At 59.7% G+C, this 135498-nt stretch overlaps 6 protein-coding genes and 2 long non-coding RNA genes across 15 annotated transcripts in view; 4 read left to right on the top strand and 4 right to left on the bottom strand.

Moving 5' to 3' along the window:
• Positions 1-6426, bottom strand: part of Thop1 (thimet oligopeptidase 1) — a 10964-nt gene extending 4538 nt beyond the window's left edge. The window contains exons 1-4 of the mRNA XM_003461044.5: positions 6250-6426; positions 3500-3718; positions 1307-1455; positions 26-133 (exon numbers count right to left, since the gene is read on the bottom strand). Coding sequence (XP_003461092.1) covers positions 26-133; positions 1307-1455; positions 3500-3718; positions 6250-6265 — 492 coding nt within the window. The 5' untranslated portion in view covers positions 6266-6426. The remainder of the gene's footprint in view (positions 1-25; positions 134-1306; positions 1456-3499; positions 3719-6249) is intronic.
• Positions 6427-9065: 2639 nt separating this feature from the next.
• Positions 9066-28542, top strand: Sgta (small glutamine rich tetratricopeptide repeat co-chaperone alpha). 5 transcript variants are annotated; one of them, XM_013147561.3, is made up of 12 exons: positions 9066-9205; positions 20505-20619; positions 20777-20883; positions 21018-21105; positions 21560-21659; positions 22958-23062; positions 23482-23620; positions 24227-24289; positions 25060-25097; positions 25978-26067; positions 26201-26346; positions 27819-28542. In XM_013147561.3, the coding sequence occupies exons 2-11, from the start codon at positions 20520-20522 to the stop codon at positions 26313-26315; spliced, it is 945 nt and encodes a 314-aa protein (XP_013003015.1). In that variant the 5' UTR covers positions 9066-9205; positions 20505-20519; the 3' UTR covers positions 26316-26346; positions 27819-28542. The 5 variants fall into 5 exon arrangements, with proteins under 5 accessions (XP_013003015.1, XP_013003022.1, XP_023418786.1 ...); XM_013147568.3 differs by lacking the exon at positions 27819-28542 and adding an exon at positions 27680-27812; XM_023563018.2 differs by lacking the exon at positions 27819-28542 and adding an exon at positions 27430-27673.
• A 4320-nt stretch (positions 28543-32862) lies between these two features.
• On the bottom strand, positions 32863-38011 carry LOC134471068 (uncharacterized). Its single transcript, XR_010040418.1, has 4 exons — positions 37876-38011; positions 37639-37781; positions 37386-37512; positions 32863-35788 (listed from the first exon to the last, which is right to left on the bottom strand). It is a non-coding gene; the product is annotated as an uncharacterized LOC134471068 (long non-coding RNA).
• On the top strand, positions 35313-41399 carry Slc39a3 (solute carrier family 39 member 3). Its single transcript, XM_003461042.5, has 2 exons — positions 35313-35522; positions 37849-41399. The coding sequence occupies exons 1-2, from the start codon at positions 35313-35315 to the stop codon at positions 38587-38589; spliced, it is 951 nt and encodes a 316-aa protein (XP_003461090.1). The 3' UTR covers positions 38590-41399.
• Positions 41400-43096: 1697 nt separating this feature from the next.
• On the top strand, positions 43097-47195 carry Diras1 (DIRAS family GTPase 1). Its single transcript, XM_063228837.1, has 2 exons — positions 43097-43170; positions 46446-47195. Exon 2 carries the CDS (start codon positions 46479-46481, stop codon positions 47073-47075), a length of 597 nt encoding a protein of 198 aa, XP_063084907.1. The 5' UTR covers positions 43097-43170; positions 46446-46478; the 3' UTR covers positions 47076-47195.
• Positions 47196-54735: 7540 nt separating this feature from the next.
• Positions 54736-123865, top strand: Gng7 (G protein subunit gamma 7). Of its 4 annotated transcripts, XM_003461041.5 has the most exons (5): positions 54752-54847; positions 76285-76336; positions 101935-101969; positions 118436-118550; positions 121027-123865. In XM_003461041.5, the coding sequence occupies exons 4-5, from the start codon at positions 118470-118472 to the stop codon at positions 121150-121152; spliced, it is 207 nt and encodes a 68-aa protein (XP_003461089.1). In that variant the 5' UTR covers positions 54752-54847; positions 76285-76336; positions 101935-101969; positions 118436-118469; the 3' UTR covers positions 121153-123865. The 4 variants fall into 4 exon arrangements, with proteins under 4 accessions (XP_063084903.1, XP_003461089.1, XP_023418773.1 ...); XM_063228833.1 differs by lacking the exon at positions 76285-76336 and having other exon boundaries at positions 54736-54847; XM_023563005.2 differs by lacking the exon at positions 101935-101969 and having other exon boundaries at positions 54783-54847.
• LOC134471064 (uncharacterized) lies at positions 91520-92585 on the bottom strand. The gene is made up of 2 exons (XR_010040417.1): positions 91928-92585; positions 91520-91792 (listed from the first exon to the last, which is right to left on the bottom strand). It is a non-coding gene; the product is annotated as an uncharacterized LOC134471064 (long non-coding RNA).
• A 2017-nt stretch (positions 123866-125882) lies between the features above and the next one.
• On the bottom strand, positions 125883-134885 carry LOC134471156 (proline-rich protein 36-like). Its single transcript, XM_063229139.1, has 5 exons — positions 134753-134885; positions 133542-134163; positions 132547-132662; positions 128661-130830; positions 125883-128286 (listed from the first exon to the last, which is right to left on the bottom strand). The coding sequence occupies exons 1-4, from the start codon at positions 134883-134885 to the stop codon at positions 129905-129907; spliced, it is 1797 nt and encodes a 598-aa protein (XP_063085209.1). The 3' UTR covers positions 125883-128286; positions 128661-129904.
• Between the last annotated feature and the right edge of the window lie 613 nt (positions 134886-135498).

Below are 135498 nucleotides of genomic sequence, written 5' to 3'. Positions count from 1 at the left end.
GCACCCTCTGGGACCCTGCACTCACGTCCTGGGTCTCCTTGGGCAGGTGAAGCCCGTTCCTGCGGCCCAGCTTGAGGAGCCGCTCCAGGTACCGCGCGGCCTCGGGCCTCAGGGAGTCCTTCTGCAGCTTCTCCTGCGGTGGTAAATCGGATGTCACGGGGCAGCCAGGCGGCTTCCCGAGAGCCTGGTCACCTGGCACCCATGTGCCCGACACCCTGGGTCAGCCTGAACAGCCCAGCAGGCACACAGCACCCTGTGGGATGGAGGCAGACAGCCCAGCCAGGGGACCCTGTGACAGCCACGTGCAGTGCCACTGGCGGGGGGCCCAGCAAAGCGTGCGGGGCGCCCTGTGTCCTGCTCCTCATCTCTTTTCTTTCTTTTGATGATGGTACTGGGCATGGAACCAGGGCCTTCGCACTGAACCACATCCCCAGCCCTGTTTCCATTTTGAGAGGGTCTTGTTACCCTGTCCAGGCCGGGATTACAAGGATGTACCACCCTGGCTGGCTTCTGTGTCAACTCTCACAGCGGAGTGTGAACATACTGTCTCAATTAAAATGCAGTTTTAAAAAAACCAACCCTGCTCACACAGTGCCAGCTTCTGCTGCACAGCACTTAACAGTCATCTTGATTTAGGAGAGGCCTCAGGCCAGGGTAGAAATCCCCCCAGGGCAGGGCGTGGTAGCGCACACCTGTCAACCCAGCACTCGGGAGGCTGAGGCAGGAGGATCACTGCGAATTTGAGACCAGCCTGGGCTACAAAGTGAGCTCCACCCCAGCCTGAACTTGAAAAGAAACGAAACGAAAAGAAAAGAAAAGATAAGAAAAGAAGAGAAAAGAGAGAGAGAGACAGACAGACAGACAGAAAGAAAGAAAGAAACCCACCCTGGGCCCCTGCAGTGACACAGCTGTGGTGGCCGGGCCATGCAGCAGAGCCTGTGTGAAGGGCTACAGGACCCCTCCTGCTGAATGCTTTGTTTTCTGTTGGTTTTAGGTTTTTAGGGCTGTCACAAAACAGACAAAAATGTAAAATTTACATTCAGGATCGGGAAGGGGGGAACAGTGGGCCTGAACCCAAGACACTAGACCCGAGCTACACCTCACCCCCTTAGTTTGATCCTGGGAAGTGGCCAGGCTGGCCTTGAACCAGAGACCCTCCTGCCTCAGTCTCCCAAGTAGCCAGGGTTATAGGCACGGGTTACCACACCTGGCGGTCCTGCTTTTGAAAACCAAGGTGCTCTCTGGCCACACAAAGGCTTCCCCCTGCGGCCGCCCGCAACCCCAGACACCCCAACCGGCCACACACCTGCAGCCAGACGACCCGCTGGTACACATCCTGCCGCATGCTCATCTCGACGTCGAACTCCGAGAGCTTCTTGTCGGCCTCCGTGCTGGCCACCCGGATCTCCTTAGACGGGGACACGTGCTGGGGGAAGTCCAGGATGTTCCTCTGTACTGAAACGGGACAGAGGACACGGAGTGGCCTCGGATCTCACTGCCCAAAGGAGGACTCAAGCCCTGACACCCAAGCTGAGGAGGACCAGGCCGCCAGCTAGCGGGGAGAGACACCAGCCACACTGTGACTTCCGGTCGTGTCCCTCAGTCCTGGTCCTGATCGCAGGCCAGTCAGAAGGGACACGAGAGCACTGTGCTGAGACCTTCGTGGGCCACAGCCAGTGTCCACGGAGGGACAGAGGGACGCACACAGCAGGTCTGCCCCCCACACAGGGTCACCAGCCAGGACAGGTGCGCAGCTGTGACCTCGCGTCCGCCTGGACAGACATCGAGGACACCATGCTCAGTGAGGGACGCCAGACCCAGGAGGACAGGAAATGAGCCTTGTGGACGGGAAACGCCAGGACAGGGGACTCTGGGGCAGGAGGTGGACTCGGGGCGCCGGGGCTGGGACGGGACCGGGAGAGACGGAAGGCACGGCCGGGCTTGGGGGCGCGCACCCGGGACCCCAGCACTCGAGAGGCTGAGGCAGGAAGATCACGGCAAGTCTGACACCAGCCTGTCTCCAAAAACTAACAAAAGGAACCAAATATAGGTATCATATGTATGTTTTACATACCTATGCGTACATTATATATATACATCATACATAGGCATTCAACTTCGTGAGTATGCTAAAAGTCACGTAAATGCAGGTCTTAAATGAGTGAACTATATCATAGGCAAATTATATTTTAATGGCACAGTTAAAAGGAAAAGGCCACAATAACGTGGACCAGTGTTCCCAGAGACTTAGGAGGGTCACCGGCAGCTTGGCAAGATCTTTTAAAAAAAAAAAAAAAAAAAAAAAAAAAGTGTACACTTTGTGCGCTGGAGAGGCTGCAATTCAAATCAGCCAGGTTCCTGGTTTGGCCGCCGGGGTCCCTGGGCCAAGGCAGTGTCCCTGGCAGCCCGGGGTTGAGGACACGGTGTCGCTCACTAACCAGTTTGGGGTGCGGGGTCTAGCTGGTAAGAACCGGAAATGAGCTGTGTGCTCAAGAGACTCCTCGAAAGGCCACCAGCTATATGAGTGACTGTAAATGCACTCAATGTGACAAGATGGCAGGGACAGCCGGCCAGCCAGTGGGCCCCCCGCCCCAAAGACACCACAAGCAGTCCGGGGCTTCGCTCATCCCCGCCTGGGGCTCCCATGAACCTTAGAGTCGGGAAGCCCTGTGTTTCCCAGAAACCAGGCATATGCTGGCACCCTGAGAGTGGGGCGAGCTGCCCCCCGGCCCCCCACTTCCACACAGATGTGCATGCAGCTGCTGCCAGCTCCTTGGGGGACTTGGGGCATGGAGCCCTCAGCCCTGGGACCAGGCTCCCTGGTCCTTACAAGGGCGGTAGAGGGTCCCAGAAGGCTCAGCTTTCCCGGGGGCCATGGGGCTGCCCAGGGACAGGAGGGGATGTGAGGGCTGTGCGGGCCGGGCAGCAGCCGGAAGGACAGAAGGAGGTCACTGGGCTTGAACGCTGTTCGGCCTGCAGGCACAGGGGCACAAGGGGGCTCTGGGAGGTGACCGGGTAGTGAAAGGGCCTTTGGGCTCTCTCCGCCTCCTCCTTAGGAGCACCCGTTAGGAAACAAGGCCACCTCTTGTGACTGTCCCTGCCTGTGCCCCCCCCACCACACACAGCCCTTAGTTTCCCCTACCTGGAGGGCTGTGAGGCAAACCGGATCTCTTTTCTCAACAAAATGACCCAGTCTTGAGCATTCTGTTACAACTGAAAAGCCAGGGTCAGGGGTACACACCCAAACTCCCGGCTACTCGGGAGGCTGAGGCAGGAGGACACCAGGAGCCCAGGAGCTGGAGCCCAGCCTGGGTAACTGATTGAGAGCTCATCCCAGAGAAATCCAAACCGAAAACAAAGATGACCAGGGCCACGCTCAGTGGTTCAGTAGAACACAGGGCGGGGGAAGAGGACGGAGGGCGCCCTCTCCAAGGACCATGTGGGGAGCCCTCAGGGTGGCGGGGTGACAGAAGCGACCGCCCCCACTGCTGGCACTCACCCGTGTAGGTCACCTCCACGTCCGCCAGTGCCTTGAGCGTGCTCTCGAAGGATACCTCCTCGAACGCCTGTACGCCCACCTGGTCATACACACGCTTCGTCTGCTCGATCAGCTCCTTGGTGCGCGTCTCGATCTGTGATGCGCTCAGGTCCCACCGCAGGTGGTTCACGACGGGGGAGCGCGGTGGGGACACAGTGTCCAGCATGTCGCCTGCACAGGCTGCACACAGAAGCCAAAGGCCACAGCTGATGGCATCACATCCAGTCCGTGCAGGAGCGATGGGGGGTGTGGGGGTATCGGGCCAGGGACCCTCCAGAGAGGGCACGATTCTGTCCTCCAGCGCTCCCAGGAACCCCAGGTGGTGTGCGGGGACTGCTGGTGGCTATGATGACCGCTGAAGGGGCACAGTGGCACAGCGTAGAGGCGGGGGATGCTGCTCTCCACCCGCGGTACCTAGGACTGCTTCACAGAGAGTGACGGGCCCTAGGAACCCCCAGCCTGGGGCCTGCTCAGGGCACCCTGTGAAGACCCCAGTATTCGGGAGCTGGGGATTTAGCTCAGCGGCATAAGCGCCTGACTTGCAAGCAGGCAGTCGTGAGTTCGATCCCTGGTACCGATAAAAACGAAAAAGACAAAAAAAGACCCCAGTATTCACAAATGGGGAGGCCCTCCTGCTGCATGGTGCAACTCCCTAGGTTTCAGGAGAAGCCTTGGTAACACCTAACTGGGGGACCAGGGGCCCCTATTCATTAACAAGTGAATCAGGAAGGGCGTGGCCTCACCATTGAGGGGTCAGGAGGGGGAGGGGGAGCTGGCAGAAGCTAGTGAGAGCCCTGCTCCATCACCTGGCGGGCCCCACCTGGAAAGTGGGGGCAATGTATGTACAGTGAGAGGGTACAGCTGTCTGAGGGCACCGTGGTGGAAGGTGAGAAGGTCCCAAGGCAAAGCTGCCAGGACCCTCTGTGACCGCTCAGCCAGACTGGGCCAGGTATGACTTGAAAATCGAGGTTCCCTGCATTTTAGAAGGGTGCTACAGTACACAGGCCACTTACTATGTAACATCTAGGGGGCCTGTGGCAGCACCCTAGAATCCCATTACTCCTGCAGCAGAGTAAGGGGTTGGGTTCCTGGGTTCCTCTGAATGGGGTGGGGGGGTCACATCCTTCCCTGGGGTCTGGCATCCTGGGCACTGCAGGACACTAAGCAGAGACCCTGCTCTGCACCCGCTCCATGCCTGGAGGTCCCTGAGTCTTGACAACCACGATGTCCCTGCACAGTGCCACGACTGAGGCAGCATGATCGCATCAGGTGAGAGCCATGGATACACGAAGCAGAAAAATAGAAGCCTGACAGAAGTCACACTTTCTGGCAAGATGACACTGGTGAGCACTTCAGGCAGTATCCCATGTGCAAAGCACGCTGGGTCAAAGGATTCACAGGGGAACCGGGTGTCGGTATGGAAGCCGGGGATCAAGAAGCACTTCAGAGCGTGGCAAAGATGAGGCTCCATGAGACACACCGGCCAGAAAATCCTCTGGGCGGAGCTGGGCTTTTTGGACACCCACTCTTCCTGTAAATTATTTACTGACTGCACACGTCAGTGCTGGTTTCTGAGCTCATACTCTGGCAGCAAACAAGGCGGACAACATTTCCACCTCCCTGAAGACTGAGTAACCCTAATTATTATTATTAGCATTACCACAATTATCCTCCTCTTTTCAAAGGGCTGAAGAGAGAACTAGAGGGTGACAGGGGCGGGTTCGAGAAAACCCAAGAATCCGTGCAACACATCAACCTGAACTTCTGAATACAGACCCAGGGCACAGCGATTCCCTCCCAATACCGCCCCTTCACTCGCCCCCAAAATCTCTCAGCTGATCTTTACCGTCATGAGGACGATGCAACACCTGAGAGTTCTCTCCACCTGCCCTGCACCTGAAGATCTCGACATTTCAGGGCCAGGAATTTAGCTCAGCGGCATAAGCGCCTGCCTGGCAAGCACTAGGCTGTGAGTTCGATCCCGGTACCAAAAAAAAAACAAAAAACAAAAAAAACAAAAACCTCGACATCTCCATCTAGGCTCTACTGCCACCTCCTCCGAGAAGTCCACCGGGTCCAGCTCTCTAATATAATGTCCCTGAGGCTATCCCATCCATGTTTATTTGCTCCAAGCCATCAATCCCTATCTAAATCCCTCACTTTTTCATTTATTTTTCTTGCACCTCTGGAACTGGAGACTGAACCCAGGGCCTTCTCACTGAGCTACGGCCTCAGCCCCCCACCCTTTAAAAACTTGAGTCAGTGTCTTGTCAAGTCGCCCGATACCGGACTCAACCTTGACAATCCTCCTGGCTCAGCCTCCCGGAGGGCTAGGCTTACAGGTGCGCACCATCACACCCGGCTGTAGTTATTTACTAAACCTCTGCCTCCAGTTCCAGAGCTCCAGAAAGGAGGGAACCAGGTCCTTAAATCACTGCCTCCCTCAAAGTCCACCCGAGTGCACCCCAGGACCCCCCGACCTGTCCGGGGGAGAAATCCATGAAGTCTGCTCAACGGAGAGCCTCTGGAAAAGTTGGTTTATTCATTCGGCGGGCGAAGGGGAAGGCTCGCCCCCCGTCCTCCTTCCCCGCAACGCCCGCCCAGGGTCACTCGGCTCGGATCTTAGGCCCCAGTCACTCTCCCGGGAGGCGCGCGGGTGCCGGGAACGGCGGGGTCCGGGGAGCCGGACATAAGCGAGGGGCGGCCGGTACCTGCTGGGGGCTTCATGGCGGACGGGTATGAACCAGCGGAATCCTCGCTGCACCTGCTCCACGTCCAGCTGCCTCAACCGCGGCGAACGCCTCGCTACGCTCAGCTCCAGCGCCGATACCTTCGCGGACTTGGGCGCCCGCCGCCCGCGCACCCGGAGCATCCTGGGAGAAAATGTGGGCAAGGACCTCTGCACGCATGCGCGCCGGGGCCCAGCCCACTCCGTCGAGGAGGCGGGCCCATCGCTGGCGCACTCTGCGCACGCGCGACACCTCCCCCGGGCTGTTATTGGCTCTCACAGGTGTTTGGGTGGAGCTATGGGCTCCACCCTCAAAATCTGCAGGAGGATTTGGAATAAACGCTTCTTTTAGTTAGTAGCTGCACACACCAAAATAAGCCTCCGAGCCACTTCCACTTTGCTACTAGTGACTTGTCCTTGGCTTCAGGGCGTGCTGTTCCCCTTGCGCTTACTTCTTTACTTCCTTCTTTTTTTTTTTTTTTGGAGACGGGGTCTCGCTCTGGAGCCCAACCTGGGCTCCAACCCGGGCGATCCTCCTCCTTCAGCTTCCTGAGTGGCAGGATTTCAGGCGTGCTCCGCTGTCCCCAGCTCCGGCTCCTCTTTTTATATAATTGTGCATTGGGCTAGTTGTGCAAGTTTTTGCCCTCACTTAAGAGTCTCAAGTTATTTATTTATTTGGTATCAGGGATCGAACTCACGACCTTGCACTTGGCAGGCAGGAGCTTATACCGCTGAGCTAAATCCCCAGCCCCAAGAGTCTCAAGTTATTGATCGCTTATTGTATCTAGGAGATTTTTGTAAATTATTTCCAGAATCTTGTTCAGGCTCCAGCCTCTAAGGAAGAGAATAGGTATATCTCAAATGTCAACTGAAATAAAATAGTTCATCAAATAAAATAGTTTTAGAATATACAAAAACCACGCCGGGGATATAACTCGGCGGGACAAGGGCCTGCCTGGCAAGCACAAGGTTGTGGGAAGGGAAGAAACAAACAAAAGATACAAAAACCTAAATGAAGGGGCTGGGGATTTAGTTCAGTGACACGAACACTTGCCTAGCAAGTATGAGGTCGTGAGTTCGGTCCCCAGTACCAAACAAAAAGTCTTGTTAAACTACATGGTGAGACACTCTCTCAAGCCCCAAACAAAAACCTAAGTGAGGCAAAAGCCTTGTGATAAGCACAAGGTCCTGAGTTCGATTCCAAGTACGAAAAAAAAACCTCTAAATGACAAATACACTATATCCAATAAATGCATCCATGACTTTAAATTACAGCTATTATGGAATAGTACATTACCTGACCTATATCCAGTGTTGTTGGCAAAAAACAAAACAAAACAAAAAGCTACTGCAAACAGGAAAAAAACAAAACCAGAATTAAACTGGCCCAAAAGAGCACCCCACCTCCTTATTTCTGACCAATTAAAATAAGAGCATTAATTGTGTATGTGTTTTAACAAGGCTAAGAATTAATTGGGAAACTGGGGGCCGATGGTGCACACCTATGATCTCAACTACTCGGGAACCTGAGGCAGGAGATCACAGGTTGAGGCCAGCCTGGACAAGTAGACAAAAATAGAGACATCAGAATTGTGGCTGGAAGCCAATCTGAAAAGGGCCAGACCTCAGGATAGAGATACAATAGGTAGGCCTGCAAACCTCCATAGGGATAAAGGACAATTGGAGATTACACTGTAATCAGGTACTGCTGATTACAGTGATAGGTATCAGACAGGATAGGTATCAGACTCACAGGTGGGTGACCGCATGTCTAAACCTGTGTTTCTCTTTCCAAGAAATTTTTTTTTTTTTTTTTTTTGGTACCGGGGATTGAACTCATGACCTCGAGCTTGCCAGGTAGGCGCTTGTGCCACTGAGCTAAACCCCCGGCCCCCAAGAGTTCTTTTGACATTTCTGTGTACTCTTGCTACCCTACTAGTTTCCATATTGGATCAATATCAGCTAAGCTTGTAGTGCTCTAGGTTGAGCATAGTCTAACCTACATTGTGACTTTGCTGCATAAATTACACCTGACAAAGGGCCTTGGCGGCTACTCATTTGGGACCCCTCCTGTCTCTCGGGAGCTTTTAATCAACCTCTCCTACTGTTAACCTCCTTTGTCCTTGGGAATTTATTCTTTAGATATTTCGGCGACATGAGCTGAGCACATGTGACATCTAGCAAATTGGGAGTTATTTTTTTCCATATAAAAACCATTCAAGGGCTGGGGATTTAGCTCAGTGGCTTAAGCGCCTGCCTGGCAAGCGCTCGGTCGTGAGTTTGATCCCTGATACCAAATAAAAATCGTTTGCCAGGAAGTAAATTTTCTTTTTATTTTATGCGCTGGTTTATTGGGTGATAATCCTCTACCCCAATACAGAGTACTGAGAGTACTTTGCTACTCTTTGTGCAATAATGTTTGTTTAACACTAGCTACCTGCCATATATAAACATGTTTTACATTTTACAAAGTGAATGAAGTAATGCATTTGCGAGCGAGTGGATGGACAGGTGGGTGAATAAATGAACAAAGATAGTGAGTGGGTAACAGTGACTCCCGTCACAACCCAGGTACCCACACTCAAGTAAACTGCTTGTTCATCTGCATACCACGTGGTCGCCAGTGCCAACAGGCCGGAGGACGACACAGTCCCACCATGCACCGCTCCGTTCTCCTAGACTACAAACCAGCCCTAATTTCCGGTCTCCAATAGGTCGCAGAGGTCAGTTGCCCTAACGACCAGTTTGTCCCCGCCTCTAAATTACGTCACTTCCGCTTACGTAAAGGTCGGTCATGGACGCGCCTGCGCAGAATAAAAACAAACCAGAGCGGGCTCCTTCTGCGCAAGCGTCGCGACCGGGTAGGCGGAGCCGGGCTGCGCCACGGTGCGCAGGCGCAGCTGCAGCCGTCGGTGGGTCGGGGCTCTGTTTCCTGAGAGGTGAGTTGGGGGCTCCGCGGCTAGCTGAAGGGGTACTGGCCTCAAAGGATCAGAGCTTACCGTTCCTAGGAATCCGTAAGGGAAGGTAGGTCCGGGGTTGGAGTCTCTGTGCCCCGTGCGGTCCTGTGGGTGGGCGGTACGAAGGGGAAACCGAGGCAGGGCAGCGTCGGGCCGTCCAGCGCGAGTCCCGCTCTTCCTCCCCGGGGTCGAGCTCTAGATGTGGTGGTTCGCGTGTGGGTGGCAAGGACCACAGGTGGTAAAAGCACCCGGCGCGTAGCTGCCGTCGTTTTTCCGAGCTGGGTGGAAACACGGTCCCTTCGACCCGGGCAGCGGGTTTGTCCCGGTTCTTGTCCCAGGGCCGCCTCCCCTGGTGACCTTGACCAGCCTCTTGTCTGCTCAGAGCCTCAGTTTTTCTCTTCTGTAAAACGGCTGAAGTCAGTCCTTTCCTGGGCCCCCGAGAGCCGCAGCGCCGAGCACCAGGTGGGAACCCCAGAGGCTTAGCAGCTGGCGGGCTTAGCCCCGTGTTAGGGACTCGTGCGTGCGGTGCTAGAGGTGGGGGAAAGCGGGCGAGGGCCAGCTGGGATCCGCGGGACAGCTGTGTGAAGTCGCGCGAGTCACGTCTGTTCCCCCAGGCCTCCTTTTCTGCTCTCTAGAAAGGAGCTACTGTAAAGTCTGTGCCTTGCGGGGTCCCTGCGAAGTTAATGTCCCTGACACTTTCTTTCCTGAGGTGGGTGGCGTCAGAAGATGGTCTGAGTCCTGCCGGCTGAGTAGTTTTCCTGACTTTGTCCCTATGTTGGATTGTTTTTGTCTGCCTTCTCCCTCGAGCTGTGATTCTCAATCAAGGGCAGTTTTCCCCCAGGGAACGCCAAGTGATCCCTGGGGACACCTGTGGTGTCCGTCGCCCCCCCACCCCATTGTGGGTGGTGCAAGGTGAAGCCAGGGACAGGGTTCCACACCCCTGTCCAGCATGCCCCACCCCCAGGGGAGTCTTGAATTTATTATTGGAGGACATCGCAAATCCAGCTCACTGCTCCCCTTGACAACAGGTCACACTCCCATGGGGCAGACATGTGGCCAGAGGTGCTTCTGAACCTGATCCTTTGGTCCCTTCTCACTCAGTGTGTGGATGTCACTGTGGCCAGCTTCTCAGGACCTCAGCGGGACAGGTGACCATTAGATGCAGCATGTCCCTTGACCTGGCGAGTCGAAACCAGGGATGATTCTGCCCCCAGAGGAGACTGGGTGTTGTCTGGGGGGACATTTGGATTTGTCACAAATGGGCAGGCCTACTCTTTGTACTGAATGGGTGGTGACCAGGGACTCTGCTCAGCACCCTACAGTGCCCAAGACGCCCAACCCCCATCCAGAGAGCGTTATTAATGCTGCTGTGAAAAATCATGGTGTAAGGGGCTGGGGATTTAGCTCAGCGGCATAAGCACCTGCTTTGCAAGCGATCCCTGGTACCCATGAAAAGGAAAAAGACAAAAAACAACAACAACAACAACAAAAAAAAAAAAACAGGAAAAATCATGGTGTAGACCAGTGATTTTTCACTACTATGGTCACCCAGAAGGGTGTGAAATTGTGTGTGCTGAATTTTTGTGGGGTGCGGAGGACATCTCGGGAGCAAGTGTGTTAACTCACCTGTCATCTCAGGTGGGATGTGGGAGGCTGAGGCAGGAGGATGGAAAGTTACAGCCCAGCCAGGCCGACTTAGTCACTTAGGGAGCCAGTCTCACAATAAGGGCTGGGCAGGGAGTTCAGTGCAAAGGCCCTGGGTTCAGTTCCCAATACTAGGAGCAAAGACCAGTTGGGTTGAGGCTCTTGGAGTGGAAGTGCCTCCTTTGAGCATCATAGCCCTGGCGTCACATGGTCCCCAGTATCTGTCTAGTGTTCTTCTGTAGAGGTTGACAGAAGGTGTGCTCCCGTCAGGTTGCAGATGTGAGCAGAATGCCCCGTGCAGCGGCCACTGTTCTGGGTAGGAGGTAGGAGGGAGCCAAGTCAGGCCCCTGAAGGTGCCCACCGTGTCTGCAGCCAGGAGTGAATGGGAGCTCCGTGGCGAGCCCTGCAGTGTGGCCTGTCCTGTGCAGCGGGTCACTGGGTGCCTGGAAAGTTTGAGCCGACGTCGATCCCGCAGGCTTCCTAGAAGTCAGAGCGGCTCCCATCAGGGTCACGCTCCGCTCCGGTCTGCTTGACTCAGGGTTTTGGGGCTGTGCCAGCACCTGGCGCCGGGCCCTGGGTGACAGGAATAGGAGGGGCTGCGGCCTGGGGTGTTTACGTCTGGAACCAAGGACGAAACTGAGGGTGAAGGAGAAGCCACCTCCCCAGGGAGCTGGTCCACATTTGCCCACAGGCCGGTGGCATCCCTGCAGGGTGCCCAAAGGGAATTGGAAGTGGGCACCCGCCTGGGGACAGGACCTGGGAAAGGGCCTCCCTAGAAACACTGGGCTGGCCTAGGAGCAGGTGCCAAGGTCTGCAGGACCTTCAGGAATGTCGTGCCCAGCCGAGCCAGGCTTGGGGTGGGTCGAGCACAGGGTTTGAAGTGCGCCCTGGGGTTGATCACCTAGTGTGGGCTTCCCTAGGATAGCAGGGAACGGAGGGTGGGTTTGGGGTTTGGGATTTTGCAGTACTAGGAACAGAACCCAAGCTACATCTCAGCCCTTTTTAATTTTTCCTTTTGAGGTGAAGGCTGGCTGTAACTTGGCTCCGTTCTGCCCAGCCGCAGTGACATTTTGATGGTATTTCAGAACAGAACAGGCTGTGGTGTGGGGCTCATGTGGGGACCCAGGCAGAATCCGAGGAGCCCAAGGTGAGGGTGGGGTAGGCTTAAACACTGGTGGTCAGCTTCAAGCCCAGCCTAACTGAATTAGTGCGGTGCTGGCCTGCCAAGGGCTGCTGCCAGGGTAAAACAGAGACCTGGCCAGGAAGAGGGGCATTGTGGGAAGGTGGGACCGCGTTGTCACTGAGGGCGGCTGTGGTGCTTTTCGGGGGAGCCCTGGTCCTTACTCTGAGCGTCCTTTCCTGGCCCCAGCCTGCTGGCACAGCTCCTCACCCCGCTGGCGCAGACTTCCCAGCGTCCACTGCTGACCTCGGGGCCTTCCCAGCACAGATCCATGAAATGGACTTGTGTGGGTCATTGTCGTGGGCTCCGGCCTTCAGCTGGACTCAGCAGGTTATTGCCAGGGGATCCGGCCAGGCTGGCTCTCCAGGTCTTCAGTGTGCGGACAGATGTCCTGCGCTTTCCTTGTATGTGACTCCTCGGCTGACGGGCATGAGTAACAATGCAAATTCTGTGTCCCGGAGTGAATTGCCCTCCTTGCAGCCTCTGAGCACAGCAGGCGGGAGCAGGCCCCTGCCCTCCTGCACCAGCTGCGTGTGAGGTGCATGCGCAGTGGCTGGCTCCGGTCAGCTGCGGGCCCAGGGAGTGAGATGGGTGCCCGTTTTCCTAAGTGATCAGCCGTGGGTGACAAGTGGGTGTCGTGTCGTGTCGTGGCATGTTTGGGTTTCAGGGCTAGAATGAAAGGGGCCCTGAAGCCACCCGGGGGAGGTGGTCCGGGCCCTTAGCCTGTACCCCGGGCCGGTGGCTGTCGTCACCCTTTTCCACCCTCTGCCTGGTGGGCTGGCCTCGGTCAGCGATGGGCTCCAGCACTAATAAAGCCCTGGCTGTTCCCAGAGAGGCCGCCTTCCAGAACTTTGTCCCTTGGCCAAAACCCTACAAATCGTGATTGTTCTGAGAATGGGGTCCTCAGCGGCGGAGGGAGGTCCCCCCAGCGGCCGCCTGCCCCTGCAGAGGAGGCGGCTCGTGGCTCTGAGAAGCCAGGCTTGGGCTCCACTTGGGAGACTGAGCTGTGGTTTCCCTTTGGGGAAGCAGAGGCCTGTGAGTACACAGGTCTCAGACCACTGTGCGTCGCAGTCTGGAGGCCCGGACCACTCCGTGATTTGAGGCTGTTTGCAGAGTGCCCATTTGCAGTTGCCTGGCCCCTCCAGCCTCCCGTGTCCTGGCCCGGGACGGTTTCCCTCCTGGTGTCTGTCAGCAGTTCTTCAGTGGGACACACGTGGCCGTCACACTGGAGCTGCTGGCACACAGCGGGTGGAGGCTGGAGTGCTGCTCGGCCCCTGCAGTGTCCAGGGCGCTCCCGGAGCTGGCCTGGCCCCAGCAGCACTGCACCTGGGCACACGCTTCCCGCAGACAGGGGACACACGAGGGGCGGCAGGGTGACCGGGGACCCGGCTTCCCGACTGGCCCCTCTGTGCCTCCCCAGTCGGTGTGTGACCCTCACTGTGGGCTGCAGGGCAGGTGATGGTTTGGGGCCCTGGGAGACGTCGTCTCCAGTGACCGTGCCCAGGGGCCACGGGAGTAGCCGGGCACTGTTGCTGTCCTTCTGCTCAGGGCTGGTAGGCCAGACAGTTACCGGCCTCTGAAGCGGGGAAGCAGGGGAGGAGAGGAGTGGCGGGCGGTGGCCGGGGCCCAGGTGTGAACCCCTGAGCTGGTCCCCCGCAAGTCCCATCACCCGTGAGTAGGCTGGAGCGGCTCGGCAGCCTGCAGGGTTACACGCCCGTCTGTCACTGTACTGACCCTGCAGCCACAGCAAGAGCCGCTAGGTCCCATCTCAGGCCCGGTGGTGACACCTCGGGCTCCTCAGCACCCCGCTGCACCCCAGCACGCACAGCCAATAAAACTTTATTGGTGAAAGTGGGGTCAATGTGGTTTTCCTGCCCAGGAAACAAGAAAGGGGGGGACATGTGCGACACCATGCAGCCGTGTGTGCCCAGCCCAGCCTGGCTGCAGAGGGAAGGCTCAGAGGGTCCGAGCAGTGTGCAGAAGCCCTGAGCAGCGGGGCCGGGGTGGGGGAGGAGGCTGGCCGGAACCCTGCTCTGGGGGGTGTTTGGCGTTGAGGTGTATGTTTGCTTGTATGGGGATCGGACCCAAGGCCCTCACCCTAAGTTCCATCCCCAGCCCTGTCACAGTTTCGAGACGAGGTCTCGCTCAGTTGCCCAGGCTGGTTCTAACTTGTGATCCTCCTGCCTCAGCCTCCCAGAGCGCTGGGGTCACGGGTGTGCACCGCCACACCCAGCCCCACGCTCAGTGCTCCTGACCCTCCAGGCCCAGGCGGAGGTGCGGCCGTGGCCACACAGCTCCTTGTAGCTCTGTGGGTCGAATGGAAGCCCAGATATCCCTGTCAACTGTGTCAACACCACTGGAAGGGAAGCAGCTCCCGTCCCCCCACACAGACACTGACAGCGTTGCATGACAGGCCGGTCCTGGGTCACACAGGTAGCGTCTCTCCTTCATCTAAGGGGGACCATGTCTGAGCCTTCTAGGTGTGTGGCGGGACATTGCCAGGGCCCAGTCTCCGGAGGCAGCCTGTTCTGTCATTGTGTGAATGCACAGTCTTTAGAGACGCAGAGACCACCCCGAGCTCCCACTCTGTTTTAAGCTACAGCATGCAAGTCAGACGTGGCCGGCACACCTGTCCTCCCAGCACTCGGGAGGCTGAGGCAGGAGGATCACTGCAAGTTCAAGACCGGCCTGGGCTATACAGTGAGCTCAAGGCCAGCCTGGACTGCAGAGTGAGAGCCTGACTCAAAAAGGGAACAATCAAACAAATGAAAAAAAGAAACGCAAAAGATCAAGACCCAGGATCAGGGGCTGGGGATTTAGCTCAGCGGCATAAGCGCCTCCCTTGCAAGCAGCCAGTCGTGAGTTCGATCCCTGGTACTGATTTAACCCAGCATTCTGGGAGGCTGAGGCAGGAAGATCCCACATTCAAGTTCAACCTGGGCAACTTAATAATTTAATAAGCTCCTACCTCCAAATAAAAACTTTTGAAATGGGGGCCGGGGCTGAAGCTCAGTTGCTGGGCCCTGTCATCAGTCCCCAAAAAAGGTGTGGGATCGCAGAGTGATCATCAGGGAGACTCCAGACCTCATGGGGAGATTTTTTTTTAAGTGCCAAGGATCAAACTCAAGGCCTTGTGCTTGTGCTGCTGAGCTAAATCTCCAGCCCCAGGAAATACTTTTAAAATAAATTCTAGTTATAAAATTTGAGCTTAAGTCTCTCTCTCTCTCCTTTTTTTTTTTTTTTTTTTTTTTTTGGATGCCGGGAATCAAACACATGACCTGGCATTTGCCAAGCAGGCGCCTGTCTGTGCCTCTGAGCTAAGTCCCCGGCAGAGCTGAAGTCTCTTACCCGTTTCTGAGTATGTAGTTCAGCACCAGTAACACAGTCACATTTCGGGCCAGTTGTCCCCGAATCTTGAGTTTTTGCTTTGGATATTTTGGGCAGGGGCTGTTTGTGAGTTTTGTTTTTTTTTTTTTTTTTTGAGACGGGGTCTCACTGTGGAGCTCAGGCGATCCTTCTGCCTCAGCCTCTGGACTGCTAAGATTGCTTTGGCTTTTGTTTTTGTTTCTTTGAGATGAGCTCTCTATCTAAACCAGGTTGGCCTTGAATTCACAGCGTATCCCGGGCTGGCCATCAAACTCCCAGCAATCCTCCTGCCTCAGCCACCCAAGTGCTGGGGTTGCAGATGGGTGCCACCTCGTGTGGCTCATCTCCACAACGTTCTCCTCTTCCCCACCAGCCCTCTGTCCCCATGAAACAGCAGTTCCTGTCCCTCCCCAGCTCAGGCCCTCCTCTCTGCCCCTGTGGCTCTGATGACCCTTGGGAGTGGAGTCCCATCTGGTTCACTCAGCACAGCGACTTCAAGGTTGTCCCTGTTACAGCAAATGTGAGGACTCCGTTCCTTTTCAGGGCTGAGTAATACTCCTTGTGCAGATGGGCTGCTGTGCGTGTATCCCTTTGTCTATCAAGGACGTCTGAGTTATTTGTACCTTTGAACCCGTGAAGAGCATTGCGGTTAGGACATGTGGCTTTAAAACTGGTTTCTGCAAATCAAAGCTTTTAGCCTTTGGAGTGGGTCCTTGGGCGCGTGGGGTGGGTCCTTTGGAGTGGGGGCAGCTGACCTGACTGTTCATATCTGAGCCCTTTTAGATGGGGAGTCCCCTTCCCAGGGTGGACCCCCCCTGCTGTGTGTCAGGACCCTGGAGTGACTGTGCTCCAGGCCCATCCTCATCCCAGGTCTCACGGTTTGGGGGTTTCTCCATGTCCAGAGGAGACAGATACAGGAGCACCCAGGGAGGCAGTGCCCTCTGCCCACCTACTGGAAGCAGGAAGCACAGCTCTCTCCCGGCTTCCTCCTTTTAAACATTGAGATGCGATTAACATCAGAAAGCTGCACGGCCCCAGGCCGGGGATGTAGCCCAGCGCCCAGCACCTGCCTGATGTGAGGTTCTGAGTTCCATTCCTGGTGCCAAAAAAACCCCAAAATACTGACTGGGTTGTGGCCTGTCCTCAAGGTTGTGCGATTGTCCTCTCTAGTTCCAGGCCATGCCCGTGAGTGGTGCCCCATTCCCTCCCTACCCTATGCCCCCCAATCCTGTCTCTGGATTTGGCTGTCCTGGGCTTTTCCTGTCCCTGGAGTCCTCCCCCTGTGGCCTTCTGGCTTCTCCCCCACCTTTGTGTTTTTTTTTTGAGACAGGGTCTCACTATGCGGTGCAGGCCGGCCTTGGGCTCACTGTGTAGCCCAGGCCGGTCTTGAACTCGCAACGATCCTCCTGCCTCAGCCTCCCGAGTGCTGGGATGACAGGCGTGCTCACTTGGTGTCTCCCTTCTCTTTGGGCTTGTTTCCTGCAGTCACACCCAGTGCTCCGTGAGCCTGGCGCGGCACCCTGAGGCCGCGTGACCTGGTCTGAGGGTGACAGGCTCTTACCACCTTGGAATATAGACTCCTGCAGTAGCCCGGGGTCAGGTTCAAGGCGCTGTGGTCCGGAAGCTGCTTGCTCCTGGGGTGAGGGCTGTAAGGCCTCCGAGGGAAACCAAGGCACTTGGCAGGTCTGATCACCTGTGCAACGTGGCAGGCTGGCAAGTCTGGGGTTTCAGACCTCAGCCCGGCCCTCCTCAGGGCTGGGTCTGTCTCCTCTCTACACTCTGAAGTAACGGCTGACACACACTTGGTGTCTCAGTGCTCTGGAGGCTGAAGCAGGAAGATCATAAGCTCAAGGCCAGCCTAGAGGCGGATGAGATCCTGTTCAAAGGGCTGGGAATGCAGCTTTAGAACAGTCACGCAAAGAGTCAGATATCATGGGGCTGGGAATGTAGCTCAGCGGCATAAGCGCCTGCCTTGTGAGTTCGATCCCCGGTACCGATAAAAACAAAAAAGACAAAAAAAAAAAAAAAAGAGTCAGATATAAGAGAAAGAGTGCGGGAAACCTGTCCACACGCTAGAGATTCCAGAGAATCCAGCCGAGGGCCCGGATCCCACAGCAGCGTCCTGCATGAGTCCAGCTGGGGGCCCAGAGCCCACGGCAATGACTCGCGCAAGTCTGTGTCACGGACCTGCCCTGGACAGGCCCCAAGGCCGGCGGTGGCAGCCAGGAAGCCTGCACGGCGGAGTGAAGGAGCTGTGCCCCGCCTGACAGGCTGCACTGGAGCCAGGAAGCGACATAAAGTAAGGATCAGAGCTCCCAGAAAAGCCCTGCGGCCACCCTCAGCGGCACTGAGGTCCCGGGCTCCTCTGGCGATGAGGACAGCCAGGGTCATGTCAGCAGAGAAGCCACAGCCCCGGCTCCCCCTCCAGGTCTCTCTCTCTGCTGGCAGCGACCCCCAGGGGGCCCTTCTGCACCCAGCACCCCGCTGACTCCGTTCAGTTGGGTGTGACAAGCTGACCACCAGTTGTCACATCCACCACAGCGGCCATGGTGTGTGCCTGTGGTCCCAGACCTTGGGAGGCCGAGGCAGGAAGAATCTTTGAGCCCAGAAGTCCAAGACTGTCCTGGGCAGTAGCAAGGCCCTGGACAGCCTCCGTGGTGCTGCGCCCCCGGCGTGGCCCTGCACAGGGTCCTTTTTGTACAGAGGTGGCAGGAAGCACTGTTTGCCCAGAAGCCGGCACTGTCCCCTTGGCCGCGGTCTCTGGGCCCCAGCAGTGCAGGACTGGGCACTGCTCCTCTGTCCCCGAACCGAGAGCTGTGTCACTCCACACGCGCATGGCCTCCGGGTCAGAGCCAGTGTGTCCTTCCAGCCTGACCCCAGGTGCCTCCCAGGCCCTCTGCCCGAGTGGGCTCGCCTAAAAATAGGGTTTGTTCTCCGCACCCGCCAGGGGTGCTGTGGGGATCGTGCATGGCGCCTGTCACCAGCAGGCCTCACTTGGTTGTCGAGGGCCACAGGCCGGCCCCTGCCCAGCCGTGAGCCTCGAGGTCCTTGGCTTGTGACTCCGCTCTCTGCCTCCGTCCGCCCAGCATCCTCCCTGTGTGTCCAGGTGTCCCCTCCTCCATGTGGACCTTGAAACCCAGTGGTGTCTCTGAAGGCCCTGTCTGTAGGCCGCATTCTAGGGGTCCTGGGGATTGGGGCTTTGCCAAGTGGGCCTAGAGAATATGGGCAGCCCGTGGGGCCAGCTGTCCTGCACCTCACAGCCTTGGTGCCCGGGACACACATCGAAGCTCTGCAGGAGGCAGCGGGGCGCCCGGGCCGTGGGGAGGATGGCGGCTCTGGGGAAGGTGGCCCCACCTGGCCCGCACAGAGGGGCAGGTGGAGCACGCAGCCCCCAAAGTGGAGGACCCATGGCTGAGGACAGCGTAGGGCTCCGTGCGCCCGGTAGGCATCCCTGGTGCTGGGGGACCCTCGCCTGTGCCCAGAGAGCTTCCACAGGCCACGGCCGCCCGGAGCTGTGGAACATCCCGAGTCAATTGGGGCTCTTCCTAGAGTCCAGGTTTTATTTCCCTGCCCCAAAGGCAGCCAGGTCATATGTATTAATCTAGTATTGCAGACAGGGAAACCGAGGCACAGAGACCAGCAGGTCATTGCGCTCCTAGCCTCATGGGTTTTCGTGTCCCAGTGTGGTGACCTGTGTGACCCACTGCTGTCCTGGCCCCTCCACGTCCAAAGGCTGGACTGCTGTCAGGTGACAACAAATTGGCCAGTAGACAGCTGAGATGAGCTAGCTGGGGTGGCACATGCCTGTCCCTTCGCCGTCTGGGAGGCTGAGGCAGGAGCATTGCAGGTTTAAGCCCAGGCTGAGTAATTTAGCAAGACTGTCTCAGAGTACAAAAGGGCTGGGTGTGGCTCAGGGCAGGGCCTCTGGGTTCAGTCCCCAGTCCGCAGGGGAAAGCCCAGCCCCTGGGGATGGAGCTGCGCCGGCCAGGAGCCCAGGGGCCTGGAACCTGGGGTGTGGGCCAGACTGCCTGGAGCCCCCAGGGAGGTCCTTCCTGCGCCCAGCAGGCCCATGCGCCTCGGCTCTGGCTGTGACACTGTCAGCACACGGCCATAGCTGCACCTGCGTCCATGCTCCCACCCTCTAGGGCCACCTGTCACCGCGCCCTGCTGGCTTCCTCAGGCTTCCCCCACCACCGAGACCTTGTTCTGCGGGTCAGGGCCTGACCCAGCCCCAGTGCTGCCCCTGCTCTTTGGCTTTTGTCCCGAGGGAAGGTTTCCTGTGCCTCCCTGGCCTGCAGGGAGAGACACTGACCCGTCCTGCATGGCACCCCCATCCTGTCCCACCACCTCTGCTGGCCCCTGCCCCGGCGGCTCCCCACTCAGGACCTCGACAGTGGCCTCCACGTGGCATGGGCACCGGGTCACCTGCAGGAGCTGGGCTGCAGCTGCGGGTCCTGGTCTCAGTGTCCGGCGCCCTCTGAGCTTCTCTGGGGCTCAGGGCCATGGGTGTGAGCCAAGAACCTGCCCGGCTCTGGAGGGGGGTGTGGAGGACGCCAGCAGTGGCCCCAGAAGTGCCAGCTAAAGGCAGGAGTGCTGGGCACGTGAGCTGCTGGCTGCTCACCCAGAAGAGAGAAGCCGCACAGCTGTCACCGCAGCGCTCTGGGAGGCTGAGGCGGGAGGCCACAAGTGTAAGCCCAGCCTGGGCAATTTAGCGAGACCTGCCTCATAACAAAAGTCAAGCAGGGCGGAGGCTGTGCCTCCGGGGAGAGCCCTGGGCGTCGTCCGGTACCGTGGAATGAATGAATGGGAAACCCAGGAGCCGCTATCCCGAGGCGAGAGCTTTGACTGAACACTTGGTGCCGTGCTGCTCAGGACCTGGTCATCTGCCCTACGCATGGACAAATCTGTAGCCCCCAAGGGACCCAAGGGGGTTCCCTCTTCTCAGACACACACGTGTTACAAGGCTCTGGGCCCCTCAGGGCCGTGGAGCGTGGGACAGGTCTGGTGGCTGCTGGAGCCGGAAGTGCAGGCAGGGCTCGAAGTGGCTGCCAGTGCTCCAGCACTTAATCTACTCTTCGTGCGGCACCACAGATCCCAGAGTCGGCGATGGACAGCAAGAAGCGCCTGGCCTACGCCATCATCCGGTTCCTGCATGACCAGCTGCGGCACGGTGGGCTCTCGTCCGACGCCCAGGAGAGCCTGGAAGGTTCGAGGCCCAGCCTGCGGGGTTGGGGAGAGGGCAGCAGCTGGACTTGGGGAACAGAAGGACTGGGCCCGGAGTCCCTCCGGGCACAGGCAGAGGGGTGCTGGGCCGGCCCGTAGAGGAGGCCGCATGGCAGAGGTGCTGCCCATCTCCCCCGCAGTTGCCATCCAGTGTCTGGAGACGGCGTTTGGGGTGACCCTGGGGGACAGCGACTTGGCGCTCCCCCAGACCCTGCCAGAGATATTCGAAGCTGCTGCTGCAGGCCAGGTGAGCGCCCCGCATCCCGTCCTGGAGAGCATGGTGGCCGTGGTTGTCACCAGGGACTGTCCTGTGTGACCTGGGCCACGCCTGGGGGGCCAGGAGGTGGGGAGGGAGGCACAGGGCGCATCTTTCCCCAACAGGAGGTGCCACCCCAGGACCTGAAGACCCCTGAGCGGACCCCACCATCTGAGGAGGACTCCGCCGAGGCTGAGCGCCTCAAGACGGAAGGTGAGGGTGGGCCCCGGGAGGAGTCTGCGCCCACGGGTGGTGGCTGGGCCCTGCCCGCTCGGCCGCAGGGAAGCGGACTGGGCTGCCTGTGAAACTCAGGAATGGTCTGAGGTCCTGCCAGCTCTGTGGGCCCAGCCAGCACGGGGTACAAAACTCGGGTGGGGGGAGAGTTACATATTTGCCCTGGGCACGCAGAGGGCCCGGCAGCTGTGCCCCTGGCGCTGTGTCAGGCACGGCTGTTATCTGGGGTTGGTTCCCAGCACTTGGGGAGGCTGAGGCAGGAGGGTCTCGAGTCTGAGTCCAGCCTGGGTGCTTTAGTGACTTGGGGAGACCCAGGCTTAGCATAAAGCAAGGCCGGGCCCCAGGTTCTGCCCGGGCTGCTTCCCAGGGGGAGAGCCGGAGGGACCCCAGCCGAGAAGTGTGGCTCTGCAGGTCACCCGCCATCTCTGTGCAGGGAACGAGCAGATGAAGGTGGAGAACTTCGAGGCCGCGGTGCACCTCTACGGCAAGGCCATCGAGCTGAACCCCGCCAACGCCGTCTACTTCTGTAACAGGTATGGGGGCAGGATAGGCGGCGTGTCCCCAGCCCGGAGCAGAGCATGCTGGTGGCAGTCCGGCCGCTGCCTTGCTCTCGTCCTTGTGGCCGGGCGGGGCCCTGCGCACGGCTAGCTGAGTGCTCACCTCCAAGCTGCACACGGTACAGCCCGGCCTCCGGGGGAGAAGCTGCTACCGGCGGGAGGGGCTCCCTGGCCAGAGCCTGCCCCGGAACCGCCAGGGGGCTGTTCTTCAGGCTGGGGTTGGGTTTGGGTTTGGTTTGGGTTTTGCAGCAGGGTCTCCCACTGTGTCATCCTTGCGGGCCTGGCACCTGTGTCATCCTCTCGGGCCTGCCTCAGCCTCCCAGCTGTCGGGCCTGCAGGGTGTCCACCACTGCGCCTGGCTTCTGGGGCTTTGTTGTTCTGGTACTGGGACTGAATCTGAGGCCTTTGCACTGAGCTGCACCCCTAGCTCCCCCGTTGTAAAACTTTTTTATTTTACTTATTTATTTTGGCTTTTGGTTTATGTGTTGTTCATGGTGGACTTGGACTCCTAGAGACCCTCCTGCCTCGGTCTCCTGAGTGCAGATGTGAATGCTGCCTAGACTGTGAGGGGAGAGAGGATTCACACAGCCTGCAGTGTAGTCTGTTGCCGTGATTATTTATTCTTACCTAGTTTGTAAACTGCACCTACACAGCTTAGTGCAGTGTGTTTATTGTACTTTTGGGTGTATTAGTCTCATCTCTTTTGGGGGGAGGCGGGTACTGAGGATCGAACTCACAACCTCATGCTTGCCAGGCAGGCATGTTATGCTGCTGAGCTGAATCCCCCCTGGCCCACATTCTCATTTCTGAGCTCACCTAGTTCCTAAAGTACAGCATGAGCGTGTCACAGCGTGCATGGCTTCAGGGGAACCCCGCACCCTGCAGTTCCATGCCATCGTGTCCTGGGGACGTGGGGCTTCACAGTACCTGCCTCCTGGAATGGAGAAGGGATGGGGCCAAACATCGGGCGGAGCCAAGCCAACGGCCAGTCACCCCCGAACTGGGCAGTTGGTCACTGAACGTCAGCGGGCAGGGGCAGTGCTCACCCCCCGGGGCTCGGCCGCCACCTTGTCCTGGCCCCCTCAAGGTCCTGCCATCCCATCCAGGGGGAGGCTGAGGCTCCAGGCCTTGAGGTACTGTGCGTGTGTGCATGGGGTGCAGCCGGCTCTGGACGCAGAGTGCCCCTGGGTGGGCAGGGCATTGCAGGGGTGCGGGTAGCTCTGCGACCCCGCTGGTGGCCGGGAGCACCGACCCCAGTGCCCTTGCCTCCCCAGGGCGGCGGCCTACAGCAAGCTGGGGAACTACGCGGGTGCCGTGCAGGACTGCGAGCGCGCCATCGGCATCGACCCAGCCTACAGCAAGGCCTACGGCCGCATGGGGTGAGTGGCCCGGAGGGTGCCTGGCCCGAGAGCTGGGGAGCTGGCCGTGCTCGGTGTCCTGCCCGTCACCGGACAGGATGGCAGCCACCAGGGTCCCCATGAGGGCCAGGACTGGACAAGCCACCCCCCTGAGCTCCAGGGTGGGCTTCTTAGTGACAGCAGGGGACAGCGTCACTCTCCGTGCCATGGTGCTGCCAAGCCAGGTGTCCCCTCCAGCTTGGGTCGCAGGAAAGCCTGGCACAGGGTCACGGGCTCCACTGCCCTGCCCAGCTGAGCGCCCTGGAGCCCATGTGTCTCCGCAGAGGACCAACCATGGTGCAGCAATGTCCAAAGAGCAGGGGTCGGTGGCCGGGTCCCCCAGGCCCAGGGCCTTAGGAGGGCCAGGCAGAGGGAGCCACCCTGCACCCTGTCGCCTGCAGCCTGGCGCTGTCCAGCCTGAACAAGCACGCAGAGGCCGTGGCCTACTACAACAAGGCCCTGGAGCTGGACCCTGACAATGAGACCTACAAGTCCAACCTCAAGATCGCGGAGCTGAAGCTTCGAGAGGCCCCGAGCCCTGTGAGTCCTGCAGGGACAGGGATGCTGGGGGCACGTGGCGGAAGGCCGGGGCTTTCGACACAGGTGTGGGGTGCGCCGTCACCCCAGGACTCCGGGAGGCCAGGACAGGAGGTCACAGGTGCCAGTCCAGCCCGGGCAGCGTAGCGGCGTGGCGAGACCGTATCTCAGGATGGCGGGGCTGGGCAGGGCGCGGTGGGAGCCCTGAATTCACTCTGTGCTGCAGACAGGGAGGGAGGGAAAGTCCACACGTGGTCCCCCAAACCCGCAGGGCCAGGCGGGTGCTGGGAGGGCCCTCGGAGGCGGTGGGCTCTGGGCCCCGGCTGTCCTGGGCACCAGGGTGGGTGGGCAGTGCCAGCGGCTGGGGCAGCCCTCAGGGTGGGGTTCGTGCTCACCCAGCAGCGTCCGCGCTTGGGGTCACTCCGGGCAGCGGTGTGTGCGGAGGCGGCCTCTCCTGCAGGCCCAGCTGGCCCCGTGGGCTGGAGCCCAGCGCTGTGCTGGCTCCTGGGGCGATGGGGCATGGAGCACCCCGGCCTGCTGGTCCTCAGGTCCCGGGCCTGGGTTGGATGTCGTTGGGGTGTTGCTAACTGGTGCCTTTCCCGTCCCTAGACGAGCGGTATGGGCAGCTTCGACATCGCCGGCCTGCTGAACAACCCAAGCTTCATAAGCATGGTGACAGCCCCGCCCGCCCCGGTCCCCACCATAGCCTGTCTGGGTACAGGGGTTGCCACCACTGCCGCACTGGGCATCTTGGCCAGACGGCCCAGCACAGTCTTACCCCGGCCCCAGCTCAATCCCCCTGGGCAGTGTGACAGTGACAGATGCCACCATTGTGGCGTCTCCTGTCTCCAAGGTTCAGAGATGAGAAAGGGTCCCAAGTACCTGGGCCATGATGCCCTGCGTGAGAGGCATCGGCCGGGCCACCGCCTCCCCCTGAGCTCTGTTTCCTGGGTGCTGCCCACTTCCCTAGTGTGGAGCCCACTTAGCCTCAGCCGCCCAGGGCCAGCAGGTGGGGGCCACCAGCGAGTTTTTCCTGGGCGCAGCCGTGCCTGCTGGGACACTGGTGTCACCTTGGAGAGACCACACAGGGTCGCAGTGGCCGCCACTGGTGCAGCCGCCCTTGAGCACTGCAGGCCAGAGGCGGGGGGCGTCCTACCCGAGCGTAGGGACAAGACTTAGGAAGGCAGGGCTGTGCCTGTGCGAGAGGACACATGTGAGGCCGAGCTGGTTTCAGATTAGCAGCCGCGGTGACATAGGCCTGTCATCCCAGCACTTCGGGAGGCTGAAGCAGGAGGATCCCAGGCTCCAGCCCAGCCAGCAGCTTAATGAGACTCAAAATGTAACAGGGTTGGGCTGTGTAGCCCAGTACCACCAGAGGCAGACACACCTCAGTTAAAGTGTCATGATGGTGCTGGGTGTGACAGATGTGTTCTGTTTTTCAGGCCTCAAGTTTAATGAACCACCCCCAGCTCCAGCAGCTGTAAGTGTCACCCTCCCCTTGTCCTCTTGGGGTTGCCTCTCTTATCTAGCAAAAAGCATTTAAAAAAAAAAAGCAAACAAACGTACTGTTGAGCTATTTTAAAGTGCACAATTTGGAGCCAGGCGTGGTGGCGCTGCTTGTCATCCCAGTGCTCAGGAGGCTGAGGCAGGACAATTCCCACGAGTTCAGGGCCAGCCTGGGCTACAAAGTGAGCTCAAGGCCAGGCTGACCTGCACAGTGAGACCCTGTTGCAGAAAGACAGAAAAAGTGTGCAATTTGGTAGCAGCGGGCACATTCACAGTGTCACGCATCCATCTGCCTCCTGTAATTCCAAAACGTCACCCCAAGAAAGCCCCATTCATCCCCAAGAGCAGTCACCTGTCCCCGCCCAGCCTCAGCACCCTGAGTCCGCCTCCTGTCCCTGGAGTCACCTGTCCCGGGCCTTTCCTGTCTGCGGAGCCCGTGCTGTGTCCTCTGTGACGTGCGTCCCTGAACACAGCGTCTTCGGGGTCTGTCTGTGCCATGGCGAGTGTCACAGCTTCGCGTGGGGTGGACTTCATGGGGTTGGTGTGCCTGTCTGGGGCTGTGTGAACCGTGTCACTGGGACACAAGGCCGTGGGAACATTTTGAGACTCCACCCTCAGTGGTTCCGGGGACCCCCACCCCTGGCAGTGCTGTCGCTGGGTCACATGACTGGCTGGGGATCCCCTGGCCACTTTCATCCCCCCCCCACCTCTCCGCCATGGAGCTGCTGGGCAGGCCTGGCTCCGCCCCGGCTCCGCACTTCTCATCCCAGTCTTCGCAGCCTCAGGCCTGGGGGGTGACCACGGAGGGTCCCCTCCCGGGTGGCCGGTGTGATGCCCGTGCGCTTCCTCCACAGCATGTCCGGGATGATTTCAGGCAGCCACAACCCCCTGGGAACCCCCGGCACCAGCCCCTCACAGAGCGACCTGTCCAGCCTCATCCAGGCGTGAGTGGGGCCGCAGCCGGACTTGGGGGCACGGGTGGGCGGCACGAGGGGGCCCAGTGCCCTGCAGCCTGCGCGTGCGCCGCCCTAGGGGGTCGTGGGGGAGGTGTGGGGCCACAAGCCGTGCCGTCCACAGGGGCCAGCAGTTCGCGCAGCACATGCAGCTTTCCAACCCCGAGTTCATCGAGCAGCTGCGCAGTCAGATCCGCAGCCGGACTCCCAGTGCCAGCAACGAGGAACCGCAGGAGTGAAAGCCCCCATGGCGACGCGGAGGCGGGGCAGGTGAGGGGCGGGGTCTGCAGGGAGCAGGTGAGGGGGCAGGGCCTCTGCGGGGGGGGGGGCAGGGGCGGGGTCAGCCCCCCCACCCCACCTTGCTTCGTTTTGTCATTGTCCACACATGTGCAGGCACACCCATGCTTTAATTCTTTAACCAAGATGATTTTAGGAAAACCTTAAAAAGTGACAAAGACAGCCTTAATGTTTGCATCAGAGCCAACCCCTGCTAATAGTTTGGGCACTTTTTTTTTTTTTGTCTTTCTGAGAGGGGCTCGCTGTGCAGCTCAGGCTGGCCTTGGGCTCACTTTGTGGCCCAGGCTGGTCTGGAACGTGCAGCGATCCTCCTGCCTTGGCCTCCCGAGTGCTGGGATGACAGGCGTGGGCCATGACACCAGGCTGTTTTCTTAATTTTGGTGCCGAGGGTGGGACAGTATCAGGCAAGGACTCAGCACTGAGCCGCACCCCAGTGCTACCGTTTTTTTTCTTCTTTGACTTAGAGTTGTTTTTCAAATCTATTTAATTTCAAGGATAAAGTTTCAAAACGCATCAATCAGGGCCACAGTGGTACATGCATTGCACATTGTCACCGCCAAATAGCTCTCTTTTAATAAGCTTTTTGTTTTGCTTTTGTTGGTTTGAGACAGGGTCTCAACTGTGTAGCCAGGCTGGCCTCAAACTCACAGTGCTGTCCTGCCTCAGCCTGCCAAGGGTCAACGAGTGTGCACCCCCACGCCTGGCTCAGTGAGCTTTCATAGTGGGCTTTTTTTTTTTTTTTTTTTTTGATATTGGAACTTGAACTGAGGACCTCACACTTGCCAGGCAGGCGTTGTGCTACTGAGCAATATCCCCAGCCCAAGCTTTTATAGGGAAAAATGCTTGAGCCAGGATTCCCACACAGTGGCAGGTCCCCATCATCCCACCCTCTGGGAGGCTGAGACAGGAAGATTGCAAGCTGGAGCCTAGCCTGGGCAGCTCTGTGACTTAGAAACAAGAATGGCCACAGGTGGTGCTCAGTGCAAAGGCCTGGGGTGGTTCTCCAGTACTGCAAACCAGCTCAGTCGGAAACGCATTCAGCCTCTTCGTGTCCAGGTCTCAAGCCAGTACAACCTTCCAGTGACGGCCCTGCCCTGTGTGCTGACCCAGCAGCCACAGCCTGCTCGGCCCTCCGTCGCCCAGAGCATGATGGGACTGAGATGTTGGGTTTCATCGGCTGTTAGTATCTTGTTGGCAGCACCGGGATGCTAGGCCAGAGCTCGCCCCTGAGCTGCACCCTGGGACACAGGGTTTTCCCTGAGTCGCTCAGTTACATGGGCTTGACTTTGCCATCCTCCTGCCTCAGCCTCCCAGAGCGCTGGGACGAGAGGCCTGTGCCGAAGCCTTGCCTGCTGTGAGTGTTCACGGCCCCTGCAGCCCTGTCCTCCCCCGTGCTTGGGCCTCACATCCGGTTTTGGGCCGCCGGCCGCCTGTCTGTCCCCCAGCTGTGCCGTGCCACCCGTCCTTCTCGGCTGACCGGAAGCCTCCACGCCTACTGCCGTTTATTCCCGTTGGGCCACTCGAGAGAAGCTGAGTGAAGTCGGGGCTGCATGTTAGGATGGACCCTGTCCCCGCCGTCCCCACCCCGCTGCCCATCCGTCCCTCCACGTCTGGGCCCCCAAGGAGACAGACCAGCAGGCCCAGCACCGACCAGCAGCGACCTCCCTCCTGGCTCCGGAGCCCACGGACACTGAACTCGGCTCCACAGTCCCCTTCGTCCCTTAATTTGTCTTCAAGGACTTGGGGTGCTCGGCCGACCTCACGGCCAGGCGCCGACTGCACTGCCAGCCCTGGCCTGGGCGCCCCCACCGAGGACCTCGAGCTGCGGCGTCCATGCCCTTCCCGCCCCCGTCTCCAGTCATCGAGTCCTGGCCATGCGGGGGACCCCACCCAGGCTCCTCCACATCCCATCCCGCCCTGCTGCAGGCGGGGACCTGGCCCCCCCTGCTCCCCAGGAAGCTGCTTCTGGAGGGGCGGCCGAGGGCAACGGGGGCCTCACAGATGTCCCTGCGGCCCTGCCCATCCCCGGGGGCCTCCAGGCGGGACTGGGCTCCAGGATGGGCCCCGGTCTGCCGCACGCCATATGCATCATAGGAAGCAGCGGCCCGGCCACCGCAGTGCTCACCAGCGGGACCCACATGGGAATAAACACATGGTGACCTCCTCTCAGCTGGCGTCGGCCTCAGGGCATTGTGGGGTCCCTCCTTACCTCCCCACAGCCCACAAATCCCATCAGTGACCCTAGGGACCTCTTGTGACCAGCACTGGCAGGGTGGCAGGGGCCCCGTCACCCCCCAGCACCGTGCACAGACCTCTGCACGCCCCGCCCTGCAGTGGGGGACACTGATAGCAGCCCCCAACCTGGCGGCCTTCTCCGCCAACGCAGGAGCCAGGCTTCCCAGCTGGGCTGAAGTCCCTGCCGCGAGAGCAGCCACTGTCCGGCCGGTCACCTCAGAGAGCCCTGTCGGCAGGACAGTCGGTTCAGCCGGGGCTGCAGCCCCTTGGCGCCCAGGTGGGGAACCCCTGGGGAGGGGTTCCCCAGGGGGAGAGCGGGTGTGAGCGCGCGTCCAGGACACCCGGAGTCCACGAGAGACTCCAGTGCGCGTGCCCAGCGGCTCCTGCCCCCCCCCCTTCTCCGGGTCGTTCTCGGTTTTTGATTTTTCGTTTTGTGTTTTTGAGACAGGGTCTCGCCGTGCCGTTCAGGCTGCTCTGGAACTTGTCACAATGCGCCTGCCTCAGCCTCCTGAGGTGACAGGCCTGGGCCCCCACGCCCGGATTCCCAGAGGCTAGGACTGCCGGACAAGGCTGTGCCTCTCTCGCGTCCGTAGCCAGCCGCCCTCACTCCTGCAGCCGCCCCCGGGGGTACCCCGCCGCGAGCAGCGCTTGGTTGCTCTCAGGACACCGGGTGCTGCCCGTCTGTCTCCGTGTCTCCGGCCCTCGCCAGGCAGCCGGTTCACGGTCTCGCCGATTCAGGGATCCAGGCCTGCAAGGGCCTTCTGGTCCCCACGTGAGGCCCCAGGGCGAGTGGGGTCGCCCCTGCTGGCTGAGCGCATAGTCGCCGCACCCCGCCAGGCCCAGACCAGCTCTCGAAATAACGGCGTGCGCAGTCTTTCCCGCTCTCGGGGAGGCTGAGGCAGGAGAACCGCAAGTTCCAACTTAGTCCGGGCAACTTAGCAAACTCCGGAGGACCCCGGCCCCAAATCAAAAAGGGTTTGAGTTGGACTTCAAAGTGCAAAGGCCCTGGGCGCAATGCCCTTGACCTGGGGAGAAGTTAAAAACAAAACCAGCCCTAAGCCCCGGTGCCAGTGGGCGGCGTGCGCAGTCTTTCCCGCTCTCGGGGAGGCTGAGGCAGGAGAACCGCAAGTTCCAACTTAGTCCGGGCAACTTAGCAAACTCCAGAGGACCCCGGCCCCAAATCAAAAAGGGTTTGAGTTGGACTTCAAAGTGCAAAGGCCCTGGGCGCAATGCCCTTGACCTGGGGAGAAGTTAAAAACAAAACCAGCCCTAAGCCCCGGTGCCAGTGGGGCGGGGGCAGGTGGGAGCCGTGGCTGTCCCACCCCGGGGCCGAGGCTGCTGCAGGCGCGACGGGGGCTGTCGTCGTTACCACTCCTCGGGCCGCCAGAGCTGCAGGCAGGGTTATTCCTGAACGTTATTTCTGAACGGTACGGTGCCAGCTGGGACTCGCGGTCCCGGGAGCGGCTGAGCCTCGGGCTTCCGGGCAGCCAGTGCCACCTCAAGTGAGGGGAGACTCCTGCCATCAGATGCCATCAGCGCAGCCCACATGAAGGGACAAGGAGCAGATTGTGTCTTTCCTAGAAAGACAGGCACAGTCGTCAGTGTCGGTGGATGTGTGTGGCTGTCACTTGGGGGTGACATGGCACCTGCAGTGCCCAGGATGCCCACCCCAGCGTGTGGGCCCAGCTCCCTGAACCATCCCCAGCACACAGCTAAATGTGTCGAGCTGATAGATGCCCCGGCCTGTTCGCCCTCCTGCAAAATTAATTCATTCATCGGCCCCGCAGCGTCTTCCTGGGCAGTGAAATAGTCCCTGCCAAACTGGGCACCTTGAAGGCCCAGGCTCAGTGCATTTGCCCACCCTGATATTGCAAAATCTGTGCCGGGCGTGGTGATGCACGCCTGTAATCCCAGCACTCAGGAGGCTGAGGCAGGAGGATCGCTGAGAGTATGAGGCCATCCTGAGCTACGTAATGAGCTCAAGTCCAGCCTCAGCTACACACTGAGACCTTGTTTCAAAAAGCAAAACAACCAAAATGTCATTGCAAAAACCAAGAGGGTGGATGGAGCTGCTCATGACTGGGGAGCTGGAGCAATTGCTTGGTCGGCCAGCAGGGGACGCGCTGGTGCTTTGCTGTCTCCAGTAGGCGCCTGCCTGGGTCTCCTGTGCAGCTTCAGGTCTGGATGGATCCAGAGGTAGCTAATTGGAACCGACCCGGGCTTATTAGATCCTCAGACCAGCACTAGGCCCAGAGATTAGCACAGCGCTCTAGAGCTGGTTCTTCAAGAATTTCAAGAATAAAACATCCTTTGAACTACAGCTGAGCTGACAGATGCACAGTAGGGTACACAGTTGACCACCAGTACAGCTTGATCCATGGTGCCTCGGGAGCACGTGTACTAAAACCAAACCGTCTGGTGACATACAGGTCTGAAACACTGACTCATCCACCAGTGAGCACTGAGGGTGCGGGCAGACCCCAAAAGTGCTGCCAGGAACCACACACTGTTCAGTTTAAGGCTGCCCCAATCCTCTAAGCTCCTCCATTAGACTCTGCCTTCTAACGCACCCTCAAAGAGTGCTGCCCTGGGGACCAAGCCTTCAACCCAGAGGCTTTCAGGGCCATCAAGTTAATTCTCTCCTGGAACTTGCAGTTGTTGTTGTTTTTGAGACTGGGTCTCACTGAGTAGTTTTAAGCTGGCTTTGAATTCATTATGTAGCCCAGGCTGGTCTCAAGTTTGAGGCTATCCTCCTGCCTTAGCATGTTGAGTGCTGGGATTGCAGGCATGCACCACCACCCTGGCTGCTTTGATCTGGTATGCTGCTGCATAACAACTGTTACAAGGATGACTCATACTCCCTTAGAGGGCCAGGGCTACAGAGCTCAGCGACACAGCACCTGCCTGGCGAGCGCAAGGCCCTGAGTTTAATCCCTGGTGGCACACACGTGTGATCCCAGCACTTGGGAGGCTGAGGCAGGAGGATTTTTGCAAGTTTGAGAGCAGCCTGGGCTACATAGTGCCCCCTCAAGTCCAGCCTGCGCTGCATAACATGACCCTGTCTAAAAAAGACCCCCCCCAAAAAAAAGTAAAAAAACACACCTGAGAAGCTCTCACAGTCCAGAGAAACATAAGCAGATGTGATAAGGAGGTGACCTTTCCAGATGCTCGACAGTCTTGGGCAGAAAAGGAACATTAGCAGTAGCATGGTGGTGCACACCTGTAATTCTAGCTAATCAGGAAGCTGAGGCAGGAGGATTGCGTGTTCCCAGACAGCCTGAGCAGCTTGGTGAAACCCAGACTCAAAATTTGTGTTTTGAGTGCACCATGCAAGGCACGGTGGCTCACGCCTGCAATCCCAGCCCTCGGGAGGCTGAGGCAGGAGGATCGCTGTGAGCTTGAGACCAGCTTGGGCTACAAAGTGAGCTCAAGGCCTGACTGAACTGCACAGTAAGAACCTGTCTGAAAAAGACAAAAAAAAATTTCTTTTGAGAGGACTGGAGATGTAGCTCAATGTTCCTTGGGTTCAAGCCCCAGTATTGGGAAAAAAAATATTAGGAAAAGCTAAGGAATTATGAATCAATACAAATAATAAATAATTTGGATGTCTGTTAATATTGTATCATTATTGGTTAACAATGTGAGAAATAAAAGATAAATATATGATATCACCTGGATATGAGACGTTAATAACAGGGAAACTGGTGGACACATGTAAACTCAACTTTCTTTGCAATTTTTCCATAAGTAGTTATTCTAAAATAGTATGTTTATGCTCAGCATGGTGGCTCACGCCTATAAGCCCAGCACTCGGGAGGCTGAGGCAGGAAAATTGTTGCAAGTTGGAGACCAGCCTGGGCTACAAAGTTAGCTCAAGGCCAGCCTGAACTGCATAGAGAGACTCTGTCTCAAAAAACAATAAATAATAAAAATAAAAGAAGTTCCTTAAAATACTGTATTTCGGGCCACAGATATAGCTTGGTGGCATAAGCACCAGCCAGGAAAGTTGCAAAAGTTCTGAGTTCAATTTTCAATACCAAAAACAAAATGCTGTATTTCTTTTTTTCACCTTAACAATTTTTTTTTTCAGTACTGTAGATGGAAGCCAAGTCTTGCACATGCTGGGCAAGCACCCTGCCTTTCCACATCTCCAGCCTGTTGTTGAGTTTTTACTTGGTGACAGCAACCAAGTAATGCTTCTGCCTCAGCCTCCTGAGTAGCTGGCATTAACACGTGTGCCACTGTACCCGGATGTAAAGCAGAATTTTTTTATTTTTGTAAAACACAATTTTTAAATCAGGATTTAATCCAGTGTCACCTATTGCAGCTAGTTATATCAATTTTTTTTTAATTGTCCTTTTGAGAGAGGGTCTTGCTGTGCAGTCCAGGCTGGCCTTGAGCTCACTTTGTAGCCCAGACAGGTCTTGAACTCGCAACGATCCTTCTGCCTCAGCCTCCCGACTGCTGGGATGACAGGTGTGCACCACCACGCCCGACTTAGTTATATCTATTTCTTGTTTCGTTGTTTCTCACCCCCCTCCCTTCGCCCCCACTTCCCCCAGTACTGGGGATTGAATCTCCGGGCTTTCAAACTGTGTTAAAATTCTTTTTTTTTTTTTTTTTTTTAAAGAAAGTCTTGCTAAATGAGTAAATTGCCCAGGCTGGGCTTGAATTTAGAATCCTCTTGCCTTAGCCCCACGGAATGCAGGAGTTCTAAGCGTGCACCACCGCGCCCAGCTTGGCTGTGCTTTTAAAGCGGGAAGAAGGGAACGCGCAGCAGGGATGCTTCCACAGAGATGGTCCCCGGTAGGAATCACTTCCTGCCAAGCCTCCAACCGAGCAGAATTCAGCACCAGAGGACCTGGACAGCTCTGGAAGCCAAACCCTTTCGGAACCAATGCTCAATGTTGCCACATTCCCATCCGGAACCTCTTAGTGGCTGCGCCCTCTCGCCAAGAGGAAACTACTCTCAGGAGCAGGTGGGAGAAGTGGAGCGGCAGGATGAGTGGCAACCGCGTCAGCCAATAACGTGTGACTTTGAACCAGTGGCGCTCCGCAACACCAATAGTCGTTGTGGTGGGCGGGACGTGGGCATCGGCGCGCCGAGGCGGGAGCTCTCCTGGACCGCGGCGGCCGGGTGGGAACCGCGCGGCGGTTGGCGGCGGCCGGAGCCGCTTGGCGGTCGAGAGAGGCTGCGCAGGTACCTGTGGGGCGAAGGTGGGTCTGGGGCGCTAGGACAGGGCCGGGAGGCCTGGCCGATTCCGCCCGTTAGCCGAGACCGGGCTGCGCGGTGCGGCTGCGCGGGCACACAGTAGGCGCTCACTAAGTGCTGAATGAACTGGTGGCCCAGTCTCCTCCGCGGGCCGCTCGATCCGGGTTCCAGTTTGAGAGCGTGCAGGCCGCCCCCACGCCCACTCCGCGGCCTGGGTCGGCCAGACCCCGACGGGTATTTATTAGGCGCCTGCTGTGTGCCTTTGCGGTTCTGTGGGGCGCACAGCAAGCGGGAAGGAGCATTTAAACGCATTTAAAAACACGGTTCCCTCCACCGCACAAAATAGAGGCGGGTTCTGCCAGTTTAAGGGGACAGGGAGGGCCCTATGACCCCCCCCCCAACATCTAGGCAGATGCCTGTAGACATAAATGACGTAGAGGGCAGAGAGAAAGAGGGGGACTCAAAGATGGAGGAGCTGAGGTCTCTTCTGGTAACTCCACATTTTGCAGGCCAGGGTAAAATCGCCACTTTGGTCCATCAAGTCTCATAAAGAGGCTCATGCAGGAGCCAGGGATGTAGCTCAGGGGCACAAGTGCTTGCTTGGCAATTACCAGGCCGTGAGTTTGATCCCTGGTACCAAAAAAAAAAAGAGGTTAACACATCAAGCTGGTCCCTCTGTTCATCTGGTGGCCACCGGACATGTTTTGCACAGGCCCATGGTGGCTACAGGATATACAGTTTGGAGAAGGGGTAGATCCCAGATGAGAGGGACATCCTTGGGAGTTCAGGGTAGAGAGGTGTGGCAGGCAGCAAGAACAACCTGTGCAAAGGCCCTGTAGCAGGAAGGAGTTTGACATGTTTGAGGGACACTGATGTGGGCTGAGGTGGGGAAGACTGGTCACAGAGAACCTCAGCCTTGATATTAAAGGGTTTGTATTCTGTATTATCACATTAATTTCATCACAAAGGAAGCTCTTCCTCTCTGAAGCTTAAGGTTGAAGTCACCAGGTGCCCACGATTACTAAGCACTTGCAGTGCAACCAAGCAAAATTTTTCCTTCTTTCTCTTTTCTTTTCTTTTTTTGGTACTGGGGATCAAACGCACAACCTTGCACTTGCCAGGCAGGCACTTGTGCCGCTGAGCTGTACCTCCAGCCCCCAAAGAAGAATTTCAAACTGTTCCATTGCAGTTGATCTGGAGACATGTGTTCAGTAGCCGCTGTACTGGACACTGCAGCCCCTGGTGTTTTCCAAGGGGGGCAGTGATAGGCGCAAGCTGTGGGGTGGACAGAAGTCCTCGGTGGACGCTGGGTAACTAGGGCTGGCCCGAAGATCCCCAGCTAACATGGTTGCCTCTGGTGTTCACAGCTGCTGGGCGGAGCCATGAGCTTCCCGATGCAGGATCAGCCCCGGTAGTGCATTGTGGCGCCCACCTGTGTGTCCATGCGTGGTGTGGCCCCGCGGTGACCGGTGCCTTCCAACCTGCTGCCGCCATGGTGAAGCTGTTGGTGGTTAAGATCCTCTGCATGGTGGGTGTGTTCTTCTTCATGCTGCTGGGCTCCCTGCTGCCCGTGAAGGTCATCGAGACGGACTTTGAGAAAGCTCATCACTCCAAAAAGGTCCTTTCCCTCTGCAACACCTTTGGGGGCGGGGTCTTTCTGGCCACCTGCTTCAATGCGCTGCTGCCCGCCGTGCGGGAGAAGGTAAGGCCTCTCCGGTGGGCACCTTACGGCCAGGGGGCTCTTGCATCTGTCAGCTACTGCTGCATAACAAGCCACAGCACCTGGGCATCATTTATTATCTTGTGGCTTCTGTGGGTCTGCATCTGGGTTCGGCCAGGCGAGGTCCTCTGTTTTGGGTCACACGAAGCTGCAGTCAGGACGTCCCCTGGCTGTGGTTGGTTACCCCGCGGCTTGAAGGTGGAGATGGACTGGCTTCCAGACCCAGCGTGGGTTCAGATCGCTGCTGGCTGTGAGACCGAGGAGCTCAGAGGCAGGAAGTGGTCCTGTGTCCCTCTCCACCAGCATCTGTCACATGTGACGGTGGTGTGACCTCCCTCCCCGCCCCTCCATTGCTTAGAAGTCTGGGCCAGGTCCCTCCCGGGCCGGAGACGGGGCCTTCTACAGGCGGCTGGCACAGGCACCGTCTTCGGGCCTGACCGCCACGCTCCCGGCCTGCGTTTCCTGGCAGTGACCTGATACCAAGGAGCTGCCTCCGGCTCGGGTTCGAGCCCCCCAGAGGGCCTCAGGAGGGTGCAGGCGCGCACGCCTGCCAGTGACCTCAGCTGAGCCTGGGCCCGCGCAGGTGTGAGTTGTGAGGCTGAGTGGCTGGGGTCTCCGGCCAGCAGCGGCAGGGGCGGGACTTCCGGTGCAGCCCAGCTCCCCACCCCCACCCCCGCGCAGGCGCCCTGGTGCGGAGCCCTGGGCGAGGAGTGGACGCTGTCGGGGCGCTGTTCTCTGAGCCCACTAGTGTGGTGGGGTCATTCCTCCACGGGTGGGGTCCGCCTGTGACCCTGGCTTCCGCCTGGAGGGGCCCAGCCAGCCCGGCCCAGATTCCTGACCCTGCCACGACCTTCGTGTCATCCTGCAGCGCAGACCGTGTCTGTGTGTCTGTCACACCCCCCGGGGCTCACACAGCTTGCGTCCACGCGAAAGAGCCCCTCAGAATTGTCCCCAAGCTCGGATGTGTGCTTCGAGCCATGTCGGGGCACAGCCCCACCCTGCCCGCCTCCCCCGCGCCCTCCTGCCCTCCCCCACCTCAGGGTCGCCCCTGGCAGGCGGCCACGCCTTTCTGCTCTGTGTGTCCTGGCCCCTGAACCGTGTCTGTCCCCAGGAGAGGCACGAAGAGGCCTCGAGGCAGTGTGTAGAGCTGAGGTGAGATGGCCTGAGAGGCTGACTGGGGCGGGGAGGCATGCGTGGTCGTCGCGACTCAGAGCCCCTGGCACAGAGCGGGTGGCGGCGGGGACGCTGCTGGGCAGGGCCTAGGATGTCCCCAGCCACGCCGGCCCCAGCATGCCCACCGGTCACTAAAGTCACAGTGGCTGCAGACACTGCTACAAGTCCTCCAGAGATGGTCACACTAGCCGCGGGTCACTGTGTGTGTGTTCAGCTGTGACAGAGCCTGACGCACAAGGAGCAGGGACTATGCTTTACAGCCAGCAGCGGGACTCCTGTGGGTAGCCTGGGGTAAGAGGGGTCACCGTGCAGGGTGTAGGGGAGCCCGGCTGGCTGTGTCGGGTCCACAGCGAGGAGCGCTCAGGCGTGGCTGTGCAGGGCAGAGATCTGGCAGATCCCATCGAGGAGCTGGCCGGGCCAGTGATGCCGGAACCTGTTGGGCAACTGAGCCTTGCTGACTGAAAATGTGGAACCTATTTTATGATGGGCAGCCTGAAATTTTGGGCCTTCACTAGGGGCCCCCTGGTTTAGGGTACTATGAAGTTCCATGTAAACTGAGACTCAGAGGCTAGGATTCCACCAGTCATGAGCCGGGCGAGGGCAGGAATGTCCCCAACAGTGTGGACAGCATGAGCAAAGACCCTGGGGCTGCAGAGAGCTCAGTATACTTACACCTGGATGAGGCCGCGGAGGGTACATGGGCCTGGGTACACCTGCCTTATTTGGCTCTGCAAGTTTCAGTGAGTCTTGGGAGAGGAAAATCGAAAGTTCAAGGCCAGCCAGGCTGTACACTGGAACTCTATCTCAAAAGAACCAGGAAGTTTTCTAAATTAAAGTTAAATAACATCCACCATCCCAACCTTTGCCTGGACCAGGCCGCGCTAACCCAGCCCTCCGCCAGCCCCTTTGAGAAACAGGCTCTCACTAAGTCACTCAGATCGCGCAGGTTGGGCGCACGCTGTGATCCTCCTGCCTCAGCCTCCCAGAGTGCGGAGATGCCAGGCGAGCACTGCCGTCCCCAGTCCGCCTGGGCCCTGACCTCTTGTGCAGATGGGATATTCCTGGGCCCTGCAAGGTGAGCAGCAGTGTCCCCACCGCCACCTCTGATGGCCTCCGTCCCCCCTCCCCATGGCAGCTGCAGCACGTCCTGAGCCTCGCGCACCTGAGCACTGACTACCCGCTGGCCGAGACCCTGCTGCTGCTGGGCTTCTTCGTGACCGTGTTCGTGGAGCAGCTGGTGCTCACGTTCCGCAAGGAGAAGCCGTCCTTCATCGACCTGGAGACCTTCAACGCGGGCTCGGACGCGGGCAGCGACTCGGAGTACGAGAGCCCCTTTGCTGGGGGCGCGCACCGGCCAGCGCTCTACGCCGAGGGCCACGCGCACGCGCACGGCGCAGGCCTGAGCGCGCAGGAGCTGTCACGCTCGGGGCCCCTGCGCCTGCTCAGCCTGGTCTTCGCGCTGTCGGCGCACTCCATCTTCGAGGGCCTGGCGCTCGGCCTGCAGGAGGAGGGCGAGAAGGTGGTCAGCCTCTTCGTGGGCGTGGCCATCCACGAGACCTTGGTGGCCGTGGCCCTGGGCATCAGCATGGCCCGCAGCGCCATTCCCCTGCGCGACGCGGCCAAGCTGGCGGTCACCGTGAGCGTCATGATCCCGCTAGGCATCGGCATGGGCCTGGGCATCGAGAGCGCCCGCGGAGTGCCGAGCAGCGTGGCCTCCGTCGTGCTGCAGGGCCTGGCGGGGGGCACCTTCCTCTTCGTCACCTTCCTGGAGATCCTGGCCAAGGAGCTGGAGGACAAGAATGACCGGCTGCTCAAGGTCCTCTTCCTGGTGCTGGGCTATGCCGTGCTGGCCGGCATGGTCTTCCTCAAGTGGTGAGTCCTCCCCTCCCTCCTCCCCCTCCCCCTCCTCTTTCCCCTCCCCTCCCTCTTTCCCCTCCCCCCTCCTGCTCCCCTCCCCCTCCTGGCCCTCTGGTCCTGGCTGCTGTGAGCTCCAGCTGGGCACAGGCCACGGCCCAGGCTCCACCTCCCCAGAGCAGGAGCACAGGGGTGCAGCCTCCATGACCAGGCCGCACCCCTGTCCTGCAATCGAGCCTCCCTGCACTGATGCGACTTTAAAAACACTCGAAAAAAAGATCCGCTGGAGCTGTGTTGCCAGGACAGCCACAGGCGGGGTGGGGTGAGACCCAGACTTGCCCCCCAGCCCGCTGCACCCCAGCCTAGGACGGGAGCCGGGAGTCTGGCTGTGCCTAGGGTGTGAGCAGCACCATCCTACAGCTGGCCTCCAGCCAGCGGTGCCCAGTGTCCAACCTCAACCTGCACAACTACCACAGGCCCCCAGGGCCAAAAAGCTCCTGGGGCAGACAGAATGCCCTAGCAACTCCTCCCACCTGACCTGTTGCCCTGGCAACCCCTCCTGCCCTTGGGAACCAGAGTCCAGTGAGCTGCGGGGAGTTTGCCTGGTGGGAGGGACCCAGGTTCTGAGCCCAGGGCCCCTGCTCTGGGCCTGGCTCACACTGGATGCCAGGGGCTCCCTGGTGCCCCCAGTCCTCAGCCCCAGGCCATGCTGTCTGTCCCCCGCTTCTTCCTGTGCCTAACTCTCGGCCAGCGCCTCTGTGGGACATTTGGGTCGCCCATGGGGTCCCTGCCCCTCATTCCCTCTGCCTGGGACCAGCAGGGATGTCCTAGGGTGGGCGTCCCTGGGGGCACTGCTGTCCGCCCAGCTTCCAGGACTTGGGCAGGAGAATGGACTTTCGGGGCACCTGCAGCCTGCATGTCTCTGTGAGGACTCGGGATTCAGCGCCTCGACCCCTGCAGATGAGCCAGGGTTCGGGCCCCACATCCTCGGGCGGGGCCCCCCTTGGAGCTGCAGAAGCCAGGCCCTTTTCTGCCAGCTCTCCGTGTCTGTGAGCCTGGGGTGGCCTGACCTTGTCCTGGGCCAGGAGCAGCCATGTGGGTGTGAGACGTCCCTGCCATGTCCCAGTCCATGTCTCCCACGCCGTCGCCAGGTGCTCCCCCTACAGCCTTTGCCACTAGAAGGCAGTGTCAAGGAGATGCAGAGCTGTGTGTCTGTGCACGGGTGTGGGATATGACCAGGAGATGGGGCTGGGCCAGGATAGGAAAGCTCAGGTTGCCCCCGTCACCACCAAAAACACAGGCTGTAGGGGCGCCCTCCACACGTCAGCTCCCTGAGGACGCCAGCAAGCCGGCCTGGCTGCCCCCAGCCTCTGGTCATGCCGATGCCTCAGCTGGAGCTCACCCCCAGGCCCTCCACCCATCCACCGCCAGGCACGCCTCGTCCCAGGGCGCGCCGTTGCCGAAGTTCACCCAGGCCTCACCAAGTCTGTGTTCTGCTGTGGAAAGAGAGACCCTGCCAGCTCCGGGCCAGGACAGGTCCCGCCCAGCCCAAGGCTACACACACACACATGCTGTCTCCTGGGCCCAGCTCTGTGGCTGCCCCCACTTTTAAAAAGGAAGTGAGGTGTGGCCACCAGTTACCCGGAGTAGGGCCTTTGCACGGCCCTTCATGGAGGTCCTGGCCACATGGGCATCGGAGCTTCCTTCTGCCTGGGTGAGCGGGGAGTGGCCACCACCCCCAGGCCCTCCTGGGCTCCGCAGGGTTGGCCAGCATCGGCTGCATCTGGTGGCAGGCGGCACCCTCGGCCACTGTGACGCCCGGAGCTGTCTCCTTGCCACTGTGAAGGCTGGTGTGCCTTCTTGCGGTTCTCAGTTGAGACTCTAGCCCCGGGGACATTGTGTGGGGTCTGGGGACACTGGCTGGAGGGCGGGGATGCCACTCAGACCCTGCTAGCCCCCAGGATTCTGCCGGCCCCAGTCTGTACCCCGGGGGGTCTGCCGCAGCATCATTCGTGATGGGCACCACCATAATCCAGCGTGGCAGTGTGTGCTCTGCTGTGTTTGTGTTCCGGTCGCCCGGGTGGGTGGGATGGGCAGAGCCAGAGTCCCTAGGCCCAGACAAGCCACCCTGTGACACAGCAGGCAGGCTGTCTCTATGTCAGGACATTAGAGAAAGCCAAGAGCCTGCCTCCTGTCCTCCGCTGCCGCCCACTCCACTCCCAGAACGCATCCGGTGTCCCTGGGAGGCTGGCAGGACCCCCAGCACAGAACTCAGACCACTCACGTTGCCACGAGGAAGACCAAGAATGACAACACACAGCACATTGTCAGGTGGCAGCAGGTGCCAGGCAGGAAGAGGGCACTTGGCCCTGTCCCCAGGAAGTGACCCAGAGGAGACGGCACTTGAGAAGCACTGGAGGAAAAGCATCTTCAGCTATGGGAACTGGCTGTGCAAAGGCCCTGGGGCCTTTCTGCAGATCTCATCCTTTCCTGATGACCAAAGCAGCCTGGGCTGTCTGTACAGAGACACAAGTGTCAGGGTTGGGAGTTTATCCCCCAGCACCAAGGGCCTCAGGACCCCACTGCTCCGAGATGGCACTGTAACAGCCTCCAATCTGCTAGGAGAGCCCAGGTTGCCCCCAGGGGCCTGGCGCTGCTGTGATGATTTGACAAATGCTCTCCTTGTCGTGAAACATGGGTGCTGGGCTGGGGGCGGCCCTCCGTGGTGGGCACTCACCTAAGTGTGTGATGGCCTGGGTTCAGGTCCAGCCTGGCAAAAAGAACAGAAAACTAACACTAATGACATATTTTATAAATAAAGGGAAACACTGATGCCAGTCTAGAAACCTGACTGCCACGTGGCCCCAGCAGGGCACAGGGGTGAAGAGATGTCTGTGGGGTGCAGGCTCAGGCAAGGACGGGCACGGAGGGTGACAGCTGTCCCCTGCACAAGTCCTGGCCCAGCCTCCCTCGCTGGGCCACCTTGACGAAGCTGCATCCCTGCTTTGGCCTCGGTTTCCAAGTGTGGGCGGACAGTGGCCTGGAAGAAACCTGGCCAGTTCCTGTCTGGAGTCTGCAGGCTCCGGGGCTCTGCGTCCCGGGGAGAGAGGGGAGGGGACAGGGACTCGGCCTCGCCTGGCTCCCCAGGCCTGGAGCTTGGCGCCCGGGAAGCTATAAATAGCAGGCAGTGTCCAGGAGTTGTTGCCTGAGTCAGCCTGGCCCGCAGGGGCTGGAGCCCCAGGAGTGGCCGGCCAGGAGCTCACGCCCCTCGGGGAGATGCTGCTGCTGACAGTGGCCTGAGCTGAGGTCCCCCTTGGGGTGGTCAGGTCACAGTGGCACTGCTGGAGGCTGGGATGGAGCGGGGAACAAGCAGGGGTCACCTCAGCTGCCAGCCACCGAGGGACAGCCAAGGAGCCAGAGGAGGACCATTTGCTCAAGGCCGCAGCTGAGAACCTGACACCCCGACTCCAGGAGCTCCCGGGCCTCCCCACGAGGGTGGGGGCCAAGGGGCACCTTCCTCCGACACCTTCTGTGGGGACCCCTCACACCCACCCAGGGGCCCTTTCGGGTGTGGAATTGGAGCCCAAAGTCCAGTGTCCCCTGAAATGGGCCCAGGACAAGCTCCAAGCCAGCAGAGGCACAAGCCTGGCACCCCAGCACTGCAGGAGGCTGAGGCAGATTTTCGGGGCCAGCCCACCCTGAGCCACTCAGACCCTATCTCAAACAATAAATAAATAAAATGAAATGAAGGCCAGGCCTGTGGCTCAGCTGTGCACCACCTGCCCAGCATGGGAGAGGGCCGGCCTTCCATCCTGGACACCAAGAAGAAAAGGGGCTGGGGGGCGCAGCGCAGCCCAAAAGCCTGGGATTGCTCCCCCCAGGGGCAGGAGAGGGGCAGGTGAGCCCCAGCCCTCCGGGGGTCCTCGGACAAAGGCTTCCGGTTGGCCTACCGGGGTACCCTTGGAACCCAGCCCCACCCTCACCCAGCAGGCCACACAAACCCTGGGGGTGTGGGTGGGACACCCCACTGTTCTGAGCCCCACCTCTGCCCTCTCAGAGCTGATGACTGGCATTGTTTTAATGTTTGTTTTGGGGTTTTTTTGTCTTTTTGAGACAGCCTCGCTATGTAGTTCAGGCTGCCTTGAGCTCACTTTTTAGCCCACTTTGACCTTGAACGTGTAAAGATCCTCCTGCCTCAGCCTCCCAAGTGCTGGGATGACAGGCCTGCGCCACCTCGCCGCCTGACTGACCCTGTTTTGTGTCTGGAGGCTGCACCTTGAGTCCGGCAGCGAGGACGGCCATGACCCGGGTGTCGCCGCAGCCCGGGCCCCCTGCTCCCCGCAGCGCCCTGGCCGGGTCATCTGGTCATCTGTCCTGCCGGGCTCCCGGCTGGAGGGCGACCTCTGCGCTCGCACCCGCGCCGTCCCCAGCCCGCGGCCCCGGGGTGTGGGGCGGGGTCCCTGGGGAGGCCGTGGGCGCCCCCCGGCGCGGTGGGGCGGGGACAGCGCGGAGGCGGGCGGGCGGGGACGCGGGCGGGACGCGGGACTGCGGCGGCGGCGGCGGCGGGGGCGGCGCGGACAGCAGCCGAGCAGCAGCGGCCCAGGTAGGCGGCGGGCTGGGGGCGGGGGGGGTCCCGGGGCGCCCTCCCGCGCACCCGCCTCTGTGCGGCCCCACCCACGGCCTCCTCCGGGCTGCGCAGGCCCGCGGCACGGCCCGGCCTCGGCGGGCCTCGGACACTCCCTCCCGGCTCCGGGGGCCTCTGCAGCGGGCGCCCCGCCGGGGAGCAGCCCCTCGGGGACCGCTGGCCGCCCTCCGCCCGGCGTCCTCCGGGCGCTGCCCGCTGGGCCCTGCGTGCCCACCTCGCCCTCCCCAGCCCCATCCCCCGGGCCCCCCAGCCCTGCCGGGACCTTCCCTGCACGCAGAGCCGGGGACCCCCCCCCCCGGCAGCCCCCAGCATGCTCCCCTCTCTCAGGCCCCCGGAGGTGGCCCTGCGCCCGCCAAACCCCTCCCTGGCCCCTCACCCCAGCCCAAGACGCCTCCCCCGCCCCCCCCCCGCGTCCCTCAGGCCGGGGCGCTGTTGGGGACCCCAAGTTACCCCCAGGGCCCCGGGGCCCGGCCGCCCGCAGACCCAGCGCCGGGCAGGTCTGCCTGGCCAAGGCGGCCGAGAGGCTTCCCTGGGGTGAAGCCGAGGACCCCCGGGCCGGTCACCAGGCAGGGACGCCTCCAGGTCCTGCTGCGCTGTGCCACCTCCTGCCCGCGTGACCTTGAGCCCGACTGTCCCCGCGCCAGCTCGGCACCCACGACCCCCGCCCCGCAGCGGAGCGAGAGTGGGCTGCCAGGGGCCCAGGCCCAGGGCTACCAGTGCGGTCCAGCCCCCCTGTGGGGGGCCCTGGTGAGGGGTGCAGCCCTCAGTTACCCAAACAAGGCAGCACTTGGTCTAGGGCAGCAGAATCCACCCCACAAGTCGCCCCCGTCCCTATGGTGGCAGCATCTGGCTGCAGCTAGCGCCCACCTCGGAAAGAGAACCCGCAAGCGGGCCCCCGGCCGCTGCCAGGGCCTAGTCTCTTGGTTGTGGGTGGTCTTTCCTGAAGCTGCAATAAGTTTCCCCAGCGTCGCTGGGCCATGTGCCAGCTGTCACTTCTATAACCCACCTCCCAACAAATCTAGTACCTCTGATAATTCAGAATGTGCCTTTAAAACCCCTGGAGGGGCCACACACACACCCAGCCAGTCTGGGGACTGAAAGAGGGATTGTGTCAGCACCTTATTTACAAAAACTTACTTTTTTTTTTTTTTTTTTTTTTTTGTCTCTTTGAGGCAGGGTCTCACTGTGCAGTCCAGGCTGGCCTTGAGCTCACTCTGTAGCCCCGGCTGGTCTCAAACTCGAAGCGATCCTCCTGCCTCAGCCTCCTGAGTGCAGAAATCACAGATGTGTGCCATTGTGCCTTGCTAAACTTTTTTTTTTTAAGTCCTGGGGTCTGAACCCACGGCCTTGGCACTGAGTTACACCCCCAGCCCTCTTTAAATTTCTTCTTTTGAGCAGGGTCTGGCTACACTGCCCTGGCTACACTGGGCTTCACCCCTCCATCCTCCTGCCTCAGCTTCCCAGAGTGCTGCTTTGCAGCCCTGGGCCTTGGCTGGGCTGGAAGTGAGCCTCCAACCTCCCCACAGGCACCCAGGAAATGACCTTGGCCACACCGCTTGGGCAGGTGGAGGCCCAGCCCGGGGTCGAGGACAGTGGCTCCTCTGTCCTGCTGTGGTGCCCTTACAGAGGGACCTCAGGCCCAGAGGAGACGGGGAAGGAGGGATGGGTCTCCCCTGTCTTATAGGAGTGGGGCTGCTGGTTCTGCCCCACAGGTTCCCCCCCCCCCCCCCGGGGCTGAAGCGCTTCAGGAATCTGGGCTGTGTGACCTTCCGAGGCAGGCGCTGGGCTTCTCTGAGCACAGAAGCCAGAGGATAAGAGGATCCTCGCCCCCACCGGAAGTTCTGTTCCTAAAGACACATCAGACTCGGGTGGGAGGCCAGGGCATGCCGGACCCTTATTTGGGAACAGAGTTTAAGGAGCTCCAAATTTCCTTCCCTTCTTTATTCTTTGGCACTGGGGATGGACCCCGGGGCCTTCACCCTGAGCTGTGTCCCCAACCCTTTTTCATTTTGTATTTGAGACAAGTCTGGGTAACTGACTAAGTTCCCCAGGCTGGCTGGAGCTGGGGATGCTCCTGCCTCAGCCTCCTGGATCCCAAGCATGCACCTCCAGGCCCGACTGAGCTCCAGCTGTGACTCTCCCCTTCCCTGGGCTGGGAGGGCCTGGCTCCCGGGATGCCACTGTGGGGAACCGGCATCTTGGTTTTCAAACCGTGGCTCCTCAGCTTTGGGGTCATAGTTATGGGGAACAGAGAAGTGGCTTAAAAATGCAAGTTCTGGGCACTGGGTGCAGCTCAGCGGGAGAGCTTGCAGAGTGTGTGTGCGGCCTGGGTTTCAAGCCCAGAGCTGCAAAAACTTCGCAAGGACCAACTGATGTGGCAGCTTTAGGATGGAGGCCCTAAAACCTACATTTTTTTTTTCTATCAGTACTGGGGATCGAACTCACCACCAAGTGCTTGCAAGGCAGGCATTTATTATGCCGCTGAGCCAAACCCCCAGCCCCAAAAGCTACATTTTTTGAGGTGCTGAGCACTGAATCCAGGGCCTTCCCCCCAGCCACGTCCCCAGCACTTTGGGTCTTCTCCTTTTTCTTGTGGTACTGGGACTCAAACTCAGGACCTTGCACTTGCCATGCAGGCATTTACAGCCCAGCCCTTTAAAAAGGTGCCCCTTTGAGACAGCATCTCACTACACAGTTCAGGCTGGCCTTGAATTCACTCTGTAGCCCAGGCTGGCCTCAACTTGCGGTGCTTCTCCTGCCTCAGCCTCCCGAGTGCTGGGATGACAGGTGGTCACCGCGAGGCCCAGCTCCTTTTCAACTTTGAGACAGAGTCCCGCTAAATCCCTGTTTACCAGGCTGGGCTCCAATTTTCGATCCTCCCGTTTCAGCCTCCCAGAGTGCTAGAATTAGTTACGGGCCACTTAAATCACCCCACCCCGTGGCTCCCAGGAGATGTAGGACGCTGTGGACTGCAGAAGAGCTGGGAACTGTGCTTATGCGGGGGACACACTCAGTCACCCACTGGGGCTGGGAAGGGAAACTGAGGCTCCAGATGAGGAGACTCGGTCTCGGAGCCCTGCTGAGATGGGGCTGGCTGGGGGCGGGTGCATGGCTCCCACGGCCCGAAGGCAGCCTGGAAGAGCCAGGAAGCCCGCAGGGCCCAGGGAGGGTGAGGGGGGCCCAGATGCTCCCCCGGGGCGAGCAGCACCGGCCTGAGCCTCCCCTCCGCACAGGGTCGCCGTCGCGGCGGCCGCTCTCGGGAGAAGATGCCGGAGCAGAGCAACGACTACCGCGTGGTGGTGTTCGGGGCCGGCGGCGTGGGCAAGAGCTCGCTGGTGCTGCGCTTCGTGAAGGGCACGTTCCGCGACACCTACATCCCCACCATCGAGGACACCTACCGGCAGGTGATCAGCTGCGACAAGAGCGTGTGCACGCTGCAGATCACGGACACCACGGGCAGCCACCAGTTCCCGGCCATGCAGCGCCTGTCCATCTCCAGGGGCCACGCCTTCATCCTGGTCTTCTCGGTGACCAGCAAGCAGTCGCTGGAGGAGCTGGGCCCCATCTACAGGCGCATCGTGCAGATCAAGGGCAGCGTGGAGGACGTGCCCGTCGTGCTGGTGGGCAACAAGTGCGACGAGGCGCAGCGCGAGGTGGACACGCGCGAGGCGCAGGCCCTGGCGCAGCAGTGGAAGTGCGCCTTCATGGAGACCTCGGCCAAGATGAACTACAACGTGAAGGAGCTCTTCCAGGAGCTGCTCACGCGCGAGACGCGCCGCAGCGTGAGCCTCAGCGTGGACGGCAAGCGCGCCGGCAAGCAGGCGCGGGGGGAGCGCGCCAAGGGCAAGTGCAGCCTCATGTGAGGGCGGGCGCCACGCGGGACGCGCGCGCGGGGACACGGAGGGCCCGACCGGCCGGCCGGCCGCGGGGAGGCGCCTCTGCAGGCGGCCGCCCTCCTGCTCCCGCCCCAGCCCTCCCCCACCCCCTCCCGCCCCAGCCCTCCTGCCCCACCCTTCCCCCTCCCCACCCCTCCCCCTTCTCGCTTCCCCTCCCCCTTTCCTCCCCCTCCCCTGCCCCTCCTTTCCCTCCCTCTTCCTCTCCCTTACCCCCCATTCCTCTCCCCTCCCCATCTCCTTCCTCCTCCCCCTTCTCCCCTCCCCCTTCCCCTCTTCCATCGTCCTCCCCCTCTTCCTCCTCCTTCCCCACCTCCCCTCCCTCATCTCACTTGGGGAAACCGAGGCTGCGCAGCCAGCCCTGTGTAGCACCCCGGCTCCCGCCCAGCGCTGGTTTCTCCTCCCACCCCTGACCCGTGGGCTCGGCCGCCCGGAGCTGGACACGGCCCCATACCCCACCCCCCACCCCCCCCACCCCCGTCCTGGGGCAGTTGCCCAGAAGAGCTGCTTGTCACGGCCAGGACCAGAGAAGCCGCCTTGCCGAGGACCCCAGTCTCCGTCCCGCTGTCCCTTTGGGTGCCCCGGCCAGAGCTCCATCCTTGTCACCACATTGGATCACTGTGACCTCCCAGGAGCTGGGGCCGAACCACACAGCGACCTCAGATTCTCTTCTTCTTCTTCTTCTGTCTCCCCCCGTGTTGCACACACACCCCGGCACCCCCTGTGCCCACAGCCCCGTCCTGTGGGCCCAGCTGCACACAGCAGGAGGGGCCCCGCGATGGGCCTCAGGCCACCAGGCAATAACCACGGGCCCTGCGGCCTCACCCCAGGGCTGGGCCCGCAGCCACAGCACAAGCCGGGGTGGGCCAGCCAGGCCGCCGGGGCAGGGCAGCAGGGCACTGCCAGCCCCCGCTTGGGAATTAGGATGCTGGGGAGGGGGTGGCCGGGCAGACCCGACCCGAGCCCCGTCCAGGGCCTGTCGTTGGCACCCAGCACCAGCCGGATGCTTGGGGGCCCCCGGTGGGACCCACTTCCTCCTGCCAACCCTGCCCCACAGATGGGGCACCAGGAAGTGTCCCGGTTCCGGGGTCTCAGAAGCTCTGACATGTGGGGTGTCCCTCATTGTCTGGGTGACTTCCCGAGGACTCCCCGGTGGCTGTGGGATATCATATCCGTGCACCTGTGTGTGTGTGTGTGTGTGTGTGTGTGTGTGTGTGTGTGCTTAGGGGGGTGTGTTTGGCACCTGTTGAAGGCCCTGGTGACACGTGAGGGGAGGTGGTATGGCCATTTGTTCATGGCTGTTGACAGAGATTAGGAGTTTGATTTTTCTGTGTCTCTGCACTGTCTGAACGTGGCCGTGTCTGCAGGGGTGAGTGCCCCTGGTTATTGGCAGCCTGCTGCAGTCCGATGCAGGCCAGCTCCTGGCCTGGCAGCTGTTATCAGTCAGCTAGAGCTGTGTAAGGAATGCACCGGTGTGGCATCCTGAAGCGACCTATGCTTACTGCCTCAGAGTTTCTGTGACTCAAGGGCCTGGGTGGGGTGAGTTGGATTCTTTCTCGGGATCTCCCAAAGCCACAGCGAAGGGGTCCCCTGGAGCAAAGCAGGGTGGTGCACACCTGTCCCTACCTTTAGAGAGGCTGAGGCAGGAGGATCACCTGCCTGGCAGTTAGAGCTCCCTTGGGCAACTTAGTGACTTAGGGAGACCCTAAGGGCTCAAAATAACAAAAAGAAAACAAGGCTTGGGGTGGAGCTCAGTGCAGAGGCCCTGGGTTTGACTCCCAGTACCACACATACACACACACACACACACACACACACACACACACACACACACACGCAGACACACTGTTCAACTTTTGGAGGTTTTCTAGGGGGAGTGCTGGGGACGGACTCCAGGGCCCTTGCTCCGAGGTTCATCCCCAGCTCTTGTTGATTTTGCTATGATTTTGAGACAGGTTCCCACTAAGCCACTAAGTTGCCCGGGCTGGGCTGAACTTGGGACCCTCCTGCTTCAGCCTCGCAGAGTGCCGAGATGACAGGCAGGCCTCTTAGAGGAAGTTGCATGTGGCTGAGGGGAACAGGAAGGAGCAGAGCCCCTCTGTGCCATTGTGATGGTTTCCTCTCATGTTCGGGGGACTGTCCCCTCCATGGATGCAGAGAGGCAGGGAGCATGTGTGCGCGTTAGGCTGCCCCGGAGTGGACGTGGGTGTGCGTGGGTGAGGCTCCAGACCCACAGCCTCGTGTCCCAGCAGAGCTGAGCCTTGATCTTGGACAGGGCCCAGGGACCCCGGCAGCCGCTGTTGACGTCCCCTCTCCTGGCCCCCGGGAGCGGCTCCTGGCTGGACAGGGCTCCCGGCCCTTTCTCAGGGACGCACCCTGATAGCACAATTCCCACGGGGCCACGACCCACCCTGGGCCTCTCCCACTCCTTGCCCCGGGGCTCGGGCATCTGCAATAGGGGGAGCAGCCCGCCCTGGCCACTGCCCATCCTGCCCGGGCAGCCCTGGTGCTGGGGACCCTGCCAGACTACGCTCGCTGCCACCCCACCCTGCCCCTCTGCATGTGGGAGCCCTGCCCCCATCCCCCGCCCGCTGCCCGCTGTCCGCCGTGGGGTCTGTGTCGCGTCCACTGTAGACTTAGTCTTCCTGCAATAAAGATATGGCTCCTGTGTGGCCCCGAAGCTCCGAGACACTTTTTTGTGGAGGGGTTGGGGGAATGGTGGGCTTGCCACCTGCAGAGGATGAGGGTGGGCACGGTGGGCAGGGGAGGGGTGGAGGGGGGCAGGCGAGGGGAGGGAGGAGGAGGAGGAAGTTCAGAGCAGAGGACAGAGCTGGGGAAGCCTGCACACCTGTCGTCCCAGGACCCTGGGAAACTGAGGCAGGAGAATTGTGTTTGAGCCCAGCATATAAGGAGAAGAAGATCAATCTGGATCCCAAAAGAGCACCGGGAGTAGGAGTCCATGGCGACCTGACCTGGGAGAAACTTTCATGCTGAGCCAGGAGGTCCTGGGAGGAGCCCCAGGCAGGGGAAGAGCATGTGCAAAGGTCCCGAGGCTGGAGTGGCTGGGACAGAGGGAGGGAGGGATGGGCACCTGGGATTGGGGCAGTCAGAGGGTCAGCAGGGTGAATGGAGATTACATAGCCTTAAGGGATTCAGGGTAAAGGGCCCTGAGGCATGATGGGAATGCTCAGGTTTCCCCGGTGGCCAGTAGAGGGCAGTAGGCAGAATGCTGAGAGCCTCACGTTGAAATCTCTAGTTCATCGTGCTGGAGGTGAAGCTCGGGGTCTCCTGCACGCCAAGCACACGAACAACCACAGAGCCACCCCCCAGCCCGAGAGGCCCATTTGACAAAGTGAAGAACCTCAGTTTCCCCCTCTGTACCAGAGTCCAGCTTGCCAAGTCCCCCAGCCATCAAGACATATTACCATTTTTATACATCCCATTTATTTTACTTGATACATATTTGGGGGTGGGGTGGGGAGGCAGGGTCCCACTACATAATCCAGGCTGACCTTGAACTCACTATGGAGCCAGGCTGGCATCAAATAAAATTTCTTACTGAAATAGAATTTACATGTGACTGCATTTTTAAAAAAAGCTTTTCTCTTTAATAGCGATTGATTCCCAGGAAAATGCACAGAGCTCTTTTACCCTCGCCTCTCCCAGGAAGGCATTTTGTAGAACTACCATGCAGCCTCAAAGCCAGGAAAACGACGACATTCAGGTTGCAGAGAGAGAAAGAGACAGAGAAGAGAGAGAGAGAGAGAGAGAGAGAGAGAGAGAGAGAGAGAGAGACTGAGGCAGGAGGATCGTTGCAAGTTCGAGACCAGCCTGAGCTACAAAGTGAGCTTAAGGCCAGCCTGCACCGCACAGTGAGACCCTGCCTCAAAAAGATTTTTTAAAATGTGCATTGAATTAAATATTAACTTTTTCTATGTAGCCCAGGCTGCTTGCAGCTCCTCCCAGGCTCCAGCAAATCCTCTCACCTCAGCCTCCAAGTATAAATATTAAAATTTTAAATAAAGACAGAATCCAACATTGCTATGGGAGCCTCAGGCAGGAGAACACTGCGGTGTATACCGTGTCTGCATCCATCTATTTTTATATACGCATCTTTATATATCTATACATCTTTATGCATTGGTAACGGTCGATTTTTTTTCCAGAAGTGGATTTTGACAATATGACTAATGAATTTGCTGCCATTAAAGCTAGAAATATAAAATTTTAACATATTCTGCCTGGGTATAAATGAAGTATTTAAACTTTATAATGATATAAGAAAAAGATGATTTGGGAGTTTTTAATATAACACCCTTTCAACTCTTTAATGTTTTTTAATGATGATAACGTTCTGGAAAAAATCAACTACTAAAAAAATATGTAATTCTTGCTGGGCACAGTGGCACACACCTATCATCTCAACTGCTTGGGAGGCTGAGGCAGGAGGGTTGGAAATTTGAAGTCAACCTGGGCTAAATTTAGTGAGGGCCTGTCTCAAAAATAAAGACTGAAGGCTTAGCTCACTCAAAAGTAAAGACTGAAGGCTTAGCAAAGCACTTGTCAAATATGTGTGTGGCTCTGAGTTTGATTCCTGTATCATAAAATAAAAACAAAGACATCATTGTGGGAGAAAATTTGGCAGTTTAAAAAAATTACAGGTGTGGTGGTGCAGTCCTGCAATCTCAGCACTAAAGAGGCTGAGACAGGAGGATCATTGTGAGTTCAAGGCCAACGTGGGCTGCAGAGTGAGACCCTATCTCAAAAAATCAGAAATAGCCAGTTGTGGTGCATGCCTGTGATCCCAGCACTCGGGAGGCTGAGGCCGGAGGATCGCTGTGACTTTGAGGCCAGCGTGAACTACATAATGAGACTCTGTCTCAAGACAAAAGCAAAAACGACCCAAAAATGAAATAAAATAGCCGTGTGCTTATCACATGACACACTAATCGCACTCCCGGATATTTATTCCACAGAAATGAAGACTTGTGTTCATGTGTAAATCATGTATTTGTGGCAGCTTTATCTGAAAAAGCAAAAACCCTGGAAAGAATGAATAAAGCCTTCAGGGGCAGGCGATAAAGTGGGCCCACTGGTACCAGGAGCCCGGGCTCGGCAGCGCCAGGAACAGGCCGGGGGTGCAGCTCAGGGGCGACTGCGTGAGTGTGTGCTGAGGCCTGAGTCCATCCCCAGTGGCGGTGGATGCCCTTAATCCCAGCACTCTGGGAGGCTGAGGCAGGAGGATCTCAAGTTTGAGCCCAGTCTGGGCAGCATAGATAGATCTTGTCTCCAAATAAAAAGCGCCAGGGATGGAGCTCGGTGTGAGAGTCCTGGGTCCCATCCCCAGTACTGCGAAAGAAAGAGAGACGGAAAGGGAGAGAGGAAAAAAAAGAGAAACGAAAAAAATATCGATACAAACAAGAACCTACAGGAGGGGCCTCGGATATAGCTCAGCAGTAGCACCTGCAAGAGGGAGGATCCTCAGTACCAACCAACAAACAAACAAACCCCTGGTGCCTGGGTTAGGGACGCGGTGGGGTGGGCGTGGCTACGGCAGGGGCGGGCGTGACCACGGCAGGGTGGGGTGGGCGTGGCCACGGCAGGCTGCAGGAGCCTGGCGGGGGGGGGGGGGGGAGTACAGTACCATATTCTGAGGCGACGCTGTACCAGTTTTGCAAAACATTCCCGCTGGGGGAAGTGGCTGGAAAGTACCCTTGGGTCAGGCGTGGTGGTGCATTCCTGTAACTTCAGCGCCCGGGAGGCTGAGGCAAGAAGATGACTGTCAGTTCAAGGCCAACCTGGGCTCCAAAGTGAGATGAGACCCTGTCTCAAACACACACACGCACACACACCAAACCCCAAAAAACTACACTGAGGTCTCTATCATTTTTTTATGGTCGGATGTAACTTTATTAATTTTTTAAAATAAACCTTCAGTTTCTTTTCTTTTTTTTTTTTTTTTTCTTTTTTTTTTTTTTTGGTACCGGGGATCAAACTCACGACTGCGCGCTTGCAAGGCAGGTGCTTATGCCGCTGAGCTAAATCCCCAGCCAGTTTCTTTTTTTTAAAAAAAAATCTAGTTTTTTTTTTTGTTTTTTTTTTTACCTATTGTTTCTTTAAAAAATTTTTTTTGCAGCCCCGGGGAGTGAACCTGGGACCCTTGCACTAAGCTACATTTCCTGTTCTTGTCTTTTTAAAATTTATTCATTTATTTATTACTTTTGTGTATGGGGGAGTCGAACTCCTGACCTCGCACTTGCCAGGCAAGAGCTTAAGCCACTGAGCTAAATCCTCAACTTTAAAAAAATTTTTTTAAAAAACATTTTTATTTTGTTAGAGGTGCTGGCTGATTCTCACTGAATCACCTCACCCAGGTTGTGTCCAAACTTGGGATCCTCCTGCCTCAGCCTCCCAAGGGCTAGGATTACAGTTGTGCCCATAATGTCTGGCTCCTGATTTTTAAAATTATTTATTGATAATTTTCTCTTTCTCTGCGTTTGGCACTAGGGGTTGCGCCCTGGGGGTCGTACACGCTGCACTAACCTATCAGCAACTCAGGCCCCATATCTTGATTTTAAAACAGTGGCCATAGGGCTGGGGATTTATCTCAGCAGCAAAAGCACCTGGCTTGCAAGCTGGCAATCTTGAGTTCGATCTCCGCTACCGAACAAAAAAAAACATTGGCTGTAGGTTTAACACTTTGCGGGGGTTTCGGTCACCCTGCGCCTGGAGGGTCGCCCACTGCCCCTCCGCTGAAGGTGCGCGCTGAGGCTGCCTGTCTGGTCGCAGGTGGGAAAGTTGGTGCCTGTCCACGTGCCTGGCTTCCCTGCGTCCTGCAGGGGACAGGGCGGACAGCTGGCACCTACAGGAGGAACAGAGATTCCTGTGGGGAAAACAGGAGCCCTGCGGAGATGAGCCCCGAGGCCCACAGCTGGAGATCACGGATTGTCAGCCTTGAACAGAGTTCCCAAGGCCACGGAATATGGTAGCTCCATTCTCTTTCAAATGTGCTCGACCCTAGTAGCTGGGAGGCTGAGGCAGGAGGATTGCAAGCTCCAGGCCTGCCCAGATACCTTAGTGAGAACATCTCAAATAAAATAAGGGCTAGAGGTGCAGTTCGGTGATAGCTTGCTGAGCGTTCAAGAATCCCTGGGTTTCAGCGTCAGTACCAGGAGTAATAATTTCATTTTCTAGCCTTCTGCAGAGGGTTCCGTGAGAGGGGGATTAACAGTGTCTAAGAAAGTGTCGCCGCGGTTACTGTTTTTGACTTTCTTCTCGAGGCAGTGACTTCCGGGGTTAGGATTCGCAACTGGACCTCCACGTCGCGCCCGGGATTCGAACACGAGCACTGCGTGGACGTGACGCAGTCACCGCTGGAAACCTGTTCCTCGCTCGCTTAGGAGCACAGGACTGATTTGCAAATTAGCATAGCCCCGCCCTCCTCTCGCGTTCCCCGCTCGCCGATGGCCAGCTGCCGTGCCACTCAAGGCTCCTCCCTCCGGGCCCGCCCGCGCCTGAAGCCCCGCCCCGTTCTCCCGGGCGCAGCCTACCCCGATGCCTGCCTCGCGCCCCGCCCCCTGCTCCGGCCTCCGGCGTCTGGGATCGCGATTGGTCACTCCGAGTCGCCGGGCCCGCCCCCCGCTCCAGGCTCCGCCCCGCAGAGGGAGCCAGCGCTCGCGGGCCGGGGCGGCGGGTTCGGCTGCGCGGCGGGGCTGAGGCGGCGGCGGCGGGCCGGAGCGCAGGTGAGGGCGTCTGCGGCGTTGGGGTCCGCTGTGGACGGCGCTGGGGCTGGAGTTGGGGGTTCAGCTGGCGAGGGGTCTGGGAGTTGGGGGTTGGGGTCAACTCGGGAGGGGGCTGGAGTTGGGGGACCTGGTCCTCTGGAAAGGGGCTGGAGTCGGGGGGCCCGGGCAGCTGCGGGGCGGGGGGCTCCTGGAGTCAGCCGAGAAGGGGCTGGGGAGGGGTGCAGGTTAGTTAAAAGGGGACCAGGGGTGCAGCCGGAGGTCTCAGTTAGCTGGGGAGGAAGCTAGAGGAGGGCCGATGGGGAGCAGGACGGGGCTGATCGGAGGGTCAAGGGTATTTGAGAGATCTGGGGGCGCCAGGTAGTTGGCGGGGGCCCCCCGGGGATGGAGTTCGGGGTGGGATTTGCCGAGGAGGGGGGCTGCAGACAGCTGGGATTGGGAGACTGAGTTGCCCCGACGGATGTTTGGGGGGCTTGGGGTTCGGGGTTAGCCCCCCTCCAGCCCCAGCAGCCCCCCATTTTTAGTGGGTGGAAAACCCAGGGCCGAAGTTAGTCCGGGTCAGGAAGCAGCTGAGGGGTGGAGGCCGGAGGGCCAGGCTTTTCGCAGAGGGGCGTGAAGGGAAAGGATGTGGGGGCCGGGGCAGCGGGCCGGGGACCCCGGGACCTGGGGAGCTGGGGACAGGTGTCTTTGTACAGCCTGGCTGGAGAAAAGAGGCGATCGGGGGTCTGGGTTTGGATTTGATGGTCCAGATTGGGGGCGGAATCGCCTCCCTGTGTGTGTGTGTATTGGGGTGCCGATCATTCGGTGTGGGGATGGGTGAGGGGCCGCGTCGCACCCCACAGAGACCCCACGGGAGTCTGCAGTACTGCCTCACCTCTTTCGTGGTGGAGGGTGCAGAGGGGCAGACATCTCGGGGTGCAGCAAAGCTGACACGGGTGACAGAATTTTTCGGGAGTGACAGTGGCATCGGGGGCCGATGATCCTGAGTGAGGGGTGTGGGTGGCACTTTATTTTTCCAGGATAGCGGGGGTGCTGGGGCTGCAGGTGGGGGCTGGAGACAGGCGGGTCCCCAGCTAGGTCTGTGCATCGTTTCTGGGTGACAGCGAAGCAGCTGAACCTGTTTGTGGTGAGCTGGTGACCCTGAGGTCCTGTGGAGATAGTGTCCGCAGCCCTGGGGGACAGGCTCCTCTTCGGGGTTTCCCTCTGCTGTGTGTCACTCCCAGGTGTTCGTTCCTCCCTGCCAGGTGGGAATAATAAAAAAGCCAGAGCTAGCACTCAGTGGGGTTGGTGGTTGCCAGGATCCAGGGGCAGGAGAAACCTCCGAGCGAAATGTTCTTTGTTTCTTTTATCTTTCTGAGACAAGATCTCTATGCAGTTCAGGCCAGCCTTGAGCTCACTTTGTAGCCCAAGCTGGTCTCGAATTTGCAAGGATCCTCCTGCCTTAGCCTCCCAAGTGCTGGGATGGCAGGTGTGAGCCACCACATTATTAAAGGGAGGGGGGAATAAAAAAACTGAGAGAAAGAACATGCAGTCTAGTCAGTGATGGAGGGTTCCCCAGGTTCTCCTGACTTGGGGTACCTGTGAGGAGTCATTGCGATGTGTGCTGCTGAGACACCACCAGACTAGGAACAAGTGATTCGCTTCTAAATATGAGCTTTAAACTTGAGCTCATGATACACTTGAGGTTCTCTGTGGGGTGTCCTGGCCTGCGGTGGCCCAACACTAGAAACTCCCCAGTTGTGAAAACTGCTGATGTCCCCCAGCATGGCCTGGGGTCCTGTGGTGGCAGGCTGGTCCTGGCTAAGAACCATGCTTGGAGACAAAACTTATTTGCCAGTGTAAAAAACAGAACAAACCCTCTCAGCCAGGGCTGTTGGCACCCATCTGTCATCCCAGCACTCTTCGAGGCTGAGGCAGGAGGGTTGCAGGTTTCAACACAGCCTGGGCAGCTTAGCAGCTTAGTGAGAAATTGTCAGAGCAAAAGAGAGAGAGAGAGAGAGAGAGAGAGAGAGAGAGAGAGAGAGAAGGAAAGCTGGGGTGCAGCTCAGTATTAGGCCCTCATTTGATCCCTCGTTCTGTGGCGTGCAGGGAAAAAACCCGACACTTATATCCTCTTTGATGCCAGGAAGTGTGACCAGTCAGATGTCACACTTGTTTAGTGCTGTCTTTTGGGGAGGAGGAAAGAAATCACTCTGCTTTTAGAAAATTTTCAGGCACAGAGTTATTTCTATCTGGGTCTTCTGGCTGGCTTTTGAACCCTCATGTTGATTTGAATTGTGGTTAATTAGCTCTGGACATCAAAAGTTGGCCCCTCTTTCGAGACAGGGTCTTGCTGTGTAGTTCAGGCTGACTTTCAACTCACTACATAGCCCAGGCTGGGCTCGAACTCACATCAATCCTCCTGCCTCAGCCTCCCGAGTGTTGGGATGACAGGCCTGTGCCGGCACACCTGTGTGTGTTTGGATTTTTTTTTTTTTTTTGTCTTTTTCCTTTTTTTTATCGGTACCAGGGATTGAACTCACGACTGCCTGCTTATAAGGCAGGCACTTATGCCGCTGAGCTAAATCCCCAGCCCTCATATATTTGGTTTTAACAAGGTGCCTGAAGCTTATTCCAAAGAAACTTGAAAGCTCCAGGTAATTCACAGTCACCCTCTGTGCCCTCCTGGGAGAGCTAAGGCTTGGGGTGAGCGTCCTTGGTCACATGCCAGCCCCCCCCCCCAGCTCCTGTCTCCCTCCTTGGGATCGCCGGCTGTGGGCAGCTGGGGGAATCCCCACGGCCGTCTGGGCCCGCTGCTGGGGGCGGTGGGGCTTGTGGACAGCTCAGAGCCGCCGCAGACACAGCCGCCGCTGCTTCCGGAGAACCCTGCAGAGAGAAGCCTCCTATGTGTTTTCTTTTTAAAATAGAGGTGTTATTTGCATATCTTAAAATGCATCCATTTTAAGCAGATAATTCAAGAGTTTTTTATTTTTTGCAAGCTTATCAAATTGTGCAGCCATAGTGAATCAATTTTAGAACTTCTCCCCCGCCCCCAGGAAGATCTCTCCTCCCTAAGAGCCCCTCACCTGTCCCTTCTCCAGCCCTGCTCTCCCAAGTCCACTTCCTGTGTCCTGGCCGTTTCCTGGCCGTGGAATCCATGCTCTGGCTCTCAGTGTCCGGCCTCTCTCACCAAGTGTGGTGTTCCTAAGATCTGCCCACACCCATTTTCCGGGCTGAGTAATATTCCAGCACGCTGGTGGTCCTGGCCGTGTGTGTCCCTCCAGCCCTCCAGGGACACTGGACTGTCTTCTGTTGGCTGCCGGCATCCTGTTGTTACTTAAGTGGTTTTGTCCTGGGAATAGGAGCCCCACTGAACTGGTTTCGGGGTGTTGTTATTTGGGGGTGTTTCGTCCTCTCTCTGCCATGCTTTCTATGCTAACAGTGCACCAGAGCGCAGATCTGTACCATCTTTTGCTCAGTGGTCCCGTACACCCCGAGGTGGATTCCATGCAGCCAGCATGAGCCCCTAAAGGGCACACTGGCCAGCACTGTGCCGCCTCCTCGCCGGCTCCCCCGCCCCCACTGCCACCCCCATGGTGGGCTGGAAGCGCCCCCTCTGGCTCTCGAGGTGCTGTCTTGTGGGGGGCCTGGCGGGGTGGCCTTTTCCTCTCGGGCCTCCCAGCTCCCCATGCTGCCCCCCCCAGCTTCCTGGGCGCCCGCTCCCCCTTCCCCCCATCGGAGCCACTGCTGCCCTGCGCTCTACAAAGGCGCGCTGTATGCCCGGAACCCGTGCCAGGCCCCGGAGCCACGTGAATGGGGTGCTTGTGTGCGGCATGGGGGGTGGGGGTGTGGGCGGAAGCCGGGCCCTCTGTGGCTGTCACGGCTTCCTGGCGCTGCTGCCTGCCTGGCTGTCCGTGCCAGGGTCCCAGGCCGGGTTCGCATGAGGTGCCTGGGTGCCAGGCCCCAGGGACAGGAATGGGGACAGAGCCCAGGGGTCCCAGGGAAGAGGCCAGAGGGCAGTTTCACTGACACTCAGCTGCTGGGGTGCAGCGTGGAGGGACCGTGTGTGTGCCAGAGATGGCCCAGCCTTCCTCCATCATGGCCATGGGTCAGTGGCCAGGACACGGGTGGCATCCTAGGTGGGGACGTCCCTGTGGGGCATCCCGGGCACTGCAGGGAGGTGAGCAGTGTCCCCAGCCTCTGCCTGGTCTGTGCCAGGATGTCCCCAGAGTGACAGCCACACGCGTCCCCAGAGCCATGCATAGCTGTCCCTGCTTGTGAACCACTGCCTTGTAGACTAGGCTGAGGCAGAACAGACATGTCAGTTTGTTTGTTTGTTGATTGTCTTTCTGAGGCAGGGTCTCCCTATGCAGTTCAGGCTGGCCTTGAGCTCACTTTGCAGCCCAGGCTGGTCTGGAACTCACAGCGACCCTCCCGCCTCAGCCTCCCGAGTGCAGGGATGACAGGCGTGTGCCACCACACCCTGCCCCTAGCACAGACATTTTAGACTCAAACCATTTTATTTTTCAAAGAGATGGCCACATTTGCAATAGTGATGTTCTATCCTCTGCAAAAGCAGCGCCCCCTTTCCGCCCCGTAGATATGGATCCCCACAAACACGCTCCAGAAATACCTGTTGGGACCCAAATCTGGCCACACTCTGTGAGCTCAGATAGTGACCCAGCCAAGCACGGAGGGCAAAGGGATTGTCTGCCTCTCGGGGCATGACTGCTCTGAGATCGGATGCTCACATCCCGGGAATCAGAGCGAAGTCCCCAGCATCGTGCAGGACTGAGGCTTAGAGGAGGAGGAGGAGGAGGAGGAGGAGGAGGAGGAGGAGGAGGAGGAGGAGGAGGAGGACGGGACCTCAGGCCTGCCAAGGTCTGCGCCTCACGAAAGGCGGGGTAAGGCTGCTGGCTCCACCACACGCAGGCTCAGCGGCTCCCGGCTCGGGGCTCTGACCCAGACCTGGCAGCGTCCTGGCTCCACAGGGCCCCGGTGACGTCTGCCCACCTTCCCTGTGTGTCTCTGTCTCCTCCTTTACGAGGACACTTGTCACTGGATCAGGACAGCCTCGCCTCAGCCTGACCCTATCTCCATGTTCTGAGACAGGGCCTGGCTATGGTGGCCCAGGCTGACCTCGAAATCGCAGGGACCCTCCTGCCTCAGCCTCCCCGGTGCTGGGATCACGGGTGTGCGCCGCCACGCCCGGCTCCTGAGACTTCACCTCTAAACAAGTGCACTCCCGGGTATTGGGGTCCGGTGGTCAGGAGCACAGCCTACAGGGCGAGCTGTCCCCTGTCCCCGCACGGGGACATTTCAGCCGCTCCTGGGCTGTGTGCTCCTGGTCTGCCTTTTGGGATGACAGAAGATTAAAACAGGCAAAAGAGAAAACAGGAGAACTGTCTCTCACATGCAGGAAGTGGGGTGTGAGTTCACTGGCTCTTCTGGGGGGGCCAGGTTCCCACGCAGCGCCCCCAGGAGCACCTGGTCTGCTGTTTGAAGCATACAAAGCAAGCCGTTAGAGTTTTCAGGTGTTTGGCAAAGCTTAAAGGCCACGTTATTGCAGTGATAGGGTTCCAGCCACGGCGAGGGGTTTCTTTCCCCCACCTGTTCCCCTGCCTTCCCTCCACCGCCTCCTCCCCTGGTTGGTTTCGTTTGGTTTTGTTTTGAGACATGAACTTGCTGTAGCCCAGGCTGGCTGTGAACTTCCCAAGGACCCTCCTGCCTCAGCCTCCTGGGTGCTGGGATTACTTAGCAACCACGCCAGCTACGGAGCACTTTAGAGCTGTGTGTGTCCCACTGAGCACCTCAGGGCCCTGTGGTTCTCTGGGGTGGGGTCCTAGGTCCCTGGGCTCCCCCTAACCCCTGGCCCCAAGCCAAAGCTCATGCGTCCCCAGATATCTGTCTCCCCTGGGTGGCAGGATGTCCCCTAGTCAAGCGCCACTGGGCTAATTTATTGCTAGTAAAACTTTATGATTCCCTTATTGTCTAGAACTAGTTTTGCTAGTTTAGTTTTTGGGGCGGCCGCAGGCCCGGCCTCCTGACTATCAATACCCCTGCCCTGCCCGAGGGTCCTCTGGTACCACCAGGACCCTCCAGATGGGTCACCTCCAGGCCATAGGCTACCCCCCCCCCGCTTAGAGTTTCAACCCGACACGCCTCCTCCTCTAAAGTGCCATGGTCCTAGTATTTGAGGAGGCTGAGTCAGGAGGATCGCAAATTGAAGCCCAGCCTGGGTAATTTAGGGACTCGGCAGGAGCCTGTCTCAAAATACAGCATTACAAAGGCTGGGACGGAGCTCAGGGTGAAGGCCCTGGCTCACCTCCCCTGCCACAAAACACAGCCAACTGTACCGCCCTGGAGTCCTGGCTGACCCCACGGCCCCCTGGCCGGCCTGCTTTCCCGTGGCCAGGCAGGAGCGGGGACGGTGGCCGGGGCGCCCTGGGAAGGCTGAACCTCTGCACAGTGTGGGGTTTACACGACTGACTCCTGTGGTTTCTGCCATGGAACTAGCTGGCTTCCCACAGAAACACCAGGATGGCACAACTAGTTTTAAAGATTTTCTAAGCCGTGTTCAAAAAGCTCAAAAAGGGAAAGGGAAGGAACAAACCAGAATGGAAGGGCTAGCCTTTAAAAGTTGGTTTTTTAGCCTTGTTTTTGCGGTATCCAGGGAATTGAGCCCAGGTAAGCGCTGTGCACCGACCCACACCCCAGCCCTCTTCAGAGTTTATCGTGAGGCCTCCCGGGCTGGCGAGGGACTTGAGATCCTCCTGCTTCAGCCTCCCCAGTAGCTGGGATTGGAAGCTAGCACCACTGTGCCCAGCGGGAACAAAGGGGTTTGCAGTCCTGGGGGCTGAACCTGGCTCTTCCCACTGAACTACAACCCCGGCCCCTTTTCTTTTTATTTTAGGGCCCAACAGTTTACAGTGCTGAGTTAAATAAAAAGCAGGTCTGGGGCGACTGATTAGGGTGCAGCACGCACTCAAGGCCCGGGATTTTGTGCCGAGTCCCGGCTTGGAAAGTTCTCCTGTGCTTGTTTAGAATCACAGTGTGCGAGCTCTGGGTCCAGGAGGGGCCCTGACGTTGTCCAGGCCAGGGCTCTGCAAACCGCAGCCCACAGGCCGTATCCGGTTTTCACAGGGCCCGTGAGCTGACCCGCTCAGAGCATTTGCTGTTTCTAAACCTCGTCTTGGTGCTGGGGATACGGACCAGGGCCTTGTGAGTGCTAAGCATGCGAGCCACCCCGGGCTCCACCTGCAGCCCAGTGAGCCTCTGCCTCTGTCCCTGTCTGTCTCCGAGGACACCATGAGTACCGGAAGCTACACCCCAGCCTTTGTTATTTTTTTTTTTGAGGGCAGGTCTTGCCAAGTTGCCCAGGCTGGACTCCAGCCCTGAGAGCCTCCTGCCTCAGCCTCCTGGAGTGCCGGATTCCACCGCACCTGGGTCTTTTAACTTTTTGGACACAGGGTTTCACTCAAGTTGCACGGGTTGTGTTGATTCACCATCCTCCTGCCTCAGCCTCCAGAGGATCTGGGGATGACCTGGCTGGTTTGCTGCGGGGTACTTTGAAGCCGCCACAGGCTGTGCAGCCTCAGTTTACCCAGGGTGCCAGCGCTGGGAGTGTGAGCTGGGCTTCTGCTACTGGAAGGAATGGGCCGACACAGGCTGGCTTACAAAGTCAAAAGTTTTTCTACCTCGCAGATTTGGGGGCCCAGAGACCTCGATGGGCAGGCTGGGGCGCTCGAGGCTCAGGCCCTGGAGAGGGCTACAGGGCAACCCGTAATAGGGGTGGAGCGGGAGGGGGAGGAGGAGAATGGGGACTGTGGGTCCTGAAGCCACGCCCCCAGTGGCCTATGCTCCTCCCACCAGGCCCCGCCTTTTAAAGGCACCCCCCCCCCTTTTTTTTGGTACCAGGGATACAACTCATGACCTCAGGTTGGCCAGGCAGGCGCTTGTGCCACTGAGCTAAGCCCCAGCCCTAAGATGTCATAGTTTAAAAAAAATAAAATAAGGAAAGCAGGGCACATAAGCACTCAGGAGGCTGAGGCAGGAGGATCACTGTGAGTTCAAGGCCAGGCTGGACATCTTAGGGAGGCCCAGACTCCGTCACCAGCCCTGCTTAACAGAGGAGGACGGGGAGAGGAAAAGGCGCGGATTTAGGTCTCTCGGGGTCTCCTGGATCGGAGACCCAGACGACAGAACCAGCCTTCCTGGCTTGCATTCTGGTTCCCCTCTTCCCGGGCACGGACCACCCCAACCCAGCATGGACTGGCTGGAAAGCAGGGTGCACAGTGGGGTGGTGCTGGCAGCGGATGGGGGGCAAGGTGGGACCCCAGGAAACAGCTGGGTTCCGCTGGGGCAGCCCCAGTGGGACGGTGGACAGGCACTGCGGCCTCTGATGGCTCAGCCAGCGTGACAGGGCCCCCTCCCCGCCCGCCTGGCCTGGCCTCCGAGGAGCACCCTCTGGTGCCCAAGGTCCCCGCAGAGCGGATGTGGGCCTGGGCCCGTGCTGTCCTGCGCTCCAGCCCGGCGCCTTCCTGCCTAGCGCTCTGCACTAACCTGCGAGTGTTTGCTTCAGACTTGTTTCCTGTGGCTTTGTGGTTTGTTTCTGTCTCATTTTGGTTTTGAGGGTTTTGTTTGAGGCCGGGTGCACAGAGTCTTGCTAGGTACATGAGGCTGGTGTCAAACCCATGGAGATCCTCCTGCCTCAGCCTCCCAGGTAGCTGAGATCCCAGCTGGGAGTCGCTGAGTTTCTGCTCTTCTGTCTGGGTTTAACTCTGCAACTCGGTGACACTGAGGGTAACTGAGCCCTGGAATCTGCATTGAGCTCTGCAGGGACTTCTGACACTTTCTTCTTTAGCCCGAGTGTCTGTTTTTTCTCTCTCTCTCTCTTTATTTGATCTGGAAAAGAGGCCGCTTCCTCCTCCCGGGTAGGTGGTGTGCGGGCTGGGAAGGATGCAGCCTTTTTATCCAGAGAAAGATTTGCCCTTCCTCATCCTTGGACCCATGAATCTGTCACCTCCATGGCAGAAAGGACTCTGCAGATGGGGTCGCGTGGAGGGCCCCTGGGGGTGGAACCATCCTGAGTTTCGGGGGCCCAGTGTCACCCAGAGTCCCCCCGAGCAGGGTTGGGAGGATGAGGGGCCAAGAGTAGCTGAAGACACAACGCTGCCCGCTCTGCAGGTGGAAGGGGCCACAAGCCGATGGCTGCGGGCGTCTCTAAGAGCCAGATGGGGACCTGGGCTCTCCCGGGAGCCTCAGGAGGAGCAGCCCTGAGTCTGCCCTGCAGACTGTGTGAGAGGGGACAGTTGTTTTAGTGGGTTTTAATCCACTAAGCCAGCGGGGATTTATTATGGCCGCTGCGTTAACTTAGAGAGCCATGCTGACCTAAGGTGTGAAATTGTCCTGGCTAGGTTTGGATTTGCAATCCTCCTGCCTCGGCCTCCTGAGCATTAGGGTGACAGTACACCACCCCCTGAGCGACGCCAGACACAGAAGGACTCTGTGGACACAGAAGGACAGTGTGGACTCTGGACGGGAAACACCTTCAGGAACAGGAGATGGCCTTGAATGCCTGGGCTGGAGAGGGGACAGGTGACACTTCTGGGGACAAAGCTTCGTTTTGGGGTGGTGGAGTGCTCGGGAAAGAGGAGGGTGTTACATCACGGGAAATATACTCAATGCCACTGACCTGCACCCCTTAAAGTGGTTGCGATTGGAATTTTGATGTGTTTTACCACAAAACCTGTCAGAGCTTAGGACCATTGACAGTCCTTGAAGGACACTTCCAAGATGGCTGTTTCCCCCTGCCAAGCCCTTCCTTCGCCAGCCCTGCTGAGAGGTAGACACTGACGGCTTCTCCTGTTCAGCTTCAGTGTCTGGTACCCAACTTTGGGCACCTTCGCTTTGGGGCACAGAGCAGGTCATGTGTTTGAGTGAGGCCTTGCCAGGCCCAGGTAACTGGTTCCGTGGGAGGAGCTCATTGTGAGAATGTGGTGAAATGCAGAATTGAAAGCAGAAGGTTGAAAAGGTCCAACCTGCTTTCAGGGGATAGGATACCCTGGGGAACAAGATCTGTGAGAAATAGAAGGGGCTGAATTGTGGAACCTTCTGGAACCGCCTAGAACTTTCTGGAATGCACAGGGCACTGTGAGGGCACTGTGGAACCTTCTGGAACCTTCTAGAACTTTCTGGAATGCACAGGGCACTGTGAGGGCACTGTGGAACCTTCTGGAACCTTCTAGAACTTTCTGGAATGCACAGGGCACTGTGAGGGCACTGTGGAACCTTCTAGAACTTTCTGGAACGCACAGGGCACTGTGTATGATAGTCTATGTTAATATTTGTACTCCCCCTCCCTCTAAATGGTGCCCTAGACATGAACCAAAGCAAGGAGAGGATTAAGCGTGTTTGTGGGGCACCAAGGTGGATGCCAAAGCCAGGATGGGTGGCTGGGGAGTTAACCTGTATAGAAGCTGGGGGAAGTGTCAGGGCAGCTGCTGGTTTTCATCCTGACAGAGGCTGGGTGGCCACGGGGCAGGAATCTGTCATGGGGGACCCCACAGGCCACTCCTGACCCCAGAGCTGAGGGGGGCTGTGGCTGCCTCTGCCTGGCCCCCCAGGGTGACCATCCCCTGGTCCCTGCTGGTGTGTCGTGCATGGGGAAACTGAGGCCACGTGCATCCCTAGTCACTGTGTGTCACCTGCGCCCCAAGTGACAGGGTGGGCGTCAGCCAGGGCCTCCCCTCTGGTCAGGGCCCATCTTCCTAAGTGGTGGCCAGGCACAGGTGACACGGGAAATGTTGGGTCTGGGGACAGGAGGGGCTCATGGGGTCCCCGGCCCCCGCTGTCCCCCCGCCGTGACCCCCAGTCCGCTGCCCGCCGTGCTCCCACGAGCTCAGCCCGGCCGCCCCAGAGGCCCCGCTGCCTGCTCAGGGCACTCGCCTGGCAGCATCCTGGGTGTAATTAAGTCGCCATTTCCCTCCGCGTGGTGACACAGATTGGGTCTAATGAGGACGGTGGTGTCCGTGCAGAGCTGAGGGCCTCGAGGCCCCGGGGCTGCTGGCGCTGAGGCCCTGGGAGGCCCGGGCCGGCCGGCTCTCCCCTGGGCTGCCGGGTGAGACCAGGGTGCCAGGAGGTGACGCGGGAGGGTCCCCAGCCTCAGAGGGTCTCAGTGCATCACTGGGAAGCAGGGTGACCAGATCCTGTGCACAAATCTTCTGTTTTTGAGGCCGGGTCTCGCTATGCAGTTCAGGCTGGCCTTGAGCTCACTCTGGAGCCCAGACTGGTCTCGAACTCAAAGTGATCCTCCTGCCTCAGCCTCCCAAGTGCTGGGATGACAGGCGTGCACCACCACACCCAGGTGCATCCTGTAGGACCCGAGAAATGTGTCCCCAGCCCTTCTTTGCATGGCTTTCCCAGAGCCAGTGTAGGTCATTTTGATCCTTAATTCCCATCCTTGGCAGGGGACCTTGTAACGTCACATTCCCTAATCTTTAGCAAGCCTGGTTCCATCGATAACACCCCACACACTGGGCTCCTGGCAGCCTTGCCTGCGTCTAAGCCTGGCCTTTCCCAGCCCAGCTCATGAGGGGGCTGGCACAGGGACGGCTGCCTTTGGACTATATGCAGCAGTTTGTAGCCCTATCAGGACTCTAAGCATTACAATATTCCCTGCCCCAAGTGTACAGACATCTGGATTTTCAGCAGTATAAATCTGTATCTTTTAAATATATTTCAGATTCTTATCCTTTGAGCATCTTGGAAACAGCCTTGTATCAGTCAGCTAGTGCTGCATAACAAATAGGCACCCCCCCCAGTATAATAGTTCATAGCAACACATACTTCTTATATCACAGTTCCTCAGGTCAGGAATCTGGGCACAGTCTAGCTGGCCCCTGCTGGGCTGTCACAGGCTGTGGTCTCCTCTGAGACTCAGCTCAGGAAGGACCTCCATCTTCATCACTTCTGCAGCTATCAATAGATTCTAGTTCCTTCCATTAGGTCCTGCCTGCCAGCATGGAAGCTTGCTTCCTGCACCAGCCAAAGATGGGGTTGCTGGGAAGATGCACGCCACCAGCTGGATGTGCATGCCTGTCATCCCAGCCCTGCCTCGGCTGAGGCAGGAGGATTCCAAGTTCCAGTCCAGCCTGGGCAACTTAGTGACAGCAAGACCTATCCCGAAATATAAAAAAAAATTAAAAGAGCTTAATGCGAAGGTCCCGCATTTGATCCCCAGAACTGCACCCGCCCACCCCAAATTAGGAGATTTTGAGTATAAAATCTTGTTATTTTTCTGAGTAATGGAAGAGCGGGTGATCTTGTGCCGTGTCTGGGACAGGACGGTCCCTTGTGATTGAACCTGGGTGTTATCTCTGTCTCCAGGGCTCCCTGCCCACTGGGGCCTTGGAGCGGAACTCAGACCCGTGAGCCCTCTGCAGTTTTGAGGGGACTGTGCCCCTGGTGATGGGTGGCAGCCCTGGGGCCCGGGAGGAGGGTCTGGTGGAGAGAGGGGGGCAAAATTATTTCTCAGCCTTGCTTGGCGAGCAGAGCTCTGGGGTGAAGACACAGGCAGCCAGCACCGGCCACGGCCCCAGGATGGTGGCACCTGCGGTGACGGGTGGCCCCAGGACCTCTTCCCGCCAGGCCTTAGTGCAGAAGTGGGGATTCAGCCGGAGACCAGCTGGGAGGCCGGAGAAGTGTTCAGCCCTGCAGGCTGCAGTGGGGGGCGGGGAGGCCAGGCGTGAAGGTGACCTTAGATGGGGGGCTCCCCGAGCCTGCGCTGTGCCTGAGGAAGAGCTGAGCGCTTTCCCAGCAGGCGCTGCGGGCCAACCTTGTGGGCCAGGCTGGCCGCGCCCTGCCGTGTCCTGAAGCCAGCTGGTTCTGGGGAGCAGGCGGTGGGGGAGCTCCAGGCCTCCAGTGCAGGGGTACAGTCCGGGAGCACATGGCTGGTCACCTTGGCCAGCACCAGAGGAATTCTTTCCACCCCGGAGGCTCTCAGCTTCTTCAACAAAATATATATATATTTTTTTTGCCTTTTTTTTTTTTTTGTAATGAGGCTCGAACTCACAACCTCATGCTTGCCAAGCAGGTGCTTACACCACTGAGCTAAATCCCCGGCCCCTATATTTTAGGGTCTTGCTGTGCAGTCCAGGCTGGTCTGGAACTCAGAAGGATCCTCCTGCCTCGGCCTCCCGAGTGCCGGGATTGTGGGCGTGAGCCACTGTGCTGGGCCTGTGGCCCTTTTTAAAAACAGTTGGATTTTGAGAGCTGGCCTGGCTAAGTTGCCCAGGCTGGTCTCAAACTTGAAGTCCCTGGGGTAGCTGGGCGACAGGTGGGCACCCCACCCCACGTGGGTTTGACCCTCTTAAAGGTGCCCTCCTTTTTGTGACTGCCTTCTGCAGAGGGGACCCGGGGCTGGTTTTATCCTCTCTCTGAGCCTCAGTTTCCCCATCCGTACCCTGTGGGAACATTGTGTAGAATAATGTGTAGGACGGTGGTCCTGGGGGACACTGGCATGTTGGGGACACCTGTGGCTGTCACGCTGGCGTGGAGCGGGCAGCAGCCAGGGACACTGTGTCCACCCTGCAGTGCCGGGTGATGGAGCTGGCCGACGTCAGCACCGACCACTGATCTGACCTGGTGTCAGTCAGATGCGTCCGAGGTCACCTCCAGAGAGACCGGAGGCCACGCCGTGATGCAGAACTTTGCACGCAGCACCTGCCGCCCCTCAGCCTCGCCCTGGGAGCCTCCCTCTGTGCCACCATGCCGGGGTCCTGGGTGCTGTCACCGGGCCGGGGAGGAGGCGGCGCCCCCGTACCCCACTCCTGTCGGCAGCCTCGCTTCCCTGGCCGATTTGCATACCCTGTTTTTAGCTCCTTCTCCTCGAGATTTTATATAATCGGCTCATTATGCCAGGCTGTCACGGGGACCCAGCGTTCCCTCAGCCGCTTTCTGAAGCGTTTGCTCACGTCAATCGCTAATTGCCTGTCTCTCTCTCTCTCTCTCTCTCTCTCTCTCTCTCTCTCTCTCTCTCTCTTTTATAAACTTTGCATTTTAGAACAGTTTTAGATTTATAGAAAACTCTTTTTTGGTACCAGGATTTGAACTCAGGACCTCGCACTTGCCAGGCCGCTGCTTAGGCCACGGAGCTGAATCCTCGGCCCCAGACCTGTGGAGAGCTGGGGAACTCAGTCGAGAGAGGTCCCCGTGTGTCCCTGATGACGATGGTCTCACGTCGACCCGGGACGTGGGTCTCGGTCACTAAGCTGGTGTTGACACCCGGGGTCCGTCCCAGCCCACGCTGTCTTTGGAGTCCCTTAACTTACCTGGTGGCCTTTTCCGGACCCCGTCCAGGGTCCCCGTGGCATTTCGTGGCCCCTGTGCCAGGGCCGGCCGGGGCCTCAGGCCTTCTCTTCCCGATTCTCTGAAAGGCTTAACAGAGGCCTGGCGGGGCTGGCGGGACTCCACCTACGACTCGGCTGTGACAAGATGGGACCCAAGGCTGTCGCACTGAGCTCTCGCCCTGGCCTTTTTATTTTATTTATTTATTTTTTATCTTTTGGAGACGAGGTCTCTCTGTGTAGCCCGGGCTGGTCTGGAACTCGCAGCGACCCTCCTGCCTCAGCCTCCCCAGAGCTGGGGTGACAGGCGTGGGCCAGCGCTCAGAGCCGGACAGGCGCCCTCCTACCCAGGGCGGCACCGCGGGCCTCTGCTCGGCCAGGCCGCGTCCCCACCCTGGGCCTCCGGGGACTCTGCGGCCCTTGCCGTGTGAATGGTGTACACAGTGTGTTCCTTGTCCCCAGCTGGCCTCGGCCCGAGCCCACAACGGCCACGTGTCTGCGCCTCCCGCGTCCAAGGGTGGGGGTGAAGACGGCTCCGGAGACAACGGGCGATTCTGTGCCCAGGGGACACTGAGAGATGTCTGGGGACGTCTGCGGCTGTCACAACCAGGGGAGCTCCCAGCATGGGGGCTGGAGCACAGGGACGCGGCCAGCATCTGCAGTGGTGGTGGTCGGGGGGCAGAGGTCGCCCCATGAGGACGCCTTTCGGGTCACAGCGCCCAGGCGACAATGGCCGCATTGCACTGGGAAGGCCTGCCCCGTGCAGTGGACATGACCTGTGCGTCCGGGGTGCGGGGCTCTGGGGGCTGCAGGGCACCAGGCTCACGGCTGAGGGCCCGTGCTGGGTCCTTCGGCCCCGTCAGCCTTGTGACCGTGACCGTGACCGTGACCGTGACCTCCTCCTGCACCCCGCCTGGGCGGGAGCTGTCAGCAGCCCCCGCGCTGTGCTCCGCCTTGGCTGTCAGCGCCCGGAGGTGACACAGTTAGATGGTTGCCGTGGCGATGAGTGGCAGCCTCAGCTCGGGTACAGGAGACAGCGCGGGGGCTGCACCCGGAGAGGAGCCACCGCTGCCACGTGCGGGACGGGACGTCAGCAAGGACGCGCGGGGGCTGCCGGCTGTCACCCCCAGGGCCCTGGCTGTCCCTGCCCTCCCTCCGGGTTCCCTGCCCCAGCGTGATTCTGTCCCCAGGGGACGTCTGTGACCGCCACACTGGCACGGAGTGATTGGGGGCCTTGGGCACCGCTCGGCGCCCTCAGGGACACTCGTATTAAGGGGACCAAGTGACACAATGGCCCTGGGCAGATGGAACTGGCCAAGGCCTGGGGACCCTCTCCTGCCAGGTCACAGAGCTTTGCTTTCTTGGCTGGTCGTGCCGAGTGTCCGCCCGAATTCACCACACGTGGCCACTGTCAGAGTCGGCAGCACAGGGATGGCCCTGCTGTCCTGGGGGAGGTCGGGTCCCGGGGTGCTGGCCGGAGGTGTCCAGCAAGGCTCTGCTCCCTGCGGATATTTTCACCGTGTGTTTCAGGCCGGCCTTGAGCTCATTCTGTAGCTCAGGCTGGTCTCAAACTCGCAGCGATCCTCCTGCCTCAGCCTCCCGAGTGCTGGCCTGACAGGGGTGCATGACCGTGCCCAGCCTGATTGTGCCCTTTCTGATGTGCATGAATACATGTCTATGTATGAGTCTAGGCGTACAAACCACTATCTGTGCGTACACAAACTATGATTTTTACTCTGCTGTTGGAGTGATTTACTTAGATACAGTCAAACACCACGTAGCCACTTCCCTTGGTGGCCCCCAGGAGTGAAGGTCCTGCACCCTGCACTGTGGAGGGGGGGCAAGCTGGGTGTTACTGGCATAGCAGTGAAATCATCTGAGGACCTGCTTCTCAGGATGGATTCCTGTCGCTAACCTACCATGACCGTCATCGCCTCTTGTATCGGTCAGCTAGTGCTGCGTAACAAGTCAGAACAGAGTCAATGCCTCAAAACCACACCACATGTCTCACTAGTTAGCCCAGGCTGGCTTTGAACTCTGGGCAATCCTCCTGCCTCAGCCTCCCAAGGTTTGGGATCACAGGTGTGCCCCACCACACCCAGCTTGTTGAACATGTTATTCATACACTTACTGGCCGTTTCATAAATCTGTTATGGAGAAATGTTTTCTCTGGTCTTTCCTCCACTGCTCAAGTCAGGTGATTCCTTTCCTCCCTACCACGTCCTGCTTCTCAGTGTCGCCTTTGCTCTGGGCTTCAGGAGCGGCTCTCTCAGGGCTCTGGCTGGGTCGGGATTTGGGTTTGTGGTCAGTGTTTGATCTTTTTGTCTTGGGTCAGCTGAGTCACCCCAGCATCCAGATGCTGGTCAGGGGACTCGGGTGCCACCTGCTGGCCACGTGGTGCCCTCTGTCCCTCCACACCTGGCTTTTGGATGGTGGCCGGCACTTTGCTGTCCCTGGAGCACACAGCTGGGGACAGGGCGGGGCAGCGGCGTGTGGCAGAGGGACAACAGGAGTCAGGCTGGGTCGGCCCCTTGCCCCTCGGTCCCCACTGCACCCCTGCCCGTGGCACCCGCCTGCCCCGGCTCCCAACCCGGGCTGTTCATGTCACTTGAGCCGGGTCTAAGGCAGCGAGCGGGACATGAGCAGGGGACCTGGGCTCAGCAGCCAGCTCTGCCGGACCTGTGCAGGGCACCAGGGGAGCTGTCCCTTTGCCCTGAGGAGCCGTGCCAGGGGCCCGGTGTCTCGAGGTGGTGTTAGGAAGGAGAGGACGGGGCGGGCAGGGGTCAGAAACCCAGCACCCTGGGTCAGCTCGGAGCTGGGCATGGGCGGGTGGCGACAGCTCCCTGCCCAGGCATGCGCAGTGCCCAGGGGCCTGGGGTCAGTGTCTAGGCAGGACAGCGCCGTCCTTCCCCGTTCCAGAGGCAGCAGGACGCGTCCCGGGTGACCAGAGGACCCAGCTCCCGGACGGGCTCTGTGTCCCTCCCTGCTCAGCGTGGGGGTCACCGTGGGCAGCACCCTGGGACCTCAGCAGGCCAGGTGATCGCTGACCGCGGTCTCCAGTGGGCATGGTGACCACAGCCACCTCCGTCCCAGTGTCACAGTGCTCCAGGGTGTGCGTCCCCAAGTGTTTTCAGAAACAGGAGCCCGGAAGGACGCAGGCCCTGAAGCGGGCGACGGAGGCCTTTCTGTTTTCCTGTTTTCACGGTGACTGATGTCACAGCCTAGCTGGTGCCCAGGCCAAGCGCTTTCCTGTCATGTGTGGTGCCGCCCGGGGCCCCAGTACCCCAGGCTCCTGTCACCATGGATCGGGAGGGTCCCTCTCATGAGCTGTCACCTCTCTGTCCGCGTGTGCACCCGTTGAACCATGGTGGTGGGCAGGGCTCCCATCGCCCGGTGACACGGGCTCAGATCCCTGTGGGGGTTACAGGCGTGGCTTCTTCTGGGGGGCATGGGAACTGGGTTTATCCTAAGAGCTGCTCAGCCGCACACTTTGGAAGGGTGCAGGATGACACGGGGCTGGGCTCTGACACAGGCCCGGCCCAGCTCCCCGGGAGGCTGAGGCAGGAGGATCCCAAGTTCAAGCCCGGCCTGGGCATCTTTGCAAGACCTGACCTCAGAACAAAAAAGGTACAGGGCTGGAAACAGCCCGGTGTGAAGGTCCTGGCTTCGGTCTGCGGCCAGCGGTGACATCTGCTCCTTGTGCTTGGTCCCCAGAGGCCTGGGGTCACTTATACCTGCCTGCCCCTCGGTCCCAAGCGATCTGGTCACCAGTCTGAGCCCCGCACTGCGCCCTGGCACCTGGGCATCTGCACCCGCTTTCCTGGGCCTTCCTTTGGTCTCTCCAGAGGCCCTGACCCACCCTCCTGGCCACTCATGGTCCCCGGGGCTTGTGAGCCATCCCGAAGGGACCCAAAGGCCAGCGTCATTGGTGGAGCTCGAGTGAAGGTCATGGAGGACCACAGAGCACCAGCTGGCACTGCCTGCAGCCTGGCTGCGTCTTGTGCCCAGGGACAGAGCTGCCAGACGCGGCCACCCATGCATGCCGAGCTGTCCTGCAGCCCCAGCTGGTCTGCGCTGAGGGAACCCCAGGGCCCCGCAGTGACCACTGTGGGCTCAAGGGCGGCCTGGGCCAGGACACCGGTCAGAGCCACCAGAAGATGGGGGCAGCCCTGGCATCCACAGAGGGACACACGTGGAGGCCGTCCCCATGCAGGGGCATCACACAGCCAGGCTGGGGTGCGGCTGTGACACTTCACAGCGTGGACAGACCCTGAGGGTGTCATGCATAGTGAGAGACACTGGACTCTGTGGTGTCCGTGGACAGGAAACGCCAGAGACAGGATGTGTCCCCTCCCCAGGGGCAGGCGGGGGCAGGTGACCACTCACGGGATGGGGCCAGCTTTTTGGGGTGATGCCATGCTGTGGGTGATGCCATCACTGCACACCGTAGAGTGTGCCACCAGCCAGCAAACTCTGTGCATATTATTTATGTTGCAGCGCTGGGTGTCGGATCCAGGGACTCTGCCCTGAGCCCCATCTCCTGGCTCTTTTTATTTTTGGGAAAAAAAAAATCATCGTAAATTGCACAGCTGATACTGAAGTTAGATCCTCCTGCCTCAGCCTCCCCAGTAGCTGGCATGACAGGCGTGTGCCACCACTCCTGCTTGAATTGCACCCTCTGAACAGCTGTTATGTGCACACTGAGTCTCAAAGCAAAGCACCATGGGACCACCCTTACATTCAGTCTGTACGCTCGGTGTGCAAAACCGGCCTCTCTGCGTGGTGCTATCACGTAGTTTTGTAGTGTTGTTAGAGAAGCAGGACAAAGGTACAGGACCCCCCTGTCCTATCTGCAGCTTCCTGTGAGCTGCGGTGAATTTAAGAGTTGAAAGAATTGTAAATCCCAGCACCCAGGAGGCTGAGGCAGGAGGATCACTGCATGTTTAAGGCCAGCCTGGGCTACAGAGTACGTTCAAAGCTATCAAAGTGAGCTAGAACTACATAGTGAGACCTCGCCGAGAGAGAGACAGAGACAGAGACATAGTTCCCTGTAAAATGGAGGGGTAGTCTTGGCCTCTAGCAGCTCTGTGAGGATGCTGCTCCAGCCCTTTCATCATGCATCTCCGGTGACAGTTGCTGTCAGGGCCATGCATCCCTCTTGCCTCAGGGACCCAGCAGCACCAGTCCCAAAGGGACAGTGCCTGGTGGAGCTAATCCTGCAAGGGCCAGTTAAGACATTTCTGCAGCTTGGGCGCCACCTGCAGTTGGCAGTGAGTATTTCAACAAATTAGCGTGAGTTCAAAGAAAGCCAGTCAGCGGCTTTATTTATTTAAATTGGTATATTTGGTGCTGGGAATTGAACTCAGGACTTTGCACCTACCAGGCAGGCGCTATGCCACTGAGCTATATCCCCAGCCAAGCCAGCATTTTTAAAAAGAAAAAAAATTAACTTTTTAAATAAAAAACCTTTTTTGCCGTACTGGGGATTGAAATCAGGGCCTTTCACTGAGCTGTAGCCCGCCCTTCTGCTCATTTTGAGGTATGGTCTCATCAAGTTGCCCGGGCTGCGTTTGAACTTGCAATCCTCCTGCCTCGGCCTCCTGGAATGCTGGGATTACAGGTGAACACCACCATTCCAGGTCAGGAAAAAAAAAAAGTTAAAACAGGCGTGGTGGCACATGCCTGTCATCCCAGCGTTTGAGGGTGTTCAAAGCCAGCTGGCACTAGAAATCGAGACCCTACCTTAAAGAAATAAAATAAAAGGGGTTGGGGATGTAGCTCAGCGGCATAAGCGCCTGCCTTGCAAGCAGGCAGTTGTGAGTTCGATCCCTGGTACTGATAAAAAGGAAAAAGACAAAAACTAAATAAATAAAAAAATAAAATCGCGATGTTATGTTAAATGAACTTTTAAGGTGCTGGAGATGGAACCCAGGGCTTCGCGCATGCTAACCAAGTGCCCCTAAAATGAGCTCTCCCCCCCCCCCCCGCGCCAAATGAGTTTTTAATGTTAGCATCATTTTACACTTCCAGGAGTTACAGAGTACATCAGAAATTCCGGCCAGCTTTGCGGGATGTTTTATGATAGCTGCGGTCCTCAACTTTTTTGGCGCCAGGGACTGGTTTTCTAGGAGATGATTTTCCCACGGTGGGGGCGGGAGTAGCCCCGCGCGTGCGCAGTTCACAGCAGGCCGCTACAGTGCGGATTAGGGGCGGAGCCGATCCTGCAGGGGGCGGGGCTTGGCGGTGACCCGGTGGCCTGGAAACAGAGGTGGCTCTGATTTCTGCGCACCTCCTGCGCAACTGAAGCGTTGTACTTGTATCGCAGCTCAAGCTAGAGTTACTGAGCACTGAATATATTAAAAAAGCTTTATAAAAAAGATCTCATTGAGTGGCGCCTGGTGGCACATCCTTGTCATTCCAGTGTTCAGGAGGCTGAGGCAGGAGGATCAAAAATTGGAACCCTGAAGCCACAGCATAGCAACCTAGCCAGACCCTGTCTCGATACAGGAGAAAGGGCTGGGGGTCATGGCTCAGTGCAGAGGCCCTGGGGTCAGTCCCTGGTTCCACTCAAGAAATAGGTCACCTCCTTCTGGCCTTAGGGAAGGCCAGCGAGGCTGGGTGTGGCCCTGGCTGGGTCAGGAGGATCCTTGCAATGATCCTCCTGCCTCAGCCTCCAAGCGCTGGGATGACAGGCGTGTGCCGCCACACCTGGCTCTGACCTCTGCACTTTAAAATCTTCCCCTCTCCCCATGGTGAGGCTGAGGGATTCCAAGGCAAGATTCTCTAAAAGGTTTGTGTCACAGTCTTTGCTGAGTGGTAACAAGCACCTGTCATCCAGCACTCTGGGAGGCTGAGGCAGGAGGATCTCAAGTTTCAGCCCAGCCTGGGCAACTTAGGGGCTTCGCAAGATCCGTCTCAAAAGGTGAAAAAGCCTGGGGGTGCTGCTCAGTGAGAGAACCTTGGCTTCCATCCCCAGCGCTACAACACACACACACACACACACACACACACACACACACACATCCTGAGGTTGTGCAAATTCAGGCTCCCGCTTGTCTGCCATGCCCGGCTCTTCCCTCCACGGGGCCCAGATTCACACACTGTGTTTTCCCCTAGGAAGCAAAGCCCTGGGGCCGGAACCTGGCTGGGGACAAGATCTCACACACAGGTAGGTCCCCTCATATCTGTCTTCGCTCCTCTGGGCACGATGTCCTGGTCATGCTGGGTATCTGAGGGCTGGTCTCCTCCAGGGATGGCAAGGACTGTGCTTGGTCTTCCGCACCCCTGGCCCATTTTCATGAAGGGCACAGCAATTGCTGAGGGCAGAGCTAAGTCTGGGCTGGGACGTCGAGCTGAAAGCTGTGGTCTCAGTCCACTTTCTGGTGCTGTAACAGAGTGCAGGAGGCAGGGTGTTTTATAAAGAAGAAAGGTTGGTTTGGCTTCCAGTTCTGAGGGGAGATTGGTGACCGCGTCCAGTCAGGGCCTCAGCAGGACAGCAGGACACATGGCATTCCAGGCAGGGGTGACCCGTTACGCCAGAATTCCAGGGCCAGACAGGGCCTGGCGGGGGCCTCTCTGCTCTTGTTTAAATTTTGAGACAGGGTCTTGCTGAGTTACTAAGTGCCCAGGCTGGACTTGGACTTGCAGCCTTCCTGCCTCAGCCTCCCAGAGCGCTGGGGTGACAGGCGTGTGACACCACCTCCGACTGCTTAACTTTGTGTTAGGATTGTGGAGAGAAGGGAAAAGCCGGGGGGCACTGGCAGGGCACCTATGGGGGTGCCATGAGAGAGATGCCAGCGAGCGTCGCCCCCACTTGGGTTGTTGGTGTGGGGCTGGGATACGCTCTCACTTCCTGTAGAAATGAAAAAAAAAGGTAGAAAGTGGGTCAGAGCCCCCAGACCCTCTCTACCTCATTCAGGGCTTAATTATAAGATAAGGTCTCCCTGCGAAGCTCAGGCTGGCCTTGGACGTGCAGAGATCCTCCCGCCTCAGCCTCCCTTTGTATTTGGATGACAGGTGTGAAGAGGGACACTGTGTGGGTGTCCTTGGGAGCTCCTGGCATGGCGCGGGTCGGGGCCAAGGTTGGTCATGTGGAGCCCGAGACCCCTGCTGTGGGGCCTGGGATCAGGTCCCTTTCTCTGTGACCCGGGGACGCATGGAGCTTTTGTGGAGGGCGACCGAGGCTTTTCCTACTCTATCAACAAACACAGCAGTAGCAGTGCCAGCGCCAGCCATGCTCAGCCCTTTAGCTCCCCCAAAGCACGGGACAGGCAGCGTGGGCTCCTCCTCACCCCGCAGAGCCCGGCGCCTGCAGGCTGGGCCTTCTTCCCTGAGCCGCAGTCTGCAGGACAGCCCTGTGCACCCGGGAGGCCACAGCCGCAGGGCTGCATCAGCTGCTTTGACTTTCTGGGGTGCAGAGGGGGCTGTAATCCTGACCCTAGGAGAGGCGGATGCAGGAGGGTCGCCAGTTCGGGGTCAGTCTGGGCACTTTAGTGAGACCCTGTCTCCACCTAAAAGCTGAAAAGGGCTGCCGATGGGGTCAGTGCAGGGCGGTGCGCAGCCGCCCCCAGCCGCCCCCAGCCCAGGGTGGGCGGGGCTGCAGTTACCGCCAGCGGCCAGCAGGGGGCAGGGGAGGAGCGCGAGTTCAAGGGACGGGCGCGCTGTGCGGGTGGTCTTAAGAGAGCTGAGGTTTGTCTTTCCGTCTGTCTGTCTGTTTTTTTTGTCTTTTTGAGGCAGGGTCTCGCTGTGCAGTCCAGGCTGCCTTGAGCTCACTGTGTAGCCAGGCTGGTCTCGAACTCGCGGCAATCCTCCTGCCTCGGCCTCCTGAGTGCAGGGCTTACAGGCCTGCGTCTCCACGCCCGGCTGAGCTCAGCCCTTTCCGCTGTGCCCAGTGCTGAGAGGCCGGGCCCGGCTGGCCCTGGATGTCCCCTGCGGGCCCCTCTGGTCCCGGGCGTGTCTGTTATCAGTTCTCTCCTGGACAAGCCGTTCCGGGGCCGCTGTCTGCACGGGGGTCACCTGAGGGCAGTGCTGTCCGCAGGGGCCACTGAGCAAGGTCTCAGGCCCGTGCAGCTGTCACATCTGGGGAGCTCTGGAGCCAGCCGGGGTGCCCTGGGCGCCCCCCACCAGTGAAGGAACGGGGGGGGGGGCTATCCGGGGACCCGGCTGCTGGGTCTGAGCCTTCTGCCCCCCCCAGGGGGGTGACACTGGGGGCGCTGTCTCAGGACCTCAGCGGGGCAGGCAGTCGCGGTATGCGCGGAGGAGGTCACTTGGGGTCCCTGGCACCCCTTGATTGAGGGGGTCTTATCTGGGCATCGTTTTGCCCCCAGCAGCTGTTCACAGCTGCCAGGATTTTGGGGGGATGTCACTGGCCCCCACCCGACGATACCCACTGGGCCCGCCCCCAAATGCCCGCAGCGCCCCTGCCACGGGACCTCGCACCGCTCTGCTCCTCTGAGCCCTGAGGGCCCAGCTGTCCTCCTAGAGCCATGACTGCCCCATTTTCCTGACTTGTAAATCGAGGCCCAGTGAGGTTCCCATCTGCCATCCAGGAGTGGGGACCCCTGGTGGGGGTGGAAGGAGCCCCAGCGTCGCCCACGTGCCCCCTGCTCAGTGCCCGGCGGGCCCAGCTGGCCAGGAAGCCCGAGCAGACCCAGAGCACGCGTGGGGGTGACGGAGGGCTGCAGAGCCCCGGGGGCGCCAGGAGGGCGGAAGGGGCTCCTTGCGGGTGGGCGTCGCCGCGCAGCATGTCCGCGGCTCAGGCCACTGTTGGGACTGACCACCAGGAGCCGGGGCTGTCACGCCCGGGCTCAGGCTGATGTCACAGCCTGAAAAGGATTATTAAAAGACGTTATGAGCTGGGGGTGGGGAGTCACTGTCCCATGGGTCCCCCGGATTTCCAGTTTGCAAGATGACACATTTTAGCTGCATCAAGGGTGGTGTGGAAATGCTTCCTGCTCCTCAGGGGCGCACACAGGAGGGGGTGAAAAGGGAGATTTTGTCACATTTTTACCTCAAGGGGAGGGATGGAGGTGAAGGAGGTGTCTAAGAGGCTCCTGAATTCTCCTGCCAGCCCCAATAAAGAAGGTACCTGGCGTGGCAGCACTCTGGGAGGTGAGGCCGGAGGGCTGCAAGTTCAAGGCCAGCCTGAGCAGCTTAGTAACTCAGGGAGACCCTGTTCCAAAATCAGAAGTACAAAGGGCTGGGAATGGAGCTCAGTGGGAGGATGCTAGGTTCAACCCCCAGTGCCACAATAACAAAAAACAAATAGTCAATTTGTAAGCAGCCTGTGGAGACCACAAGGCAAAGGCCCAGAGTGGCCTCTGGTTGGCACCGAGCCCCTCTCAGCAGCCAGCAGGACAAGGGCTTCTTCCCCACACCACCAAGGAAAGAGACCCTCACAGCAGCCCAGTGGGGCTGAGCAGAGCACCCCAACTTCTAGACAAGAACTCAGCACAGCCAATGCCAAGGCTCAGGCTTGGGAGACTCCGAGAAGAGGACCCAACTGAGCCGAGCTGTACGTGGGCATCACTTTGGTGATTTGTTACGAGGCTGTGGCTGACCCATACACTTTCTGCCTTGAAACAGAGTTAATTATCTCCATTCCAAAGATGAGAAAATAGCTGAGTCACTTGCCTGGAGCCAGATGACAACTGGTGACATTTAAATTAGCTGTGACTGTCACCCGGGCCAGACCATGGGTTCGATGAGGTCAGGGATCTGGTGCAAAGCCTCCACGATAGCTAGAGAGTGAGAGAGAGAAGAAATGAGCCCGGTGTGGTGCTGTCATCCTCACCACTCAGGAGGCTGAGGCAGGAGGGTTTGGCACTGAGGCAGCCTGGGCGCCTGGCAAGGACGAATGAGACGGGCGAGTCCTGGGGTTGATCTCATGCTGCAAAATAAGAGAATAAAGGGGGCCAAGAAGAGAGAGCAGGCAGCGGGCTGTGGGGCGAGGCGTCAGTCACCGACTGGTGGCCGGGACCAGGACCGCCGGGGTGCCCGGGGACTCGGCTCCGCTGCTGAGCCAGCCGCCCGCGAGGGCTGAGCTCAGCGCTCCTGGAGCGGGACATTCTGTCCCCGCGCCCTGACTGACGCCCGGCTGATTCACAGCCGTGCCTGCAACGGAGGCCGGGCGGGCGCGGTCACCCTCCGACCCACGTGTGCCCGGGAGCTCCGAGCCTCGGGAGGGCACACGGAGCGGGCGGCCTGGCCAGCTGCCGGCAGTGGCTGTCCTTGAGGCCGGAGGAGCCGGCGACGGAGGGAAGGGAGGTGGCGGCCGTGACTGTGTCTCCAGAGTCCTGCGGGCCGCGCGGGTGGCCCGGCCCTGCAGGGTGCTGAGCGGTGTCCCTGGCCCTTCTTGTTTATTTCTTATTTCTTATTTTGAGACGAGGGCGCACGAAGTGGCCCAGGCTGAACTCAGACCTGCGATGCTCCTGCCTCAGCCTCCCAGACCCTGGATGACACACATGCGCCACCACACCAGCTAATAACATGCGACGTTGTAACTGTCCAGGCGCCCAGCTCAGTGGCACTGAGCGCCTTGCGTGGCTGTCACCACCGTTCACTTCCAGAACTTTCTATCTCCCAAGCTGAACCCATGAGACACCGCCAACTTTTTCCTCTTCAGCCCCAGCACCCGGAGTCTTCATTTCTCCGTCCTGGGTGCTTTCTGTCCACAGAGCGCATGCTGTGTGGCCATCTGTGTCCGGCGTCTCTCACTGAGCACGGTTTCCTTTAGGTCCAGCCACACTGTGGCGGTGACACAGCTGCACTCCTTTTCCTGGGCATATAATATTCCAGTCTGTGACTGGGCTTGGCTGTGTGTCCCTCTGTCCATCTGTGACACGGGAGCTGTTCCCACGTTCGGGCTGTTGGGAAGCTTGTGTTACAGTAGACCCAGGTGCACAAATAGTCACTGTCTCCCTGTTTGGGGTGCTTCTGGGCACAGTGCCCAGCCTGTCCTGAGCCCAGCCTCTGGTCCTCTGACCACCTTCTGAACACTGCCCTGGATCAAGACGTGCCCAGGCCCTGCCACCTGCCCTGGGCCCGCGTGCCTCCAGGAGGAAGCTGGCTTTTATCACCACCGCAGCGGGAAGCCTCAGAGGGCAGCTCGGGGTTCCCTCTCAGCTGTGTCCCCTTCCCCAAGGCGCCTGACCTGGCCATCTCCGAGTTTCAGAAGAGGCCTAGCACTCCGCACGCATACCGAGGCCCTTTGGGCCACTGATTTCCCCAGAATGCACCATGCTCCCTGCCCAGAGCTGCTCTAAGGGCCGCAGGGCACCAGGACAGCAGGGGTGAGCCCGTGCTCTCCAGCCTGGGGCCTGGGGTCGGTGGCAGTGATGATAATCTGCCCTCATAGAAAGAAAAAGAACGTTCAAGTTGGGGGAGGGGGGCGCAGGCCTGTAATGCCAGCGCTTGGGGAGGCTGAGGCAGGAGGATCCACAATTCAAGCTCGACCTGGGCAACTCAGCAAGACCCAGTCTCAAAGGAAATGGTGAAGAGATTGGGGTGCAGCTCGGCGTGAAGCCCCGGGGCCCAGCCCAGCACAGCACGGAAGCCACTGGGTACGCAGTACCTGCCTGGTACTGCCGTGACACAGGCCACGTGCCCAGAGGCTTTAAAGTTGGAGACCTCTATGTTGTCACAGCTCTGGGGCCGAGGTCCCAAACCCAGACCTGGGCCACCGGGCTGAGGCTCCGAGGAAGCTCCTTCCTGCCTGCCTGGGGCTGGGGTCCCCTCACCCTGTCTCTCCCTCTGTTATCACATGACTCCTCCCCCTCCACTCCCTGTCTCCGCACTGGAGATGGAACCCCAGGGCCTTTGCAGGAAGCCGAACCCCCAGGCCTTTTTAAGCTTACTTTGAGACAGGCTCTTGCCAAGTCATCCGGGCTCTGCTGGAACTTGCAATCCTCCTGCCTCAGCCTCCCAAAGGATGGGTGTGTGCCGCCACATCCAGCCTGGAGGTTTCTGGGTCCGAGGGATGGACGGGGCCGGGTCTCCCTGAATGATGCTGGTTCTTGTCCGGGCTGGCGATCATCAACTGGAGCAGTTCTGACATTAGAGGACAGAACTTGGGGTCACTGGTGACTGTCACACTGGGAGCCCCTGGCTCGGAAGCCGGGGACCCTGCTCACACCCGCACTGCCCAGGGTGCTCCCGGGAGAGCACCCAGTCCTTGCCCCTCGGCCCCACCCCCGACTGTCCCTGGCCCTGAGTCCCTTCCGCCTCGGGGCCACTCAGCCCTGCTGGATTTCCAAGCCAAAGAGTCTATTTTACAGGCTCGGGTGGTGGCCTGCATGTCTGTGTCTCTGTTTCTGTCCCTAGCTAATGACTTCCCCTCCCTGGGAACCGTCCCCACCAGGGGTTGGCAGTCTGTCCCTTAAAGTCCAGGTGGTCCCTAGTGCTCGGTTTGAGGATCAGAAACTGCGCTTGGAGGATCAGAAACTGCGTGAGACTCACTCTGTGGTGGGCGTGGCTTCCAGGTGGCCTTCCAGGTGGGTGTGGCCTGCGCCAGTAAAACTTTATTGATACAAACAGAGGATTGCTGGGATTTCAGAGGGTCCCCTCTCCTGGTCCTGTGCTACTCATGCAGGCCTGTCATCCCAGCACTCTGGGAGGCTGAGGCAAGTTCCAGCCCAGCCTGGGCAGTTTAGCCACTTAATAAATCCCTGTCTCAAAGAGAAAAATAAACACCGTTGGGTCTGAGGGTGAAACTCAGTGCAAAGGCCCTGGGGTCAATCCCCAGAACTGCAAAATAAAAGCGAAACAGGTCTCTCTCTCTGTCTTTTTCTTTTTTTAGTACGGGGATTGAACTCACAATGTTGCTCCCCAGGCAGGCGCTTATACCGCTGAGCTAAATCAGAGTGATCCTGCTTGGCAGGGGACACCAGGCCATGTCTGGGGACACATATGGCTGTCATGACTGGGGGGAGCTCCTAGCATAAGGTGGGTGGAGTTCAGTGATGCCGCTTAGCCCCCATGAGAATGACCTGGCTCCAGGGTGCACAGAGCCCAAGGAGAAGGTCAACCCAGTTATAAAAAAGGGAAAAGGGCGGGGTGTACAGCTCAGCACCACAGCGCCTTGCTGGCAGGTGTAAGGTCCTGAGTTCGAGCACTGGTACCAAAAAAAAAAAAGTAATTCGGGGGGCATTATACTACTGAATTGTTACCTTGAGGCAAGCTTTTCTTTGTCTGAAGCCCAGCCCCTTTTTTTTAACTTTTTTTTTTTTTAATTTAGAGATAGGGTCTCAAGAAGTCACTCATTTGTCCGGGCTGGGCCGGAACTTGAGATCCTTCTGCTTCAGCCTCCCAGAGTGCTGAGCTGACAGGTGTGCACCACCGTACCCACCCAGAGGGAGGTTGGCTGGGTCTTCCCTGCCCAGCTGCACCGGGTCCCCGCGACGCCCCAGCCCTGGCCCCGCCCCCACCAACGTGCTCGCTCCGTCGCTGCAGCGCGCGGCCGCCAGGGGGCAGCACAGCCCGTTCATAGGCGCGGCCCCCCGCAGGGCAGCGGGCCCGGCTGTCTAGACGCGGGCTGCGCGGCATTCCTGACCCCTGAAGTCAGGCCACGTGCAGAGCCCGCGCCCCGCGCTCCGTCAGCGCCGCCCACCCCGCGTTTCCGAGCGCGTCTCGCCAGGCCGTTGGGTGAGGGTCGGGGTGGGAGCGGGGAGACCGACTACCCTGGCACCCTGGGGGTCCCTGGGTTCCAGTTGCTCTCCTGTGCTGTCGATGGGAACAGAGACGCTTGGGTCAGGGCGCTGGGGGTCATTGCATGTACCCCAGCCGGGCTGCACCCAACCCCGGGGGGTGGGGGGGAGAAATGCACCCAGAGCCCCTGCCCTGCTAGCCTTGGGCATTGGAAGCCGAGCCCAGGGCTTTGCGCTGAGCCCTTTAATTTCTTTTCTTTTCTTTTTTTTTTTTTAATTTTGAGACAGGGTCTCACTGAGTTGCCCAGTGGGCTCCAATTTGCAGTCCTCCTGCCTCAGCTTCCCAGAGTGCTGGCGTGGCAGGCAGGCGTGCACCCGTTGGCCCCACGTGGGTCTGAGCTCATTTCATCTGCAGTCGCCTGATTTTAGGTCGCCTGCTGAGGTCAGAACTTTCACATATAAATCTGGGCACACAAATCACCAACGCGCACGGCGGGGTTTGGCCTGCAGCCCGCAGGGCGCCCCTTCCTGCGCGCAGCTTTCTGGAAGGAGCCCTGATCCTGCCCAGCTCCAGGAGGGAGGAGCCAGAGGGGGCGGCCCGGGACACAGCTGGTGACGACGAGGCCGCTGGCTGTTGGTGGCCTGGGGCCAGCTAGGGCAGAGGGAAAGGCCGAGTGCCATCTGCGAGCCAAATGGCGCTTCCTCGAAGCTGGGGGGCTGGTGCGGGAGGGAGGCCTTGCAGACTTGGGGGGGGCAGGAGCCCGTCTTGAGGGAGGCTAGGCCTGGCCTTTGCCTTTTCTCTCTGTGCCCAGGCTGGGGACAGAGAGAGAAGAGAGCACCGATTACCGGGGACAGAGAGACGCAGTTAGCTCTGCACCTGCCAGTTCTCGGGAAAAGCTACACGAAAGCCAACTGCGCAGGTGCGCAGGGCCGGGGGCGTGGCCTGGGGCAAGGTAGGGGCGGGGTCCTGGCGTCTCTGCACCCTGGAGATCGGAACAGCTGTCATCGGACGGGTCCAGCCACGGAAGGGAGCGCGGCTGTGACACTCGCCACAGCTTGCGGGGGCCTTGAGGACGCCGTGCTCAGTGGGAGACGCCAGGCACGAGAAACACAGCAAGGACAGGGAACGCCCAGCATCGATAAATCCAGACAGGACGTGGATTCCGGGGTGCCCAGCAGGGGAGGGGAGAGATGATCGCTCATGGGACAGATAGGGCTTCTTTTGGGGTGATGGGGTGTCTTGGAATGAAACAGGTTGTACAGTGTTGGGAACGTTCACTTTTAAAAAGGTCAGTGTTGCAGCCCAGGGTGGTGCGAGCCTGTTATCCCAGCGCAGTGGGAGGCTGAGGCAGGAGGTGGCAGGCCAGGCGGAGCCCGGCCTGGGCCACTAAGTGACTCAGCAACACCCTATCGCAAAAGTTTTAAAAGTATCTACACAGGGCTGGAGCTCAGTGCAAGGCCTTGGCTTCCACCACCAGGACCGAAAAACAAGGTTAATTTTATATTATGCAAATCTCAGCGGGCGGGTCTGGAGGATCCAGCTTGGGGCAGCTCAGTGGTGGCTGTGTCGCCAGCATGCAGGCAGGTGCGAGGAGGGCCGGAGCCGGCCGAGGGGCGCTGGGGGGGGGGGCTGGGCAGGGCAGCCGGAGGGTCAGGTGCAGCCCGAGCTCCCAGTCGCGTGAGGCAGGCGCTGCCGGCGGACAGGTGGGGACCCACGCGGGGACACGTGAGCCCGCGGCCCGGGATGTGCGTCACCGGGGACCCTGGTGTCACTCTGCTCTTGCCGCGCACCTGGCCCGCGCTTGGGTTTCTGTCCTGTGCGTGGGCAGGAGTCGCCGAGTCGCTGAGTCACCTCTGGCCTTTTGGGCCTCCCCCGCCTCCCTCCCACCTGCAGGTCCTTCTGGCTTTCAGGTGTTAGAAGCCACGCGGTGCACTCCGCGTCACGGGGCGGTGGCTGCAGGCCGCCCGCCTGCTCATCTCCCCGCCCCCTCCTACCCTTCCACTCAAATGTCATCCGATGCTGTCACCTGCGGGGGGCGGGGCTGGCTGCACCGGGTGGCCTGGCCACCTGCCAGGGTGGAGCTGGCCTCCCGCGTCCCAGGCCTGCAGCTGCGAGCGCTGTGCAGGTCCTGTGCGCTCCGGGCTGCCCCTGGGGCACGCGGAGTTGTTTTCCTCTTTTTCTTTTTGTTTCTTTCTCGTTTTGTTTTTGTTTTTTTGCTTTTGAGACAGAGTCTCGCTGTGCAGTTCAGGCTGGCCTTGAGCTGCCTTTGCAGCCCAGGCTGGTCTCAGATTTGCAGAGAAAAGCCCTGGGTTCAAGCCGGGTACTGCACAGAGGAAGGAAGGGGGAGGGGAGAGAGACACAGATTTGACTCACACACTTCGAGAGAAGAAGGTTTCTAACACCGGGGCCCTGGGGCCCGAGACTGAGGGACTCCGAACCCAGAAGCTGGGAGACGAGGGAGCGGCCCTGCCCAGACCTGGCCCTGGCCTTCCAGGCTCTGAATTGTAAAGAATAAATTTCCGCTTTTATTTTTAATTGTCTTTCTGAGGCAGGGTCTCACTGTGCAGTGCAGGCTGGCCTGGAGCTTGCTTTGTAGCCCAGGCTGGTCTTGAACTCACAGCGATCCTCCTGCCTCAGCCTCCTGAGGGCTGGGATCACCAGACTGCAGCACCGGCCCTGCAGAAGAAGATTGTGTTTGCAGGCCGAGAGCCCCATGTCTGTGCCTGCCTCTGGGCCCCCTGAAAGCTAGTAGATGGGAGAGAGATAAAAAATACCCTTTGAAAGGCTACAGACTTCTCTGAGGACAGCAAACTATTTAACCTCTCTCTTTAGAAATAAAAACTGAAGCCCGGAGTGACAGTAAACACCTGTGATCCCAGCACTCTGGGAGGCTGAGGCAGGAGGATCTCAAATTACAGTCCAGCCTGGGCTATTTGTTTACTGTGAGTCGGGATGTGGCCTGGAACTCCTAGTGATCCTCCTGCCTCCGCCTCCTGAGTGCTGGAATCACAGGCCCGCACCACCACAGCCGCCTGCCCCGCACGCAGGAAGCGCTGGGCCGGTTGCCGCGGGGCCAGCAGTGTCCCCTGCTTTTCAGGGCGTGGGACCTCCGATCTGGCTGTGGTCCTCGCGTTTCGCTGGTGACCCCCGCGCCTCAGCATGGCAGAGGGGTGCTGCAGCCTCCACTTGGGGCCATGGCTCCTCCTGCCCTTTGACCCCTTCTAGGGATTAAATATCAACCAGGCTATAAAAGGCAAATCTGAGTCCAGGACAGGGCGGAGACGGGGTGCGCACGGTGGCAGTGGCTCAGGGTGGCCCCGCCAGCCTGGCGTTGGGGCACCCGTGCAGCTGGGGCTCCGCCCTGGCCGGTGAGTCCTGGGGCGAAGACAGGAGGGGCCGAGCTGGCCAGCCTGCTCACAGCTTCTTGCCCCCAAGCTCCTGTCCCTGTGGTCCTGCGAAAAGAGCCACAACTTCTGGGCGCAGCTTGGAATCATCTGGAATTCTGCTGCTATTATTATTATTATTACCTGGGTACAGAACCCGGGGGCTTCACAGTGAGCCACACACCCCAGGCCTTTTGGCAGTGATTTTTATTTACAGACAGGATGTCGTCCATCCAACATGCAGTCCTCCTGCCTCAGCCTCCCAGAGTGTCTGGATTACAGACAGGCACCCCCATTGCTGGCTCTGGTGTCCTTATGAAAACAGAGAGTCAGGGCTAGGCGTGGAGGCGCACACCTGGAATCCTAGCACTCTGGGAGGCTGAGGCAGGAGGATCACCGAAGTTTAAGGCCACCCTGGGACCCCATCTCAAAAAATCAAAAGAAATTTAAAATTTTTAGAAAAATAAAATTTTTTTACCATTTAATGAATTACATTAACATTCAGTGGGGTTGCACCTAGCAGCTCTGTAGGGGCATTGGATAGCTTTATTATTTATGTAGCATATATACTTTTATATAGCAGCCTTATTGAAAAATGTGTCCTACAATTCACTTAAAGTGTACAATGGAAATGGCTCTTAGTCACTTATGGAACAGCACCTCTGCCTAGTTCCATCACCCAGAAGAAAGCCTCATCCTTCCGAATTGCAATCACCCATTCCCTCTCCAGCCCCCTGAGTCCATTTCCTGTCTCTGGAGTCACCTGTCCTGGGCGTTTTCTGTCCAGGGAGCCCACTGTGTGCATCCTCTGTGTCTAGTGCCTCTCACTGGGCACAGCGTCCTCAAGGTCCATCCATGCTGTGCCCAGTGACACAGCCCCACTACTTTTCCTGAGCAAGTAATATTCCAGTACGCAGTGGGATGGGTGTTGGTATGCGTGGAGTGGACGTGGCCAGTTGCCTGCCTGGGGTTTGCACACACTTGTGCACGTGGGCTCTCTCCACTTCCTGAGCTCCATGCTGTTGTGAACACTCCTGCCCAGGTGGTCATGCTCTTAGGCAGGTTTCTCCCCCCGCCTGTGGGTTCTTGCTGGCCTCCTTAAAAGCAGTAAAGAATTCATTTCCATTGCTCTCATGCTGCTCATGCCGTGGGTGTGAAATCTAAGATTTTTCCTATATGGAATTTAAAAAATGTTTTTCTATGATAGATTTACAGGTAGTGGCACAGATACCTAGAGGGGGATCTCAGTGACTTTTACCCAAAGGATCTTGCATAGGGCCGGGAATATAGCTCAGCAGTGTAAGTGCCTGCCTGGCAAGCTAGAGGTCCTGAGTTCGATTCCTGTTACCAAAAAAAAAAAAACTCCACACACAAAAAAGCGTCTCACACAACTATGGGACCAGCTAGTGATGCACAGAAGCGTGGCTCGTGTGGGAACTAGAGCCTCGCCTCTGCGGCCAGAAGGCGTTTCCCCACAGCGTGGCCGGTTTTGGGGACAACCCGCTGGACCTTCAGCTATGGAAGCAGACGTCTTGCAAGCAATAGAATCTGTGCCTCTGGAAATAGGGATAGAAATAGTCACCACACGCTGGGCGGCTTCCACTGAGCGACTCTGAGGCAGAGACCGAATGTATTGCACCTCCCGTCTCGCGTCCGGTGCACACCCTGCGGACACCATCGCTGAACGGTAGGCGGGAAGAACTGCCCGTCCGGCTCCCATCTTTCTCCGGCACGCGCCCTGTGAACAGAACTGCAGGATGGCAGGTGGACTCCGCACCCTGTCCACGGGGCTTATTTTTGTCCTACTCTTGACTATAAAGTGGGGGGCACGGGTGCTCATGCCGGACGCCCCCCACAGCCCCCACCCCAGGGAGCGGCGGTCTCTCCTGACTGCAGTCGGTTATTTCCCCGGATCGGCTCCCGCTGAAGGTGCCATTGAGGACATTCACGGGGAGGTCAGGCAGGAGTCTGTGTCTGCTCTCTGGTGCTGTGTCATCGGGGGGCTTTCCAGGGGACTCCGGGCCATCTCCGAGCTCTGCTGCCACCAAGCGGACCTGGGCACAGCGATCACTTGGCACCCTGGCAGAACTGCCCACGTGCGTCCTGGACTCTGGTAGGAGCTGGGCTTGAGGTACCTGCCTGGCCAGGGTCCAGGGGCCACCAGCCAAGCTCCGGCAGTTTTGGAAGCCCTTAAAACGCTCTCCTTGCCGGGTATCAGCTGGCACACGCCTGTTGCCGCTGCACTTGTAGGAGGCTGAGGCAGGAGGATCTCAAGTTCTCCTCAGCAAGACCCTGGCTCGAAATGAACCAAAAGGACTAGGGTGGAGCCCCGCGTGTGGAGGCCTGGGGTCCCCGCCCAGCAGGGCCGGGAGGCGGAAGCCAGCTGGATTCGCTCTGCCGCTTGTGGCCCCCGGTGGGCAGGCAGGCAGGGGGGCTCCTGTGTTCTCCTCTCACCACGAGGGTACCCAGGCTCCTCCCGGAGGGAAATGTGGGGGGGGGGGTCTGCCAGGGCAGCCTGGGGGGCGACTGTGTGCCTCGGGTTGCCAGGCCAAGGGGGAGCTTCCCATTTTGGGGGCCACTTTGAGACGCCACACTTTTTTCCTAGCTTGACGTGAGCTGGGAGCTCGTGCAGCTTGGATTTCTGTACCTTAGAAATGTCGTTGCCGGCGTCTGATGCTGGTGCATCCTAGTCAGGGTCTCGCCGGGTCCACCTCGAGCTCCATGTGGAGCCACGCTGGCTTCCACCTCGCAGAGCTTCTCCTGCCTCAGCCTCCCGAACGCTGGGGTGGCAGACGTGCGCCGCCCCGCTGTCAGACTTTCCCACACCTTCAGGCCCCGTTAGACCTCCTTTGCAAACTGCTCATCGAAAAGCAAAGGCTGGAGCAGGCTGAGGCACCCGATAGCTGACACAGTTGGTGAGAGGCGCCTAAGTAACAATATCGCGGTTTGCGTTCTGTGGACCCGTCAGGTAGGGAATAGAGGTTTCCGGACCTCGGAGCTTTCTGTTTTTCCCAGGGCTGGGACTGGAACTCAGGGCCTCGCACAGCCTGGCGAATTCTCTCCAACCCCAGCCCTTGTCCATCTACCTGGAGCCCGAGTGTCAGGAAGTCTCCTGGGATTGGTCTCTTGTCACCAGCACTGTGGGAGGCTGAGGCAGGAGGACCCCAGCCTGGACAATTCAGTGATCTAGGGAGACCCCCTCTTCAGAACCAAAACGGGTGGGCTAGGGGTGTGTGTGAGAACCCAACTCTTACATCCCAGCACCCACACAGAAAAAATAAATCAGGCCTCTCGGTGAGGCGACCAGCACCTCCCCTCACCCTCAGTCCGAGCTCTGGGAGCTGCTCCTGGCTGTCTGCAGCGACCCTCCTGCCTCAGCCTCCCAGCTGCTGGGATCCCGGGTGAGCAGCGCCATGCCTGGCTCATGCTTCGTAGGAGGGCTCTCCCGTGTGTAGCTATGGTGGATTATTGACAGGCGAGGCCGCTAGCATTTCCGTTTTCCTGTACCATTGACGCTATAATGAAAGCCTCATTGTCTGCGTAACTTTGTGAACATCTCTCAAGAGCCCAGGGACTAAATTCCTAAAAGAAAAAACTCAGAGTCAAAAGGATGACTGCACTGAGATTTCTGTTAGTCATTGACAACCTTCCAAATTTATACCAAACCCCAGCTGTCTGTCATTCCAGCGCTCGGGAGGCTGAGGCAGGAGGATCACTGAGTTCAAGACCAGCCTGGGCTACAGAGTGAGCTCAAGGCCAACCTGAGCTGTACAGTGAGCCCCTGCCTTTAAAAAACAAAAACCCAAAGATCAAGCTAGGCTTGGCCGAAGGTCCGGCACGTCCCGGACACCCACAGGCCACAGCAGCTCTCCCCTGGCCCTGAGCCCTGCAGCCTGTAAGTGTGGAGGTCAGGCCCTGCAAATGCCCTGTGGTGTGTGGCTGGCATTTCCCAGGAGAGGATGCAGGCCACGGGGCGGCACAGCCTGCCAGCACGCGGGAATACCCCGCACACATCTCCAAAGCGACGCCAAGGAGACCCGGGTCACTGTAACCCCCGCGTGGCCGGTTCTCTGGCCCTGGAGTGTGGTTCCTCTGTGCTCTCCACAGAGGAAGGTGCTTGGTCACTAGGTTACCAAGCACTGGAGTCCAGGGAACAGCGTCTCCACGCTGGGAAAAAAAATAGGTGTTGACAGTTTGGAAGGAGTGGGGAGGGCGTTGGACCAGGATTCGCACCTCCCCGAATTCTAGTAACAGTTCCAGTGTGTAGGTCTGTCCTTCCGAGAGCTGGGTTAGTGGGCTCACACACAGACACACAAATACAGACGTCAGCTTCTCTGAGATTTAATGCACATAACATCTGGATATCAACACTCATTTGAGAAAAACCCACTTGGAGAAAGGTTCCATCTTATTTTGGGGTGGGCGTGTTGAGACAGGGTCTCACCCTTCCCGTGACCCTCCTGCCTCAGCCTCCCAAGTGCTGGGAAAACCAATGCAGGCCAGCACGCCGGCCCTGGGGCAGGTTTAAGTGACTGTGCAGGTCATGTTGCCCGTGGGGTGGGGACAGCAGGGTCAGCCATGTCTTCCTCCCTGAGCAGCTGGGAAGAAAAATGGCGCCAGGAAGCCACAGCAGGATGGGGGGGGAGCTGGTGCAGTGCACGGCATGAACCACCGTCCTGGGGCTGGATCCTCTGCCAGCGGGGAGCAGGGCCCCTCACCCGTCTGGAGCTCACCCGTGTGTAGTTCCCACGGCGTGGCCAGCAGAGCTGCGTCAGCAGGCAGCTTGGAACCAAGGTCAGAGGAGGATGGAGAAGAAATACGGCTCCTGACTGAAGTCACCCGGCTGTCCTTTCCCCAGCAGCCTTTTGACCATCCCATCCTGCCCCGCGCGGGCTCCTGGGCTGTTGATTTAAAAGCACAGCAGGCTGGTGACGCAGGGCCCTGGAGTTATCTCTGTGTCCAGGGGCGCTCGGAGCCGGGCAGGGCAGGGCGGGCAGTGGCCTTGGTGCAGGAGCAGCTCAGTCCCAGCCCCGCCTGGCTTAGGGGCGGAGCTGCTGCCCAGGACCTGGCTGGGGTCCACATGCAGCGCCTCCGAAGCTCTGCGGGCACACAGCCCAGTTCACAGCCCTTTGCACACAGAGAAGTTTTTAATTTCTTATTTTGCGAGGGGTCTCACAAAGTTGTCCCGGTTGGTCTCGAATTTGGGATCTTCCTGCCTCAGCCTCCCCAAGTAACTGGGATCGCCGGCCTGCGGTGCGCTGCGGCACCTGCTTTGTGTTTGCACACGTGGTCTTGGTGAGAAGCACCAAGTCTTTCGCTGTGGGGCGGGACGGGGCCTGCGGGTTGTGTTTATGCTGGGGTCGGGTTGAAAGAGCTCCCCTCCGTTCCTGAGCTGTCCCCACTGGGGGTTTCCCTGTCCGCTGTTGGAGAGGACTGTGTGGCTTTGTCCCGTGCTCTGTGGATGCGGTGAGTGTTGTGGTTTAGATCTACAATACAAAGCCAGGTGTGGTCGCGCGCTCCTGTGGTCCCAGCACTCGGGAGGCTGAGGCAGGAGGGCTGCTCTGAGCTCAGCCTGAAAGACCGTGTCAGAAAGACAAAAAAGGAAAGAAAACCCACAAACAGCATCACATCACACGGAGCAGCTTCTGCCCCGGGAAGCGAACATGAGGAAGAGCCAACCTGCTGAAGGGGGACATTGCAAGCTACAGGGCGGAGGGTTAGAATTTACAAAGAATCCCCCACATCAGGCCCAGCCAGGTAAGACCCCGTCAAAAAAACGGGCAACTTGGAAAAAAAAAAAAAAGGGCAACCAAATGAATGGGCATTTCTCAGGGAGGAAGTGCGGCGGGCCGTAAAGAGAAAGGAAAGTGGCCAGCATCACTGTCCACTAGAGAATGAAAATCAAAACAACCCCGAGATTCCAGTCACCCCAGAAAGAACAGCTGTCACCCAGAAATCAAATAACAACAAGTACTGGCGAAGCTGGGGCAGCGGGGGAGGAACCTTCTAACATCGCCCGCGGGGACAGCTGAAGCTCGGAAGTGGCCCGCGTCCCTCAACAGGTGACGGCCGGGTAGAGAGCATGCGGGAAGCCGCACGGGAGTACTACTGTGCCGTAAAGCAGGATGGCGTGTGTCCTCTGTGACGAGCACTGAGATCATGGCGGTAAGCAAAGCAGATGCCCAGGTTCCGCTCTCCCGCGGATTCTCCTCTATGAGGAACCCTTTTAAAGCAAAATAAAAGTCACCCAGTAGGAAATTGGGGGGGCCTTCCGCACACAGCAAGGGGACCTGCAGGTGGAGACGAGGGACAGGGAAGTCCAGGAAACTGGCAAAGAAGACAGGCTGCCGTCCTCGCCACCGCCACCGCCACCGCGGGCAGCGCCTTAACATCTTGCCATAGGAACCATAATTATGCAGCCCGTCTCCCCCGAGTGCGCACAGGGTCCCCCGGATCCTGCCTGGCTTTTTTTTCTGCAACTTCCTGTGAAGTTTTAATTATTTAAAAATACAATGCCGGGTGGGTTTTTTTTTTTTTTGCAAGCAGAAAATAAAAGCAAAAGATAGCTTGGGGGGTCCTGGGGGGCAGTGGCCACCCCCCACCCCGGCGGAGGTGGCCCCGTGGTGGCCTGGTGGGGGCCGGAGTGCCCATGGTTTTGCCAGGTCTGTGTCATCCGGGGCCCTGGAGAGTCCCTCTCCTCTGAGAGCTATAGTCTTAGCAGGTGGGGTGAGTTTAGGGGGCCCTCTGCACCCCCTTCTTACTGAGCTCCATCCATAGCGTGCTCCCTTTTTGTAAACTTTGAGATACCATCTTGCAGATTTGCCCACCGTGTGCTCAAACTCGCAGCCTCCTGCTCAGCCTCCTGCAGGGCTGGATGCCAGCTGTGCCCGCCCTGCTTGGGCACACAGAACATCCTGGTCTTGTGTGACTGTCCACTGTCCGTCCCCTGGTCAGTCTGTCCTCCCCTCTCCCTGTGTGGATGTCACCTGTCACCGCGGGCCTTGGTGGTGATGGCGGGGAGGGAGGGACTCTTGGGGTCCATGGGTTCCCCAGACCCAGGGGCTCTCAGCTGGGGAGGCTCAGTCTGCCCCCAGGAGACCCCCGGGGACATCTGTGGCTGTCACACTGGAGAGCTCGGTGCATGGAGCAGCTGAGGTCGGTGAGGGGGGTCCCCAGTGCTGGGTGGAGCCCAGCAGAAACTGGGGTCCGGTGCCCACCCCACTCTGAGCCAGGGAGCCTGCGGCCGGCTCTCCCTTCTCGCCCCTCTGTGGGGCCCCCAGGTCAGCTGTGCTCTGCACCCCGCCGTTAGTGGGGCGCCTGTGACCCCCTCCTCCTCCTCCCGCCTGCCTGGGTGGTGTCAGATCTGACAGCTCCGGGAGCTGGGGACGCGGGCGCTGAGGTCTTTCCCAGGCTCAGTCCTGCAGCTGGGATTCTCATCAGAGCAGGACACAGTGGACGGGCTCCCTGTCCATCTGTCCATCTGTCCCCAGGCCTAAGGGAGCCCTCAGTTCCCAGGCAGAGGCCGGGCACAGGCAGGGTGGGAGGGGGCCAGGAGGTGGGGGAGGCTCGGTCCCAAGCGGAGGTGATGTGGTCTGAGCAGAGATTGTTGTTTGATTTTGGGGTCATTTGGGCTGGCCTTGAGCTCCCTGCGTAGCCTGGGCTGGCCGGGGACTCACGGTGACGCTCCTGCCTCAGCCTCCCACGTGCTTGGGATTAGGGATGTATGCCAGGCTTCCAAGCAGAGATTCTAAATCCGGCTCTCAGGAGGTGTCCCCCAAGTGCCTCTGTGCTGCGGCAGAGGACGCTGCCCCACCAGGGGACACTGGGCCAGGTCCAGGGACATTGGTGACTGTCACACAGAAGATGTCTCAAGAGAAAAAAAATAAAGATGGGTTGGACCTGTCACTCAGTGCCAAGGCCCTGGCTTCCAACCCCAGGATAGCAAAAGAGAGAGAAGGGTGGGGGGCCTGGGGGACCTGCGCGGGGACCTCGCAGGGGCTGCGAGCGCCCCTCCCCCATGCTGGCGGGAGGGCGGGTGGGGGAGGGGAGGGGCCGACCGCAGCAGATGCCAAACTCATCAGGCTCCTGATGGCTGTCGCCACCTGCAGGGTGGGAACAGGACCCAGCACTGCGCACCTGCACCAACAGGGGCCTCGCAGCTGGGGGACACCCCCCGGCCTCCCCCCGCACCCGGTGCACGCAGGGCTCTGAGCCCGGAGGCCTGGCCGACCTGGCTCTGCTATCTGTAAAAGGCACAGAAGGTCAGGTTTTGAGATCAAAGGCTCCTGAAGCTCCTCTGTTTCAAATCTTCAGACCCGGGGTATTCTGGAGGCTGAGGCAGGTGGGTCCCCCGGCAGCTGGGGACAGAATGGTGCCGACCTCTCTTTCTGTGTTGTTTCAAAACTGCTGGCGAAACTCGGCCATGGCGAACGTGCCAGGGTTATAATTGTGCCCCTTGCTCGGTGCCCTGTGTCTGTCTCCGGATTGTCTGATCTGTGTCCACAGGCGTGTGTTCAGGTTGGTGTCTCCAGCATATCGTGGCCCAGCATAATTTTCCTATCTCGAGACGCTATAACGGTCCAGACGTTTAGTAAAGCATATTTTGAAGCCAGGTGTGGCGGCGCACTCCTGTGATCCCAGCACCCGCTCAGGAGGCGGAGGCAGGAGCATCTCTGCAAGTTCTGGGCCACGCCATGAGCTCAAAACCAGACTCTGCTTCACTAAAACAAAAACAAAAATGCATCTCAGAAGCGACCCTGCTGCCTCCTGTTTCCTGAGAGCAGCGCTGTCTCACGCCCATTTTCCTAGCTGGCATCTAACCGGGGCGCAGCGTTACTAAGCTGACTCCTCTCCTTTTGGTTTGCTGAGATCTTTACATATTGAGGACCTCAGCGTTTAGGCCTCAGATCCACGGATGCCAGAGTATTTCCTAGTATGCTTTCTCACTTGGGTGGTGAGTGGGGTCCCCCACACTCAAGTTGTCACCCTGCCTCGCTTAGGGGGTGAATACCAGGTGCCCCGCCTCGCCTCGATGGAGCCTGGGCCTTATCCCTGTCAGGGTGCAGCCCTGATCCTGCAGCCCTGAGCCACTCAGCCCTGGGGGGCCAGTGGGCGGCTGCTGGGGAGGGAGCCTCACAGGGTCCTGCCCTAGTGTTGTCACCTAAGTAGGGTGCAGGAAAATCTGTCCCCAAGGAGTGGGATACAGGTGACCAGCACTTGGGGTCCAACTCCACTACCACCTTCAGGGATCCCCACATCCTGCTCTGTGGCTCAGGCTGGCCCTCACCCCCTGCGGTTTGAGATCTCAGGGCCTCGGCCACCTCGTGGGCTGTGTCACAGGAGGAAGCCACTGTCACCTGGACCAGGCCACTTTCTGTGGGGACAGGGAGGAGGAGAGGGGGTGTCCTTCCAGGCTGGGGCCCCGGGCAGGTGCCCCTAGGACAGGGACCAGGCGGGCTCTTCTGCCCTCAACTCTGTGGGCTCGGGGTACAGGGGTCTGGCGGGGTCCCGGGACACGGGACAAGTGTGGCTGGGGCCGTGGGGACAGAGGAGGGGGCAGGAGGGACCCCCCCACCTCCACCCCTGGAAGCAGCATGGCCCTGCATGGACCCCGACCCCAGACTCCCCGGCTCAGGACTGGGGGGGACACCTGTGTGTTTTCAAGGCCACCCTGCCTGTCACACTCAGTTACCAAGAAACGGGGGCTCACGCCAGCCATTTGCATGCAGAGCAAAGAAGCACCTGCCTGGGGGACGCAGCCCCCCCCCCACCTGCTGCGGTTTGACCTCCCCGTCCCCCGTCCCCCGAGGGTGCCTGGCAGGCGGCAGCTGGCCTTGGTGGCTGCTGATGGTGCTCTCTCCCCTCTGCCCTGCTGCCGTAAACACAGGCGGCTGGAAACCACCCGTGTGCCACCCCGTCCCCGGGCCACCCTGCGACCTGGGCCAGGCCCCGGGACAGGGGCGTGAGTGCAGGGCCCAGGCTGGAGCAGGGACTGGGACCCTCCGTGCGGTGCGGTGCGTGCGCCCCGGAGCGATCTGCATTCCTGGGATGCTTTCCCGTGAACCCGCCTCCGCCTCCGGTTATTTCCTGGCTTCTCCCGCCTGGGACCTGGGACGCTGGCTGCAGGCCAGGCCTGTGCTTTTCCACATGGGAGGTCAGGCCGGGTCCCAGGGCTCCGGAGACCAGGGTTCGAGGCCCCGCTCCGCCCTGCCGGCTGCGTGGCCCCGACTTCCAGGATTTCTGTAAACTCAGTCTCGTCCGGGGAGGGGTTCGGGCAAACGCACAACAGCTCCTGCTGGGGCCCCAGCCCTCTGGGAGGCTGAGGCAGGAGGGTCGCGTGCTCCAGCCCAGCCCAGACAACTCAGGGACTTAGCGAGGCTGGGTCTTAAAAAGTCAAAAGAACCTGAAACACACCCAGAATAACTTCCGACCAGAGTTGCGTGCCTCCCCCAGCCGCGGCAGCCGTGTCCCCTGACCAGTGCCCCCCCCCCCCGCCGTGGCCCAGCTGTCCAGATCCCAGAGGGGCTAGGGTGGACCCCCAGGCCAGGGTCAAAATGGGGTAGCAGCGATGTTGCGGGCAGATCAGTGTCGGGGTCCTCATGGGGGCCCGTGCCCCAGGGAAGTCACAGGCCCCAGCCGTCCAGGTGGCCGTGGTCGGCCTCCTCTGGTGCAGTTCCAAGAGTTGGTCAGCCCTGTGCAGGAGGGTCCCGGGACGGACGCAGGGCCAAGAATTACGAGCGAATCCACTTCCCGGCCCCCGGCCCTCACGTGGCTGCAGGCCTGTCCCGCCCCAGCTCAGATGTGACCCTGGAGGACACAGCCTGGGGGTCCCCAGCCCCACCCTGCCCCTGCTGGGGTGAAGGCTGCACTGCGGGGTCAGGGGATGCTGGCTGTTGTCACCTCCTGGGCTGCCTGCCGGCATGTCACCCTCACCGAGCGAGGCTGCCACCACCATGAGCTGGAAATTTGATCTCAGGGTCCCTCAGCCCCAGGACCTCGGCCACCAGAGGTGGTGAGTTTGGGCTGTGCATCTGCGTGTCTGCGTGTGCAACCCAGCAGCCAGCGTCCCCAGCCTGCCAGCCTTCCACGTGGTCCCAGAGGATTGTCCCAAAGGATGGCCCCAAAGGACGGCGGCAGACGAAGACGCCGGCCACCATTTCTTCCCCGGAGGAAGCTACAGCCCCATCCTTTTAAGTTTTTATTTTGAGACAAGGTCTCAGTAAACTGCTAAGTTGTCCTGGCTCAGCTGGAACCCGAGATCCTCCTGCCTCAGCCTCCCAGAGAGCTGGGATGACAGGCGTGCGCCACTGCGGTTCCTCCTAGAGACAGGTGTGGGCCACACAGGAGGACCCCAAGCCCTCCCAGGGGAAGGGAGGCCTCCGAGCCTGGAGCTCTTGGCTCCGCAGAGCTGCAGAACCGGCTGCAGGCGACAGCTGGTCCCTGACACTGGTGTCCATCACAGGGACGCCGTGCCTTCCTGGCCTCTCCTGTATTTACGCTGTTGCACAAGGCGAGGAGTATAAATAATCCACATTCAGCTCACTCTCTGCGGGGGACCCAGAGGGACTCGTGCAGGGACACACAGCTGAAGGAAATGGGACCCAGATGAGGCCCCCAATCTTCTAGGAACTGCCACCCCCACCCGCTCCTTGTCCCCGGTTCAAGCAGCATGAAGGGAAGAGGAGCCTTGTTCTGTGACTGCGTGATGCATGGTGATAAAGGAACCCTCTTCCTTTGGCCAGCGCCCTCTGCCCAGAGTATCACACGTGAGGCGAGGCAGTGTCTCAGCCCTTTTCAGGACTCCATAATATTCCACCGAGATTACTGTGCTAGGCTCTGTGGAGCTGTGTGGGAACGACTCTAAAGGTAATTCCTCGGACTTGGAGAGACAGCTCGGCGGCCCAGCAGAAGTGTCTGGAAAGGGCAACTCTGGGGAGCAGCGTGGCAGATGTCAGGCCCAAGGCTGCCTGCCTGGGCGATGGGGTTTCCTTCCGGGGCGACAGCTGTGACCACGCCATGTAGACACCGGAACCTTTGGGTGCACGCTTCGAAGGGCTCAGCACACTGCCCCAGGTCACGGTCTGAGCCCCGAGGGAACTTGGGCTGTAAGGGGCGCCCTTTGGCCCCCCAGAACTGACCCACACTCTTTTCCTCAGCTGAAAGTTACATTAAAAGGAACCGGTGCCGGGTGCCGTGGTGCACGCCCGCCATCCCAGGACTCTGGGAGGCTGAGGCAGGAGGATCCCACGTTCCAGGCCAGCCCCGGGCCACTTAGCAGCTTAGGGAGACCCTGTCTCAAACAATGAAAAATGAACCCAAGACAGGCCCCCACTCTGTTAACTGTCCGCTTACCGCCTGCACCCAGATGCCACCTGGGTTTTCTCCAGGGTGTGTTTTGTGACATCACTGCGCCGTCCACCCAGTGCTGAGAGGCTCCAGCCCTGCTGGACAGGCGAGGGCGGGCAGGTACGGAGGGGAGCTGAGCGGTCACGCTCACCACCCATGGGGCCGCTAAGGGCTTCCGAGAAGTGACCTTGTCACCCTCGTCCAGGACGCTCCACGGAGCACCCAGCTGGCATCTCGGTGCCCAGAGCGGCCCTGGTTCCCCCCGTGTCACCACCACAGCTGCGCTGGTGGCGGAGAGCTCCCTGTGTCGGCCTACAGGGACAGACGCGGGGCACTGCCCAGCCCTTTCCCGCTCCAGGCCTTGGCCTGCGCTGTGGCGTGAAGGTGCCCACCCTGGGGGGGAGCGGAAGGGGCCTCAAGGTGGCAGCTCCCGAGGAGGTGACAGCGGGCCCCTGGGGCCTTTCTCTGAGAAGATCTCAAGTTTCACTTCTCAGAAAGAGGAGCCTAGCAGGAGGGGCTCAGCTCCACCCACGCGGGTCCAAGGAAATCTAGAGGATGGGGGACCTCCACATCTGTGCCCACCCCGTCCTGCACACAGCAAGTCTGCAGGGTTTCTGGTATTTTCTGGTATTTTTCTCCTCTCCACTTAAGGCTGAGCAGCAAAGGTGTCCGGGCCCGTTCATCTCAGCACTCTGGGAGGCTGAGGCGGGAGGATCTCCAGTTCAAGCCAGAGACCCTGTCTCAAAAAAATAAAAAGGGCTGGGGGCAGCTCAGCGGGAGAGCACCCCAGGTTGGATCTCCAGTACCAGCCAAACAGGAGTCAAAGCTCCCTGCAGAACCCGCAGCGGCCGTCGGGGGCGAATCTATGAAGTACCCAGTGCAGGCACGAAACTCACATCCCCAGGGGGTGTCTGGGATGGGATCCCCAGAACAGTGCATACAAGCTAGTGACACCCAGATACGCAGCTTCTCTTTTGGGGGGTACTGAAGGTGGACCCCAGGGCTACCTTCCCAGCCCATTTTAATTGCAAGATACGGTCTCGCCAGGGTGCTCAGGCTGGGCTTTAACTTGAGATCCTCCTGCCTCGGCCTCCGAGAGTGCCAGAATGGCGGGGCGCACCACCACGCCCGGCTGAGGTCGGAGCTGAACACATTGGGCGGGAAGTTGTGTCCTGCTGGTCTGGCACTGAGTGCCTTAGTTCCCTGGCTGGGTCTGGGGACACCAGTGGCTGTCACCACTGAGAGCTCAGCAGTCTGCAGGGTGCAGGACGCCCCCCAGTCCCCGCGTGCCTTTGTGGGCCCGCCCTGTGCCGGAGCAGGGGAGCCCCGGGCCGCCCCAGCCCTGCTGTCCTGTGCTGGACCCTGAGCCTCTTTGGCCCCTGCTGCCCAGAAAGCACTGGGCCGGGCACGGCCACCTTTTGTGTGGCTGGAAAAACCCCGTCAGTTTGGGGACTGCCAAACCTTTGTAAAGGCAGAGGGGCCGGGCGCTGTTGGAGCCACGTGAGCCTGGTCCCGGGCTGCAGGAAGCCGGCGGGGCAGGGCTGGGCCCACTGACCTCAGGGGCGGTGTCAGCACTGCTGTCCACACCAGGGACACAGAAGGGACCCTGGCAGGAGGCTGAGCTGCCCTGAAGCCTGCATCCAAACCACCCTGGGCAGGGCCCCATGCACCCCGCATCCTGGCTCCCGCCTGACCAGGGCCGGCTGGGACCTGTCCTCCCGCCCTCCAGGGTCAATGGCTTTGTCCCCTCGCCCAGCACGTGGCCACGGAAGGGTGGAAAACAGAGAGGGAAACGGAGCAGGAGGCTCAGTTCCGGAGGATGGGCCGGTCCAGGGCCCAGAACCTGAAATGGAATAATACAAGTTTCAGGAGAAAACTTGGCCTTTCTTCCCCATTCTGGGAAGAAAACAAACACACACAAAAACAAAGTCAGGGCTCCGAACAGAGCCGAGAATGAGACCCAGGCCGGCTGTGGGGCGTGGTGCGGACGCCTGTGATCTCAGCCTGCAGGACGCTGAGGCAGGAGGGTTGGCTCGGGTTCCAGGGCAGCCTGGGCTACAGAAGGAGTTCACGGCTCAGCCTGCACTGCAAAATGCAGCCCTGTCTCAGACAGACAGACAGACAGAGTCACGCCAAGTGTGGTGGTGCACAGCTGTCAGGCTGGGAGGCTGAGGCAGGAGGGTCAGAAGTTGAGGCCAGTTTGGGTGGTTTAGCAAACCCTGTTTGAGAATTTAAAAGTGGAAATGTGTCTGGGTGCGAAATCCTGGGTTAAATTACCTGCATATATATCAAAAGAAAAGTTGATTCCCCCTCCCCACGGGGAGCAGGACAGCTAGGGGAGCCCCGTGTCTGGCGGTAACTGACTGACTCTCTCTCCCCCTGTTGTTAACTACAGGATAGAAATCAGTGCTTCCTGGGAAACACATACAGGTATGTTGCTTTATTTTTTTCTTTCTCCCATGAGTTTATCTTCCTTTGTTTTGTAGAAAAAAGGAAAAAAACAAGCCAAAGTATTTTTATTTTTCTGGTTCTGGGGAGGAGCCTGGGTCTGGGCACACTCCAGGGAGAGCTCTCTCTCAGCCCCCGCCACGGCATTTCACGTGCGTGTGACACACGGGGAGGTTGTGTCCCCCAAACAAGCTCTGGGCTCCGAACTCAATCTGTGTACCAGTTCCAACTTTTGGGGGCATTCCTGTCACCTCCCGTGCTGAACATAATGCTCCCCGCTTGGGAAGAATGTTGCAAAGGTGAAACCAGAACATAACAGTGAAAAAAAAAAAGTGAGCCGGGCGTGGTGGTGCACATCTGTCACCCCAGCACTCGGGAGGCTGAGGCCGGAGGGTCATTGCAAGTTCCAGACCAGCCTGGGCTGCAAAGTGAGCCCAAGGCCAGCCTGGACTGCACAGCGAGACCGTCTCAAAAAGATTAAAAACAACAAAAAAAAGGCCAAACCAGTGTGGTGGTGACACCTGTAATCCCAGCACTCGGGGAGCCGAGGCAGGAGGATCTCCAGCAGTCCCAGGCCTGCCTGGGCTACACAGTGAGTTCAGGACCAGCCTCGATTATACAGTAAGACCCTGTCTCAAAACACCAGGGGTGCTGGGGAGCGCACAGCTGCCCACCTGACATCTCAGTTTGCATCCGGGCTAGTCATTCGTGTGTCCCTGGAAGTCTGCTAGCCACTGCGGCCGGCCCTGAGTTGGAACCTGCTCGGTCCAGGTGTCCACAGCTCTCTGCTCTGTTCCTCCCTTTGGTTTCTGTAAAGCGATACTGACGCCCCCTTTTCGCCTCTGCCTAGGTTTTTGTAACTTACCATCTTCTGGGGTTTTTGAACGTCTAGCTAAAGGTTACGAAGCTTTTGAAAGAACCAACTTTCGGTTTCTTGTTCTCTGTTCTCCGTTTAGCGTGTCTCATCTCTGCAGCTTCCTTCCCGCTGGGGTGGAGTTTCGGCCTCTGCCCCTCTGAGCTTCCCTCCCGCCCGCCGGTCCAGTTAGCGCGGGCCGGCTGCAGCCCTGGCCAAGGTGCTTTCTCCCCAGAGCTGGCCCCGGTCCGCCAGCCGGCCGCCGTGTGCTTTCGTTTCTTGGCCTCCGTGTTTGCTAACTTCCCTTGGGATTTCTGGGCCCCGCTGGGTGTCTGAATGCTGTAGCCGGCCCAGTGCACACTCTGGAGGCTGAGGCAGGGGGATCGGAGGTGGGGGCAGCCTGGACTCTTTGGTAAATGAACACGACCCTGCCTCAAAATCTAAAAATAAAAAAGGGCCAGGAATGGAGCTTGGTGTGAGGGCGCCGGGATCCCCCCTACCCTGGTACCACAGGCAAAGACAGATTGGGCTTCTCCCTCTGGTTACCTGGTTACCTGCTTCCTGCCGGCTGCCTGGCGGGGGCAGGGCAGGTTTTGGGGTGGGGAGCCTCGGCCTGGATCAGACTCCCTTCTCCTCCCCTCCTCGCTCTGAACGCCAGCTGCAGCCAGGACTGCAGGGGACACTGGAGGTCCAAGGACGACTCGGGGCCTGACCAGCGTGGCTGTGTCATCTGGGACCAGAGGAGGGGTTGGGGGTCCCGGAAAGACCGGTGCAGGACACTCCCACACCCCCCAGCTTCCTGAGCTCGCCCCCCAACTAAACTACAAACCTGGAGGTGCTTACAATAGGCACGAGGCAGCGCAGTGGCACATGCCTGTCATTACGGCAGTGGGGAGGCTGAGGCAGGACACTCACCATGAGGTGAAGGCCACGCTGAACCACACAGTGAGACCCTGTCTGAAGTTGGGGGAAAAAAATCCAGCTCTGTTATGTTCTTTCTGTGGCCCAGGGTCTCTGTGTAGCCGGGCTGGCCTTGAACTCACTGTGTAGCCCAGGCCGGCCTCAACCTTGCAGCGATCCTCCTGCCTCAGCCTATCTTTAATTTTAAAAATCGTTATTTTATTTGATGTGACTATTTTGCATTAATTTGGGGTTTTGTTTCTGGGGTGCCCACGGCCTTCACACTGATCTCCAACCTGGCCCTTTATACCTAGTTTTAAATTTTCAGACAGGGTCCCCTCCATCGCCCGGGCTGAGTTCCATCGTGCCGTCCTCCTGCCTCTGCTGGGGCCACAGGGCTGGTCCACAGGAGCAGGCTTCCCGGATGACGAGCTGTCAGTCAACCCTTAACTTTCAGTTCGGGGGTGCTGCGGGCCTCCTCCTCCCCTCCCCCAGCCGCCCCACACCTGATGTCTCTGCCGGGCAGCTGACCTCTGGGCTTCAGCTCTGTCCCCATCTTCCTGCATCTCCCGGGGTGGGGAAGGGGGTGGCAGGCCCCGCCCTCCCACCCCCAGCCCTGAGACCAGGACAGCAATCGTGGGGTCCCCGAGTGCACCCCAGCCTGGCCCTTTGGCATGCACACGTGTCACCGCTCACTGGGCCCGGGCAGCAGAGGAGGCTGCACTGGTTTAGATGTCACCCTCGCGGGCTCGGGCTGCAGCCACGTGGCTGCCTGCGGGGATTAGGCCCCCCCCAGTCACACCTGCCTGCACCTTAGCAAAAAGCCCCAGGTGATCCACCAGCTGCAGCCGGGCTGTCCCAGCCCTCAGACCTCCCCCAGCCGCCCTGGCCGCTGGCACACCTCCCCTCTGTGTCCCCTCACCTCCTCACCCCCACCCCCTGAGCACCCCAGCAAACGTCCCTGGTTTATCCCACAGCCCAGGCCCTGCTCCTCGGCTGGATTCATTCCCCTAGGAGTCCCAGGGAGCGTACTCATTGGCCCCCTTTTCCAGGTGGGGAAACTGAGGCTCTGCCATGAAAGACAGCACAGGGTCAGCGCTGGATTTGAGCACTTGGCTCGTTATTAATTAATTTATTTATTGTCTTTTTTGAGACCGGGTCTCGCTATGCTGTTCAGGCTGGCCTTGAGCTCACTTTGTAGCCCCGAGTGGTCTTGAATTTGCAAGGACCCTCCTGCCTCAGCCTCCTGAGAGCTGGGATGACAGGCGTGCGCCACCACGCTAGCCACCGAGCATGCTTGGCTCTTTAGTCACAGGGCATCTGGGGTCCCCGGGCTGCTCCAGCCATCTGCCCTCCAGCAGAGGCCCCCAGAGCCCTCCCGGACCCCCTTCCCGGCCAGGGGGACAGTCCCAGCATGGGGAACGGGGTGGGAAGGTGTGGGAGGCGGCTGCACTTTCAAAGTGAAGAGGGACTTCGTAGCCGGGACTGACAGCGGCCCCGGGGGAGAACAAGGTGTCCCAGCACAGGGCACCGCACAGGGCACGTTCTCCAGGCAGGGGACTGCAACACAGCCTTAAAGAGGAAGGAAACTCAGGCTGTGCGTGGGGCACATGCCTGCCATCCCAGCTCCCCAGGAGCCTGAGGCAGGAGGATTGCAAACCGGAAGCCAGTCTGGGCAACTTTACAACTTTGTCAAGGCCTTGTCTCATGAAACACAGAAAGGGCCGGGCATGGAGTTCTGGGCACACGCCGGGTTCCATCCCCAGCACGGAGGGAAATGACAGAAGGGAAGGGAGGGGAGGGGAGGGGAGGGGAGGGGAGGGGAGGGGAGGGGAGGGGAGGGGAGGGGAGGGAGGGGAGAGGAGGGAGGGGAGGGGGACCCACCGTCCCTGCTCCTCCTCCACACCAGCTGGCGCCACAGCTGAGCCAGAGCCGGCAGGGGGCGCTGGCCGGGGCCCTGCAGCCTCAGGCGCGTGCAGGGTGCTGGGACTCGGGGTCCCTGTGCGTCTGCAGCAGCCCCCGTGTTTCAGACGCCGCTGCCCCCCCTCCCCCCTCCTCCTTTCCCCTCCCCCCTCCTCCTTTCCCCTCCCCCCTCCTCCCCCCTCTGCCCCCTCCTCGGTGCAGCCCGGAGGTCACAGAGGCCGGACTGGGCCAGGGGGCATTTGGGGTCCCCAGCTCTGGGCAGCACCCCTGAGGCTGCAAGCCCTGCGGGGGACCCTCCTGCGGGCCACCCGCGCGGCCTGCGTGTCCTTTGTCACCGTCCCCTCCCCGCACCGGCCACAGGCGACCTCTGCACTTCCTGAGCCCTGGGGCTCAACCTGGTCGCATTTGCAAGGGCGAGGCCGACCCCGCTGTGCGTGCTCCCTCACGTCGTCCTCGGAGACCCCGTGACAGCCGTCAGCGCTGTCTTGGCCCAGGCCACCGGGAGGGGGGGCGCCAGACGCGGAAGTCGTGTGCGTGGAACCACCGGGCGACGCTGTGCACGCGGCTGGCACCGTAGGGAGGAAGCAGAATTTCACAGGCGACTCCAGTGTGACCGCAGCAGGGCCCCTTGGGTTTTTATTATTTTTTAGCCCTGGAGATGGAGCCAGGGCCTTTGCACACACCTGGCCCACGCTGGCTTTTATTTTGTGTTTCGAGCCAGGGACTCGCTGCCCAGCCTGGGCTGGAATTGAGGTCCTCCTGCCTCAGCCTCCAGAGCCCAAGCCCGCAGTGAGGGGCTGCAGCTGTTGGGTAGGTCTGGGGGCCGGGCTGCAGGCCCTGTACCCCGGCAGGCCCTCGCTTCCTGTAGAGCTGACCAGAGAGTGCATGTGCCCCTGGGCACTGCTGACTGCTGCTACTGATGCCAGGAGGGGCCAGGAGTGCTGGTCCCAGGGAAGGGCACTGGTACTGGGGACAGAGCCACCCTGGAAGCACCACAGGACACTCAGCCCTGCTGTCCAGGCCGCCAGCTTCGGGGACGCACTGGGGTCAGCGGATTAACAGCCGCTAACGGTTCTGACCCCAACCACGGGGCCTTGGCCATGTCCCCTCCATGGAAGAGGAGCTGACAGCTCCTCTGCAGCTGGCCTCAGTGACCGCCCCGAGGGGTCACCCTCACCACAGGCCCCAGTGTGTCCTGGGGATGCCTGAGCCAGTGCAAGAGGTGAGAAGGTGAGAGAAGCTGAGCCACAGTGCTGCCGGCTCTGCAGGTGGAGGAAGAGGCCAGGAGCCGAGGGCTTCGGGCACCGCTGGGGACTGGACAGGGACCTGGGTTTTCCCTGGGAAACTGTGTGATTTCTTACAGAAGCCATAATATTACCAGGCCCGGGGTCATTCCTAGGAGGTGTGGAAAGCCAAGAGAGGTTTTAGTACAGGCACAATTCGAGGTGCAAGGTTGGTTGTGACCCGCAGATTCTCAAGGGGCAGCACACTGAAGGGTCTTTGCAGGGTGTGTAGGAGTTTGTCCAGCTAAGCTGCAGACACATCTGTCCCAGCCGAGGTGGGAAAGCCCCGTATGGTGCCCCATCTCTTTGCAGCCCTGCAGCCCCTGTAGGGAGTCGGGTGCTCCGGAGGCTGGTGCTGCCCCTTAGCCCTGGCATGGGGCCAGGGTGACAACATTTCCTCCTTGCCAGGAAGTACGGAGCAGAAGTGACACAAGCCAAACACTGTGGGGGGGGGTCCCTCTCTGCTCCGCGCCCAAGATTACAAACTCTCACATGACCACGGTCACCCCCACACCGCACTGACCTGCTGTGAGCCAGGAGGGAGCAGAGCCTGCCCCCACCCCGTCGCCAGGGCAACCTGGGCAGCCCTGTCATCCAGGGCGGGCTGCAGAACAGGCTGCCCATTCTTGGGCTCTGTGGGCTCGGCCTGGCCGTCTGTTTTCGGCTTTCTCCCCTCTCTAAATATAGCTACCCGAGGACTGATTTAGCCCCTGAACAAAGGGACCAGACTGACGGGCAGTCACAAGCCTGTGACAGCCCTCGAGCTGCTTTCTCTCAGAAACGGCTGGCCAGGCCACAAGGTCACTGGCCCTCACGTGGCCGCCGGCCCTCACCCTGGTCCTGTGACCATGGCCCTGGTGGAGGCCCGGGCAGCGTGCCCTGGCCCTGGGGTGTGGGTACCAGAGTCCATGTGGTCCCTGACCTCCTGGCTGCTGGGAGGGCGAGGGGGTTTGGGGACAGGTTCCCGCTGTCCTGGCACACGGAGGCCTCCCTGGCCTTGGTGCCCAGCACCAGCCCAGCACCCAGGCTCTGTGTAGGTCCTGCAGTGGGTCCACTGGTGACCTGTCACCCTTTGTCTTTTTTGAGATAGGGTCTTACTGTGCAGTCCAGGCTGGCCTTGAGCTTTGTAGCCCAGGCTGGTCTCGAACTCACAACGATCCTCCTGCCTCAGCCTCCCGAGTGCTGGGATTACAAGTGTGAGCCACCACGCCTGGCTTCTCCCATCTGCTTTTGGAAGCATTTTTCTGCAGTGTGTAAGCCCCTACCCGTCCCCCAGACACTGGACATTTGAGGCCGGCGGTGCCCTGGGGACCCACCGGGCCCTGCAGACCCCTGGTTTTGCCCGCGCCTTACCAGACACAACCACAGACATCCCCAGGCACGGACAGGGCCAGGAGCTCAGGAGACGCCTGGGAAAAGCCCGCATCCGCCCTGACCCGCCACCCACAATCCGGCGTGGCCCGCAAGCTGGGAACAGCGCCCCTCTCGCCCTCTGTGAGATGCGCGGGGTCCAGGGTGTCCGCTCCCGCAGAGAAAGGAGCTGGAGCCCCGCCCACTGCGCCCCGCGACCCCCCAGCCTGGCCCCCTTGCACTGCAGTCGGGTTTGTTTGGGCCTGGCCCGCGTCCTCTGTAAACACAGCCCGCTCCTCCGGTTTCCGAACGCCCTGTGCTTTGGGCCCTGCAGAATCGGGCTGCAGACTTCAGTTGTTTGGTTTGGTTTATTTTCCCCGTCACTGTTTAGGGGGAGGGCGGGACTGTGGGGCCTGGGAGGCAAGAATCCGGAGTAGAGCTTCTGGGCCAGGAAGTTTGTTTTTGTTTCTGTTTTCTTTGTGTGCTGGGGGTTGAATTCAGGACCTTTGCGTGCAGTAGCCCTTTTTATTTTTATTTATGTATTTCTTTATTTATGTTTTTCTTAAATTTTGAGACAGGGACTCACTAAAGTGTCCAGGGTGAGTACAAACCTGGGATCCTCCTGCCTCAGCCTCCTAGTGGGCTGGGATGACCGGTGTGTGCCACCATCCCTGGCTTTCTGGGAGTTTTAAAAGCAGCTGGAGGCCGTTTCTGTTCTCTCTAAGGACAAGGAGTTACTGCTTCTGTCTGTTCCCCCAGCTCACAGGCCCCGGGCCACCATGCAAGCCTGGGTTGTTCCCGGATGAGCAGGTCACCTTAGCACACAGCTGCCAGTGCCTCGCCGGCTGGAATGCACAAATACCAGCTTCCTGTGCCCTGGTGGCAGATGCACACTGTACTGCTTACAGGAACCTCCATCTCAGGCTGGCCCATGAGGTCCTGTCTACTCCCATCCCAGCCCTGTGTATCAGCTAGCATGCTGCGTAACAAACTCGGCAAACCGTCAGCTTCAAATAATGGCTGAACCTGAGTGAGCTCACAGGTCTGCAGGTCTGGAGCTGGAGACTGACGTGGACATGGGAGCCTGGCCGCTGTGTCTCTCAGAGCATGGAATCTTCCATTCTCATTCAGATTGTTCCAGAATGTGCTTCCTCCAGCTTTAGCACTGAGGGCTCCACCCTTTGCAGGCCACCTTTTGTTTCTTTGTCTTTCTGAGACGGGGTCTCGCTGTGCAGCTCAGGCCGGCCTTGAGCTCACCGTGTAGCCCAGGCTGGTCTTGAACTTGCAACGATCCTCCTGCCTCAGCGTCCCGAGCCCTCGGGTTACAGGTGTGCACCAGCACACCCAGCGAGGCCATCAGTGCTCAGGGCTCCTCCTGCTCCTGGGCACGCAGCCTCCACCTCAGAGCCATCCTGAGGAGCTGCGGTGCAGAATCCCTTACCAGTGCCTTACCAGGCCTGAAATGACCTGTACATGGCCCACCCAGGGCAGGTCTCACCCTCAGTCAAGGAGAAAAGGGGTCCCACGAGGCCACAGCACTCACCCTGGGCTTCACCACCACACCTCAGCGGGCCAGTTCCTCCGTCAGACTGGGTTGTGGGGCCTCACTGGGAGTCTGGGGAAGGCCGAGTGTGACCTAACTGGGTGAGAACTGCCGGGCAGCCCCCAGGAGGGGCAGCGGTGGACAGGGGCAGGGTGAGTTAGCCCCAGAAGAACAGAGCTACACAGTGTTCCACTCCAGAGGTGACTCAGCCAGGGTGACGTGGGCACACACATGGCTGTCACCCTGGGGAGCTCCCAGCAGGCAGCAGGCAGAGCTGGGAATGGCACACAGCACCTGCAGCACCCCAGACGCCCCCATAGCGCACCAGGGGAGCCCTGTGCAAGTACCCCTGCCCCCGGCGACACACGGAGCAAACACGGGGCCCTGCCGTCTCCGCTGTGTGGTTCAAAGCTGCCCAGAGTGGCCAGAGAGCCGCTTAGAGAGCGCCCCGCCCCGGAGCCCCGCTTCCGGCCTCGGACTGGCCCCCTGTGTCATCCTGTTACCCTGGGAGACCCCCAGGGTGGGCTCTGGAGCCCAGAGCTGTAGTGTCCCCAGAACCTGCCCCCAGCTCCGCCCCAGGCCACCTCCTTCTTTTCCATCTAATCTTTGTTTTGTTTGTTTGGTTGGTTGGTTGATTGGCTTCTTTGAGACTGGCCTCCCTATGGAGCCCCGGGCTGTCTTCAAACTTGCAGCGATCCTCCTGCCTCAGCCTCCAAGAGCGCTGGGATGAGAGGCTGAGCCACCGTGCCTGGCTCACCTGCCACCTTCCAGCCCTCCCGGACCCTCCCGGCCGGGCGGGAGGCCCCGGCAGCCCCGACAGTGTCTGCCTGCGGTGGCAGTCTCAGCTATGCAGACCATGCCTGGAATTCGGGGTCACGGGCATTCTTTTGTCCTGCTGTCATCTCCCAGGAGAGCGGGAAAGCACCTCGGCTGGCTGCGGCATCACAGCCCCAAAAAGGCAAAAAGGAGCCTGTTGGCTCCTGCAGGAAGCGAGCAGCTCCGCCCACCCGGAGCCAGGAGGCTGGAGCCTGGGGCGGGGCGAGCTGCACTGCTGGCCGGGTGCCCCAGGAACCCGGGCGTCAGGTCCCTGCCCGCTGACAGTGGGACCCGGCCGTGCTGAGAATCTTTCCTTTGTGTTTGTTTGTGCCCGTTTGCAGCCTGCCTGGCAAGTGCGAGGTCACCTGTGTGTAACCCATTTTAATCCTCTTCCTGTCCTCCCTCCCCTTCTGTTCCTTTCTTGGACCCCTTCCTGGTTGTAAAAGCTCTCTCTCCCTGTTTTCTATTGTCTGTCTTTTATTGTGTTTTTAAAAGTCATTTATATTTTGGGCTTGACATTTAAGCCGTGCCTCTGATTTAGCTCACTGAGCTAAGTAAACTCCAAGTACATCCATTTGCCTGCCAAGGACTCAAACCTGTCATTCTTCAGGGCAGAGTAGTACTCCAGAGGATGTCCATATCCCACTTTGTTGATCCACTGGTCTGCATGTGGGTCTACAGCCCAATTCCAAGATTCCGCTCTCACGAATTGTGCTGCTGTGACCACGGATGTGCATGGGTCACTGTGACGTGCTGGGCTGAGTGGAGTTTCTAGCTTTAGTGCTCTGAGGAATCTCCTTATCCCCCAGGACCCCTCACCTGTACATCGGAAATCTTGCCCAGACCCGGAATTTGACTGGCGCCTGATGGCCTGGCCCTCCACCCCGGGGCTCTGCTCTAATCTGCAGACAGAGACAAGACCCGGGCACCAAGAAACAGAAACCTGAGTTTCACAGAAGTGAACTTACAGGGGCCGTACAGGAGTCCCCCCACCCGGTGCCTTCAAGGAACAAGTGGCCTGGTCAAGCCCTGGAGGACAGTTACATAAGAACCTGGCAGAGCCAGGCGTGGTGGCGCGTGTGTGTGATCCCAGCCCTCAGGAGGCTGGGGAGGAGGATCGCTGTGAGTTCAAGGCCAGCTGGGCTATATAGTGAGCTCAAGTTCAGCCTGAACTACATAGCAAAAAATATATGTATTTAAAATGAGGTGCAGTGGTTCAGGCCTGTTGCCCAGCTGCTTGGGAGGCTGAGGCAGCGGGATCCCCTGAGCCTAGGAATTCAAAGCCATTCAGGACATGGACTATTTCCATCAGCATCCTGTCGTACGTACCTTTAATCCGGCTTCTTTTGCTCAATGAAATGTGTTTGCAGTGCAGTCATGTTGCTTCATCTGTCATGAGTTTGTTCTTTTCGTGGCACAGTAATATTCCGCAGCAGGCGTCAGCACTGTTTATTTGAGGGTTGTCTTGTTGACAGGCGTTTGGGCTGTCTCCAGGTTTTGTGTCATGCCCAGGACTTGTGAACGTCCTGTACGAGTCCTTTTGTGGAGCTGTGTTTTTATTTATCTTGGGTAAACACTGCGGGAGGAGCTGGGTCATGGGGTAGGTATGTGTTTCGCTTTCTACCAAACGGCTGACCCGAGTCCCACAGTGGCCACGCCATTTCGCGTGGCCTCCGTCCTGCAGGTGGCCTCCGTCCTGCAGGAGGCTCCCGGCTCTGCCCCCACCGCCCGGTATCTCAGCGCTCTCCTGGTTACGAAGCCAGCGCTTGTTAGGGCTCCAGTTCACAACTGACCCCAGACCCTTTGCACAAAGCCCGCTGCCCGCTGCCCTCCGGTTCCTGCTGCCTAAGCGTCAGGAGCCCCTGGGCTCTCTGCTGGGCGAACCTGTCTCAGGTGGCGCTGCCCCCTTCTCCCATTCCTCCTCCCAGAGTTTCGGGGTGCACACGTTGGACCCCTACACCCTTCTGCCTTTTCCCCTGTCCTTGCATTTCCTTCCCCGCTGTGTCCCCGGCTCCCGTCCCGGTCTCGCCCTGTGACCAGCTAACTGCACTGCCGTCCCCGCCGGGGTCCACGTCTCAGATGTTACAGTTCTCGCATGTTTACGTACTGCCCAGGGTTCCTGTCCCCGCTTAGTGTCACCAGTTGTCTATCGGAAGCCTGTTCTCACACTGTTCACACAGGGGAGGTAAACTTGCGGCCAGTGCTGTGCCCGGAGCGGCCGGTGTGGTCCGCGTTGTCCGCCTGGTTATCTTTCATGCCGAGCCGGGACTCTACCTGAAGGAATAACCTGAGGCCTGGGTGATGCCGTGTTTCCCTCCACAGTGGGCTTCTCTTACTTTTTTCTGTCTTTTTGAGGCAGAGGCTTGCTCTGCAGTCCAGGCCGGCCCTGAGCTCACTTTGCAGCCGAGGCTGGGCTCAGACTCACAGCGATCCTCCTGCCTCGGCCTCCCCAGTGCTGGGATGGCAGGCGTGAGCCACCACGCCTGGCAAGCTTCTGTTTCTTTCTATGCAGAATCGAGAACCACTCATAATTTATAGTCACCTCAGTCCAGTAGCAGGGTTCCAGATGACTCAGCACTCGGCCTGGGGGTCATCTAAAACGTAGCCCCAAAGCTGTCACCCCCAGATCCTGGCTGGAAATTCTCTACCCGGCCCCCAGGTGCCTCCAGCAGCCCCAGCAGACCTTTGCTTTTCTGATCAGCTCCCTCCTGTTGCACCCAACAGGAGACTTTGACCTTATCAGCTGACAGCCGTTGTGCAAGGCTGCATCTGATGACCTGAGCTTGTCCAAAGTTCAGAGGGCCTGGGGGGAGGCCTTGGATGTGGGTCATGTCATCTGGGAGCCGCAGAATGTCCCCTCCCCGCAGCTTGCAGCAGGAACCTGGCCGGGGCAGAGTCAGGACAGTCTCAGGAGGTCCATGTTTGGAGATGAGCTGTCCCCTCCCTCCGGGGGACCGGCGGTGGCCTTCACCCCTGAGAGGAGTTCCCTGGGGTGACCTCAGCTCTCAATCCCGGACCTGAATGTTCTGTGGAGCCTGTTTATGCAACTCGGGTCACCAAAGGGCCTTGTTGCTCCCCATGGCCAGGAAGGCCGGCCGGCCGTGATGGTGGCCTGGGCGCCAACCACACAGCTGGGAGCGGCCGGGCCTCACCCGGCCTTGATGGTCCTGGCGGCCAGGACGGGTGGCCCCACGGTGCTCACTGAGTCACAGGCTCAGAGACTGAGCAGGGCGTTAGGCCGCCCCACTTCTGATCTGTAAGATGATCAACTGTCTGCTGGGCCCCGAGTCAGGCCGGGGGTGCTGAGGCCATTTTCTGCACCCCCAGCCCAGGCCTGGGGCGCTGCAGGGGCCTGGGCGGGCCGTGGAGAAAGCTCAGAGGTTTCCCAATGGCTCCCGGCAAACCGGCCCGGCCGCACTGGCTCGGGCAGGAGGGCAGCCGGGTTCAATCCCTGTACCTTTCACCCGCAAACCTTACAGGAGGTGCAGAGGGCCCTGGACTCTGCCCCAGCGGGGCGCAGAGGGAGGCTGTTGGGGCCCAGGGACAGAGCTGCCCGACGCCCCGGCCCCTGCCAGTCAAGGCCGATGAGGGTGGCCTTGGGGATCATCCACTTTGTCTGTAACCAGCCTTCGGGGCCAGCGGCTGGGACCCCGGCCCCCTGCGGGTGGCGTCTCCTGAGGATCTAAAACATCCCATGTCTAAGCACCTCGCCTTGGGGGGCTGATTTTAAAACTGTTCATGAGCCTGTAATTATTTCAAAGTTAAATAAATGGTACGCTGGGCACGGTGGCCAACGCTTGCAATCCCAGCGCTCGGGAGGCTGGTGCAGGAGGGTCGCTGTGAGTTCAAGGCCAGCTCAACTCCATAACGAAACTTGTCTCCAAAAAGAAAAACACAGATTGAGCCTTAGGTCGTTGAGAAGACCAGGGAGGTGAGGGTGGTTTCCCGGCCCGGGTGATGGTTTTTCTCGTTTCGAAGGTCACGGGTAGATAAAATTGTAGCCCCCTCCTGTGCTTTCCTCTGTTACTAGGAGACCGCTCTTTGCTGACACTGTGTTTACTGCCTCCATGATGTCTGGTGTTTGTCGTTGTTTGTTGATTGCATTTTTCCCCGGGGCTGGGGCTGGAACCCAGGGCCCTCTTTAAGCTCGGCAAATGCTGCCCGCTAAAGCCACAGCCATTTCAGTCCACTCCCACACGAGTCTCACTGGGCCGCCTGGGGCGGGCTCCAGCCTGCAACCCTCCTGCCTCAGCCTCCAGCAGCGCCCGCCCGGGCTGCTCCGAATGGCTTGTTAGGCGAAGGGTTTGACTTTGGTTTCTTGGCTTCTGAGTGGGACCCTGCGACGGTGGTGAGCGCTGAAAGAGATCCCCTCCCGGCCTGCCGGTCCTGGGTCAGTGGCCTTGGCTTTCCGTTGTGTTGTATCTGTCACAAAGGTCGCGGGACTGATTACTGATGGTTGCTTCCACCTGTGGCGGAGATTCCTTCCGGGCTTTGGTTGCTAGGTAACCGCTCCAGGATGCGGAGTCGGGGGTCCCCTTTGCCCCTCCCGCGTGTGTTTTGTGTTTTCATTCTGTGGCTCCTGACGGGGAACCCAGCTGAGAGCCCCAGGCAGAGTGGGCGGAGGCCAGGAACCTGCTCTGCACCCACAGCGCCCAGGACGCCCCCGTGACGACTGCAGGACCCGGTGGTGCCCCCAAGGGGACCTGAGCTCCCAGAGGTTCCCTGCCTCCCCAGCCCCGGGCCCCCCCACCCCCGTGTGCCTCCAGCTCTACCCGGGGGTGATCTCACTGTGCCCTGCCCGGGCCCCCTACCCTGTCCTGCGTGCTGTTGGGACCTGGGCCGCCCTGCAGGATCGAGCTGGGCGCTGGGCACAGCTCCCTGCTTTCGGCTTGGGACTGGCGCAGGGCCTGGCGGCGGCTCTAAAGCCCTGCACCCAGGTGGTGCCCGGCCTCGGCAGGCCTGGACCTGCCCCTCGGGAGGCCGAGGCTGTGTCAGGAGCTGGCACCAGGCTGGGGCCTCCCTGGCGAGCTCAGGGCCCCGACTCCGCTCGCCCGGGCAGGCCTGGCCCAGTCGGTGCTGGTGCCATCATGTGGGCCGGCACCCACCATGGCGAGGAAGGTCCCCACTGACTCCGAAACATGGCTGTGAGCTGGGCGGGTGCTGACCTGGTCCCGGTCGGGTGCAGCCGGCTCGAGAGTCAGGTACAGGCTAGGGACAGCAGGAAGTGCCCGCATAGGGAGCCGGTGACGCCACAGGTGTCTGAATCACACCTTGGCCAAGTAAGTGCACGTGTGTGCACATGTGCACACACACACACACACACACCTGTGCACACACACATACCTGTGTACACACACCTGTGCGCACACATACAGATATGTTCACAGGTCCACACAGCACGATGCACTCAAACACGCCTACAGGTGTGCCAGGCTGTGCCGACACCTGTGTACCTGTGTGTGTGTACACAGCCCAGGCATGCATGTCACACGCATACCCGCTTAGGTGCACACTGCTGTGGTGAGCAGAGGTCACACTGAGATGCACAGACACTCGTGCTCGTGTGCACACACAGAAAAGCTCACACACGCACCATGCGCTTGTACTCAGACATGTACACACGCACACACACAGGGGTATGCCATGCACACACGTGTACGCACACAAACGCACGCACGTGCGGAATGCACCCTGCTGGCCAGGAGCCTCTGTCCCCGGAGCTGTGCTGGCCGTGGGGACCCTCTCCAGGGTGCTGGTGGGACCCCCCACGGGCTTCCAAGCGCAGCAAGCCGGGTGCTCGCAGCCGGAACTATATTTAGCGCTGAGTAATTTGGGTATTTTAAGCCCGGGCCGGGCAGCCTTCCCTGCGCCGGGTGCCCTGTGGCTGCTTTGAAGCCGGGGTTGAATCAGATCCCTGACGGCCACACGGCCTCAGCCCGGCGCCCACACCGCTTGTCTGCCCGCCTGCCCGGCGGCCGCATGGCCAAAGGATTTTTTTTTTTAGGCTAAACTGAACCGTGATAGGGGGCCCGGAGATTGGCAGCCACGAGGGGCCAGAACAGAGACCCTGTGTACCCTCCAGCCAGCTGCCGGCCCCCTCACGGCAGCACTGTTTTAAACAAGTCCAGCGTCTTCCTCCTCTGACCCCTGCAGGCTGGTTCTGTTTTCGGTTAGTTTCACACAGGGTCTAGCCACACTGCCCAGGTTGCCTCGGGAGCTGTGACCCTCCCGCCTCAGCCTCCCAGCATGCTGGGGAGACAGACGTGCACAGCGGGGACCGCTGCATCCCCTCCCACCGCCCTCCTCTGCGGGACACAGGGACCTGCCCGGCCCCACCACCCGCAGCATTCTCGGAGATCCGCGCCTTCCAGTTTACGGCCCAGCAGGAATTCGTCCAAAATCTCCGGTCTGTCTTTACCCGTCTGCGGCTCCCCAGCTCCACCGGCTACAAAGCAGACAGCCATGCCATGCGTTAATGACAGACACCAGCGCTGCGTAATTAACTAGCTGAGTGTCTGCCCCGCTGAGACCGGGGCTCCCGGGACTCCCCACGCCAGGCCGGCTCCACCAGGCGCCCGCCCGCCAACACCGACCCGTGGGCTGGGCGCCCTCCTCGGGGCCACCTGGGGCCCTGCAAGGTGCTGAGCTAAGTCCCTGCATGCAGCCGTTGCCTGACGTCTGTCCCCTGGTGTCCCCACCGGAGAAATAGAACTTTTACTGCACAAAGCCACGGAACAGATGTGCGGGACTTGATTAGAGAAGAGAATTACCATCCCACATGCAGGGAGGCAGGAGTGGAAAATGGCTCAGCCACTCGGCAGACTGCGAGAAACTTTTTGTTGTTGTTGAGACAGGGTCTCGCTGTGCAGTGCAGGCTCCCTTGAGCTCACTGCAGAGCCCAGGTTGGCCTTAAACTCCCCAAGATTCTCCTGCCTCAGCCTCCCGAGTGCCGGGCTGACAGCTGTGTGCGCCCCCGCAGTCAGAGGGGTGTCCCATCTCTCCAGTGGAATACTACTCGGGAGTGAAAAAGAAGCTGGGCATGGTGGCACTCGCCTGTCATTCCAGCACTGGGGTTGTTTGGGTTTGGATTTTTTAATTTAACTCAGGGCTTTTGCTGTAGGCTACATTGTTTTTATGTTTTGAGACAGGGCCTCGCTAAGTTGCCCAGGCTGGGCTTGCATTCACCGTGGTCCTGCCTCAGCCTCTTGGGCACTGGGATGTTAGGGCTTCACCATCCCACAGGTCTCTTCCCCGGCCCCTCCCCATGCCGCCTTCCCCAGAAACCACTCAGAGCAGGAAATGAAAGCAGAGCCTCCTGCTGGGGCCCCGCCTGTCACGTGGGGCATGGTTTGCTGAGTGAATAAAAAGAATGGATAGGGCCAGGTCCTGCAGCCAGCGTGCCACCCACCCGGCCCTCCCATGACCTGTCTCAGGGCAGAAACCTTGGGGACAACGCTGCTCCCCCAGGGAACCTTGGGGGATACAGGGAGCCCTTGTGACCTGGGGAGCCCCTGCAGCACCCAGCGGGCACAGAAAACCCTCGTCCCTCCCCCAGGTCTCACTGTGGGGGGAGGAGCTGTCAGGGCCGAGATCCAGGAAACACCAGGGCCTGGGGTGCACCCCGTGCCCCGCATTCGGAGGGAACCGTCTCCCTGGGGTCACTCGGGCAGCAGACACCGTGCCCTGACCCCCGAGAGGCACAGGAGGGCTGGCTGGGCGGCTCCTCCGCGGGCGCAGTCCCGGCCCCGGCAGCCGGCTCAGGTGCCTGTGCTCCCCGCAGCTCTCTGGGCGCCGGGCCCCGCTGATGGCCGACGATGTCCACCACTAACAACGTGGCGCAGGCCCGGAAGCTGGTGGAGCAGCTGCGCATTGAAGCCGGGATCGAGCGAATCAAGGTGACCGGGCCGGGCCAGGGCGAGGGGGACACGCGGCCTCCCTGGGGCCCGCGAGGCTGACGGGGCTCAGCTGTGCTTTGTAGGCATCTGCGTTTTGTTCTTTGCAATGAGCCTGTGTGCGTTTTGCATTAATGAAAGCCAAATCGATGGAGGTTCCCGGTCCAGCCGCCGGGAGGCCCAGATGGACCCTAGAGAATAAAGCCTGGCGTGACTCGAAGGTCACTGATGCCAGGCATGTGGGCACTGGTGATGCCATATAACCTTCTAGTTCCGGAACAACCCATCACCCCCAACCATCCCCTCCCCTCCCCGCCCGGGACCCCTGAGTCCACCTCCTGTCTCTGGTGTGCTGTCCTGGGTGGTTCCTGTCTGTGGAGCCCCCATTGTGTGTCCTCTGTCTGGCGTCTCTCTCTGAGCACGGTGTCCTTGAGGTCCCTCCACACTGTGGCAAATGTCACAGCCCCACTCCTTTTCATGGCTGAGTAATATTCCAGTGTGTATGTGGCTGGATTTAGCTGTGCTTACATGGTGACAGTGACTTGTCCCCTCTCAGCACCCCCAGCACCCCATGGCCTCTAGCAGAATGGGGTTCACAGCTTTCAAGACACCACTTGCCAACCTTGTGTCCACCTGACTGGGGATGGCCAGAAGTGCCCACGGGCTGTGTCCTGCCCTGGGACACACACAGCCCAGGCTGGCTCTGGGCACAGGTCCAGGTGGCCCTGCCCTCAGAGACACACTGTGCTGGGCAGGAACAGAGCAGACAGACGGACGGGGAGGGCACCTGCCTGTGCTCACGGCCTGCACAGGGTACTGTGTGACATTTGCACAACTCTCAGTGCGTCAGTGAGGGACACGGCGGTGTCCTCCGAGGGGGCGGCCAGTGTGGGCTTGGGTGCGGAGCAGGCGGCAGGCTGGAGCCAGGCTAGAGCCTGGGGCGAGAGCTGAGGTTTCCCCTCAGATCCCAAGGCCGCTTGGAGGTGCCTCTGTGGGCACATAAGGCCTTCACCTGGTTAGACGAGGCCCGTGCACGCCTCAGAGGGGCAGCCACCTTCAGTCGGTCTGAGAAAACACCACCGCTGGGTGCGGTGGGGCACTGCGTTATGTGACCCCCAGCACTGGGGAGGCTGAGGCAGGAGGATCGTTGCAAGTTCAAGACCAGCCTGGAATCCAAAGTGAGCTCAAAGCTGCCTGAGCTGCATAACAAGACCCTGCCTCAAAAAAGGCAAAAATAAGATTAAATAAATAAATAAAGCAGCTCAGTGGCACAGCACCTGCCTGGCAAGCGCGAGGTCATGGGTTCGATTCCTGGTACCAAAAGCAACCAAACAAAAAATACTAAAAAGAAAGCGGCGTCCTCTGAGCGGGGCGGAGGGACCTGCACGGTTTTCTGTACGCTCTGTAACCCTTCAGGCCTGGGAATGAGGAAAGGGTGACGGAGCCCCTCCCCGCCCAAGGAGGGATGACAGACGCACCCACGGGGCCTCCGGGCCCGCGTTCCGGGGCTGAGAAGGAGCCCTCGGCCGCAGCCCACATCTGATGTCGGAGGGGCCACCTGTCCTCCCCCAAGCCGGTGACCACTGTGACAGCGGGCACCCTGAGAGGTCGGGACCCCGTGTCCAGGCCGTGAGGGAGAGGCTGGCTGTGAATCTGGGGTGCCAGGCTGGTGACCACTGGAGCCCGCGGGGCTGAGCACGGGGACTGAGCTAACAGCACCCCAAATGTGTGGCCGGGAGAGACGGGGAGAGCGGTGGGGCAGGACAACCTGCAACAGGGGTGACCGATGGGGTCCCCAAGTCCCCCGTGGGTTCAGCGGTGACAGAGATGCAGGTCAGAAGCGCTTGCCCTGCCCAGGGGACCCGGCTGGGTGTGACTGCTCATGGCTGGGCAGGCAGGAGGAAAAGTCCCTGCAGAGTCCCCTCCTGGCCAGATGGCACCTCTGTGCCAAGCGACGTCCCCGACTCTTTTTATTTTTTAGTTTTTATTTTGAGACAGGGTCTCGCTAAGTTGCCCAGGCTGGGCTGAAACCTGGAATCCTCCTGCCTCAGCCTCCCAGAGCCCCGGCATGACCGGTGGGCAGCCCTGTACCCAGCTTCCTCTGAATTGTTCAGAGCCCCACCCAAGCCCTCACCAGCGATGTTTGGTGCATTCTCAGTCTCCATCTGGTTCCACAGCACCCCCCCCGGCACCCCAAAACCAACAGTCACCCTGCCCAGCCCCGACACCCACAAGTCTACTTCCTGTCCCTGGCTTCACCTGTCCTGGGCATTTCCTGTCCACGGAGCCCATGCTGTGTGTATCCTTCTGTGTCTGGCATCTTCATCCACATTGTGTTGAGGGTTACAGCCCCGTTCCTCTTCCGGGCTGTGTAATATTCCCGTGTGCCTCTGGACCTCGGTGTGTGCCCCTCTGTCCACCTACTGGCCACCGTGAATGCATGATCAGATGTCCTTTCTCTCTCCTCGTGCACACACAGGTGTCCAAGGCCTCCTCAGAGCTGATGAGTTACTGCGAGCAGCACGCACGGAGCGACCCCTTGCTGGTTGGCGTCCCCGCCTCAGAGAACCCCTTTAAGGACAAGAAGCCGTGCATCATCCTGTAGCGCCGCTGTCCCCCCTCCCCATCTCTGTCTCTGTCTCTGTCTCCTCCTGCCATAAGGGACCCTCGGAAACGGCACAGCCAACACACCTCGGGCCCTGAGCCTTGGATCCCTAAAGAAATGCCCGTGGTCCCCGGCTGCCTCAAGGGGGCCAACGCTGTGCACCTCATGGGGCCGGGTTTTCCGACACAGCCCAACAGCCCCCCTGAGGGGCTCCCCAAAACAGGAACGGTGGCTTCCAAGCCCCCTCCCAGTGGGAACAAGCAGGTGGCCCACGCGCCGTGGCTGTGGTGACGGGGTTGTGACACCTCCACGGCCCGGCCCGGAGGATGGTGGGTAGGGGGTGGGCCAGGGGCAGAAACAGGGTCTCCTTACCGCCGGCCAGGGGCCAGCTCCCTCTGGACCGGCCGCCCGGGACCCAGCCACACAGGGCAGCTGGGATCCTTTTTATTTTGTAAGCAGAGCAACTGGGGGTGCAGGGTTGGCACCCCCAGGGGGAGAAAAAATATCTCTCCATTTAAATAACCGTTACGTCTCCCCACGGAAGCCGGGCCAGGTGACACAGAAATGTCACCCTCTCAGCGACCCTGGTCACCCCACAGCCACGCCCTCCTTGTGACACATCACAGAAATGGATTTTCAGGATTTAGCCGAACGTGGTGGTGCAGGCCTGTCATCCCAGCACTGTGGGGAGGCTGAGGCAGGAGGATCGCTGCGAGTTCGAGGCCAGCCTGGACCTACCCGGGTGTGGGCACTGGGGGTCCGGGCGGGAGGCGGACACAGTGGGGAGGGAACCCGGGGTTCCCACACGGAGCTCCATCGCCAGCCCTTTTTATCTTTTGAGACAGGATTTTGCTAAATTACCCAGGCCGGCCCCCAACTCGAAACCCTCCTGCCTCAGCCTCCCAGAGTGCTGGGAGACAGGCGTGCGCCCCACGTCTGGCCAAAGGCTGCTGAGTTGTCTCACAGTGACCACGAAGGACGTTCTGAGGCAGGGTCCTTGGTCCCAGACGTGACAGCAGCAGCTGTTTCGTGCTTGCCACCGTATCAGTGGTCCTCCATTGAGCCCGTGGGGTGTGGGCCCTTCACTGTGAGGACCGGAGCGGGATCTGCTAGGCTTAGGGTCCCCCCGTCACTCCTCCCACTAGCCCGGTGACGTTAAGATGTCACGGGTAGGGACAGGCCACCCTGCCCTGGGCCCTGGAGTCACAGGGTTCAAGCCGGCAGCCGGCAGTGGAATGACACTTGATGTCAGAATCCAGGGCTGCGGCCAGGACAGTCCCCGGACGGTTGCTCAGGTCGCCCACACTGCCAGCCAGGTGGAGCCGGCAGCCTCAGTGGCTTCCCCAGCACGACTAGGCCAGCAGGGTCCCCAGTGGGCCGGGGCCCGGGGAGGACACAGGCCAGAGTGGGGGTGGCACCAGGGCTGCCCTGGCCCCTTCTGGGGGCTCCGGAGGGCCTCTCCAGGCACTGCTCTCCACGGCTGGTCCGGGAGGGCCAGGGGCTGTGGGGAGCCCAGCTGTGCCCAGAGAGGCGTGAAATCACCCCAAACACAGGAGCCTGGCAGGCAGGGTGCCGGGGCCTGGGGAGGGAGACCGGCCTGATATCCCTCTCCGAGGGACCACGCTGGTCCCCAGCTGTCTTTCAAAGAAGCCTTAATCCTCCGAGTGGGTGTCACACCCCCAACCCCGCACCCCACGGCCCCGCCAGGACCGGGGAGGCGGAGACACAGACGTGCCAAGCCCGGCCCACGGCCCGGCGTCCCCGTGCCCACCAGTGTCACCCAGGAAGCCACCGTACCCAGAGAGGGACCCGTGCAGGACTCAGGGACCCCAGGGTCTGTGCATGCTGGGTAAACTGAGGCAGGTGGGGAAAAACAGGCTGGCCTCCCTGACCAGGACCAGATGGCCACAGCCTTGGGCCCTGGGGGTGGTCCAGGGCAGGACCCACGAGTTTCTCTCTAAACTTAGAAAAGGGAAAAACTCGGTACCCCAGCACCCACCCCACACGGACAGAGGGCTCCCCCTCTTTTAGGTTTCTTCACTTCTCTGTGGCTCGGTGGAGCCCAGGGCCTGGGCGTGGAGCCGCTTCTCCTTGTTTGATTGCTGTAATTCTATTTATTTTGAGGTAAAACCTCACCGGTCACTAAACTGCCCACGCTGGACCTCACCCTCCTGCCTCGGCCTCCCCAAGAGCTAAAATGAGAGCTGGGTGCCCCCCCGGCCTGTCCTGGTCTCCGGGCGCTGCCCCAGGAGGAGGCAGGCAGTGGGGCCACCGCAGCTGCCCGCGCCCCCTGCTGACCCCGTCTGGCCCAGGCCGGCCAGCCCACACCCGTCCCCACCCTCACACTGCAAACTTGGGGGGCAGCAGGCCCAGGACACAGTGGCTCTGTGTGACCCACAGCCCGCTGTGCGCCTCGTCACCCAGGACCGGGCCTGCCTGAAGCCACCTAAGCGCCCTGCCCTTGAGGACCGCGGTCCCCACCAGCCGGCCAGCGGCAGGTCCCTGCAGAAGCCATAGGACGACAACATGGGGGACCTCCGTCCACGGTCACCGCTGCCAACGCCCTCACCCAGCCGGGGTCCCCGTTTCCGGTGGCGACTGCCACGCCCTCCCGCACTGGCCCCCGTGTCTCCTCCTCCCCAGCCAGCGCTTCCCGCCCGGGTCAGCTGTGACCTCGCCAGTCACACACAGTAAAACGCACACTTTTCCTTTCCGGGCTCTGCGTTCGTCCTGTGGTCCAGGTTGGGGTCCGGGGTCCGGGGTAGCTGTCCCCAGCCCTGCCCGGCCAGCCTGGTGTCACGCAGAGACACCACTGAGGGTTGGTGCCACGTGGCCCAAGACTTGTCCCTGATCCTTCTCTTTGGTTTTCTGTTTTTCCTGGGAGTCGGGTCCGGGCTCTGCACCCAGCGCTGGCCTGGCAATGGGGGGCCTGGGGTCCCTCTCCAGCGACACCACCAAAAGAAGCCCGCAGCGGACTCCAGGGACGGAGCAGGGCCAGTTCGGGTGACAGCTGGGGACAGCCTGGGACAGCAAGGACGGGGGCCACAGTGACTGAGCTGGCCGCGTGACCCCGGATGCAGTCCCCACAGACACCCACACGGCGTCCCCAGGCTGCAGGTGGAGGGGGACCCCAGGCCTGGCTCCCTGCTGGTCAGGGCTCCCCTGGGTGTCCAGCTGCAGGACGTCACCGCCGGGGCCCTGTAGAGCTGCATGGTGAGCAGGGCAGGAAAGGGGACCTGGCCACGGCTCGGGTGGCCACAGGACCCTCCGGTCTCCTGGAAAACCCTACGGCAGGCAGGCGCCTTTCCAGAAATTTCCCAGAATCTCAAGGCCATGACCGTGAGGCCTTCAAGCCAAGCAAACACGGGCCCTGGGTGACTCAGGGGTCACACGCCCATGAGGTCGGCTCTGTCTCAGCCACCAAGGTATCCTCCCGGCATCCCGAGGGCTTTGGTTCAAGCTTTTGGAGAACAGGAAGAAATCCCAGCACCTCAAATCCTCAAATGTGGAAACTTCTCAAAAGGGAGCGGGCTCGGGAGGGGACAGGGGTCTGTGTTTCCTGGACAGAGGCTCGCGTGGGGAGGTGGGAGGTCCCGGGGTGGACGGCAGGGACAGCTAGGTGTGCTTGATGCGCTGGAGTAGTTGGTTTTATGTTGTATTTATTTTACTACGAAAGAAACCCACTCCATCAAGCCAGAGTCCACCTCAATGACTACAAACTGGGGTTTTTTGGGGGGTGGGGGAGCAACCCAAACTGTCCAAGATGGCCCAGGAGAGGGTGTCCTGGCAGGGCCACCTCGGCAAACAGTCTGGCGTTTTCCTGTAACTCGGGGCACACCCAGGCTGTGACCCAGCGTGGCCACTGGCTGTTTACCCAAGGGAAGTAAAAACACGCCCCCAAAGATCTTGCAAGCCACGCTCAGTGGCCTTCCTCACAGGAATGAGACCCTGGAAAGAGCTCAGGTATTCAGCCACAGGAGACTGCTGGCATCCAGCAGGCCGGGAGGCTGAGGCAGGGAGATCCTACACTCAGCCGCAGCCTGAGCAACGTGGCCACTCAGCGAGACCCTGTCTTTTGGTTGGTTTGTTTGGTGAGGTGCCTCTCTATGGGGTTCATAGACTTGAATTCACAGTGTGGCCCAGGCTGGCCTCAAACTCTCCACAATTCTCCTGCCTCAGCCTCCCCAGGGCTGGGATGACAGGCGCATTAGCTACCTCACCCAGCGTGAGACCTTGTTTTAAAATTTAAAAAGCTTTAAAAAGGGCTGGGACGGACCTCACTACAAAAGCCCTGGGTTCAAACTCCAGTACCGCAAGAAAAATAAAAGACCAGGCTCCTGTGATTGTAACAGTAACAGTCACAGAAACTTCGTGCTCCAGGAAATAAACCTCACACTGAGCAGGACGTGTGATTCCGATCACAGTAAGCTGTGAAACACACAATCCTGAGAGCCACATCCACACCCTCATCCCAGAGGCCTGAAATGTGTCACCTGAGGTGAAAGACATTGCAGAGATTCAGCTGAGGAGTTTAGTTTTGTTTCTGTTTTGTTTGTTCCTCCCCCAGTGCCGCTGTTTGAACCCCGGCCCTTTGTTATTTTTTTTTATTTTGAGGCAATATCTCGGTACATTGCCCAGGCCGGCCTGGCACTTGCAACCCTCCTGCCTCAGCCTCCCACAGCACTGGGAGGACAGGCGTAGGTGCCCCCTCCCTGACCAGGTTAGGAATCTTGAGATGGGAGGTTATCGTGGGCTATCTGAGGTGGCCAGTGTAACTGCAGGGTCTTTATGAGGGGGACAGGAGGGACAGAGGCAGAGGAGGCCATGGCGTAGGGACAAGAGGGTGGAGTACATAGGTCACATGCCAAGGGATAAAAGAGAACCCCAGGCACCGGGAGCCGTCAGTCTCCAAAGGCGACCACTCCAGCTACGGGACATTATGCAAAAGGCAAAATTACAGAGTAGGCCTAAGAGTCCTCTGAACCCAAGCCAAAGTACCTTCAGCTGGTAGCAGGTCACCACATAACCGTGTATGGGGGCCCCCTCGGGACCTGAGGCTGGCGCCAGCAGCAGCCTCTTTTGGGGTGCGGGGGTGGGGGGACCACAAGCAGCAACCTGCCCTTTACCTGAGTCAAACAAGAAAAGGATTCGGAGGCTGGATGTGGTAACACACACCTGTCATCCCAGCACTCGGGGAGGCCGGGGCAGGAGGATCTCCCGTTCAAGCCCAGCCTGGGCAGCATAGCAATGCAGTGACACCCTATCTCAAAACTAAAAAAAAAAGGGAGGGGGGGAGCTGGGAATGATGCTCCATGCAAAGGCTGTGGGTTCAGTTCCGGTACCATAAACACACAAAAAATTAAAAACCAAACTCAGCGTCACCTGAGGCAAACCTTAGGTGCTCCAGGAAAGGCTGGAATCCCACCACCACCACCCTGGCCTCCTCTGGGCAGCCACCCGGGGCGGAGGGAGGGTGTGCTGTGCATCTCTCGGCCTCCTCCTTAGCAGCCCCTCGGGCCAGCCCTGAGGAACAGCGCTGGGGTCTCTAAGACTGCGGCCGCTCGCGCAGCGCCCCCCACTGCGATGGCAGGGGCTGGAGGGTGGGCTGCCGGCCCTGGAAATCGCTCCAAAAGGGACAATGCGGTGCCTCTGCAAAGGGACAGGAGCGGCCAAGTGTGCCACCCACTGAGGTCTGTGCTTCCGGTGACTCGGCTCCGTTTCCTGGTCCCGCAGGAGCCGACCCACTTCCCCTCTGGTCGGCCTGAGGGTTCCCCTGCGTTTCTGGCCGTTCCCTTCGGGGTGACAGCTGTCTTACAGCCCGCTGCCCCCCACAAACACATCCTGCCTGCTGTCCCGGAAACCAGATGGCCCAGGCCTCAGGCTCCGGCCCCTTTCTGTGCAGAGCCTGGCTGGGCCACGCTTCCCGGCCTCTCCAACCCGCTGCTGGGTGCCAACCTCGGTCACCATCTGGGGACAGGTTCAGGGGTCAGAGTGACAGGGGACCGACAGGCTTGGAGGTTAGGGCTGGGCCTGAGTGGCTTCACACTTCGCCCACGGTTTCTAGGAGGGAGCATGGTTGCCAGGGAGGCCAGGACCTGCTCCCCAGATCTGTCCCTCACAACTGTGGGTCCCTAACCTGGACCACCAGGGTGAGCCTGAGTGAGGCCCCGCCCATCGCGAGGCTCCGCCCACATATGGCTACAGAGCAAGGCGGACCCACAAGGCCTCAAACCCTGCTCCTAAGCCTCTGATTGGCCGAGTACTTAAGGACGCCTCACACTATACGCATGCGCAAACACACAGCTTCCGGCAGGACTTCTTATCAAGAGCCCTTGCATCCCAGGTTAGATAAAGGGACCAGTTGAAGCGCTAAGGGGTAAGGCGTGTCGGTCTGTACCCATCCTTCTCTAGCTGTCAGTGAGATCTTAGCACAGCAGCTTGTCACCTCTGGTTAAATTCCTTCCATGACAAATTGGAACTTGTGGCCTAGTCACCCAAGGGAATACTATACAGCTATTTTTTAGTATGACTCAACAATCCAATGAGACGAACTAGAACGTTTTTATTATGAATATGCTCTAAACATCACATGACACCTAGGCATGCTAAAATTATTAGCGGTTTATCTAAAACTCGAATTTAATCCAGAATCTTGTGTTGCATGTGGCAATCCCATTTATAAGCACTTAGCACTGGGACCACATGATCGATACCAATGATGGCTTTGTGCTTGAGGGACCCCCACAGTCCCGGGCCCAGCAAAGTCTGGTAAGAAGTGATGTCGTCGGAGGCCAAACAACGGCCTCAGAGATGTCCCTGTCAAGTCCGTTCGGCCTGGCAGAGTTCCACAGACTTAGCACAGGGAATTAATAGTCCTGGGATAAGACTGTCCCAGAGTACACAGGGAACTCGGTGTCAGGGCCCCCCAAGTCTCGCCGAGCAGGGGCGGGAGGATGAGAGGCCGTTCTGCAGGCCCTGCACATGGAGGAGGGGGCTGCAAGCCGAGGGCTGCTGGTGCCTCTAGGAGCTGGAGTAGGGACCCGGTTTCTCCCCAGAGCTTCTGGAGGAGCAGCCCTGCCCCTGTACCTTGGATTTTAGGCCTGGAAGGCTGATTTTGGGCATCTGGTTTCCAGACTGTTAAAGAGAAGCAACCAGTGGCAATCGGTTACGGCAGAGGTAAGAATCTCACAAATACTTGCACAATGAGCGGAGAATGGATGACAGTGCAGGAAGCCGCTCAGGGTATGGGTCAGAGCGGAGGGTCAGAGCCTGTGCTGGCCACCACGTGGCTCCTGTCAGCAGACCGGGCCTGAGAAGCGACCCCTGAGCCTCAGTTTCCCCATCTGGAATTCAGGCAGGCCCGAGTAAAGCAAGTGCCCTGAAGTGACCCAGGTTCCAGGGCCTGGAATGTAATGAAACCACCCCACCCACAAAGCCCTCTCTGTGCCTCAGTTTACCCCCTCAGGATCCCCTCCCAATAACCCTCCCCTTGGGGACTAGGGACTCACCCTACCAAGGGGTGTGGAACTCAAGATCCGCTCTCAGCAGAGCGGAGGCCAGCGTGACAGCCTGGAAAGGAGGGGAAAGGTCAGTCAGGGAGCCCCACCCCACCGGCAGAAGGCATTCAGGTGTGGGGTGACAGGATTCCAGAAAGGCCAGCTCATCCGGAACTTGAGGCGCCTTTGAAAACTTCCCTCCACAACCAGGAGACACGGGGCCTCCCCACTCTGAGAGGTGGGGTCCCTGCCCTTTCTTTCCTTGGGAGACTCGCGTGGGTGAAGGAGGAGGAGGAGGCAGGGCGGCCAGCCCGACTGGAGGACTCACCAAAGATGCTAAAAATAGCCAGGGCACTGGTTGCAGTAGCTTCCCAAAATAGAAAGCACCCCCAGGCCCCATGAAGGCCTGAGCTGGGCAGCAGCTAGAGAGGGGCGGGATTTGAGACAAGGTGGCCAGCGGCGGGGACCCCTGCCCCTCAACACTCCCCCCCACAGTCCCAGGGCTGGAGGGTGCAGCAGGTCGGAGTGGCCGCCCTCCCCCTCGGGAGGGTGCAGGGACCTGGAACGGGCACCCCCTCCTCCTCCCCAGGATCCCGGCCCCAGGACTGCTGACCTGGGCACTGGGAGGACCCAGCCACTCAAGCTAAAAATAGCTGTCGCCTACTCCCAGGCTATATTTAGAAACTGCTCGCCTCGGTGTCCTCAGGAAGGCAAGCTGGGCACACCCCGGCCGGCAGGCTGGACGCCCTGGCTCCTCCGCTGCGGCACCGCCCCTGGCCACCACAGACACCAGCGATGGGCTGGGACCCACCATATGGACAGATCGGGCCTGGGCGCCCGGCTTGCTGGGTGGCATCAGGACAGCCACCCACAGGCCCCCTCTGAGCCTCTATAGGGTAGCCGAGAGGGAGTGGCCAGGTGTGATGCCACGCGCCTGGCATGCCAGCACTCTGTCCCGGACTCTGAGGCAGGAGGACTGCAAATTCCAGCCCAGCCCGGGCATTTTCTCCAGACCCAGTGGAAATAAATTACAGTATCATCATCCTCATCCCAGCACTCTGGGAGGCCGAGACAACAAGATCTCAAATCCAAAGCCAGCCTGGGCAGTTTAGCAAGACCCTGTCTCAGCGAGGGCTGGGGACGTAGCTCAAGGCGGAGGCCCGAGTTCAGCCTCCTGTTTGAGAGGAAAAAAAATAAGCTCCTTTTTCTCCAAGTTCCCCTCCACCTCCGCGGGCTCCAGCAGCTTCGGGCTGACGTCAGCGCATCCCGGCCCGGCTCCCCGCGCGGGCGCCGCCGTCACGGGCGTTCCTGCGCCAGGGAATCCCGGCCCCCGCGCGCCGGAGGAAACCCGTGACGCCAGCGCCCCGCCGCCGCAGGCTTCCGGGGAGGGCGGGGCCGCCCACCCCCACGCCGGCCCGGAGCGCGCGCCTGCGCCGTTGGCTCCCGCCACCCGCGCGCTCGTGCCCAGAGGCCCACAGACCCCCGCGCACGCACGCTCTGCGTGGAGGCGCGCACGAGGCCCGGGCGCGCGTGTGCAGGCTGCAAGCTGTGGACACGGTCCCGCGTGCAGGGCGCTGGAGTGGGAGCTCGGGCTGAGCCTGCAGCTCCTGGGCACGCACACGCACACGCGCACACACACACGTGCACACGCACACACGCTCGCTGTGCAGGTGCCGGGGCCTGTGGGCGCGGGACTCCGTCTCCGCTGCAGTCTGGGAGCTAATTACCGCCAGCACCAGACGCCCGGCTGGAAAGATGAAACATCCTCGTCTGCGGCGGCCCGTCTGGGCTGCGGGCCCCGCGGCAGCCTCCCGGGCCGGGTGGAGCCGGGGCGCAGCGCGAGCCTGCGGGGCGCCGGGAGAGCGCAGGGCGCTGGGGGCGGCAGGGGGCCGGGCCTGTGATAACCCTGCACCGCCCGCCGTGCCCACCAGGAGAGCCGGCGTGGAGGTGCCCCGGGCGGCTCGGGGTGGCACCACCAGAAGCGGAGGCCACGGCCGGGTCCAGCGCGCTGGGGAGGTCTGTCCAGAAAGGCTGAAGGAGGGGGAAGCCTGACAGACACACAGGACACCAGACACAGGCGACCCGGCGTGGGCTCCACGGACAGGAAACGCCCAGGACAGGCGACTCCGGAGACAGGGAGGGGACTCGGGAGTGCAGGGGGCCGGTGGCTGCTGGGGGGGTACTTACTACCACGGGACCAGGGGGGACTGTTGAGGGAGGCCTCATACGTCTTGATCATATGAAAAATAATGTGAAATAACAGAAATAAAATGACCCGGATGGAACCAACTGTGGCCCTGTGTGCAGGTCCCAGGACTGGAAAAAATTTGTTTTCTGCTATTTGTTATACTTTAATGAGTGTAGCTTTAAAAAAATAAACTTGAAGTGTTTGTAAAAGTACAGGAATAGAGAGGAACAGAAAAGAAACAAAACACAGTAGCCGTTACTTTGATTGCCACTGTTGGGGGTCCAGTGTGTGTGCCCCATGAAAGGTTCCCAAAGAAGGGGCATAAATATCTTGGGGTCCTGGGGCTTCCCCCTCTCTCTCTCTGTCTCCATACACATATGCATGCTTGGAAATTGCACACCTGCATATCCACAAATACCCACAAATGCACATGAACGTGTACACACACACATGAGCCCAAACCAATTCCTACAAACACGTGCACACAGACATAAGCTGGGGGGCGGCACACACCTGTGATCCCAGCACTCCTGGAGGCTGAGGCAGGAGGGTCACTGTGAGCTCCAGGCCACACTGGGCTCCATAGCAAGATCCTGTCTCGAGAAACTCAAAGTCTACGAAGTGAAACAAAAGCACACAGGCACACACGCAGTGGTGCACACCCGTGCACACCCCAGCAGGGCAGGGGCAGGGGACAGAGGGGCCGTGTGGCCAGGACCAGGTCTGTGTCTCGGCCCCCATGGCGTGAGTCTGGCCATCTTTGGAGGTGGCCTCTGCTCTGTCCCAGAGAGGACTTAGCCTCCCCTGCCCTGGGCTCTCACCCTGCCAGCCCCTCCCTTTCCTCCCAGCGAGGGCCCAGCCCTGCGGCACCATGGGCACCCCTGTTTCTGGGGGTGGGAGGAGGACTGGTCCTGGTCCTCAGACTGTGTCCCCAGCTGGCCAGAGAGACCCTCCCCTCTCTGTCCTGGGATTCCCCTCCTCTGCAATGGAGTGAGTTTCTGAGGGCACCCTGGCACTGCTTTGCCAAGACACCCACCCTGCATCCCTTTTATCTGTGTCCCACAGCAACATCCTAAAAGTCCCAGACGCTCAAATCATGGAGGTAGTGACAGAGAGGCCTCAGGGCTCCCCGCACAGTGGGAGGCCCTCCAGGCCCGGCTGCCACCCTGTGGCTTCTGAGAGGGGACCAGGAGAGATGGCAGACACTGGCAGATACCAGGGAGAAAAGGGGGAGATTACGGGTGCAAAAGGAGGTCCCAAGCCGGATGTGGTGGCGCACTCCTGTCCCGGCACTCGGGAGGCTGAGGCAGGAGGAGCGCTGTGAGTTCGAGGCCAGCCTGCACTGCACAGCGAGACCCGGACTCAAAAAGCAACAGTAAAGAAGCAAAGAGCCGTCATTCCGGCGGCCTGGGCTCCTTTTCCACGGACTCGGCTCCCAGGACTTCTCTGTGCTCAGGATGCACAAACTGCTGGTTCTCAAGGGCGCTCAGGGCCCGCGTCCACCCTGATGCTAACCAGACATCAGCGCCAAATGCACTGCCAGGCACCAGGACGCGCGGTGGGCGTCATGCAGGCGGCTCTGTCCCGTAGGCCCGGGGGGGGGATTATGAGCTCCACCCTCCGCGGGGCGACTGCAACACAAGATGGTGAGCCTGCGTGCATTCATGAGGGACAGGGTCTAGGCCCCTATGCACATGCACGCATGCGCACGTCCGGCGGTGAGTGGGTCCATCCGGGTCCTGTGCCGGCTGGTCGGGCTGCCAGCCCCGCCCATCTTCCGAGAGCGCCGGGGCAGGTGGGGCCCAGCCGGAAGCCTCTCCCAGCTGCTGTGCCCAGTTTCAGGGAAGCCAGAGACTGGCACAGTGCCCATGGAGACTGCCAGCCCTTGCACCTGCCCTGCGGGGTTCCCGGAAGCCTGAGGCCCAGCCCCCTGCTTCCCTGAGTGCACCTCCCCAGCCACAGGGAGGGTGGCACGCCACCCCTGCTGCCCCCCAAGTCACAGCTGCAAGAGAGGGGGCTGGGGCCTGCAGGATGCGTCCTATCCAACGTGGCACATTCTCACTTCCGGTGGATCTCTGGACGGGGTGGGGGTTTGTTTTGTAGACTTAGGGGCTTGCATGCTTATTATTTGGGTACTGAGGATGTAATCCAGGCCTATTCACTAAGCTAAATCTCCAGCCCTTTCACCTTTTAAAATTGGATCTTATTTTCACATTTATTTATTTGTTTCTCTTTGTCTTTTTGAGACAGAGTCTCTCTGTGCAGTTCAGGCTGGACATGAGCTCACTTTGTAGCCCAGGCTGGTCTCGAACTTGCAAGATCCTCCTGCCTCAGCCTCCCCAGTACTAGGGTGACAGTTGTGCACCGCCACACCCAGCTTTCATATTTATTTCTTAAACAGGGTCTTGCTAGAGGCTAACGTGCCCTGGCTGGGTTTAAATTTGCGATCTTCCTGCCCCAGCCTTCCAGAGTGCTGGGGTTACAAAGAAAAATTTTTAAATTTATTGGGGGGCGGGGCTGGGGATTGAACCCAGGGCTTCCCATGCAAAGACAGCCTCCTTGCACTGAGCTAGGCACCCAGCCCCACAGTGAGCATTTGGGGGTTTTTGTTGTTGTTTTGGGTTTTTTTGGACCGGGGATCAAACTCATGACCTGGCACTTACCAGGAAGGCACTTATGCCACTGAGCTAATTCCCCAGCCCCACTGTGAGCATTTGACCTTGGAAATGTCTGGGGTAAGTGGTAGAATGTGGGGGTGCGCGCGTTGGGGGCTCGCGTAGACTCGGCCCTTAGGAGAGCGTGGCTGCCTCTGCGCAGTGTCTGCACGCAGTGGGTCCTGCACGCATCCGGGTGCGGGCTCTACACAGCAGGGCTCCTCATGGGAGATGCGGCTGCACACAGCAGCTCCGGGCTCCAGCCGCGGCCCGTGCATCTGAGCACGCACCCGGGCTCCGCGCCGCGCGGCCCCGGCCGGGCAGGTCAGGCGGCTCCGCGGCCGTGGGGCGGGCGGCCTGGCAGGGAAGCTATTCCCGGCTCTGGCGCGGTGCCCGGGCCCTGCGCGCCAGGCCGCCCGGGGAAGGCGCCTCACACAAGGAGGGTCTGTGCAGACGCCCCGCCCGCCGCCGCCGCCAGGGGCCGAGGAGGGAGACGCCACCGGGGCCGCCGTGGGCGCGGAACCCCCCAGCCGCGCGCGCCGCAGACACCGCGCCTGGCGGGCACCAGAGCGGGCCTGGCACCGCGCGCCCCGGAGGGGGTTGGCGGCCGGCGGCCGGCGCGGGGGGCTCGGAGGACTCGGGCTGCGCGCCCAGGGCGCATTGGAGAGGGGCGCTGGAGAGGTGCACAGGCCCCACAAATGGAGACCTCAGAGGGACAGAGCCCTGCGTTGGGCGCGCTTGGAGATGTCTGTCTCTAGCTCCCCGCCCCTGTCTCCAATTATCCAATTTAGGGAGCTGGGAAGCCGGGAGGGGCGTCTGGGGCTCAGGTCAGCGCCCCTCTCCGCCCCGAAAAGTCTGTGGAGAGAGGGCGGGGTGGCGGGAGGCGTAATGAGGGTTCTCTGGGTGGCGCGCTCTGCAAAGCGCCATGCGTGCGCCTCGGGTTGCAGCGTGGGAGGGCCCGGCGCCTTTCCCCGGTATGGGCGGGGAAACTGAGTCACGCCGGTTGCGCCGTCGTGGCTAGTAAGTGGCAGGCACAAGATGCAGACCGGAAGCTCAGCGGGGCTGCGGCGCCTCCCCGACGCTACCCTAACACGCGGTGGAGGCATTTACGGTGTGCTGCACCGAGGTCGCCCCCCCCCCGACAGGTCCACGCCTGTCATCCCGGGTTTGGGGGTCCCTGGTGCGTGTGATCGCTCCTGGAGCGCATGAGCGTACGCGAGAGGCCCTCTGCGGACACCCCCCCCCCCCCGCTCCCCCGGGGCCTGGGAACAGTTCCGGGTCCGGAGGTGGAAGGGGCCGCAGCCCCTTCTGTAGCTGGGGTGCGGTGTGGCTGCGGGATCCCAGCGTCCTTGGGGCGGAAGGGGTGACCTTCACATTTGTGCCTCTGCGGATCATGGCGGGGAGAGGTGTCCTCTGACACTTTGGCTCCCTGGGGACAGTCACCTCCCTGGGGGGCTCGGGGGTCACCGCAGCTGCCTTTTTCTTTGTGAGACCCCACTTCCTCCAGACAGCCCCCTGATCTCCCGCTCCTCCTCCTGCACCCCAGGCTGAATCCTGTCAGATTTCAGGCACACGGGAGAAGGGGGGGGGGTCACCTGGTGGAAGGAGCCTGTGACTAAGCATGGGGGTCTGGGAAGTGCAGACCTCGCGGACCTGTGTCCAGGGAGTCCCTGAGAAGGTTTGCAGAGGGCTGTGGCCTGGGACACGGGACAGGACCCTGTCGGAGCCAGGAGGAAGCTCTCCCGGGCTCCTGCAGCTTCCGGGCAAAGGGGACGCTGGCTCCAGGAAACAAGTCAGTGACCTGGGGACCTGGATGCCCGCAGAAGCTGGCAACTGACTGTGTCCCTGGGTGAAGTCTGAGAACCCCCCTGAGTGAGCGAGAGAGATGGGGTGCAGCTCTGCAGTGAATGCTCACCTCGAAGACCCCGGCCCAGCCCGGGGGTTCCAGCCCAGCACCCCACACAGAAGAAAAATAGCAAGAAAAAGTAAAGTTGGTCCTGGCTGTGCA

The sequence above is a fragment of the Cavia porcellus genome, unplaced genomic scaffold (assembly GCF_034190915.1).
Source record: "Cavia porcellus strain 051 isolate PalLab524CR breed Dunkin Hartley unplaced genomic scaffold, mCavPor4.1 scaffold_17, whole genome shotgun sequence".
Taxonomy (NCBI): Eukaryota; Metazoa; Chordata; class Mammalia; order Rodentia; family Caviidae; genus Cavia; species Cavia porcellus.
The sequence above is the reverse complement of the archived record's forward strand: the minus strand, read 5'-3'. Positions and strand labels throughout refer to the sequence as shown.

Bases quoted from the DNA above. Each gene is read 5' to 3' on its own strand.
- Sgta (XM_013147561.3), top strand. From the start codon at position 20,520: ATGGACAGCAAGAAGCGCCTGGCCTACGCCATCATCCGGTTCCTGCAT. The intron at 21,660-22,957 runs GTATGGGGGCAG...TTGCCTCCCCAG, and splicing joins GCCGTCTACTTCTGTAACAG to GGCGGCGGCCTACAGCAAGC. The intron at 23,063-23,481 runs GTGAGTGGCCCG...TGTCGCCTGCAG, and splicing joins AAGGCCTACGGCCGCATGGG to CCTGGCGCTGTCCAGCCTGA.
- Slc39a3 (XM_003461042.5), top strand. From the start codon at position 35,313: ATGGTGAAGCTGTTGGTGGTTAAGATCCTCTGCATGGTGGGTGTGTTC. The intron at 35,523-37,848 runs GTAAGGCCTCTC...TCCCCATGGCAG, and splicing joins TGCCCGCCGTGCGGGAGAAG to CTGCAGCACGTCCTGAGCCT.
- Diras1 (XM_063228837.1), top strand. From the start codon at position 46,479: ATGCCGGAGCAGAGCAACGACTACCGCGTGGTGGTGTTCGGGGCCGGC.
- Gng7 (XM_063228833.1), top strand. From the start codon at position 118,470: ATGTCCACCACTAACAACGTGGCGCAGGCCCGGAAGCTGGTGGAGCAG. The intron at 118,551-121,026 runs GTGACCGGGCCG...GTGCACACACAG, and splicing joins CCGGGATCGAGCGAATCAAG to GTGTCCAAGGCCTCCTCAGA.
- LOC134471156 (XM_063229139.1), bottom strand. From the start codon at position 134,885: ATGATCCGCAGAGGCACAAATGTGAAGGTCACCCCTTCCGCCCCAAGG. The intron at 134,164-134,752 runs GCCCCGGGGGAG...GCACCTCTCCAG, and splicing joins GGACCCGGAACTGTTCCCAG to CGCCCCTCTCCAATGCGCCC. The intron at 132,663-133,541 runs GTGGGGCTGGGG...AACTGGGCACAG, and splicing joins TCCAAGGTCAAATGCTCACA to CAGCTGGGAGAGGCTTCCGG.